The sequence below is a fragment of the Chenopodium quinoa genome, unplaced genomic scaffold (genome assembly GCF_001683475.1).
Source record: "Chenopodium quinoa cultivar QQ74 unplaced genomic scaffold, ASM168347v1, whole genome shotgun sequence".
NCBI classification, from domain to species: domain Eukaryota; kingdom Viridiplantae; phylum Streptophyta; class Magnoliopsida; order Caryophyllales; family Amaranthaceae; genus Chenopodium; species Chenopodium quinoa.
The window spans coordinates 367,839-512,017 of NW_018742630.1; the positions used below are offsets into that span (position 1 = coordinate 367,839).

The 144,179-nt window shown below is 38.8% G+C and overlaps 1 protein-coding gene and 1 long non-coding RNA gene across 12 annotated transcripts; one reads left to right on the forward strand and one right to left on the reverse strand.

The window, feature by feature from the left end:
• Positions 1-30,983: 30,983 nt before the first annotated feature.
• Positions 30,984-36,985, reverse strand: LOC110721781. Of its 5 annotated transcripts, none has more exons than XR_002511465.1 (8): positions 36,149-36,980; positions 35,931-36,007; positions 35,778-35,861; positions 35,425-35,545; positions 35,133-35,246; positions 34,678-34,768; positions 34,495-34,599; positions 30,984-31,005 (listed from the first exon to the last, which is right to left on the reverse strand). It is a non-coding gene; the product is annotated as an uncharacterized LOC110721781 (long non-coding RNA). The 5 variants fall into 5 exon arrangements; XR_002511466.1 differs by lacking the exon at positions 30,984-31,005 and having other exon boundaries at positions 33,657-34,599; positions 36,149-36,252; positions 36,778-36,980; XR_002511468.1 differs by lacking the exon at positions 30,984-31,005 and having other exon boundaries at positions 33,657-34,599; positions 35,133-35,238; positions 36,149-36,985.
• Positions 36,986-38,983: 1,998 nt separating this feature from the next.
• Positions 38,984-94,261, forward strand: LOC110721782 (tRNA pseudouridine synthase A-like). 7 transcript variants are annotated; one of them, XM_021900972.1, is made up of 14 exons: positions 38,985-39,383; positions 41,199-41,354; positions 41,477-41,531; positions 41,625-41,714; positions 56,549-56,755; positions 58,244-58,300; positions 61,017-61,094; positions 78,648-78,701; positions 80,443-80,522; positions 85,218-85,317; positions 85,403-85,465; positions 92,142-92,366; positions 93,626-93,686; positions 93,907-94,261. In XM_021900972.1, the coding sequence occupies exons 3-14, from the start codon at positions 41,517-41,519 to the stop codon at positions 94,002-94,004; spliced, it is 1,128 nt and encodes a 375-aa protein (XP_021756664.1). In that variant the 5' UTR covers positions 38,985-39,383; positions 41,199-41,354; positions 41,477-41,516; the 3' UTR covers positions 94,005-94,261. The 7 variants fall into 7 exon arrangements, with proteins under 7 accessions (XP_021756667.1, XP_021756664.1, XP_021756666.1 ...); XM_021900974.1 differs by having other exon boundaries at positions 41,279-41,354; XM_021900975.1 differs by lacking the exon at positions 41,199-41,354 and having other exon boundaries at positions 38,984-39,383.
• The last annotated feature ends 49,918 nt before the right edge of the window (positions 94,262-144,179 follow it).

Sequence of the window (144,179 nt, forward strand, 5' to 3'; positions counted from 1 at the left end):
CCTCCTTAGCATCCACCAAAGCTAAGAAAACGATTAGCAATGACTAGCAAGAGAGTAAATGAACAATAACAAAGTAACAAATCTATAATAACACAATAACGCTTTGTTTGGTTAGCAAAGAAGGAAGGAAAAGAAGGGGAGGGAAAATGGAGGAAGGGAAGGGAAAAGAAAGGGAAGGGGAGGTGAGCTCCATTTTCCCTCCAAATCTCTCCAATTTTGGAGAGATTATGCTTATTAAAGAGAAAGGGAAAATGGATCCCTCCCTCTGCTTCCCCTCCCTTCCCCCAATCTTTTACCCAAACAAGAGATTTTGTCCCCCTCCATTTCTCTTCTTTTCTTTTCCTTCCATTTCTTCCTATCTAAACAAAGTGTAAGAGTGCAAAACTAGTCGTTTCCCCGGCAACGGCGCCAAAATTTGATCAAGGGTTAATAGGTCGTTGGTTTACAAACCTAATCAAATTAGAAATTTATAATACCTAGACTTTCACCAAACTAGTTAGTGGTAAGTATAGGGTCAAACCACGAAGAAACGAATTATGACACAATCAAGTGAAATCAACGATTTATCACAAGTAACAAGGGGTATTTTGAATGGTTTTGTTAATATCAAGAATCAAATTAACTACTACAAAGATTAAAGCAAGATAATTATGAAGTTCAAAATAGTAACACTAGAATAAGAAATTAAACACTCCAATTGAAAGAAATATGATCAAATCACTAGGGAGAGAGGTTCTAATCATGATCAACTACAACAAAAATGATAATCAAACATAGATTGTAACACCCCATTTTTGTGAGCTGATATTTTGCATGGGTAATTCTCCTGCCGATTATTTTCCGATAAAATGTTTTCTTTAATTTTAAAAAAATAATATATATTTCTCTAAATTAGTCTTAATCTTATTTTTGTATTTAATTGGTAAAAGGTATATATTATTTTAAATATTAATCGCTATAGCAGTTTTAAGTTGTGCGCATGAAATAGTTTAACAGGACCGACCAGATGTTAATGCTCTATATGTTGACCAATTCTATTAAGTATCTTAAGTGGGGGAGTGAATGGTTTTTCCTACTCATTAATCCTAGTAACTCCCACTTAAATTAGCCATAATGATGATTATAATTCCCAACCCTTGAATTTTTCCTAACTCTTAAAATCCTCTCTTTCCCCTCTATTTACTCTCACGTTCTCAACCTTCTTCTCTCAATTTGCTGCTACTGTATATGTATGTTTTTAATATCTAAACACACAAAAATCTTACAAAAATCTACTAATAAACGGGTTTCCATTGGAGGGCTTTTTGGAGCTTTGATCCTTGTTCGTTGGGCTCGTTTGTACTCGTTCTTGCACTCTACTTTCAAGGTAACTAATACTATCCCTGGACAAGGTTTCACTTAGTTTAGAATGCATGACTTAGGCTTAGAACGATTGAGAAAGTCGTATAACGAAAATTAGTACGATCTCTAGTTTCTTGGTACATACAATCGATTTATAATTTGACGGAATTGTGAACTGTTTTTCCCTACTGATTTTGTCCGAATTATATGCATCGTGAGCCTACTGTCTTTCGGTTTTCAAGGATTAAAATCCATGTATAAATTATATCTATTTGTGCAAATTATACAGTATAATAACGATTATTGTAGTAGATATCTATTTGTGTGGACTCGATTGCCTGGTTTATTTCTCCATCATGTTTGGTTCATTATATCATATTGGACCTGGAAGTGCCTTTGAGTCTATGTATATTACGGAGTTGACTTTCATGGATAATGATGATTAAGTTGCTTGAATTTCTAGTTTGGTTGGTAATAATTTTAACTAGCATAATTGTTTTTTCGTGAGGTTGTATCTTCGGTTTTGTGGGATGAGGTGGAGCGAACTACTGTATGCTATTCTTATAAAAATAAGTGTGAGTTTAGATGTCTAATTGTCACTTAGAAACCATGTTAGGAGGCCTTGTTATATGATGTATTTCATGTATTTAATTTGTAGTATGACTAATAGTGATTAAAATATGTTAGTTTTTGGCTTGGTTATGTCGTACTAAAATCTAAACTTTCATGTAAGCTGCTGGTTGGACTTAATTTAAGGTATATAATCATGTTTGAAACCTTGTCTTGGCTCAAATTATACTATATAACACTTGTGTCAATGTGAGGGTCAATATGTACAAGTTTGGTAATTTTTAGAGCAATAATCTAATTTGTATAAGTTGGAAAGCATGTATATGAATGCGTATAGTGTGTTTATTTTCTGATTAAAATACTTCTCATGGTGTTGGTAACACACTATTTAACCTATGCATATTGCAGTGTTTGATTTGATAATATTTGAGTATAAGAACATATGTGGCATCTCTGCTGATCATTGATAATTTTTTATTTAAAATTATATTATTTTATCGATTTTTATATTAACTGTAAGTTAGGAGCCATTGGACTGCGGGATTCCAATGATTGGAACATGCCAACTACTTAGCTGCAGGATTCAAGTAGTATAACCTGGGTTAATTGTTGTCGTCCGGGAGGTTCGGAGGTGTAAGTCCATATCTGGCTTCTATCCGGCACCGAGAGTTTGGCCATTCTTAGACACAGTCTCCTGTGAGTTGACTGGAGGTTTGCCTGACAAACCTTAGGACGTGGACTGCGGGCTTCCACTAGCGTTCGATCCTACTTTAGTCAAATTGTTTTTCTATGATATAAATATTATTACTACACTGTTTAACCTGTCTTGCTTGTTTGAAGTATTATATGAACTTTAACAATTATTTTATTCTGATTCAAGTTTAATTTACTAAGCAACCCTATTTTTCATTGAATAGTTTCTTTCTAATATCTTTATTTTCTTTTAGTTAATGTCTTGTGACTTTATTTTCATATTCCTTTTTCTTTGTTCTTACCTTGTCTTGATTCTTGCTATGTGATCTCCTTGTCTTTGGGAGAACTGCTAGTTACTCCCCACTGATTGTGGAACCTAAATGTTATTTGCAGGTGAAGAGTAGCTTCTGTTGAGTCTGGGCTGAGAGCATAGTGTTTAGTTTGTTTTTTAACAGTTTTATAGACTTCCCTATGTTATCTTTAGACCATCTTTTTTTTGGGACAATTGGATTTGAGGATGTTCTGCCTCGTTTGAAGCTTTCTATGTTTAATGAGTTTTCTCAAGTTGTGATGTTGTGGAGACCATCAACTTGACTGAGAATTGTTGTGCGATCATCATGAACAAAATGCCACCCAAGTTGAAAGACCCCGGACACTTCTCTATCCCTTGTGCTATTAACAAGATGCAAATTGATAATGCCCTATGTGACTAGGAGCTAGTGTAATCCTAATTTAATATTCGGTTTATCAAAGACTTGATCAAGGGGAACTCTTACCTTCCAACATTACCTTGCAACTAGTCGATAGGTCAATCAAGTTTCCAAAAGGTAAAGTGGAAGATGTTCCATTAAGGGTTGGGAAGTTTGTGATCCCGGTGGATTTTGTTGTTTTTGAAATGGATGAAGATGTTACCATTGTTTGAGTGGGATTTTGAGCTTTGTTTGAGTCTTCAATCTTGGTATACTTCTAACCTTTGTTTTATTTTTGTCAATTTCAATTGATTACTATACATTGGTTTTGGTTTGCCTTGGTTAAGCATGACTATGATGTTTATGGTTGTTTGCATGGTAATTTTGGAATTGTTTTGAGTGATTTGTGCTTATTTTTTAGATGGATTGTTAATGTCGTTGGTTGTTGTTTGGATTTTTGGTTGTTTTATTGCTTGTAATAGGTACTTTGTAGTTTGTGGTGGTTTTGGGTGGTATTGTGAAGGTGGTTTGAAAAATTGGTGGTAGTGTTGGTGTTGATTTTAGGTGATTGTGTAGTTTCTTGTGTTGGTTGAGCTTGTGACTATGGATTTGTTAAGAAAGGTTAAGAGTAGCAAGAAAAGTTCTAACCAATCCCCCGGCCAATCCTCCCAAGGCCAATCCTCTCATAGCCAACCTTCAAACACCGAAACTCCTCACAACCAAACTACTTAAGATGATACCCCACCTCCTCTTTTACCACCTCTCAAATTTCACAATTGGTCTAAACATGTCCCTATTTATAACAAAATGAAATCTCGGAAATTTAGACCTACCCACAACTATCTTCTCGATGATATGGTCAAATTAGGAGTTGATGCCGATCTTGACATCTTACTCCGTAACCTTGGTTTTGATGAGTTTGTAAAGTCATCTCCGCAAACCTATTTGGAATCGTGCATTGAGTTTTTCTCCACCTTTGAGTATAATAGGGCGGAGGATACCGAATATATCATCTCTTTCCAACTATTTAATTCCAAGAATACCATGAACCTTGCCGAATTCAATAAAGCCCTTGGCTTCAACCCCAATACCGATATCTATGAGCCCTTGGTTTCCCTTCTCAAGTACGATTACAATGAGGTTGCATGGTGGAGAGCCATTTCTAAAAAGAAGGTGTTTGACTCTAAGAATTCGCTTGCTAGCGAGATCATTCACCCAGCTCTTAGAATTCTTCATCGGGTTCTTGGCTATGCTATGTTTAATAAGCAAGATCTTGGGAAGCTTTTAAGGGAGGAGATCTTAGTTCTTTGGATGGCTACAAGGCCGGATTTGGGGCCGAGGTGAATTTTGGGTATATTTTTATGAATTGTTTCCAGGTAATCATTAATGGGAAGAAAACGGGTGAGATACATTGTGGAGGTATGGTTATTAGATTGGTGCATTATTTCAAGCAAGAACGTTTCTTGAAGTCTTGCACTCCGGTTGAAGGAGAAGAAGAAGAAGAAGAAGAAGAAGAAGAAGAAGAAGAAGAAGAAGAAGAAGAAGAAGAAGAAAGAAGAAGAAGAAGAAGAAGAAAAAAAAAAAAAAAAAAAAAAAAAAAAAAAAAAAAAGAAGAAGAAGAAGAAGAAGAAGAAGAAGAAGAAGAAGAAGAAGAAGAAGAAGAAGAAAGAAGAAGAAGAAGAAGAAGAAGAAGAAGAAGAAGAAGAAGAAGAAGAAAGAAGAAGAAGAAGAAAGAAGAAGAAGAAGAAGAAGAAGAAGAAGAAAGAAGAAGAAGAACAACAACAACAACAACAACAATAATTTCAACATGAACAACAACAACCGCAGCAAAGAAGAAGAAGAACAAGACAACAACATCAACAACATGACTACCATGGAAATGCCTATCTCCGTGAGATGGAGGCTATGCGCGAGCATATGGAGCGCATGCAATTGAGCATGCAAGGTATGTGTTCCAACCATCAAACCTTGTCTTTCAAACTAGCGCCCTATATGACGCTAGTGTGCGTAGGGGGAAGGTCACTCCTCCGGTGAAGTACCCATATGTGTTGCCCCAACAAGGGCATGTTCCATCTTTAGGTGGTGACAACCTCCTCACGTACCCCTATTAGCCCGGGGTTACACACCCCGATGAGCCAAGGCGTGACTTCCTAGATGAGTCCGGTCATTATGACTACCGGATTTCGGGGGGAGTGATTATCGGGGTGACCCCGACTACTACTATGTTCACCCCACCCACCCCGAGCTCTATATGCAGCCCGAGCAATTTGACCAACTGTCCACATCCCAACTTGACCTTTTCAAGGGTCGTTATAGGTTCCCTCCTAGTTTTACTGGAGGTTGGGATGTGGGTGATGGTGGTGCCGGCCCTAGTGTCCAATAGTTTCCCCCTTGGTTGTTTGATTCCTTTTTAGTTTCCTCCCTTTTAGCTTTGCATGTTTTAGAGCATCGCGGTCGATGCCCTTATTTTGTGAGGGGGGAATCAAAAAGGATGTTTTAGGGTAGGTTTTGGGGAAGGCACCTTGGACTCATGGGGATGTATTTGAAAAGGCTTTGGTGGATTTTTCTTGCTTCGCTCTTGGTAGTCTAGTTGGTATGATGTTTGTCTTGTTGTCTTGGTATTGATGATGATGTTTTGAGGTTTCTTTCAATGATGATGATGGTTTCTTTAGGTTTTTGTACATAGTTTTTAAGTAAGCTTTCTTTTGTTTGCTTTTGTTTGGAAGTTACTAACAATTTCATTTTGTATATAGACCTTTTATTTTTCTCACCTTTCTCGTAGCTTATGCTTTGGTCTTCGAAGCTTCTTGAAGGAGGTCGTTCTTGCCCCTTGGTTATTGTAGCATAGCTTGGACGCTTGGTGAGACCTTTCTTGTTTATATCTTTACTTTTATTCCTTTAATTTTCTTGGTTGCTTAGATTAGGATTAGTTTTAGGGGAGTTGAACAGATCGAGGATGTATGATTATAACATTTAGTGTGTTTGGGGTCTTTGGCGATGTGGCCATTTGACCGCTAGTATGTCGATTGAGAAATACGTGTTATGATTGCATCTTTGTCCTTTTCTTTGTTCTCCTACTATTCCTTTGTCTTTGCTTTCCATCTTTTATTTTTTTTTTTTCTCTTTCTTCTTGGTTTTGTAAATAGCTTTTTGAGGCTTAATTTTTCACTCTTTCTATTTTGACTTGGACTTGTAAACAATGGACTCTTACTTTTGAATAATAATCTTACTAGGTGGTCATGGTATGCATGGTTTGAGAATACATTTGGTTGATTCTAGGATAAAGCATACTAAGGTAGTTGTCTAGAACTAGGGGGATCATAAAGCCGGATTCTACTTGTTTGTGGCATGTTTGGTAGTTGCTCCCTAACTTCGATTTGACAACCTTAGTGAGTTTTTTCTACAACCATGTGAGATTCATACTTTTTCAAGCTTTCAACATATTCTTGCATGAGCGGCATGGATCCTTGACTTTCGCAAACCTAATCTAGAATCTTAACATATGATTCCTAAGACCGAGACCGATCCACCTAGGGAGGACAAAGGCATCTTTTCGGGGAGGTATTTTTCCTTTTTCTAGGATAGTGTCCTTCTTTTTACTTTTGGTTTTTGGGATACATTTGCCTACTTGCTAGCCCTTTGAGCCTTTTTCCCTTCTTTTCAAGCCACGTCTTTAGTTCTTGAGCCTTTTGTTTCATTTTCATTTTCATTTTTGGTTTTTATGAAGCAATGGTACGGTCATTGTTGTTGAAGATTGTGGTCTATAAGTTTGGAACTTGGTTCAAGTTTATGAGCATGTTTGTGTTGTATATACATTTTGAATAATGGCATATGTCTAGTAAAAAGTCGTCCCAATTCAAAAAGGAAAGGACAAAATAAATGCAAGTTTGAAAATAAAAAACGTCCAAAGTTAAAAGAGGCGAGGACAAGCACTACTAAAGAAAGAAAACAAAAGAGAAAACAAAATAAATAAAAAATAAATAAAAAAAAAGTGAAACTGCAAAAATGCAAAAATATTAGTGTGGGTACTCTTCCTTTTTTAGCATTGAGGATAATGCTCCATTCAAGCTTGGGGGGGAAGCGTTCTCATGCTTTATATGTTTATGTTTGTGATCTTAGCTTTGAATAAGCTTGGGGGTGTTGGTATTTTTGTTTGGTGATTGCTTGGTTATGGTGTAAAGAAATGCGCAATCTTTGCTTCACAATTTAGGTTAACCACCAAATTTTAAATTTAGCCTACCTTAACCCTTTTTGTCTTACGTTACAACCTTTGGGAAGACCTTTCCCCCTAGGGGTTGAGTCATTCATCGGTGGAGGGAATCATGGGTTATAGCCTAAGGAAAGGGGATGCGAAGTCAAGATGTCGAGTAGCCCAAAAATTTGATCTTTTTTCGTTTCCTTCGCGGAATCTATAAGATGCTCACTAAGGGGAGATGTGAGATTAGTAGGGGGAACGCGGTAAGATCGTTTGGGATGAAAGTGGAGTGTGACATCTAGTTCCTATGCTTAGCATATTTATGTTTCAATCAACCTTAGGTATCTTATAACGTGCATACCATGATTAACTTTAGAAAGGTTGTTATTCATTTGAATTATAGTCACTTTGTAAAGTCCATTTCACAAAGATTTTTGATTAATTTTTTTTTCAAACTTTGCTCTTTATTCTTGTATTTTGCCTCATTTTTGCTTCTTTTGTTTTGCTTAATAAGAGTTATAGGTTATCTCTAGGAAAACTTTACGAGAGCATCACATGTCCTCTAGGGCGATCTAGGGGTTTAAATGGCTTGTCTTTTGTTGCTAAAATTGACCGTGACTCCTACGAAAGTGAGTTAGTGTATATTCTCACCTCCTTCTTTTTTTCTTTTTATTTTGAATAAGCCCTTATTTTTCCTTTTTAGCATTTGTTTTGCTTGGGACGAGCAAAAGTCTAGCTTGGAAGAATTTGATGAGTGTCATTTATGGCACTCATGGGGTAGTCTTGTAGGATGATTTCATCCCTTTTTCATGCTTTCTTATCTTATTTTTGGTCCCTTTTCCTTTAGTTCCTCTCTTTCCTTCTTTCTTTGTGTTTTTCGTGTTTTCTTCGTGTTTTCCTTTTATTTGGCCCTTTTTCCCTTTTATTCCTTTCCTTTGTTTGCTCTTGTAGGTACCTAGGAGTTTTCTTTGCAAAGGGGTCAAGATGAGCTATATTGACTAAGCAAGGAGGAAGCAATCTGCTTAGAGAGGGCTTGGAGAGGGCTCAGAGAGGGCTTGTAGAGGCCTTAGAGAGGGCAACAGCTCTTGCCAGGTTGCCGCGGGCGCGGTGTAACACCCCAGTAATTCTCTCTTAAAACTTGTAAATACCCTGAACAAAATCCAAGAGAATTACTGGTGTGCTACCACCACGTGTTCAAACGTTAAGGCTATGTCAGAAATTAGCAGCGGAAAAACTAACTCAGTTATAAATAAGTTTCAAAACCAATAACCAAAACCAAATTAAATCATAAAACTTGGAACCATTAAGGCCCCTATTCAAAACCCCACAAAAGAAGTAAATAAATAAAACCAGAGTTTAAATAAATTCAAACTTATGAAAAGAAATAAACTGCGAATAATAACCAACTCTCTACTCAAAATCCCACAACCCTGATTTGAATGTTGCGTGTGTAAGAACCTGTGGTTAATCTGCTCCCCAATATTACAAGTGTAAAAATTGGATCGTCACAGGGTCATTGAAAGGCGAAGGCCATGACCAAAGAAAGACACACACAAAAGCACGCAATCAGCAAAGCTGAGTACATACAAGTTGCGAAACAAATAAGAAATCCATAACATGCTACTAATAATCAATCATCATGCATCATTAAATTATAGACTCAACACACGACTCAACTATTTATATTACTAAGACTCCATTAATTAATAATAGGTAAATCATTATTTTTATTCATTGGATTTTGCAACAGACAAGGTTGTCCAACCCATTCTCCCTTTCGAACATCAATAAAAGAAAAATCCCATGCCTCCTTTCGGAAACATCAGTAAACACCAACGACCACGGGCGCGACTCCGTGACCGTAGTTAATATGAGATCTCACCTAACTCCTAGTTTTAAAAAATAATATTTGAAATAGGAGACTCGTAGATCAGACGGCCTCGATAAAAGTATACGGCTAATACCCCGTGTACCCCAACCCCTGATTGTCATTACTCCAAAAGTGCACCAATCCAGAGTTTTATTGCTCATCCATCTTGCACTTTACGTGATTTACAGGTTTAGACTTGCTGATGACTCATTTGCAAACAATACAATCAATCCAATATCAATTCAATCAAGTAAAACAACTTTCCAATTTTAATTCTTGATTTATTAGTGACAAGAAAAATTTATTATTTATTCCTTTTAACTACCTCGGTGTATAAACACCTTGAGTGCATGAGGCACCCCAAAACCTTAACCTCGTCTTATAAGACTAGAATTCTTCCTTTACTCATCCTGTTTGCATAATCATGAATGAGTAATAAATTAATCATTACATCAATCACATACCTTTGCCTGTAAGCGCACCTTGCATAATTAGAGCATAAACAATACTTTCAATATAGAATAGTGTACGTCATACAAAAATTCACAATGTATAACCAAACAATTTAACCCAGTCATCTCTATACATGATACTAAGTTCTCGATCCATCCTTAAACATGCACCTACAAGTAAGGTTTCTTAACTTGTACGTACCTTGAATAAACGAATTGGTATGCCACTTTACTATATAGAAATCACCTTCAATAAACTCCTCTCCTAAACCAAACAATAACATCTCAATCAATACCCAATCAATCAAATTTACAGCAATACTAACTTACTTTAAAACCTTCAAAATCCAAATCAAACAACACTTTAAAACCTTCCCTTTAGTTAAAATTAAAGGCTTATATATAGTTCTTTAAATTTTCTTCATAAAAACCTTAAAATACACTCTTATACATGAAATTAAAGCAAGTTCAAAGTCTAATAAAAAATCTGAAAATTATTTTAAAAACCCCTAATAATCTCCCTTTTTAATGGGTGATTAAACCCTCTTTATAAAACATCAAAAGTAGTACTTAGAAACTATTTCCAACACTTAAAACTTCAATAAAAACATATATTTATGCTTAATTAACTTTAAACATAATTTACTTCAAAAAAAAACTTTAAACATAATTAATTTTATTAATCAAACTCAAGGCTAATATTTTAAGTAAAAAAAAAAATCGTTAAAATCAAAAACTGCCCGAAAATCATATTTAGAGGCTGAATTTGGCCACGTGAGGGTGGTATTCACTACCAAAAATAGTGAGTCTTTCTTAAAACATTGTTTCTACATGGAAAACTGTACTTTTTTATTAAAATCAGATGAATTCAGAACCTGACCGGGATTGAAACGGGATTAAAATTAACGAACGGAAATCTAAAAATTAAAACACGAATTTACATGTTCAAAATAATCTGGAATTAAGTTAAACTAATCATTAGTTATAATCGCCAAAATTTCAAAACATCATTACTACAAAATCCCTAAATCAATTGTGCATAAAAACCCTAAAATCCCAATTTCAATAAATTGAAACCCTATGTTTATAACTCATAAAATATGAAAATTATAACATAAATATAATCTGAAATTTAAAATCTTTATACCATCAAAATATAATTTGATACTAAAAATATAATCTTTATACTAAAATCAAAACAATTAAATTAACATTAAGCAAAATAATGAAACAAAGGAGGAAGAAAATAAGACTAACCTTTTTGTGTGGGAAATTTTTGGGGATTCAAGGGATATTTATAGGAGAGAACGTTGTAGGCTAAATAGAAAGGTTGGGCCTCATAAGATTAATGGGCCAAATGATTGAAATGGACTAAGCTTTAGTTGTATTGAAATAAATTATAGAATGAAGGTTCATAAAATAATTTGTACCAAAATAATTTTTGACCCAAATTAATAATTTGAATATTTTGAAATTAGATTACGAAAAAATACAAAATAATATTATAAATAAAATTAAATTTCATTTATAACATATTTAAAATACGAGGGATTACACGCGGGTCCTGAAGGCCGCGGGCGCGGGCTCGATTGCACTAAATTAGCAAAAATCGACCAGGAACTCTCCGTGGTCTGGCCGCGGGCACAGGTAGATTGGAGAGAGCGCTCCAGATTAGAGAGACCGCGGCCCTCTGATTACTCTTTGGGAGCAGGGGATTCGCCGCGCCCTTGCCACGGGCGCGGTGGCTTTTTCCGCGGGCGCGGGCTAGAAGACCCGCGGGCGCGAGTGTTGCCCAGACAGCCCGCAGAGTTTGTTATGGGTTCCATACCCATTTCCCCGCTGGCGCAGAATTTTTTAGAGAGGGCGCGGGAATCCTGTTTTCCTTCTTTGCCTATAAATACACTTGTAATTCCTTTTTGAAAACTAACTTTTAGATAATTTTCATTAGCTTAGTTTTAGAGAGAGAAGTTAGAGAGAAGTTCTTGGTTTTAGATTTGTATTTCAACATTGGATCAATTGTGATTGGATTTCTTCATCTTCAATCATTAATATTAGTGAGAATCTCTTCTTTTAGTTCATCTCTTTACTTGTTTGTCTTAGATTCATGTTTTATTGTTTGATTTCCTTGGATTTGAATTTGATATTGTAGTTGATATTGTTTACTCTTGATTTTCATTTAGAATGATGATCAGTGCATTTTCTAGTGATTTGTTCTTGAATTACACCATGATTAGTGAGTAGATTAGTTGCTAGGGAGAAGGGGAAGCATGTTTGATGTATAATTTGTGCTTGTTGATGATCATTGATTAATTGATTTGTTGCAATTAAATTGGTTGACATAGTTTTGCATGTGATTAATTAGATTAGGAGTGATCAACCTATAAGGTTAATCTAGATTGCATTGCAATTCTTAATGACATGAACCATCAATTTGAGAATTGTTTTAATTGATTGAGTTTGATTGTGATTTTCCTTGATTAGCCATTCATAGTGACCCCTAGTTTGGCCTCTAGGAGATAGATTTTGAATTCTTTTGATTGCTACTATTGTTTGTCCTTTGCAATGCTTGAATCAATTGAATGAATTATCAATTGAATAATCCCTAGTTTTTAGTTTCATGAATACTTGATCAATCTAGCTTTATTACCATAGTACAACCATTTTCTCACTACAATCTTCGAAGTAGCTTGATTTAGGCTAAAGTTAATACCGACACACTCCTTTGGGTTCGACCCTATACTTGCCTTATACTCGTATTAGGTTTGTTTAGGTTGTTATAAATTGTGTTCGATCTAGGGATAGACAATTGATGACACGTTTATTCCTCTATCATGTATTTATACCCCACTCATATTACCCAAAATTAAGTCTAAAAATGAAATAAAAAATCATGGAATACCCAAGGGAGCGGCCGCTAAATTGAGGGAGAGCAGGAACTCTAGAGGGTCAGGACAAGCTGACGAACCCATGGGAGCGAGCGCTCAGCGGTGAGCGGCCGCTCCTCTATACTTATTAAAATCACAAAAAGAAAAAGCTCAAGAGGAGCGGGCAATCCTACAAAGGTGAACGACCGCTCTAAGCAACTGATCCAACTCTCCTATAATGCTTCAAGCCTCAAACTCCTCTTACTCCAAAGCATTCTGAGGTATAAGCGAAGCCTCTGGGATGGTAATAGTAGGGAATATTTCAAGCATTACCCCAAACTTGAACCCACTGTGATCATACACTAAAGTACGGTGGCGTCCAAAGGGAAAAGAAGATAGAGAAAAAGAGTCGCCACCAAGTTTTAGGAACTTGTAAACCGTTCATAAGTTGAAGGTTACACCCCTTAACGATCCAGGAGATTGTCAACTCCAATAGATCTGGAACCATGACTAGTAGTTCGGGGATGAAGGTACAAATCCAACCTAGAAGAGATTGAAGCTGCCCTAATAATAGGCCTCTACTTTATTCTGATCGTATTCATGTGCGCTTTTTAACTAACATGCAATCAATAGGTTAACCCTAAACTTGTTTAATCTATGTTGGTTGAACATTAATGCACAAATAAAACTATTATTAGCGATCACTTGAATTATAATCATATTAACCCTAAACAAGATTATTAATTATCTTATTAAGCGTGATTACAAGTACAAATTCCCTTTAAACATGCATAAAAGGCGTGATCAAGCAATAACAATAAAAAATAATCAAGCAACATAATAACCATCAAAAATAATAATTATAAAAATCATGTTAAAGCATAATAATAGCAAGATCCTAGGCATGATACTAACAAGATTAATAACAAACCCTAGCATGTCACTAAACAATAAAGATCAAAGCTCTAACCCTAACATGATACTAACATGAATATATTAGGAAGAAAATAGGAAGCATCGCAGGAATCACAATTTTCACATTTGATATTAGAAATTATAGTTTTTACCCTAAACATGATACTAGGAAGATCAAAACATCCTAAACATAACACTAGGAATCATAATAACCTAGACATGATTTCTATATCATAATAACAATGCAAACAATTAAAGCACTTACATGGATGCCTCATATCTCTTTCTAATAACAAAATACACACGTTAGTAACTTCAATTAAAATAATAAATCAACAATTAAATTAGATAATTGAAATAAAGAATTAAGAAAGTTTAGACTAGATTTGGGACAAAAACCTCAGAAATATCAAACCTTTCACGTCTAGGGCGAAGGTAACTTCGAACTTAGCTAGGTGTGTCTAATGCTAATGTATGAGGAATTATGTTTGTAAAAGGTCTAGGCTTAGAAAAGAGGGAGAGAATCAAGAGATTCTTGATGAGAATTGGTGAGAGAGAGAATTAGAGAGTTGATAGAGAGAATTGATGATGAAAACGGAGGTTTTAGGAGGCTATTTATAGAGAAAATCAGCCGGATGTGATAGAAAAACGAATCATAGTTTCTAAGAGAATAAAACATCTTAGCGCCAGACGCTGGACATTAGCGCCAGACGCCAAGTTTTAGCGTCAGGCGCTAATCCTATCGTCAGGCGCTAGAAATCAGCCTCACACGTTTTCTTAATTTTGATAAAATTTAGCCGTACAGAAGGGAAAAATCGTATTTTCCTTAAAAACACTTTTTTTATTCTGATTAAAACTTTAAAAAGTCAAGTAGAGTCAATTTATCAATGCTAATTAAATTAGGAATGAAAAGAACCTTCTAGAAGAACCTAGAAGACTATAATCAATTCTAATTGCATTAGGAATGATAAATCAATATTAGGCCCTCCTCTAGATCATTGGCCACATATAAAGATCAAATCGGGCCCAGTTTAGTAATTTGGTCATTACTACCTTATTATTCATCGGAATTGGGCTTATAATATATCGTTGGAAAGCTTTTTTCAAACCCGACCCAACTACGCTATTATTGGACCCTTGACATGGACCAAACCAAACTGGATTGGCTGTTTTCTTAAAAATTGGTTTTAAAAAACAGAGAGAAAGAAAAGAAATAAAACTAGCCGCAACACTAGACTTTCCACACTTTCACTTCATTCGATTATGATTCGACGTGAAAGGTACTTATCACTGGGTTTGGTTTTGGGGAGACACAAATGTGTGTCTACAAAAGCCCCCACTTTGACTAAGTTTGGAGAAACGCAAGTTTCAAAAACAAAAGTCAAAGTATCGATAGGGACGGAGAATAATTCAGAACGTTTGGTGATCCAAAATCATTCTTGTAACGTCGATACCTGCAAAACTAGCGTTAGTTTAAACAGATAAAAGAGTTAAGAAACGCGTATCTTGCACCGTCGAGCACACGTTTCTGAAGGTAACTGATTTGTTGCTGCATTTTCTGTTGTTTGTGATAACCTTCCACAATCTAGGGAACTCTATCGAAGATAACTTCTCTCGAAATCACCTCCAGTTGTTGTGACAACCCTCCACAAGCTAGGGAACGCCGTCGATCAATGCTGCTACGTCTTGAGCCTTTTCCTTGAATTATAATGACAACCTTCCCAATCATAGCAAAAGTCTTTGAAGACCGCCTCATCACGAACCGTCCTTCTCAAATCTTGATGACAACATCCACAATCTTAGCGAATGCCGTGGAAGACCGCCCATCTCGTGCCATCTTCACAAATCTTTTGGTGACAATCTCCACAATCTTAGCGAATGCTGTCGAAGACCGCCCATCTCATGCCATCTTCTCGAATCTAGGTGACAACCTCCACAATCTTAGCGAATGCTGTCGAAAATAACTTTACTTGAAGTCATCCTCAACTATTGTGATAATATTCAAAGAAAATTTACCGAAGACCAACGCTTGTTGATCTTTAAAGCTTGCTTGAACTTTGCTTTAGCCGGTGCGTCGGTGCTTCTGCTGCTTGTAAACCAGTATGTCAGTGCTTTGAATTGTGAACCTGTATGTCGGTGCTTCTATTGTTTATGAACTATTATGTTGGTGCCTTTGCGATGAGCCAATGTTTAGGCGCTTTAAGCTAAGTGAGACGATCTTTCGTCAAGTTGATCACTTATTTGCGATTGTAATCAAGTCGACTACTCAATCATGTCAAATTGCTTATAGGGGCTAATTAGCATACCAAGGAACCCGAAATTGTTGTACGAGGTCGAAATAACCGTTCTGAGAGGCTTTGAGCTCTGTCGTTGCTGAAATATCTCTGGCGTCGTAGTTTTGCTCTATTGGCAGACGCCAGATGTTGTCGTTTGGCGCTGGAGTCGTGTCTTCCTTATTTTGCTCTTGCTGCCACTGTTGCTTGGTTTTGCTCCAAACTTTGAGCTTGGTCGTTTATTTTCAACCAAATCCGCTCAAATCTTTTGTAAATTAAAGCTCTTCATCTCTAATTTACTGATCTATGTAATTGCTCTCATCTTGGAAGAATTTCATGTGTCATGTTCGCGGTTTTTTCGAAAAAAATCCGGGAATGTCCTCGCTTGCTGGGATGCACCTGCATTTATATCTTTGACTATATGACTTTGATTATCTTTCTTTAGGGTTGACCTAAGGCTTAGTGTTGCTTGACTCATTGACTTGACACGACTCAAGGTATAAACTTGACTTAATGAGGACTCACTTTGTGTGACTCGTGTGTGCATAGTGTTGACTCAACATGACTCAATGTGTACATAACTCGTGTGTGCATTGTAATGTTATCGTGCGACTCAAAAATGCAAAAAAAAAAGGCAAAAATTTTCCGTCATTTTTGTGGAGGGTACCGACTTTCTCCCGAAAAAGAAAGACGCGAAAAAAGAAAGAAGCGAAGTTTTTGAAGGTGCATGTTGAATGAGCTTAGCCAAGTGTTGTCTCTCATAGTACAAGGATTGTAACATCTTAGACTATCCTAGTTGACTCGATAATGAATGTATTTAGGTAACTTAGGCGCGGAGGCTAAGTACTTCATACTTTGTGATGCAATGATGATTGATGTTGATATGACAAGGCATGCTTCAGCGTTGTGTTAAGATGTCATGACAAATGGTTCCTAAGGGAAGTATATTTAGTCATGTATCTGTGATGTGTGTGAAAGTGACACTAAAGCTAGGCCGCAAGAGCTAAGTGTGTGGAAAGATATTATTTTTAGAAGAGTCAAATAATGGTGACTCTTAGGCTAGGTAAGCTAATGATGTAAGGATCAAGCCCCCAAGTATAGCTCTAAGTAGATAGGGATGAGCATAGGAGATCCCTAGATATGATAAATTATGAGTGTAAATAGGAATGCATTTTTATTACGGCCGCACCTCGATGTGAGGTTGCCTACGTATCCGTTAGGAATCAGGCCGAATGTAGCTCTAGCCGAACCTCGCACAAGTGTGTATACCTCAAAAAGGTCTTTTGAAGGGTTGTAACGTGGTTAGGCTAAAGGTTGAAGAAGAAAGAGATAAAGGCTCAAGACCCTAGATAAGGCCCTAAGGTGTGCAACCTTGCTTTTGAATCTTTACATTTTTATGCTTGAGGCTTTTGACTCTTTTTTAGCTCTCTTTTCTCTTTTGCTTTAGCATCTATTTTATTTTATAAGTGTGGGCAATCCCGATCATGCGATCTATCACTCACTTGGCATTCATGTTTCTCAGGCACGGTACCGAGCACTCGATAAGAGACGCAAATCTGAGACGTGTTTATATCAAAGATATGTTCATGTCAAAGACATTGGAACACCTTCCCTTTTGTACAATTTATTTATTTTTTTTGCTTATCTTTTGCTATTTTAGTCTTTTGAAGTCACTCAAGCTTTTTATAAAATTAAAAATTGCATAAGTTGCACACAATCCCATCCCAAGGTTAAGTAGATGTAGTTTGAAAAATGAAAGGTCTATCATTAGACGAGGCTCAAAGTTGCGTATCAAGAAAGGATTGTATATTTGAAAGGTGAAAGGTGATATGATGTGGCTACAAGGAGGTGCCTCAAATCATTGGTATACCTTGTTCTTAATTCGACATGGATTTTATATATATATATTTTATTTTTAAATGCAATGCAATGCGATGATCATATGTAAGGAAATAAATGCTCATTTTATTAAAAGGGAAAAAGAAAGAAATTTACAAAATTAATCTAAGGGGAAATAAAGGTGCCTATGCTAGACTTATTGGAGAAAAGGTAAATAAAGAAACAGAAAAAGAGGAGGTCACGAAATCCTGTCGTTGAAGCTCGCCTCTTGTCTTGTGTCGTTTGCTTTATCATCACTCGCTCTTCTTGTTAGCTGGAGGCATGGGAATCTTGTTATTATCGATCAAATTTTGAATAGCCTCCTTTAGCTTCCAACAGCTCTCAGTAGCATGACCTCTACCTTGATGGTACTTGCAGTGTTCATCTGGATTCCAACTAGGCAATCTCTTTTCAGGCGCGGGATCTTGAATAGGTTCAATGGTAGTAATGAGTCTCTTAGCATGGAGTCGATCGAAGGCAGTACCGTAACTCATCCTAATGGGGGTGAATTCTTTCCTTAATTTCTTCTTGATAGCACTTCACTGAGATCAAATGTAATAACATTGTTACTAGAATGGGCGTTTTCGGAAGAAGAAGGATTGTCGTTCTTCTTTCCTTTCCAGCCACTGTGGTAGCTTTTTGTTTAGCGAGGTCATCTTCAATCTCAATTCCGATGTCATAAACGGCTTTGAAAGTATTCAAATTATGTTGATACTTTAAATGCTTCGAATACTTCTCTTGGAGATTCTTAATAAACATCCTCACAGACTCTTTTTCGGTAGGCACCTCAATCATCTTAGTGAAAGTTTCCCTCCACTTATTGAAGAAAGAAGTAAAGCCTTCATTCTCTTTTTTTCTTAGCATATCAAGTTGCCTATAATCAGTTTCAATTTGAATATTGCATTTGTACCTATCAGTGAGAGCGTTTACTATAGCATCCCAGGTAGAGGTTTTCTCTTTATCAAGAGAAAAGAACCATTGTTGACAAACGGTTTCAAGAGATAAAGAAAACAAAGAATGAAAGACTTTCCTATCGATCCCCTTAATGTTCATTATAGTTTCAAAGGCCCTTAAGTGAAAGTAAGGATTATTCGTTGCCTTGAACTTAGTGATATCAGTGGTATTAAACTTCTGCGGAAGAAGCTCTTTGTCCACAAAGACCCCTTGTGAACTAATGCCTTGGAATTTGTAGTCACTAGATAACTTGCTCAAACTTTCTTGCATGAGCTCCATTTGTTGTTGCTTCACAGGTCATTGATTTTGAAGGTTAGAGCCTTCAACGCCTCAGTCACGTCAGGCAATTGATTCCTAAGCTCGTTGACTTCTTCTTGAGTTGCCATTATCTTTTTAGCTTTCCACTTTTGACGAATCGGTTTATCAAAAAGTAAGACTTGAATAAAGAGGTCGTCCTTGATTAATCGCCCTTCTCTCCTTGACCAAGTATTGGAAAGGGAAATTAGGGATATCGACTGTTAATTATTTGACTCAAACTCTATTCAACATGCAATGGATAGAAGAAGGTAGAAAGAATGAGATTGTGATATGGAGGAAGATGATGTTGTTGGGGTTTGGTGAGTCCGACTCACCGCGGAAACAAACCCCGACCCAAGGAACCACTCGCAATAATTAAAATCATAAAGCATAAATAAATATTACTAAGAAAAGATAACGGATCTTACCCTCGAAGCGATCTTCTCCCAAAAAACGGGGCTCTTACTTGAAAGCTACGAGCACGTCAAGCGTCGTGCCTCCGATGGTATCCACCCACAAAAAGGCGAACACAACTTTAAGGTCTACTACCTGGGGGTTAGCGAGGTCCGACCAAAACGCGAGTGTTATATGAGTTTAAGAGTTTTCCCAATATTATGGAATGCTCTATTTAACTCCCACTCAAGCAAAGAATTCTCAAGCCATTCCATGACTATTTATAAGGAAGTATGCCTTGTGAATTTCACTCATCTTTCAATGTGGGACTTTTCACAAAAGATCCCACATGGAAAGATTGGTGAATTCAACCCTTAGTTAAATAAACAAAGGAACAAGTAACAAGTGTCACATGGTTAGGTGTGGACCACTTTCTCACTTGGTCCCCAAGGCATTTCACATGCAATGTGAACTAACCATGTGTCACCCAACCTTGAGCCCCAAGTTGGGTTCGGTCGGCCCATTTTATTTTGGCCCGTGTCCATGACCCATCAACCCGGGTCCACGGCCATTGCCACATGTGTCGCCACCGTGGCGCGCCGCCACCATGGCGCTGCCACGTGGCACGCTGTCACTTGGTGGCTGCCACTAGGTGGCTGCCAATGTGGCGGCTACCAACGTGGCTGCTGCCACTTGGCGGCTGCCAACGTGGCGGCCACGTGTGCTGCCACATGGCGTTTTTCCATGTGTGCTGCCACGTGGCATGCTCCTATTGGGCACGCATTCCTAGCCTTTTGCGTGGCTAGGATTTTACTTGTTACTTGATGCATTTTCCCGTCTCGCCAAATCCTAAATTTTGGCTCGACATTTGAGATTCTCCGACGCTCGGTTTCGACGCTCCAAGCTTGAATTTTCGACGTCTAAATGTTTAACACTCGGGCGACGAATTAATTTCTTCCAAATTAATTCGTCGAGTTGGTTCGCATATATTTGCTTGGGTGTGACCCGAAGGGTTCAGTCAAGATTAAGCTGTAATATTCATTATATTAATATTACTGATCGGAAGCGGCCTTCACCCAGGCATTCCGATCACTTGACCTTACTGAATATATTAGCTTTCTAATAATTCTGAACCCGCTATCAGAATAATACACTTGTTCGAAGGACACCATTCCTTTCAATCTCCCACTTGTCCTTCCGGACAAGTGTGCATTTAGTGTATAGCCCTTATCCTATGTCTCTTCATGAACTACAGAGTAAGATTACTAGTCATCTCCGTTACGTCCAGAAGTGTTTCTCGAAATCCGAGTTTGACTGTTAATAAGAAGATGATTTCTAAAATCCATCTGAGCACGGCCATGCATTTTTCACAGTCTCGCTCTTCGAGAGGCCTTGTAAACAACAAGACATGTTCCCTATTGTTAGTAGGGGGATATTTCCAGTCTTGTAGTGTAGCTTCTCTTACTAAGAGGACTCACCCGCCCGATATCTGTCTTTATAATCCCCAGTTACGGCAGACATTTGGCGGATACCAAAGCGGACCAGTAATCAAACAAGAGATCTCCCACTACTCATGGTCAAAGGAAAAGAGTTCCGATAGTAACAATGAGAAAATACTTATGAAGATTTTTAAATCTCTTAAAGTATCCTCATAGGTCGATCCAGTATGGTTCTAAACCAATACCTGTGCAAATGATTTATATCCTCATAGCACAAGAAACGGTGCTATAAATCATACTACACACTAATCTCTGATGGTCATCAATCGTCCATAAAATATGACCTTGATTAGGGATAATTTTCGATTAAAATATTCAATGTTCACTTAATAGGTGTTTCTTTATCCAAGCCATTGACTTGATACCCTATTTTGAATATTTATTAAAATCGAATGGACTCATTATTTAATTCTAAACCACAATTAAATAGTTTTGTGAAATATTTAGAAATATTGTATTCCACTATGAAACTTCACAATGTTTCATCTTATGATAAATGGTTTTTCCCAAATGTTTAAAGAGTAATACTCTTCATAAAACATTCATAGAAATCACACCCATATTTGATATGCTTGATTTCTTTCATGCAATTATGAATGTTATCGTTCACTTATTGCAAAGGTTTAGTTAAAATTACTTTGCAAACCTTAGCATCTTCATTATCCACCATTTCCATAATAAGATGATAAAATTTTGAGAGTGTTAATGGATTACATGTGATTCAGGATTTATTGTCCAAGCAATGGCTCCTACTCATTTTAATTATTTGAGACCTTCTACTTGACAACCTACAATCATTAATGTTCAACAACGAACCTTTCCATTTAACATATATCTTATTATTGCCTTTAAGGCAACAATATTCTCAACATATATTTTAGTAGACTCCCCGATGATGCCTTTCTTGGGTTTTACTCCAAGCGACTCACAACGATTTGGGATACCCTAATCACTTGTGATCATGGAAATTTTCCTTAAATTCCCGCACATTATACATGGATGCACATCCATGTTACCATTCTCAAGCCACGACACTTCTTGTCTCGTGCTTATAAATGACTTCCTTGCTAAGGATCTAATCCTTGTTAAGGTTTGTGCTTGCAACATCAAAACTCAAATTATATCTGTTTCCATGCGTCAAGAACTCATCAAACTACTTATCTAAGTTCTTTGGATGTTCTTGACTATAATCTAATGATCTAATACTTAGATTAATGTCAATTGGTATTATATACGTAATTCACATGCTCTAAGCATGTAAGTCATCTGACGATTCCATATCATAGCCTTACATGATGGATTTAATTCTAGAATGATTCTCAATTTTATTCCATCCAGGTGACATTTAGCTCATACAGTTACACTGAGTCTTGTCAAATTGTTCGCTGTATGATATGATTGAAAGTCTCTTACTAGAGTCTTTCTTGTTTGATTTAGTACTTATCCTAGCTTATACTTAGTTCTAACATTTACTTAGCTTCATACATATGGGTCGAAAGCCTTTCAAAGTCTTTCATGTTTAACATGGTAATTTCTTTTACTTATTTAAACATTTAATTAAGTCTATACCATAGAACTTAATTCCCAACATGTACTAAGTATCGTCTTTAGCTCGGTCCATTGTCGAAAATACTTTCAAATCTAAACATTTAGCATTTGATGGTTGTTTCACAATAGAGTTCGTAAACTTCTTGTTGGACCATTACTTTTTCTCCCACTAAACTTCTTGTTCATCAGAATTTTTTCTGTTTCTCCATAAGTCAATCCTCTTATTAACTTTATGAGAAAACACGTTCCAATTCCTTCATGCAATGCTTCCTTTAATCCCATGACGGATTCCATGTGCTTGCTTTCAAATCTAGCATTATTTAGATTTTCAAAACCCTTAGACTATTCCATAGTCACTTCCAAAATTCCATTTTGGGAAGGCAGTTTTGGTATCTATTTTGCCATATTTCATATGCGCAATTTTGCTAGATCAATCACGAAAAGACTTGAGCATTCCGATTGGTGAATGGGATTTTATTAAAATCAACTCCTTGAAATTAATTATATCCTTTACAACCAATCTAGCTATGTATGCATATACATTTCCACATTTGTTAGTTTTCTCCTTGAAAACTTATTTGCAATCGATGGGTCTTTCACCTTTCATGCAAATTAATCAAGTTTCAAACATGATTTTCAAACATGGAGTCTATTTTGGATTTTCATGGCTTTTAACCATTATTCGGAATTTGGATTTGTTGTAGCTATCTTACAAGACATTATTCCTATACTATCTAATAGTAAATAGTATGCTTGTAAGTCTTAGGTTTGTTTCTAACTTAATAGAAAATTTATAGGATTCAATCCAAGACTTTGGTGAATTTTATACCTATACGGGGCAATTGCATCAAACACTGAGTTTTAAGGCGCTTTCAAAGCCCTTTTATTATGTTGATCTTACTCCAACATCTTTAATGTTTTGTGAGTAATGAATTCTCTTTTAAGGCACTTGTAAAGCCCTTTTGAGTATTTCTTGATCAAGCATTATCACGAAGTCCTTTAAGGTCTTCCGAGATTCTCAGTTCTAGTTTGTTGCTAAGATCGATGGTCATCGAGTTTATTTTCCTCCCACTTGTCGTTTTGGAAACGTGTTACTTTCCAGAAAGACACTACTTAGAGCAACAAAAAATTTTTGTTCTCAATTAGGATGTGGAGGTAATACCCGTAGTCTCACTTGAATGCTTACAAAGAGACATGTATATTGTCTTTGGGTAAAAGTTCGTTGTGAAACAAACAGTTAGCTCCTACTTGAGCTATCTTAGTCTTTATTGAGCCATTCAGCTCCCACTAAGTCACGTAGCTCCCACTGAGCCACTTTGCTCCCACTGAGCTAGTGAACTCCTACTGAGACTAAGAGCCTTAGACATATACTTGAAAAGACTTTTAGAAGTTATTTCTATCCATAACTGAATATGGCGTCCTTTCTTAGCTTCGACACATTGTTTAGTGTAACATTAGTCATTTGTGCAAATCTTTAAGAACTTTATAGGAAGGGTTGTGAACCATCATTGTTCGAGTCATTTCCAAATGACACCGAGGTCTCCGTGAAGACACACTATGTTCTTTGTGGAGTTATTTATGAAAATTTCCATTCATAACTTTGAGATAGTCACGCTTGGCTCAAGCAAACATCGCTCGATCTAATCTAGACATTTTGATATCTTGCCAAGTCGATTCTGTACTTCACCAAACTCTTGAGCTACTCAAGTCAAGTTTGTTCACATTTGATGAATATAGCCATATCCTTTCAAATTCTTTGTGAAACGTTGAAGTAATTGAATCCTCTTTAGCCTTCGGAGTCAATTGTCTATACCAAGAACAATAGCTCTCTGCTTTGTCGGTTTCAACAAGTAAGACTTTCTTGTCTTAGAACGATTCCAATTCAAGCAACTATCAAGAGCCTATTTAATAGAGCCTTGAGTACGTTCTTGTCGATGTGACATTGCTAAAGATGTTTGGAACGCAAATCAAGCCCATGACTTGAACTTAGTGAGTTTATCATGTTAGAGAAATGTTTGTTTATAATCAAGCATTCTTAACTCAACGCTTGGATAACCATCCCATTCAAATAAATCTCGCAACTATTGCTCATTACTTTGAATGTGAGTCTTTCCGTGTGTAAACGGATCAGTTGCTGATTATGGAACATAATAACCATTACTTGTTCCAGCCTTTGGCTTAAAAGGTCTTTAAACAAAACATACGACCTTACAACTGATGTAGCTCTTCTTGCTTTATTCTAAGCTTGTAAGTCGATAACTTAGCTTAACTTCAATAGTTTGAGGTCACTATCATAGTGGAACACTCAAGCAGTATCCGATACTTGTGAAGATAACGAATTGCTAAGTAAATAACATGAACTCATGAGTTGAAATTAAATCTAATTCCTTTTCTTCGTTCCTTCTTTCCTATATTTCTTATCATACAATATCTCATAATCTTACTTTAAGAATCATTTCTTTAAGTACCTTGACTCTTATACTTTGTTAGGCATAATCAAGCACCTAGTGCGCTGTTTAAACAAAGTTTCATCTTTTCCATTAATTCTTACTCGAATTACTACATCAATGAGTCCTACTCAATTGTGATGCGAAAAGATACGTTGGTTGTCAAACATTGACAATCTTGAGTTTGCAACTCAATACCTCATGTTTTATCAAAACTACCTAGTATTTTGAATACATGATGTCCAACCGTCCTTTCGGACTTAATTATAAAAGTCATTCATGAGAATTGTATTTTAGAAATGCTTTTCCTTTCTTTGAGAACTATTCTCAAGGATTTCCTTTACCAATCATGGAAACAATATTATTTGATTTAGAATACTATAAATATAAGTGATAAGTATAACCATTTATCAAGAACATAATAAGTTTGAAATTTAATAGCATTCATGCAAACTTTAATCTTATTAAACGTCTTATTTACGCATAATAATTGTCCCTATTTGGCGAAAATAAGGCGATTCCAAGATCCGAAGAAACAAAGACTGGTTAAGCATGCTTTAGGTTGTCTTAAACACTCAATCTTCTTGGGTAAGCATTGCCTTGCTAATGGCTCTAAGCCACTCTTGGTTAGATAATCGTCGCATCTAATGCATCTTCGACGATGTATCTCTTTTTCCACGGTATGTGAGGACTCCTCACCCATACCGATGAGTTAAACCAAAACCAACGTGCACACCCGGTGTGCCTTATGCCCCTTGGAGAAGTGATGGCACCTCTCTTTGGCATAGCCTACCATCACTCTCGTTCGGTTAATAAGTGTTGTTTGGAAAGGCAAGTTTGACTCAATATTATTAGGGACCTAGGATTTCTATGTTGGTTGATTTAAGTGAACTTAACTAATCATCGCAACATCAAGAAAACCTAAACATGCATCTAACAAATAATTCACACATATATATAAGCATAAAATATAAAGCGAAATTATAGATGCATATTGGCAACTAGCATGACCCCTTGAGATCTTCATATCTTCAAAAGGTCTTCATTTGCAATTCGAGGCTTTGTCTTCCAAGATACGCCGTCTTCAAGACTTAACCAAACTATGCAAAAACTAGTGTCTACAACTAGGAAAGATCTAAATATTAAAGTACAAAAATACTTAACGGTGCGTAGACCGTATTTAGATTTACAAATATACATAACGGCACGTAGTCCGTATTTTCTATCCTAGTCGAGTCCCACTAGTTGCCATTTCATAAAACCTGTGAGAGAGAATATATACATATATTCCATTCATCCATTCACTATTTGTGAATGGCCCATGCAATTTACAAATTAAAACAAAGTAAAACGCATTTAAACAACGCGCGCTCTAGTAACTAATATAGGTGGTTAATCCGATTAACACGCCTAATTAAAACTAGTCAAAGTTGTTTAACCGATTATATAAATCACGTCATTAAAAATTGAAGCTCCCACTAAATTTCTCATTTCCTTAATTAATCAAATTAATTAAGTCGGTAGCACCCAAACTTGTCAAAATGAAATTTTGCCAATGCCGCTCAAAACCGAGGCCTAGCCTCCCAAAATTTTAATTAAAATAAACAAAGTTAATTAAAATAAGTAAAATAGCAAAATAAGCAACGTCAAGCCTACTATGGCTAGCCACCTCACCGCACCAAGCATACACACACGCCAAGACCACGAACACACGGCCAACGGCACACGGCCGCGAGCTGCTGCCACGGCAAAGCCGCGCGTGTGGCCGCAAGTAAGGCGGTGCTGCCACCTTGGCAGCCACATATGGGTTTCTATGCATCCCGGCTCGCCAAGGTGATGCAATGCCTCGTTTTGCGTGCCACGACCTCGGGATTTGATCCCTTTTCGCGAGACAACAATAATTAATTCTAAATTAATTTTAGAACTAATTTAGAGAGCAAAATAAAATTTTAAACAAGTCTAACTTAATAAAATTTTCAAAGTGCAAATAACCAAAATAATTCCAAGAACCATTCTTAATTAAATTGGTTTAGCTTGGTGCAACATAAAATTGAGGCAATTTCTCACTTTCAATTTAATCAATTTAAATTAAACTTGAGAATTTGACAAAGTAAAGGGAAGTTGGAAAAATATGAACTTTAATGTTCAAATGAAAATTCCAACATCTAAATTTTGTGAATCCTTGAAAATTATATCTTCCAACATGAAGATAACCAAATTTCTATCACAAAAATCGAAACTTTATGTTTCCAATCAACTCAAAATGATAAAAACATCAAAGTTTAACACAAAATAACATGGAATTTAGTGGTTTTTAAAGTTTCAATCACTTATCACAAATAAAGATTGAATCTTTAACACTTATGGAAGCCTCAAATTAAAACTTTCACACTAAAAAGCAATTAGTTTGCAATTATGTGAAAATAAATCAACCTTTAAGAATCAAATACTACCAAGTAAGTGTGCTTTAAGGGGACATAAAATTGCAGAAAATAATGCAAATAATCAACCATATAATCAACAATTTATGCCATTAATTTCAAGGTTAGAAAAGACTTAAAATTTTTCGTCAAGAACGAAAAACCCCTCAAAACAGGCATTTCTGGTCAGAATTTGGCTAAAATCACAGTCCACTATGGGGATAAAAACCTTTCCAGAACACGTTTTCCACCCAAAATTCACTAGTCTTGGGCGAAAATCTGGGTTCTGGGCCAAAATCGACATTAAAAACGGGATTAAAATAAATAAAACCGAGCTCCTAATCTAATTAGCAATTTAAACCAGAAAATTAAGCCAAAATAAACCTTGAAAAACATGATTATAAAAATAAACGAGCGGGGCTCCGATACCGCTGTTGGGGTTTGGTGAGTCCGACTCACCGCGGAAACAAACCCCGACCCAAGGAACCACTCGCAATAATTAAAATCATAAAGCATAAATAAATATTCACTAAGAAAAGATAACGAATCTTACCCTCGAAGCGAGCTTCGCCTAAAAAACGGGGCTCTTACTTGAAAGCTACGAGCACGTCAAGCGTCGCGCCTCCGACGGTATCCACCCACAAAAAGGCGAACACAACTTTAAGGTCTACTACCTGGGGGTTAGCGAGGTCCGACCAAAACCCGAGTGTTATATGAGTTTAAGAGTTTTCCCAATATTATGGAATGCTCTATTTAACTCCCACTCAAGCAAAGAATTCTCAAGCCATTCCATGACTATTTATAAGGAAGTATGCCTTGTGAATTTCACTCATCTTTCAATGTTGGACTTTTCACAAAAGATCCCACATAGAAAGATTAGTGAATTCAACCCTTAGTTAAATAAACAAAGGAACAAGTAACAAGTGTCACATGGTTAAGTGTGGACCACTTTCTCACTTGGTCCCCAAGGCATTTCACATGCAATGTGAACTAACCATGTGTCACCCAACCTTGAGCCCCAAGTTGGGTTCGGTTGGCCCATTTTATTTTGGCCCGTGACCATAACCTATCAACCCGGGTCCACGGCCATTGCCACATGTGTCGCCACCGTGGCGCGCCGCCACCATGGCGCTGCCACGTGGCACGCTGTCACTTGGTGGCTGCCACTAGGTGGCTGCCAACGTGGCGGCCACGTGTGCTGCCACATGGCGTTTTGCCATGTGTGCTGCCACGTGGCATGCTCCTATTGGGCACGCATTCCTAGCCTTTTGCGTGGCTAGGATTTTACTTGTTACTTGATGCATTTTCCCGTCTCGCCAAAATCCTAAATTTTGGCTCGACATTTGAGATTCTCCGACGCTCGGTTTCGACGCTCCAAGCTTGAATTTTCGACGTCTAAATGTTTAACACTCGGGCGACGAATTAATTTCTTCCAAATTAATTCGTCGAGTTGGTTCGCATATATTTGCTTGGGTGTGACCCGAAGGGTTCAGTCAAAATTAAGCTGTAATATTAATTATATTAATATTACTGATCGGAAGCGGCCTCCACCCAGGCATTCCGATCACTTGACCTTACTAAATATATTAGCTTTCTAATAATTCTGAACCCGCTATCAGAATAATACACTTGTTCGAAGGACACCATTCCTTTCAGATGTATATGGAGAGATATGAAGAATTAGGAGTAGAATGTAACCCCAACTCAAATGACGGAAAAAACCGACTCATGCATGAACCTAAGACATGGTCATGGTGATATATACTCAAAGTGTGTGCTAAGACTAGTGAGTGTAGTGAGCGTAGGTGACATATTAAGACTCTTGTGTAAGACCATGTGGCTAGACTATGTGACTAGACTCAATTAAGGACTTAACGAGGTATTATTATTAATAAAGTAATCGAGTTGATTAGCAAACTCTTTAATTAGACACAAAGTGATGACTCGAGCAATATACCGAACTATCGTCAAAACGACAAGACTAGCGCCGCAATGTGAAGTGTAGCGCCAAACGACAGAACTGTCGCCAGGCGCTGCAGTCCAAATCTCGGCGCCATTGCTGGAACGTTGATCTGGGACTGCTTTCGGTATTATTACTCTACAGGGTATACCTAAAGTCGTACTAGGTCAATTCTGATTAATTTGTTAGACTTTAATTACTCTAATTAATTAATTAATTAGACAAAGTTCTTTTAGTCATTAATCAGTTTATTTAGTCTTAACACAAGTCAAACAAACGGTTAGGAAAAAACACATAGAGTATGCACAACAAATAATGCACAGTTAGTCAAGTAGGCACAATATGATGCAATGAGTTTGCAACATAACCATGGATCTAGTTCTCTAAAGTTCGGGATATGGGTTAGTCAAAGAGGGTCCATGGTTAATTGTCCGGATGCACCGCACGGAAGCCTAACCTTGAAGGTTTGGCACGAGTGGATGGGACACCGCGAGTTAAAAAACGTGCTTCCATGGTTTGGTGAATTCAACATTCTCGGATGTACCCTTTGTTGCACAGAGCGTTCAATCAGGTAAATGGAGCATGAATTCCCAGAGGGTTATGTACATATGTAGAACACATATGGGTTTCAGAAAAGTGAGAAAAACTCAATCAGGAAGTAGGAACAAGCAAACAGTGCTAAAAACTGGTCAAAATTAGAACGCATATTTCTGGCTCGGTATTGGAAGAACTTGGCGCCAGCGAACAGAGGTCGGCCCTGCAATTTGGCTTTTGGTGCCTAGCAACAGAAGCTGTCACCTGGCGCCAGAGTTAAATCATCGGCGCTAGACTCCGTCTTCTGACGCTAGCTCCTACATGCCTCAGCAGCTTTCTGTGCTCGATAAAATTATCCAGTTTCGCGTAGCATTATTTCAATCCTAGTTGTGAAAGATATTCCTCAAATTTCCTACGTGTAAAAATCCTATGTTTTAACTCATTACGGATGATGTTTCCAATGAGATCTTTTTTAAGCATAAGACAATAATATTAATCAAAATTATGCACATGAAATACTTAGAACTTTTTGAGTCTCATCCACTCATTCTAAATCATTGCCGAAATAAATTTCAGGAATTAAAATAGAAATCCTCCCCAGTAGAGTCGCCAAAAAACTGTTGGGAATATTTCAAGCATCACCCCAAACTTGAACCCCAGTAGAGTCGCCAAAAAGCTTGATAACATTAATGCACAAATAAAACTATTATTAGCGATCACTTGAATTATAATCATATTAACCCTAAACAAATTATTAATTATCTTATTAAGAGTGATTACAAGTACAAATTCCCTTTAAACATGCATAAAAGGCGTGATCAAGCAATAACAATAAAAATAATCAAGCAACATAATAACCATCAAAAATAATAATTATAAAATCATGTTAAAGCATAATAATAGCAAGATCCTAGGCATGATACTAACAAGATTAATAACAAACCCTAGCATGTCACTAAACAATAAAGATAAAAGCTCTAACCCTAACATAATACTAACATGAATATATTAGGAAGAAAATAGGAAGCATCGCAGGAATCACAATTTTCATATTTGATATTAGAAATTATAGTTGTTACCCTAAACATGATACTAGGAAGATCAAAACATCCTAAACATAACACTAGGGATCATTATAACCTAGACATGATTTCTATATCATAATAACAATGCAAACAATTAAAGCACTTACTTGGATGCCTCGTATCTCTTTCTAATAACAAAATACACACGTTAGTAACTTCAATTAAAATAATAAATCAACAATTAAATTAGATAACTGAAATAAAGAATTAAGAAAGTTTAGACTAGATTTGGGACCAAAACCTCAGAAATATCAAACCTTTTCACGTCTAGGGCAAAGGCAACTTCGAACTTAGCTAGGTGTGTCTAGTGCTAATGTATGAGGAATTATGTTTGTAAAAGGTCTAGGCTTAGAAAAGAGGGAGAGAATTAAGAGATTCTTGATGAGAATTGGTGAGAGAGAGAATTAGAAAGTTGATAGAGAGAATTGATGATGAAAACGGAGGTTTTAGGAGGCTATTTATAGAGAAAATCAGCCGGATGTGACAGAAAAACGAATCAGAGTTTCTAAGAGAATAAAACATCTTAGCGCCAGACGCCAAGCCTTAGCGTCAGCCGCTAATCCTATCGTCAGGCGCTAGAAATCAGCTTCACACGTTTTCTTAATTTTGATAAAATTTAGCCGTACAGAAGGGAAAAATCGTATTTTCCTTAAAAACACTTTTTTTATTTTGATTAAAACTCTAAAAAGTCAAGTAGAGTCAATTTATCAATGCTAATTAAATTAGGAATGAAAAGAACCTTCTAGAAGAATCTAGAAGACTATAATCAATTCTAATTGCATTAGGAATGATAAATCAATATTAGGCCCTCCTCTAGATCATTGGCCACATATAAAGATCAAATCGGGCCCATGGTTTCTTTGCTTGTGTTTTTTAGGAACCATTATGTTAAAAGAAGAAGACCTTGGGCTAAAGAGAGAGCACTGCACGCCCCCTCGAGAGAGCGCACATGAGCTCTGCACGGGCGCACAACACTGTGAGAAGGCGCACAGATCGAGAACTCAAAAGGGGCTAAGACAGACTGTTTTGCGCGACAGCTGTGCGACATTTGAGAAGGCGTGCACCCATTCTGCGCGGACACGCAACATTGTGAGAAACCGCGCAGATGGAGGAAGAAAAAGAAAACAAGTCAGGGAGTTTTGTGCGCCTGCTGCGCTACCCTAGCGCGCGCGTGCAATATCCCTGCGCGGGTGCGCAGTCTTCTGTGTGCGCGCGTCTAGCTGGGTCTCCTTTCTCTGTACCCACGAAGTTGCGGGCAACACTGGGTTCTAGTCATCGATTTCTTCTTTTCCGAACACCTATATATAGTATGTACTCTCCTTATAATGTAATTAGATTAGCTTAGCTTAATTTTCTAATTTTTAGCTTAATCTAGAGAGAGAAACATCCTTAGTTTGGCATTTTAAAGAGAGAAAGTGAGGATTCCTCCATTGTTGAGCTTGGATTTTGAAGAAGAATCTTAATCAACCTCTTTATAGATCTTCAACTTCAATGAATGAGAATTTCCTTACTCTTTTCTCTTTACTAGTTTTCGAGCTCCACGCGCGCGATGCACGCGCTTCGTATGGTGAATCGAAAAATTTTAGTTTGGCACTTAACGTTAATGCGTAATTAATTTGTTGTATATTGACACACTGACCAAATGAACCCTCAAGTAACCCCTGACCGAGTAACCCCTGAATGAACCCTCAAGTAACCCCTGACCGAGTAACCCCGAACCGAACTCTTTAAGTAACCCTAACCGAATTACTCAAGTTATAGACTTCTAACTAAATTGTTCATCCCTAAACAGTATTCTCCCATGAAAAATTTGCTAACCCCTAAAAATACATAAAATTACGCACCTCACCCTTTAATAAATTGCTCACCCTTAAATAATTTAATTTTCTCACCCTAAAAAACATATTCAATTACCCCGCTGTTGAAAAAATTGTTTATCCCTAAATAGTTCACTTCCATTTTAAATAATTTGTTCACTCTTAAAAATCATATAAAATTACCTTACGCCTAAACAAATTTGCCGCCTCTAAAAATCATAGTCAATTACTTAACCCCTAAATTACATCCTAACCCCAAAAAATTTTGCTCAACCCTAGAAATGCTCACCTCTTAAAACCTAAAAATATTAGTCGTGAGCGTCCTAGCTACACCAACCCTACTTAAGATGGCTCGAATAATACCTATTCTTGCGCTTGAACTTATTTGACACCACATCGGGTTAAATATTTTGCTCATCCTTAAATAATTTGTCCACCCCTAAAAATTGTATGCAAATTTCCTCACTCGTAAATAGTTTGCTCACCCTTAAATAACTTTTTCACCCCTAAAAATTGTATACAATTTTCTCACCCGTAAAATAAATTGCTAACTCGTCAAAATAATTTTAACCACTAAATAGTCTGCTCACTCCTACATAATTTGTTCACTCTCAAAAACAATACGAAGTATATAATTACCTTACTCATTAAAAAGGGGTTGCGATGGTTTAATATTAGGGCATATCGATTATTTGAACTTTTATTGTGGATTGTATCAAATAGAAATAGTTTGTTCACCTCTAAACAATTTGTTTACCTCTATCTAAAAATTTATACAACAACCTCATTCTAAATAAAATATTATTCAACCCTAATTAAATACTTTTCTCACTCCTAAAGAATTTGCTCACCCGGCCCATAAACATCATATTTTACCTCGCCTCTAAACAAATTGTTCACCCCTAAATAGTTTATTCACCCCTTAACCATTAATCTACCGTTGGCCTCCAAAGACATACATGTGCAATAATAAACCAATTTCTAGCCCACTCTTATTATAAGAGTACCAAAATTTTCGTGTAGTTTGTACATCAATAAGAATATATCATCATATTCCCGTCCAAAAAATAAAAGAATATCAAGCACTCTTTTCAAGAAAAACCCAAATTTGAATCTCACTTCTTTTTTTTTGAAGGAGGTGGGTAAATATATTAAAACAAATGTTAAGTTACAACCAGATTTAAAAGAGCCAAAATGCCTTGTGGGAAATTAGAATAAAAAATTTGCTTAACCCCACCAAAGGAACTATTCTAATAGCTAGGTGTGCAACATCATTACCACACCTTTAGACATGATGACAGAAGTAAAAGAAGACTCAAGTAGACACATATCCTCAATAATCAGATCATACAAAGCTCTCCACTTCATTCCTGAGCATATGGCTTTTACTACCTCTAACGCATCGCATTCTAGTTCAATGTTCTCGAAACCAAGTTGGCGAGCCAAAAGTACTCCCATTCCTGGAGCAACAGCCTCAGCCATCGCCACAAGCCCCTCATGTTTCACACGACACACAGCAACAACAATTAATTCACCTTTAGCTCCTCCGATGGTAGCCCCTAATCCTTTACCCATACCCCTTAAAATTGCAGCATCAGTATTAACACGCACTCTCCCTGTTCTAAGGAGTTGTCAATTGGTTCAAGAAACAACAGCACTGGTCTGCTGGGTCAATTTTCACACAACAGCAACATTGTATCTTTTGTACTCTCCAACAAGGCGCAAAAAACCAAGCACTCTAAATATCTATCTTTCCACGGAGTGTTATGCACAAAAAACAGGTCGAACATCAAATAATACCTGAGTTTATCCACCTCAAACTCGAAACGAGCAAACCTTGCTCCATCTTCCTCCTTCCGGATATTTCAGAAAGAAAACAGAGAAACAGGAGGAAAGTACTTCACACTGAAAATAATAGAAACTGAATTTATCAGCATGAAACAAAAAGAATTGAAATAACAAGCTAGGAAAAAGAACACATACTCATGAATTTACTGCTGCCACTGCTACAACCATAGGAAACTTCAGAACCTCTAGACCTCAAAATATCATGTTTAGATTTTCCTCCAACATCCTACATTTCATAAAATAACAAAATCAAAAATCAGATCCAAGCAACACTCAAAAATCACAAAATCAAATTTGCTTGCATGCTTATTCTGAGTTTCATCACATGAATTAGGCCAAACTGCTCCTAATAAGTTGCAAACCAAAAGCAAAACATGTATGATGGGCCTCTTAAACATCCTAGACTATGCATGTGAAAGGAAGTGCTCAATGCAAATATCACCTTATCATGCAGAGATTAAGTTGTCACCTCAAGGCTCAATGCAATTCTCTGATTTACAAAGGCACGTAACCTAACAAACTAAAAATCTACAACGACTACAGTAGTACATATGCCTAATACTTCAATCTATGGAAGAGTTTTACTTCACCTTACACTATCTATTATGATTTATAGTCTCCTCCTTGACTCGACCGAGTTGAGCTTGAACTCGCTGACAAAGCTCCATCTTCTTCTTCTCAATCTCCTCTTTTGCCCTGAAATTCTACAAAGCAGACCAAAATTAAGGTGTATGATCATTCTCATAAGAGTCATAACCAGCTATAAACCTACCAAATTCAGTGGCTAAACCTAGAAAATAATTTGGTAAAGCAAATAGGGTATGTATTTGTATGATATGATTCACGCTCTTTCTTTTCTAGTCATGGAGAATTATCTCATACCCATTCTTTGCATCAGCATTCATCTTTTGAATTAGCTATAGGAATATCCTTGAGCCGCATCCCATTGCTACATGAAAGCCTCGTATTACCCTTACCCATGATTTAATCCCACCGCATGCACCTACACATACACCAGAGTCATATCTTAGTATCTTCTGCCATAAGGCGAAAGGCCCTGAAAGCATACATGATACATTTACAGCAAACCAACAAGTATTTGCCAGTTTAACCTTTAGAATTACAAATTCCAGAATTCAAATCATATAATTACAAAGAAATTGAAAATTAATAAACACACAATTACTAATTTTAATAATATATAAGAATATACGATAAAAATAGAAATTTCTGACCTCGACTTTCAAGGGCCAGCATGAGCCGCTGAGTAATGATCAATAGGCGCTAATAATAGATCTCCCACCAAAAAAAATCTAAACCTGCAAAATTACCAACAATATAACAAAAACCTTTCTTAAATGCAAAAGCAATTAAAGGGTGAAAATAACCTTAAAATCTTCAAATTGTAAGAATCTGAAGAAATTTCAAGATAATCCCTCTCTGATCACAGTGGAAGGAATCAAACCTAAACCAAAAATTAATAAAAAAAATTAAAAAAGATTTCAACGGCATAAAAAACCAGAAAACCTCAAACTGTAAGAATTGTACAGAAAACTTAAAGTTAAAAATACTAACAATGCGAAATCAAAAATAAAAGAAAACTTACCTCTTTCAATTGTAGAAAAAGAGGTTTTTCCTGTCTTTCAAATTCCCTTAAAGATTGCTCGACTGTACATCCCAGGCTTGGAATCGTTGAGTTGGCCCAAAAACCTAAAAAATCCATGAGCGACAATTCGACCAAGAACGCTGGAAATTAATACTAAGTTTTTTTTTTTGTTGTTTTTGTAATGTTCTATTTTAATTCCATTCACTTTTAATTTCTGTTAAAAATAAAAATTGTCAAAAAAAAAGGAATACCCAGTTCATCATCATGCTTGAATCAACAAAAATTGTAAAATAAACAACTGGGTTTTTCAAGAAATTCTTCTTTTTCCTACATATGAATATGATTAGGGTTTAATTAAAATTCGACTATACTAAAACTTGATAAAAATGGAAGGAAAATTTGTGATAAAAAGATCGTTTAATCTAATATGAATTGCGATTTCAGAAAAAAGAAATAAACGAAATTGGAAAATGGGTATTAAAGAGAGCTCACTGACGTTATAATAGACGGGTGAAGAAAATAAGAAAAAATAAGAAATACTGTATGAATGAGAAAACAACTACAAAAAATCAACATCAATTATAGTGAAATTAAAACCCAGATCATGAAAAAGGGAGGAGAATTAAAACCCTCTTGCTTCCATTAAAGAAGTCTCGTCATCTTGCTGCAAACCAAAAAAAAATTTCGCCAAACCACCTACAAATCTGTTCGAATTTCACAAAAAAAAATTGAGAGGAGAGAAGAGGAGATAAAGAACGTGAAAAGAGAGGAGAGAAGATGAGGAAAACTGAGAGGAGCAAAAGACTGAGCAGAGAAGACTGGGTAAAGAAAAGGGGCAAAACGTCACACCACCTGTAACAACAAGCAAATCAATTGTAAATATAAGGGCAAAATCGTAATTGTTTTTTTAAGGGGCAAAATTGTCAGCACACTATTACTAAGGAGTTTTTCAACTTGAGAACTTCTCACTTTTAATTTCTCTTTATTTTGCTGTTTGATTTTGCTTTAGATTGCTTTTGCCTTGTTATTTACTCATTTATCATGCCTTTGCTTGTTAATATCATGATTGACTTGTTAATTGCTATGGATAGTGAGTAGTTCTTTAGCCAAGGGTGTGGGGATGATGTAGTTGGAGTTTGTTCATGCTTTTGGTTTGGAATTCAAGTTGCTTGTGATTAAAGTCTTTACTTGCTTGATGTTCTTCGATCTTCTTGCAAAGTGCATGTTGTTAGTTAATTAAAGGTGAATTTATGCTAAATGAAGCGATAGTTGACTTAGCTAAGTTCATTTGTATCGATTGTTACTTGATTGCACCTCCCAATATATGATTCTAATGTGAAACATAAAGGCTATGTTAGGAGAAGCCAATTAACCTCGACAGGTGGCTAGATTGGATCCCTTATATCGATATCCAAGCATGTTTAGTTCATGATTAAGTTGTTTCCATGTTATTGCATGTTCAAGTAAAGCCTACATTTACCCATTTCTTTTGGTGTTCTTTTTATATTGTCTCTAGTTCATTTCATTCTTAGCTTAAATCTCTTAGATAATTTTGTTTTTCGTCCCAAGATAGCTTAATTGTTAGTAATGATCGCGGTGTTTAGCTCCTCTATGTGGTCCGACCCCTTGCTTGCCTTATATTCATATTAAGTTTATCTAGGCTGTGTAAATTTTATTTGATCTAGGGATAGGCATTTGACGACGTGTTTATTCCCTTGTCAAATATGCAAAGTAATATAAAGATTGTGAAAATTCGCTCGTTATTACATTTAACAACACACGGAACCGTTAGAAAAATTCAAAATGGATCAAATTTCGGATACTAGTCTTTTAAGTGACCAGTATATGTGCGCAAATTTAGAACTCTGGAAGTCATTATACTGGTCATTTAGTTTTAAATGTATATTGTAAACTAAATGAGCAAGCAAAAACGGTTGTTTAGAACTCTACTGAAGTCATTATATGTCGTCTGTATTCTTGATGTATATTTTTTGCTTTTGTTTCCCAAGCTTGAGTAGACGGAGTTGTTAGTCCAAGAGTTGGACTTGATATGCTGCCTGACCCCCGTAGAGGGCAGGTTGCAGGAGTGGTTGAGTATACGGATCGTATGATTGATGGGGCACATACGGTGCCGAGCTGATCACATGAGGACCTGTTCGAACGGACGAGCTGCTTGACAAGTGCTCTTACTCCAAGTAGGAATACCATAATAAGGTATTCTTGATGGTGCCCGATATAGTCGGCGTTAAAGCTATGTCGGACAATTGTTGGCTTTTCCTGTACTCGATGACCTATCGAGCATTAGTGTAAGTCTTCTTGCTTCCATCTGCTTTACAATGATGAATGGGCTTCCATTTTGACGTTTTAGGGAGATGTATCTTTTTGTCCACTAAATGAAGGGTCTGACCCCGTACTTCTACTTGGGATAAGGAGTAGGTTACCTACATATGCTTGACGGTTTTGGCCTTTCGAAGTGAGAAGGCCTCTTCGCCGACTGACACATGCTTGGGTAGCCGTCTAACTTTTGATGAAATTCTTCATCTCCCCTTTGAAGTTAGTCATGAATTTCAAAAATTTAGAACGGGTAATGTGAGAAGTTAGCTCTTCAGCACGAGGGTTGCCAGTAGACTTGCTCGCACCAGCCTTCTTAGCATTTTGCTTCTTTTTGTCCTTAAAGCATACGCGTTTACAATAGTAGAAAATTATAATTGGGCATCGCGTAATTGCCACCAGTTTTTTAAAATCGGTGGGGAAAAAATGGGCGAGATTGGAGAAAAGAGAATTGGCACCGGTTCAAACCAAATCGGTGCCAAATTACTTAAAGGGCACCAGTTCAAACCAGTGGGTTTTTTTTAAGAAAATAAATAAACCCTTTTATAATTAAAAAACAAATAAACCCTCGTTCACTCTGATTTCTCTCTCTTTGTTTCACCCCCTGTCTCTTTCTTTCTCTAACTCTTCTCTCTTTATCGAGCTTTCCACCGCCACCACTTCCACCACTACACCTTCCATCACCAGCCCACGCCATCTCTTTATTTCTTTTCTTTCAATTCCTCATTCTTCTCGAATCCCCTGTCTCAAAGGCGGTTATAGTGAGGGTGGTAGCAATCCGTGGTTGGATTTTTAGAGTTTTCTTCTCGAATCCTCCTGATGGATAGAATTTGATGCTTCATATCTTAGGTTGCATAAGAATTGTGTCCATGAAATTCGGGTTTTCCCTCAAAAGCAGTCGCATGTATGAAATTGATTTTTAGGGTTTTGTAATTTGGGTTTTTTTTTAAGATTTGATTTTAAATCTTGGTTGCTTTAAAATTATGGATTTGTTTCTGTTTAGGGTTTAATTGAGGAATTTTTAAGATCTGAATTGGCTTATATGATTTGTAGATGAATATATTGTGAATTAATTTTATTTCTTAATTTTTAGCTAATTTTATTGAATTGGGTTCATGATTTGAGTATTTGATTTAATTTCAAGGGTATAACAAGGGATAGATTTTGAATTTGTAATTTGATCTATATTATAAATTTTCATGATTTGGCTACTTGATCTGATTTGGAATTGCTCCGTAATTTGTTTAATTTTCAATATAAATTTGATTGTTTTTAATTAATGTTAAGTGTATGGTAGTGGGTTGAATGTGAAAATTCAGTATAATTTATGCTTTTGGTTTAGGGATCCTTAATTTAGATTTTAAGGTAATTGTGAAATAACAATATGATGATTTGATGATTCATGATTGTTTGCATGCTTGTTATTGGATGAATTTTGGGTAAAATGCAATTTAGAATATTGGCATAGTACTTAGATTTAATAAAATGATTGAATATTCTACTTTTGTAAAATAAAATTGAAAAATTGAAAGAATATAGAAGCATTTGAGGAAAAGTAGATTTCTATTTATGCATTATATTACTGGATCTTTTCAAACATAGTAGGATCAAGGCTTTTATTCAGGTTGAAGTGATAATATGAATTACATAAGGGGAACTTTTTCATCAGGCTAGCTGTATAATTTTAGCTTTCTAATTAAAATATATTGTCTATATCAATTATTTGGTCCCCATATTAATATAAGTTCATCGAAAACCTCTTAATTGAACTGTCTAATTTGTTTTTGACCTTTGATAACCTACTGACTCTACGAGTATCACTTTGTATCACTTCCCTCTTATTATTATTATTATTATTATTATTATTATTATTATTATTATTATTATTATTATTATTATTATTATTGTTATTATTATTGTTATTATTATTATTGTTATTATTATTATTATTATTATTTATTTATTTATGGCATTAAGACTTATTTTTTGTTGCAATTTTCCAATATTGTATTGTAATTGACAATGTGGGGAGTTAGAAGTTTTTGCCCATGACAATTAAGCTTTTCTGGGTTAAAAAATTCAAAGTTGTTCGTCTTGTTGTGCAAGTGAATAATTAGATTTTGTCGATTAATTATTTTTATCTGATCTATTTATGTCATTATATAAGGGTTTTTTGTCATATGGATGTCAACTAGCTAGGATGTTCAATTGATCTTTTTCTGTAATTGTGCCTTCTTTGGACCAAAAGAGAAGGATAATTTGCTTTTGTGTAGATTGGTTTGGTGACTTGTTATTGAGCTATTTGAATGTAGTCTGTAATGTAGCTCACATGACTCAATTTAGTGTCTCAAATGTCTTTTTAAAATAAAACGATCTGACACGCATACTTTTGTACGAATTATGTAGGAGAAAGTAGATAGAGGAGTGAAGGATAAGCATATTCTATTAAACTTTAGAAGAAGAATAAATGTTGTTGTATTAAGACTTTTAACATTAATGAATTTCATTGATGTGAATCTTAGCCATTTTTGTCTGACTGTTTAGCTTGTTATTTGACAAGTCTTTATATGTGTAGGTTTATGTATACTGTTAATGTGGTGGTATAGAACTATAGATGAAAGAGTCGTGTACTATAATAACAAATGGAAAGTGAAGATTTTAATGTTGTTGTTCGTGTATCGTGTAATTAGTCTTCTTGTTATTTGGGTTTGTACAACAGTATATGGTTGAGGTGGTCAGTAATGATGGCTAATGTATCTTCCATATTGCTTACAACTGCACAATTTTTTTTCAATGGAGGATGTTTTATACTACAAGCCTCATTTTGAGCAATTATTGAAGGAGTCAGGGAACTTCAACAAGAGCTTTCAGTCTCGTATGATTTTTTACAATTCCTTAAACCTGATATTAAGATCTTTATAGTTTTTGACCATTTAACTGAATCATGGAGTATTTTCTTGTACTATTTAACTAATATGTGTATGTTATTTTTAACAGCGCCTACAAGTCTACTGGCTGAAAATTAAAGTCACCTGATATGAAGCCTCAGTTGGTAAAATTCTCCTCCATTATTATGCTTCATTCTTTGATAAAAATGGGCTACCTAGTTGTTTCTCTAATATCCAATAATGTCATCTGGTCTCAGACAAGGTCACCAAGCAAAGCCGCGAGCATGTTTTTAGGGACTCAAGAAAAATGTACAACTTGTTCCAAAACTGTTTACCCCATTGAAAAGGTATTGTCTTTGTTATTATATTTGCACTTCAAAAGGTCAGGTTTAGCAATTGTTTATTTATCTCAGAGTTTGATTGTGTAACACCCCCTCCTCCCTTCTCACCACAACTAAAGAGACCAGGAAGAAAAATAAAAGAGAAAGTCATCTATCTCATTTCATTGGGTTGTCATTGTTGTACTTTTTTGAAGTTTTGTATTCGAGATTAACAAACTTATAGGTGAAAAATGTCAGCCAATTTGTAAGCTGGGTAGTGAGGCCATTTCTGTTTTATTTGGACTATCATGGAACCTACACAATCACACTATTGTCGTGTTGCTACTGCTTCTGTGTTGCCGTGTTGCTGCTTATGTGCTCCTGTTCTGCTACTGTGCCTGCATATTGCATGCTCTTTGTTTGTAACCTTGTATTTTATTTTATTTTGGACAAAAGTTGTAATATTACAACATTTTTTTTATGAAAATATGTAAGTTTATATATATGTTAGTGTTTATATATAAATTTAAGTAAAAAATATGCAAAAAAAAAAAATCATTTTTTGGCCATTAATGGCACCGGTTCTAAACGGGATTCGATGCCAATAACCCCTTAAAAAACGCAGTAAGGTTTTTTGGCACCAATTAACTAATGCCAAAAATAAATATTAGCACCGGTTTACCGGTGCCAATTTAAGAAATTGCCACCGGTTTTGAACCAGTGACTTTTTTTTGGATGAAATGGCATCCCTCAAATACTCAACTAGGGCTGTACACCGGTCCAAAACCGGACCGGACCTGGACCAGACCTGTTAGGACCGGGACCTGAATCAACCAATTTTGAAGACCGGAGACCGGACCTGATTCTACAGGTCCGGGTCAGGTCCAAACCTGAACAATCAGGTCCGGGTTAGGTTTAGACCTGAACAGACCTGTTTGTGGGTTTTTTTGTTTTTTTTTTTTAAATATATAAACTTTTGGACCTGTTTATGGACCTGTTTACATAAAATCTTAAAATATCATTCACAAAAACTACATAAAATCTCTAAGTCTCAAATATAACAAATAACTCATAAAATTACATAAAGTCTCTAAGTCTCAAATACTAGAAATACATAAATTATCCAAAGGCAACTTGAATTTTGGCGAGTTGCTTTCCCTTTGATTGCGTGATTCACACTAATGAGTCCACGAAAACAACTTCATCGTCTCCATCGTTAGATACATCATGTTGCACCTCTAAATAAAAAAACAATATAGAATATATTAATGAATGATAACAATGAAATAATAAATTTGGTGTAACAAAATTACAAGTACATAAAATTAATACTACCTTTCTCCATTTCTTCTAACTCTTTCAAATTTATCAATCTACTCCCAGCAATTGAAACATGAATTCGAAAAAAAATAGATACTTAAAATAAATAAATAAAAACTCAAAAAAAAATCATGAATTCAAAAAAAATGAACTTAAAAATAGAAATTCAACATGCAAACATCAAACAATCATTATAAGCAATTGAAACATGAATAAACATATAAATGCTCACATTTAATTCAACATTTCAAATACAAAATACCCAATTCAAATATAATTAGATTTAATTAAAAAAAGAACTTACAATTTCCCACCGTGAAGGGGTTTCCGTGCAGGTGGTAGCCTAGCTGATGCAGCGTGTAGGGGGTTTCGTGTTGCTGGTCTGGTGGGCGGTGGCGACTGGTGTTTAGGCGGTGGTCTTGTGTGCAGATCTGCATGCGTGACTGCGTGAGGGAGTGGGTGTTGCCGTGTTGGTGTGGTGTCGGTTGAGAGAGTGAGAGTGAGTGAGTGAGGAGTGAGTTAGGGTTAGTGGGTTACAAAAATACAATTGACTTGTTTTGAAATTTGGGATTTTTTTTTATAAAAAAAACGCATTTTTATCGGGTTTCAGGTCCAGACCTGAAAACCCTGGGTTTGGACCTGATCCGGAAACCTTGATTTTTAAGGACCGGGACCGGACCTGAAACTACGGGTCCGGGTCAGGTCCGGTCCCAACAGGTCCGGGTCAGGTCGGTTTTCAGGTCCGGTCCTGTTTATGTACACCCCTAAACTCAACGGTTCAATACCGATGTCTTATGGGGGTTTTGAACCGGTGCTAAAATACATTTTTCTACTAGTGTTAGTAATAAGGAAACCATCTTCGGCCGTATGTACTTTAACCTTTGATTCCTACTCAGTATCGTGGTGAATGAACTTCTGCTCCATTCGGATGTGGTACAATTTCTTCCGAAGCCATCTTAAATATACTCTCCCCATAGATGGCGCTAAATGTTTTGCGGTTTCCTGTTGTGTCCTTCGGGAGAGTTACAACTCCAAGACCTGGATCTTCAGGCGCTTGTATCCACAAAAAATGGAGGCTTCGATTGTTTGGAATTCCGTCTCCGACGATCAAGTTAGTAACTGTCAAAATTGAGTAAAATACGAAAAATAAAGTTGATCTTATCAGATTCTAAGATTTAGGAGATTTCACTATTGTGAGTGAATAGTGTAATAATTCATAAGTGTCCATCCCAAGGTAATAAATGTCCCTCTTTATAGGGCATGGGAGTGTGTGCCTTTACCTTAGGTCATTTAACCTAGGTGATTTGGCTATGATGTTTTTATGGCGCCTCGGGATTTGAGCCCATGAGGGCTGCCATTTTCCTAATGATGATGGATATGACACGTGTCTTGTTTCGGGGTTTTCTGATGTCCTGCGGGAGAGTTACAATTCCGAGACTGGAACCGGACGCCTGTACCTGCAAGACAAACGGATGCTCCGGATGATTGGAGATCCGCCTCCGACGGTCAAGTTAGTACTTGATTAAGGAGTAATTAATGCGGAAATTAAAGTGATTGGGTCTCTCTAGGTGAGAGAGTTTAATGTGTGTAATCTGCGTAATCTGCGTCCTCTCCCTTAATGAGGATTAAGGGAGGTATTTATAACCTCGGGAAACGTGCCAATCTAGGTTTAGGTTAACCTTGGGCTGATTGGGCTTCCCTCGGAAGTTGGGCCTAGGTGACCGGTTATCCCAGGTGTCATGGGAAGGACACGTGTCGTGTCGTAATTGGTCCATAGTGGACGGATCATTGCTTGACACGTGGCAGACTCCTATTGGCCCATGTGACGGACACATGGCGGAACCTGATTGGTCCACTTGTCAGATGGTGATTGGTGGGGAAAAATCCCCTAATCATTTGCCCCTCACAGGTGGCACGTAACTGGTCACGTGTTACCTGTGACAGGTATCGCCCTGTAACAGGCGACGGCCTGCTACAGGTGTCACTCGGCGAGAGGCCGAGAGATTCTCCCGCCAAAATTTTGAATTCTGGAAGTGACCCTTCGCCTATATAAAGGAGTGTTGACTTCGGTCATTTTCACACTTGAAAACTTTGTGAGAGAACATTCGGACCCCTGAACTTGCTCTGACATTTTGGACCCTTTCTGCCTACCGCCTGCTCTGACAAGCCGACTGCAAAGGATTTTCAGAACTTCATCAATCGTCACTCGTTCAGGTAACCGTCGGTTCTCTTACTCTTAATTTTCTCTTTACTTTATTCTTTTTTGAAATGGCACCACGGAAGCACACGACACGACCTAGGTTAGTGATCAGCCGGTCACCGGGGACGGCAGAATCTAGGACTAGGAGTGCCGCCTGCCCTTTTCTGGACCCATCTTTGCCCTTTATACAAAGTCCGACTGTATCTGTGTCTATGCAGAGCATGATGGCCAGAACAAAAAAGACTGCCAGGATCTCAAACTCAGACGGCTCCTCCCACAGGGTGCCGATTAGTGAAACATCTGACCAGGCGCCAGATGTGGAAGTGAAACAAAGCGGCTTGAAAGCCGGCAGTTCTGAGGGAGGAGTCAAAGTGACCCCTTCCCATTTTACAGTTGACAATTCTACATTCTCTCCTGCTCCTTTTAAAGGAGAGGAGGTGGGCCCCTCCGGGAGAGGGGAGGAGTCGTCCTCTTCGGACTCGTCAGAGGACGATTCCGAGTCTAGCTCTTCTTGCCATTCTTCTCTGGACACAGAAGAGAAAAACAGTCGCCTACAAGAGGCGAGGCTTTCTCACGCAGTTGAGAAGGGGGACGATTGGGCGGAGCCATCTGTCTCTCACCGAGAGCAAAATACCCCCTACTACTGCACGGTACCTTGGGGCCGGATCACAGCCATGCAAGAGAAAGTGGAGAGCTTTATCGCAAACTACACAATGGGCCCCGGCTTTTTAGTGTTCGTGCCGGATCCAGAAGACACAGTCGTCTGGCCGGTTGGTACCAGTTATGATGGCGCCTGCTTTGGCTGCTACGAGGCGGCCATCAAGGCTGGGTTGCGCTTCCCACTACATCCGGTTGTTCAGCAGATCTTGGATGGGTATGAGTTGGGGTTATGGCAGTTAGCCCCGAACTCCTGGGTCAACGTACTCGGCTATGTGGCCGGGTGCAAACTGCACGGGGTGGAGCCGAACTTCGAGGCTTTCGCCCACATGAACTACCTCAGCCGGACCCCTAAGGCAGGCGGTACCGGCTGGTATCAATTGACGAGCCACAGGGGCTACCTCATGACGAGAGGTAAAGCAAACAAATGGAAGGACTGGCGGAGCACCTTCCTTATCATTGAGAGTTCAGACACAGAGCTGAACAAGCGCTTCAACAGGTGGAACAGGAATCCGCCCCTTCTTGCAGGCGGCCGCAGCATGCCGCCTGTTCCCCCCAAGGCTAAGAAAGAGATCCTAGATAAAGGACTCTTCAAAGTAGAGTCGAAGGTGAACTCTACTTCAGGGGTACGAGAGCAAGTACCCATGCACTGCGTCCCGAGCTTCAAATGGCTCTACGACGAGTACTTTTTGGCCGCCTGTGGCCTCAGCAGTCGGTGCTCAAGAGGTAGCCGGCCTGTCGATTACTCTGTTGTTCCATGCATTTCTTGTTATGACTTTTATTAACTTTGCTATTTGTTTTTGCAGCGGACGCCATGAGCAAAATTACCGCCTCCAAGACTGCGGCGGCCATGTTGCGGGCCTCCATCATGCAACAGTCTTCAACCGACTCCCCCAACAAGGGGGCACCCTTGGTGGGCTTCGAACCTTTCACCCTCTTTTTGGAGTTGTGTTTATGCATATACTGACTCTTTTCTTCTTTTTTTAGACGGGCGCTCCAAGAGCTTCTTCTTCCCAACAGCCGGACCCCAAGGCCCGGAGGACGACTGTTGCGAGCTCTCCTGGTTCTGCCAGGAAACATGTGGCGGCTGAGAAACAGCCGGCCACTTCTTCTAAAACTCCAGCTGGGCCACCTAGAAGTATGAAATTATCCTTGTAAATTTTAGACTTGCTCCCTTCTTTACTAGGTCTAATCTGTTTGTTTATGCTTGATGCAGCCGGCCCTCAAGAGCCTGACTTGGTCGAGGTGGCCAAGTCTATGATCAAGGTCGTTCCTCCAGCTGAAAGGGAGGCGGTCAGGGGTGTCGGCACCCTTGACCTAGACGGGATTGCAGGGGTCCTTGCTGAGGTATACTTAGCATATTTTTGAGTATTTGAATTCCAGGACGCCTGTTTTCTTTTTTGTTTGGAAACTGACGCCTGTTCCCCTTTTTACTTAGGCCCTGCTCCGAGTGAACGGCCTTCGCAAGCCGCTTGACCGGAAGAACAAAGAGGTAAAGGCTGCAAAAGTTATGGCCGCCTCTGACTGTGATAAGGCAATGTTTCAAATTGCCCAAAATGAAGTTCTGCCATTGATATTCTTTATTATTAGGCGCAGGCTACCGCCGCTATCCGGGCTCAGTTAGAGGCGGCCTAGAAGAGGAATAGCGAGCTGGAGGCGACCATCAACAACCTCAAGGCCGAGCTGAGACCTCTTCGCCAAAAGATGTCCTCATACGAAACCTTGGAGAACGTAAAGGAACGCCTGGTGACCCAGGAGAAGAGTCTTACTCAGGAGCTCTCAGAAAAGGCCGAGCAAGAAAAGAAAGAGCTGGTCCGGGAGATGATGGAAGACTCTGCTCAAATCCAGCGCATGACTTGGGGCCGCCTCTTCCCCAATGCCGACTTTGCCTCATGGGAAAAAACGTACCGCCAGTGTTCTGATAGATATAATCAAGAGATCCTGGCGGCTGCTGAGGAAGAGGCGTTGGAGGAGGAGGAGCAGCCGGTAGTGGCGCTTGTGCCGCTTGGGGGTAATGCATCAAAGAAGGATGCAGCTGAAGCCGAGTCCAGCAAGAAGAGTGCTGACCAGGCGGCAGCTGCTAATATTGAAGATCTGCCCCCTTCTTAAGCTTTATGTCTTCTTTCCACGGCCTGCGTGCCGTTTGTTTGTATTTACCCGGCCAGGGGGCCGGGGCTCTGAATATTTTGCCGGTCTTTAATGACCGGCTTCTTTTTAATGAATATTTTTGTTTTGCTTCAAATTTGTTTAAGTATTGAATATTCTGATATCCAATTGTACACTATACCGACTGTTTTACATGGCCGATAGTTGCAGACAGGTACGGATAGTTAGTCACGCCGCCTACGCCCCTGGACGACTGGTTGTCTGTTTCCAGGCTAGACGATCAGTCGGCCATTTATCCAATCGGTATTCGAACCATTTTAAAGACTGGATCCCCTTTAGGCAGGCGGTCCTGTCATTTGTAAAATTAACCAAGTAGGAAAGTTGTTTCCTACTTGTCATGATTTTAGGCTAGAGACTTTAGGCCGTCTGTTTCCCGCCATATTTAATCTAGTGTGAACAGGTGCTGTATGAACACCTTTTTAGTTTCATACTAAGTTTTTAAGGAGTGACCAAGTAAACATGATTGTTACCTAGTCGCCAAGTAACTGAGTAGTAGAGGTATCAAGCGGTGGGTACCGGTTGTTCCCCTTTATTCGCCAATGTTTGTTGGCTTTTAACTCATAGGTTGTTAACCTAGCAGGAGTAGTGGTTGAGAGCCCCTGTTTGCTAAAAACAGGCGGACGACTCATACCTTTTAGGCTCCATACTAAGTTTGAGAGAGTGACTATGAGTTAACTTTGGTGTTACTCAGTCGCCGTCACTCCTGCTTGAGTAGTAAAGGTACCAGGTGACGGAGGCCGGCTGAATCTTTTGATTCGCCAATGTTTGTTGGCTATTAACTCAAGAGGTACCCCCTGCATTTATCCCAAGTAATACAGGCGGTCATCTGACTCAGATGTCAACTGCTACCACTGGTTTGGTTAGTGATAGAGTTATCCTTGTCTCAAAAACGGCTACGTGGTTGCCCTTGGGGACAGTCGTATAGGTGCCGTGTAATTAGTTTATAGAGCAATGTTCCACCCAAAAGGGAGCTGCTCTCTGCGACGAATTTCATCCAGAGGGATGCCGCCGGATGCCTGCTATGATGTTGGGACAGGTCGTATTAGTTTAAAGATTGGATCAGTTGGCTTGGCGCCTGGACTGATCATTCGGCTTGTGGAATTGGTTAGTTCTTGGTGAACGTAGGTGCTAAGTAAGAGGAGGGTAGCCGATAAGAATAAAAATTAAACATGGAGAGTAGCCGACTGTTTGTCAGTAGGCATGCCCCGCTTAAGTAAAAATGAAAACTGAGTATGGAGAGTAGCCGACTGTTTGTTAGTAGGCGTGCCCCTCTTAGTACAAAATTGAATATTAAGTATGCAAACTTTTATTAAGTAGCCCTTGACTATTTATATCATTCAAAAGAAATATTTCTTAAGATTATCTGCATTCCAAGTTCGAGGCAACGGTTGGCCGTCTGGTGTTTCCAGACGGTAGGTACCGTCCCTGTCCTCTTCACAGATTCGGTAGGGTCCTTCCCAGTTGGGAGTTAGTTTGCCAGACTCATTAGCCCTTCCAACTGCTTCCATTTTTCTAAGTACAAAGTCCCCCACTTTGAGTGGACGCCTGTGTACTTTTTTGTTGTATGATCTAGTCATTCTCAGGCGGTAAATTTCATGGCGCAAGACAGCATTGCCCCTCCTTTCAGGAAGTGAGTCTAATGCTAGGCGCATGGCTTCCCAGTTTGCCTCTTCGTCATATAGCATTACTCGAAGAGTCGGCTCGTAGTGTTCTATTGGAAGAACAGCTTCCGCACCATAAGTTAGGAGGAATGGAGTTTCTCCAGTCGCCCCTTTTTCAGTCGTCCTAATGGCCCAGAGAACATGTGGTAATTCATCTGCCCATAGGCCGCCTGCTCGTTCAATCTTTTTCTTGAGACCGTCTGAGATGATTTTATTAAAGGCTTCTACCTGGTCGTTTGCTTGTGGACGGCCGACAGATGCAAAGTAGTGTGCAATTCCTTGGTCACCCAACCAGCTTTTGAGAACAGGTGTCTCAAATTGGGGACCATTATCAAAAACCATAGACATGGGAACCCCGAACCGAGTGATGACATTTTTCCAAATGAATGAAATTACATCCTTCGTCTTGATTCCCTTTACAGCCTCCGCCTCTACCCATTTAGTGAAGTAGTCGACGGCAACAAGTATGTACCTCCTTCCGCTTGTAGCAGGCGTATATGGACCCAGAATATCCATGCCCCACTTAGCAAACGGTAGTGGGCTATGAATGGTAGTGAGGTCAGTAGCCGGACGGTGAATTAGCTTGCCAAACCTTTGGCACTTGTCACATTTTTTCACCATCTCCATTGCATCTGCTTCTAAAGTAGGCCAAAAGTATCCCTGCCGCCTTGCCCGTTGAGCAAGCGTCCTACCGCCTATATGGGAAGCACAGTAACTAGAGTGAAGATCGTCTAGTATCTCTCGTCCCTTTTCTGGAGTAACACACTTTAAGAAGAGTTGAAGGTACCCCCTTTTGTGAAGTTCTCCCTTTATTATTTCAAAACTAGATGCTCGTTTTTTTAGTGCTGCCGCCTGTTGATGATCATCCGGCAGGGTACCGTTTGTCAGATATGCCCTGATTGGATCCATCCAGGTTGAGCTTCTGTCTAGGATTCCAATAGGGTCTTCCTCAATGCTTCTCCTCTCCATTACTTCCCAAAAAAACAGTTCGAGGAGTATCACAGGAGGCGGATGATGCTAATTTTGAAAGTGCATCCGCCTGGTTGTTTTCTGATCTCGGCACTTGGGTCAGATGGAAATCCTCAAGGGAGCCGACTGCTTGTTGGACCGCCTGTAAATACTTGATCATGGCCGGATGGGTTGCTTCGTATTCGCCATTGTACTGACTCACTATCAATTGTGAATCGGAACAGGCGTCTATTTTTCTTGCTCCTGCCGCCTTGCACATGCGGATTCCGGCTAGTAAAGCTTCATATTCTGCCTCATTGTTTGAGGCCTGAAAACTGAAGCGTAAAGCATACTCGTACCTGTCGCCCTCTGGCGACTGACATATGAATCCTGCTCCACAACCATTTGAAGTAGAGCTTCCATCCACATATACCTTCCAGACTTGGTCTGTAACTTGAGAGTCAGGAGGACGAGTCATCTCAACAATAAAGTCAGCAAAGGCTTGCCCCTTCACTGCTTTTCTAGGCTCGAAAGTAACTTCGAGGCTCTGTATTTCTATGGCCCATTTGATCATTCGGCCTGACGACTCCATGATGGTCAGTGGCCGCTTCATAGGTTGGTCTGTATACACGACGACTACATGTGCCAAAAAGTAGGGCTTCAATTTTTTAACAGCCATGAAGAGTGCAAGACCAAATTTCTCCACTAAGGGATACCTCAACTCGGCATTTTTCAGTACATGACTGACAAAGTAGACCGGGAGCTGACAGCCGTCTCTTTCAGCAAGGAGAACAGCGCTTAACGCATGATCAGAGACAGCCAGGTACATGTAGAGTACTTCTTTGGGCAAAGGGCTGACCAGCCTCGGCAAGGAATGCAAGTGAACCTTCAATTTCTGGAAGGCCGCCTCAGCATCCGGCCCCCATTCAAACCTTGCCTTTTTCTTAATTGCCTGGAAAAAGTATAGGCATTTGTCGCCTGATCGGCTTAGAAATCTTCCCAAGGTCGCCAGACAACCTGTTAACTTCTGAACCTCTCGGATGGTACGAGGCGACTGCATGTCGATGACCGCCTGCACCTTCTCAGGGTTCGCCTCTATTCCTCTCTGATTGATAAGGAATTCGAGAAATTTCCCAGACTCAACTCCAAAGACACATTTCTTGGGATTGAGCATGACATGGTGCCGCCTGAGTGTGGCGAAAGTTTCTCGGAGGTCCGACAGATGATCTTTCTGAAGTTTAGACTTGACAATTATATCATCAATATATGCCTCGACATTTCTCCCAATCTGATCAAAGAACACAGTGTTTATCATTCGCTGGAAAGTGGCCGGGGCATTCTTAAGACCAAATGGTATGACCGTGTAACAGTATAACCCCTGATCAGTGACGAAGGTCGTCTTCTCCTGATCTTTCTCCCATAAAGGAATTTGATGGAAACCAGAGTAGGCGTCCATAAAGCTCATCAAAGCATGGCCGGCTGTTGAGTCGACCAGGTTATCAATTTTAGGCAGAGGGTAACTGTCTTTGGGGCACGCCTTGTTTAAGTCTGTGTAGTCTACACACATTCGCCAGGTGCCATTCGACTTTTTAACAAGCACCACATTTGCAACCCAGTCTGGGAAGTAACATTGCCGAATGAACCCTGCATCAAGTAATTTTTTAACTTCGGCGGCTGCCGCCTGACTTCTTTCTTCGCCATGGTTCCGCTTCTTCTGCCGTACCGGCTTCTTTTTCGGATCCACGGCCAGTTTATGTACCGCCAGATCAGGACTAATGCCTGGCATTTCATGGACTTCGGAATGCAAAGATGTACTTGTATTCTTTCAATAGTTTGTGAAAGTCGTCACCCAGGTCCCTTAGAGCAGTCGTCCCAACCTTGATTGTTCTGTCAGGACGCGAGTCATCTAAGATCAGGTCCGTATGCTCACCAGTTGGCTGAGGGCGGAATTCATCCGACCGCTCCTCTGCCAATGATTGCTATTTTCTGTCTTTTCTTGCGGCCCCTGTCTGGGATGCCTTTCTCTTCTTGTCGCCTGCTTCTTGAACAGGCGCACTCTCCTTGACATTGTCAAGGTCTATTTTTCCACCGCTCGACATAGTGGCCATAACAGTGGGCTTGACATCCGAGAGATAGCACTCTCGGGCCATCCTCTGATCTCCCCTTAGGGACCCGACTGTTCCATTATCCCTCTCAAACTTGAGCAACATAAGAGATGGGATTATAACAGCCTTGGAATTATTCAGGGTTGGTCGTCCCAGAATCATGTTGTAGGCCGAGAGTTCTTCTAATACCAAGAACCGGACTACCATGTGTCGTCCTTCCACTTTTTCGCCCAGGGCGGATGGGTAAATCCACTCGTCCCACTGGGTGGACGACTCCTCCTCCAAACCCTACTAAAGGGTGGGATGCCGGATGTATGCAATCAGTCTGATATTTTAGTTTCGATAGACATTTGCTACTGATGAGATCTGAGGAGCTTCCGGTATCTATGAGGATTCGGCCAACTCTCTGGTTGGCCACTTTACATTCAATAACGATAGGGTCGTCATGCGGCCCTCTTACCCCTCCTAGATCTTCTTCAGTGATGACAATCTCAGGAAATGAATATTTGGAGGGCCGTTCTTGGTGAACGGAATTTACATCTAACCGTCTGATATTGTCTTTGTTTCCCCTAATAGTGGGGCCGCCTCCTGAGAAGCCGCCTGCAATGGTGTAGACGACTGCATCATCTGTATCGGAACTGTCGGCCTGTTGATTCTTTTTAGCCGACTGCTTTTTCGAGGAAGTGTTCCCCGTAGATTTCTTGACATAAGTGTCAAGATCACCTTGCTCAGCCAGGCGGTCCAGATACCCCATGAGACTGATGCATTCATTGGTGTGATGACCAACATCTTCATGATAATCACAGAATTTTTCTTGGTTCCGGTTGTTTGCAGAACCTTTCATGGGGACCGGCTTCTCAATTAAGATTCGTCCCTTGATTTCCTTTAGGATAAATTGGCTATCCTTGTTAAACGCATACTTTGGGGAGTATGGTTTGAATTCTTTTTTCTTCTTCTGGGACGGCTGTTTAGAGGAATCAGTTGCCTAGACCTCTTTTCTCTTCTCGTCTTTGTTTGACGACTGCTTCTGTCGTCCTTCTCTTTTGTCGGACCTTCTCCCGTCTGACTGTTTTACCGTACTACAAAGATCAGTCGCCTGTATATAGGCTTCCGCTTCAATCAAGGCCTCTTGAAGAGTCGCCACCCTCTTTCGGACCAAATCAAATTTGAAGGTCGACCCGTCTTTGAGACCTCTGAAAAAGTCAGTATAGGCTACTTCATCCAGTAACCCTTGAATCTGTATTCTCATCAGGTTAAACCGCCTGATGTAAGAACGAAGCCCCTCCTTCTCGCCCTGCTGAATTGTTCCTAAATCAAGGGTCGTCTTCTTCGCAGGGATGTTCATGGCGAAGTTGGAGGTGAATAAGTAAGCAAGCGTCTTGAAGTTATTTACACAACCAGTCGGCAGGTTGCCGAACCATTGTTGTGCTATTCCTTTGAGAGTCGTTGGGAAACACTTGCACCAAGTGGGATCATCCAACCCTTGAAGGTACTTCAGGTTGGTGAATGCCATCAGATGGTCTTCTGGGTTAGTAGTGCCGTCATAGGCGCCTACTAATACATTTTTCACTTTGGCCGGCTGAGCGGCTTCAGTAATTTCCTTGGAGAAGGCCGACGGCTGTTCACCAAGTCTAAGCAACCGTAGCTGCCAGTCCATAGGTTGGACATTTTTTGCTGCATGTCCACCAAACGGAGGTGGCTGTAAAAAATACTGTTGTTGCGGTACAAACGGTAAGTTTGGTACCGCCTGGTCGCTATGAAAGCCGGACTGACGGGAAGTGCCGCCTGACTGACTCTCATGATACGACTGAGTATGCCTCATCGAGGTATTTCGCAGACTGTCTTGGAAGTTTGAAGTAGAGGCCGACTCTGACAATCGGTCACTCTTCTTCTGTTCTAGCAGTAGCCGAGCGTCTGTGTATGTTTTCCTCGACCCGTCCGCCTGAATATGACGAACAGGTTTCCTATTTCCTGGAGTAGGAAAACGGTATTTTGTGAAATCAAGGGCAGGTGGCTCCCACTTCCTAGATTTAGGATGAGGGGTCGCCTCTCGCCCTTGAACTGGCTTCCACTTCCGTGAAGTGGAGGGTTTCTTAGCCGACTGCTCCTTGTCCAGAGCAGGCGGCTTCTTGTTGATCAACTCTTGAATTTCTCCCTTGAAGTCCCTCATGAAGGTCATGAGTTCGTTCCTTGTGATGGGAGCAGACCCATCAGTCGGCTGCTGCCGAACAGGCGGTGCGCCTGCTGGCTCGCTTCCTGTTTGAAGATGTTCTCGTTCCCTCCTTTCGGTATGACGGGTACGTCGGGCCCTTAGGGTCCTGTCTGAAGCTGTGTGAGCTTCAACTTCAAATTCATTCTCAGTATCGTGGTCCGACTGAACTAGAGGGTCGTCCAGGGGACGTCTCTCTTCAGGAGCCGGTACAAACGTGGATGCCATCTCAGAAGTACTCTCCCCACAGACGGCGCCAAAATGTTTCGGGGTTTTCTGATGTCCTGCGGGAGAGTTACAATTCCGAGACTGGAACCGGACGCCTGTACCTGCAAGACAAACGGATGCTCCGGATGATTGGAGATCCGCCTCCGACGGTCAAGTTAGTACTTGATTAAGGAGTAATTAATGCGGAAATTAAAGTGATTGGGTCTCTCTAGGTGAGAGAGTTTAATGTGCGTAATCTGCGTAATCTGCGTCCTCTCCCTTAATGAGGATTAAGGGAGGTATTTATAACCTCGGGAAACGTGCCAATCTAGGTTTAGGTTAACCTTGGGCTGATTGGGCTTCCCTCGGAAGTTGGGCCTAGGTGACCGGTTATCCCAGGTGTCATGGGAAGGACACGTGTCGTGTCGTAATTGGTCCATAGTGGACGGATCATTGCTTGACACGTGGCGGACTCCTATTGGCCCATGTGACGGACACATGGCGGAACCTGATTGGTCCACTTGTCAGATGGTGATTGGTGGGGAAAAATCCCTTAATCATGTCTTATCCTGGTTGGCTCATTTTGGGCGCTTCTAAGGTTGACACGTGTCACGACCTGATTGACCCTCATGTCTAGGGTATTTTTACTCTAAACAAGTGTTCCTTTTTTTTTTCCTCGTGTTCTTTATACATATATGTAATGTTCTTTACAGGTGCACCATGTGCCAGATGTACGATACCATATAAATTTCATACAAAACGGAGACAATAATCATAAAATTGGGCTGGTGTAACACAAATTCTTATATGTGTGGCCAGCCAACATGAGGGCTACTTCTTCAGTTTTATAGGGGTTATTTGGTTTGTGTTACAGGAGTTATTTCGTCAATGTTACAGGAGTTACTCACCCAGTATTACAAGAATTACTTAGTAAATATTACAGGGGTTAATTTATTGTTTTACAAGTAGCCAGATGTGGTCATCAACCGCACAAAAGATGGGCTAATCGCACACTGATACAATTAGTTTATTCAAAACAAAGAGAAAAAAACACTTTTTTAAACATGAAAATTTTGAAAATAAGGCAAAACCCAAACCCTTGAACGATACAAGTATGAGTGAGCGTTTCCAGAGGTAGCCAGATGTGGTCATCAGCTGCACACAAGACGGGCTAATCGCACACTGATGCAATTAGTTTATTTTTTACGTAGTATTTTTTTTTTGACAATTACAATTAGTTTATTCAAAACAAAGAGAAAAAGCACTTTTTTAAACATGAAAATTTTGAAAATAAAACCCAAACCCTTGAACGATACTAGTATGAGTGAGCGTTTCCAGAGGCTATTGGCAGCAGAACGATGAGCTCTGTCGACTGTGGTGCTATCCAGGGAGAATCAACGTCGTCGGATAACGGCGACCAACCTCAACGGCCGCCCAAAGTCCCTAGGATCGAAGAAGAAGAACAACAAGTTGAAAGCATGAAGCCACCAAAACCTGGATTACAGCGTTATCTTGTTGCTTTTGAATATATTGGCACCCATTTTTCCGGCTCTCAGCAACAACGCGATCAGAGAACTGCTGTTGGTGTTCTTCAGGTGTCTTTCTCTCCTTCCTCATTTCACTCTTTTATTTATTTATTTATTTATTTTTTTTGACAAAGTTTTCACTCTTTATATATATATATATAATTTTATTTTTAATTTTGTGAAGTTATAATGATTGATGGGATTTGCTGTATTGAGAATTCGATTGTGATGTTAAGCATATGCCCTTTATAAATTTTGCTAATGAGGCAACAAAGGTTGCCATTATGTGAACTTGAATTTGATATTCCTCCGTTGGTATTTGATTTGTACCACCAGTGACACACATAAAAAAAAAAAAATACATCCTCCGTTTCTATTTAGTTGACACGTTTGTTTAGTCACATTTGCCATTGCATAAATTCAACCATTAATATCTTTAACTACCAACAAGCAAAAATTTTTAACAGTTGATATTTTGAAAATATATATTGTGATGAATCTAACCAGATCCCACGTGACTATATTTTAATTACATATAAAGGACAAAATGCAGTCGGTCAAAGAAGAGTGTGTGAATAGTGTTTGAAGTCAAAATGTGTCAACAAATGGACAAATTTACTCAAAAAAATCTTATCACCGATAAGAAAAAAGTGTTAACTTGTTACAATTTAAGTTTTATTATAATATAATTTTATACGTTTGTTCACCTTTTCTAATCTTTTCTTCAAACAACATGCTAAAAAAGGTGTGTTGCAAGTATAAGATAACAAAGGAAGTATTAATTACTTTGTATATGAGATTAATCATATACTTCGTATTTGTTAATGAGACAACAAAGTCATTGCCAATAGGGAATACTCACAAGTAGTTGATAATATTTTTGCTTATCTATGAATTTGAATTTGAGGCTAATCTACAATCTTATTAAATTTTATGCAACACAATGGTTGTATTTATTCATAAATGGTTGTTGTAAATATATCTTTGCAAATTCAAGGTTTATGTTGGGATTTTTCTTAATTTTTTTAATATGGGATTTTTGCTTTTTTGTATTGTAATAGCCAATTTGGTAACCGTTCATAATATAGAAAATGAATTTGTATATAAATTTGAAAAGAAAATCAATGTTCATTCCCATGATCATTCAAGATGACATCAAAATTGTCTATTCTAAATCATGAAATTTCATTCCCACTTAATACCATCTTCCAAGTGGGAATGGAAAAACATGAACAATACACATGCTTGGGGGATGAGAATTTGAGATGTGTTCTTATGGAGATTATTGGCTGTTTTCCATACTAAATTACACTTAAAATTTAACTCCATGACCTCAATTTAGTACCGGCTACCAAAAGGGCCGAAGATATTTATCTTGTATTTTCTATAGAGGCAACAACGTAGTTGCAATGATTCTTAAGTGGTTGATGGTTTGCTTTTTTGTGAATTCAAGGTTTGTATTCAAAATTTTCTTAATTTGCTCACTAGGCAGCAACATTTATAGTTAATGTTTGTTTGATGAAACGTTTTTATATTTTTTTGTTGTGGTTTGTGCAGAATGCTTTTCAGAAATTTGTGGGGCAACCAGTTTCAATCTTTGGCTCTAGTAGAACAGTATGTTAATGTTCTATCGCCTTCTTCTCCTTTAATATGAAATGTGACAAATTATATGTGACACACTTTTAAGCTTAACCGCTAAGCTAAATGAAGTGAAGAATGAGCTGAAATGCATGTACCAAACTTCAGCTTTAATAATAGTGTTTACCTCATCTTGCTGTATGCTTGACAAGTTGATTAACACAATATTTCATTCAATCATGATTTATTCATTTTGGCTGACAGCAACATCAAATAAATCTACAGATGGTTATAAGCTTAAATTTGTGTCAGTCGGTCAGGTGTTGCTGTTTAAGCCTAAAAATGGCTCTTTCAAAATCAACTGACTAGATATGTTGGAGTTATGTGCCTTTTAAGTCAGACAAAAGAGAGGAACTATGCTATCTTAGGGGTGATGTGGAGCTCATCTAGTATGTAATCACTCACCTACGACCTCTCCTCTAAAGTATAAACTGGAGTATGCCCTTTCTTGGTTTAATTAGTTTCAGTTGGTCCCTCATGTGCACAACCTTGAAAGGTGTATGTTTAGGGCCTGTTCACTTGAGCTTGATTTTAGTTCAGTTCAGCTCCTAATTTCCTTCTCTCATATAATATTCATTTCAGCTCTATTCAGTTCAGGTAGGTCCCATTTCTAGTTTAGCTCTAATCACTTCAGCTCAATTAAGTAAATGTGAATAGGCCCTTAGTTGAGGTATATGGGGCGAGGTATTGCAGGAGTACTTTGCTCATATTAAGTAGCCATTTTTCCCAGGTTTTGAGATTCTCAGCCGCGATAGCGCAGCCAGAAGCCCACTCAACTCCTAATTACATACATGTCTATTTACCTATTTCTCAGTGACATTGTGAGCATAGCCCTTTGTCCTTTTTTTCCTGTAGCACATGCTATGCTAGTCTCTTTGTTTCTCCTCTCTTCTGAGTAGAAACTAGAAAGTGTAGAAACTTTGGAATTATGGTTTATAGAGGCTTGGGATTTGTTGGGAATTCAGTTCCCACATTTCCAGCACTTGGGTTGGATTGAGCACCGCAAGTGTAAACTGGCAGCTTGGCAGCCTGCCTGAAGGATTTAGAATGGCCCATAGTCAAGTTAGATTTGACTGCTTTGATTACTCCATTCTACAGTCCACCAATCCCATTCTTTCCTCAACCCTACTAGCTAAGTCCTTGAATTGCAATACACTCTAACCTCACCGCAAAAATAACAGGAATGCACTAGAAGTTCTTAAAGAAAGATTGGGACTTTATGTTTAGATATAGCAAAACACAATACAAGGTAGTAGCTTTGAGAGACTACATCTTTCCCAAGATACCAGATTACACTTTTTATTTTATTTTTTTCCTTGAATGCCATTCTCACTAGCTACATTTCCCTTTTACATTGTAGTCCACAATCTTGTAATGGCATAGGTAATAAGTGTAGGTGGTCTGTCTTGATTTGTTGCAGTTAAGCTTACAAATGTTGCCTGAAGAATTAAGGTCCATATAGGTGATTTCTCCTTAACCCTCTTTTAAATTTATGACTAGTGTGTGGCCTTGTACTTTTTTAGTTTGAAATCGTGTTTGACTTTTAATTTTTCCTTAGTGTTCTGAAAATTATCTTGAAAGTTTCTTATCTTGAAAAAAGATTTTAAATTGACTGATTCGGTGTATCTTTTTGAGCAATTTTGTTCTATATTATTTTTCAGCTGTTTGTATTAGGAGAACCATGTTCAATAGTATGTTATGATATAAAGATATTCAACAATGATAATTTAACCGAAAAATAAAATTATTACTTCCTATATTTCATCGAATAATATAAAAATACAATTTCCAAAATTAAAGGTGCTACAATGCTATGATCATTTCATAAAGGAAACAAAATATTACAATTAGGCACTTAGGCACTCATCATATGTGAGTTAACTATACTTTTGTTTGGTATGAAATCATAGTAATGAATGGCTAGATGGTATACTTGTAATGTAACACTTGTTGGTCTCATGTTCAAGCCTTAGTATAAGCATTTTTTGGTTGGTTATTACATCTAATATATGTTATACTTGTCCAGGTGATGTGGCATGTTTATAGTGTTTGAAACGAATGACACGTGACACACAGTATTAGGAGTGCTTTTTAATATATCAGTATAGATTTGTTATAACAATTTCTCCTTGAGTTACGATTATTAATTTTATATAAGTTTTTTTTTGTTTTATTTTTTATTTATTTATTTTTTTGAGTCAAGGCTAATTTAGTCGACCTAATAAAGTGGGAACTTCAAGCCCTCCTTTTTAGCTGTAGTTGAAACAATCTAGAGTGAAGGCCTATAAGTTGGGGAAGATTAGAAGTGGAAGCTATCATATAAGGCCTATAAGTAATTATCTCTTATCTCAAATCAACACCGAGGGACTCTTTTTATCAAGTGCTATGCAAAAACTCTTTCTCACCATGGAAATTTATGTTAATTATTTAAGATTCAGTGTGCATTCACAATTTGCAATTTATGGTCCTGCAAAGGTATCAGCAGGGTATAGCAGCTAATTATGTAAAATAACATCTTGATTAATTATTTGTTTATCTATGCTTATGATAATTATCTTCTTATTTTGTGAAGAAGGATAATTTGGTGGATAGTATTGTAGATTTTATGCGTTCATTTGCTTATTCCACATAAAAAACTTAAGGAATAAGTCAAAGTAAAAGGGGAGTTTATAATTATGTTCCCGTTATGCAGGATGCTGGAGTTCATGCCTTGTCAAATGTATGTCATGTAGATGTTGAACGTACTAGTAAGAGGAAGCCAGGTGAAGTGGTAATACTGACTTGTTAATTTATTTCGTACATACGCTCTCTATATATTTATCTATGTAAAGTCTTCCCAAACTTGTAATTTGTTTTTATTTGCTTGATTTTCCTCTCTTTTATCCCCCCTTACTACTTGTTCATTAAAATTTCTCAATATTATTTTTATGATTAACTTTTGGGTTTTAATTTTACATGGCCTTTTCTTTTTCTTACTATATATATATATATATATATATATATATATATATATATATATATATATATTTTGTGGTTAGTTCCTTATTGTTTTGGGGTTTTTTGTACGTACCCGAATGGAGGGCGTGTACGTCCCTCGGGAGACAGATTTGCAATGCAACACTCGAGCGGCCCGATCACCTGCAAAACAACGAACCCCGGGGAGGGCCGAAGGTCCGCCTCCGACGATCAAGTTAGTGACCAAAATAATGTATTTTAGAGAGAGAAAGTAGAGAGAAGGGAGAGTAAATGTGGGGGGCATTGCCCTTAGAGAGAGAATTGGATCCCTTAAAACTGATGTAATGATCAGTATTTATAGAGCATTGGGATATATGCCTCACTGTTTTACGGTTTCCCACTGTTTTACGGTTTAGATTGGCTTCCCACTGTTTTACGGTTTCTAGGGTTGTGGGCTTAAAGCCCATTTTCACCCTTCTATCATTGAGTGACACATGTTATGCTCTAATTGGCTCATTGAGCGCTGAGCTTGTGGACATGTCGCAGTGGCATTGGTCCACATATAGGGGGTATTTTTCCCCCAAACATTAGCCCCTCGGAAGGGGTAATTTCTCTTTCAAGAGGAATTACTCCTTTCGAAATCAAGGCTTTATTTTCCGCTTGTTCAAAAGCTCTACAGGCGGCATATGTCTAGTTTAATAAAAGAGAGATTTGATTAACTTGGAAAATTTGATACCTTAAAGGGTATGATATTTTCTAAGTTAATCAATCATAATAATGATTGCCGCCTGAACTAGACAAGATGACGACTTTTATTTCTTTTAGCTCCACTATGGTGGTCATATGACCTTTGGGTGACTTGGAATATTTTTGAGACTTTTGACATCCCATAAGGAAGGAGGTGAATGGCCGCCTGGGGTAGGAGGCAAATGGCCGCCTGACTCTTCATAGGACAGGAGGCAAATGCCGCCAGAGGACAAGAGGCAAATGGCCTCCTGACTCTTCATAGGGCAGGAGGCAAATGCTGCCTGGGGGCAGGAGGCAAATGGCCGCCTGACTCTTCATAGGGCAGGAGGCAAATGCCGCCTGGGGTGTTTGTAATCTAATTATACTTTCAATGTCCTTCTACCCCATTGGGAGGACTTGTATAATTTCGGAAGGTAATCTAGGTTAGAACTTCGGTCGGTCACCGGTTGATGTCTTTTGGTCATCCGGTTCTCGAAGACTTGGTCGTTCTTTAGATTACCCAGGTTAGGCGGCTATGAGTTGACCAATGAGGTCGTTCAATTTTTTGCCGCCTGCATGTGTACGTAAAGCAAACGATAAGAGTGCTTTCTGCGACGATTGCACCCGGAGGGGTGTCGCCGGACGCCATATTTCACATTGGAGCAGACGAATTTACCAAAATGTATAACCATCCGGCCATTGGCCTCATGTCTTTTTCAAGACAGTTGTATAGCCATTGCACAACTCTTTTTTCCCCAATGGGAGAGTCTATGCAATTTCGGAATGAAAAGCCTAAGTAAGAACTTCGGTCGGTCACCGATTGATGTCTTAGGACATCCGGTGTTCCGAAAACTTAGTCGTTCTTTAGACTGTTTTGGTCACACGGCTATGAGTTGACCAATTTGGTCGTTTTGCTGTCTGCATAGGTACGTAGAGCAAGGAAGTAGGCTGCTCTCTGCGACGATCGCACCCGGAGGGGTGTCGCCGGACGCCATTGTCCATGTTGGGACAGACGATTTTTGAAAAAAGCAACCATCCGGTCATTGGCCTCTGGTCGAGACCGGCTGTATAGCCACTAAGCGGTTTTGTGCCTAGTTTAGTTATCTGGCCATTGGCCGCATGTCACTCGGACGTTGAATTCGCTACTAAGTTTCAAACTTAGTTTATTATCCGGCCATTGGCCTCACGTCACTTGGACGTTAGTTTAGCTACTAAGTTTCAAACTTAGTTTATTATCCGGCCATTGGCCTCATGTCACTTGGACGTTTGTTTAGCTACTAAGTTTCAAACTTAGTTTATTATCCGGCCATTGGCCTCACGTCACTTGGACGTTAGTTTAGCTACTAAGTTTTTTAACTTAGTTTATTGAATTAATGAATCAATATATTCAATAATAATAATAATAATAATAATAATAACTCATTATAATTATTATTACAAGAGAATAAATCAGTAATTATTATATTGTTACCTCAAACATTCAATGATTGGCGTGGCTTTGATTTGCTTTAAAAGCTTAAGAATGGGAGCCGGAGATATCACAAGCTCCTTGTTGTATTGCCATGCGACATTTGTCATTGTTAGAGGACAAAGCAGCCACGCAACAATATTTAATTGGAGAACAAAGCAGCCACTATAGCCGGTCCTAATTGAGGCACAAAGCAGCCCACAGCCGGGAGGGATAGATGAGAAAAGTATCCCCTTCCGCACATATAGCCGCCCTTGGTTAAAGAACAAAGCAGCCATGGCAGCCGGATTTAATTGAAGCAGGAAAAAGCTCCACAACCGGGCTTAATCAAGGTAGGTAGCAGCCCCTACGGCTGAGTTAGTTCATGAGCAAAGATGCCCTTGCCGCCTGACTGAATTGATGAGCAAAGCTGCCTTTGCAACTGGACTTATTTTGTGAACAAAGTAGCCCTGCAGCTGGACTTAATTGAATAACAAAGAAGCCCCTACAGCCGACTGACATTTCAAGCCGTTTGAGTGATTCTATAACAAATAACCGGGCTTGGGAAGTGAATTTGCTCATTGATTACACAGACAACAATTTTTGTTGTTTGTACAAGAGCTCATCCCCTGCATTTGGATGAGTATGCCTGGTATGGCACGCGGATATTCTCATGAGGTGAGTTAGCATACTCATCACGTGTCGATTGACCCCTTTGATAATATATTCATTCAAATATAATTGCTTCTTGGTATAAGATCAACATGGAGGAGCTTTAGCTTAATCATAAGATAGCGCTTGCATGGGTTTTGATGCCGCCTGACTTGTGTCATAGCAGCTTGAGGCCAAGAAATCAAGTTTACTAATAACTTCTTTCTGATTGTCTTTCCAACTAACCAAGTTGGCAATATCAAAATTTTTTTTTTTTTTTTTTCAACTAACCAAGTTGGCAATTTTTTTTTTTTTTTTTTTTTTTTTTGTGTAATCATAATAATGATTGCAATTTTGCATGAAACCAACTAACTTCTCGCAATTAAGTTGCTTCATGAGTGGTACAGTCGGTAAAGAAGACCGATCTTGAATGAAAATGCGACCAGAGACAGCCCCTACATACGGTTATGGGTGATTAGCAGACAATCGAGCTCTCTTGTAAGATCACATCACAGCCAGCTTTGAGGTTGAATAGAGCAGCCATGGCAGCCAGCTTTGAGGTTGTTCAAAGCAACCCCTACAGCCGGGTTTAATTGGCTACAACCCAGGCGGTATGGAGTGCAAAAATTATTAAATGATTAAATGATTGATTACGACCCAGCCGGCTTGGAGTAAGTTCGAGCTCAATGAGCCATTGCTGCAGCCAGAATAGGTTGGTTACAATCGAATGTCACAACCGCTTAATTTGATAAATATAGCTGCCACGCATCCGGACTTAACGAAGAACAAATCATCAGCTTGAGTATGAACCAAGCAGCCCCTACAGTAGGCTTAATTGTCAAGCAATGATGCCCAATGCCGCCTGCAGTGCAACTGTGCTGAGCTGACTTGCTGTGTACACTATTAGAGAAAAATGATGGCAGCCGGCATAAGATCCGTCTCCGTTGTTGCTTTCAACATCATCATTTCCCGACTGGGAGGAGCTTGGTATTTAACCGTTTGGGTGAATGTAAGCCAACATTTTTTAAACTTCATATTGACAGACGGCCATGGAAGGCCAAGTAACTAAGCTCTAGTAATCAAGTTGCTTCCAAAGTACATAGACGACATGATAGTGCCAAGCAGCCGCTAGCTCATCTTACGCTGGGTAAGAAGGCTGAGGTTCCATGGTAATTTAACCATGTTAAAGCCGCTTGAATATAGAGCTGGTGCTTTCCGCTTCACATTTGTACATATGGTTGCCGCCTCACTCACTATATTGTACAAAATATAGATATTGTCGTTTTGTGCCCTCAAATGCAGCTTTGCCGTCTCAAGAAAACTTCAAGCAATTGAGGTTCTTCAATGATGATACAACCGGTATTGAGGACCGACTCACTACCTTTGCTCACCCTCAAATTTTTGGGTCAAAGTATGAACATAGACAACCCCTACATCCGGCTTTATTGACGAGGAAAGCTGCCTATCAGCCGGGGTAAATTGATGAGCAAGGATGCCCTTTATTGACGAGCAATTGAGCCTTGTCAACCAGGATAAATTGGTAAGGAATCCTGCTTCAGCCGGCTTTTGTGACGAGCAAAGATGCCACTACAGCCGGGGCAACTTGCGAGGGAAGCTGCTCATACAACCGGAATTAATTGATGAGCATTTGAGCCCGGAAGCCGCTTAACCGAGGCAGGAAATAGCCCCTTTTGCCGGCTTGTTAGGATGAACAAAGCAGACTCGCAGCCGGGCCATGATTGAGGAACAAAGCTGCCTCTCAGCTGGGCTTGGTTAAGGCCAAAAGAAACCACACAGTCGAGCTTGATTGAGGCAAGAAGCAAGTCATCATCCGGGCTTAATAAGCCAATGACATAGCCGGTTTTAATGAAGAACAATGCAACCGTTTGCCGTTTGAGTAAGCTCATAATAATTTTTTTACATCATAATAATGATGAATATAGTATCATTGCAGCCATGGCAACCGTTTAATTGAGACACCGTTCATGGCTCTTACCGGCTGCCACCATTGATAATGACCACCAGTTGATACTATTGGAGCAATGCTACCTCATGCCGCCTACATTACATAATGACCATGGTTGTAAGTCGACATTTTTGCCGCTTGTATATGTTAACGCAAGCAAAGAAATAGGCCGTTTGTGTATGAAAACACAAGAAAAAGGCTTGGCCGCTTGTGTATGTTAACACAAGAAAATAGTATAGCTTGGCCGCTTGTGTATGTTAATAGAAGAAAATAGCTTGGCCGCTTAGTTATTGCTAACATGGAGCTCACAAATTCCCTCAAATAGAGAAATGCCGCTTATGTTAATAGGGAGAAGCTTATTAATGAAATAGAGTAGCTTGATATATAGTGCCGACTATCCTAATGCGAGCAAAACCAACTGTCACTTGCATAGTGTCGGCCACCATAGTAAAAAGCAAGGCAGCTGCTCAATTTTAAAAATGAAAATGATGGAATATCTTACTCCACTAGTTAATGAGCTAGTGAACTTTAGTGAATAAAATGAATGAACTGTTTAGCTGTAAAAAAACATGGAAGCTAATTATGGAATTGAATGTCACTTGCCGCATGTCCTTCCACTAATTACAAGACTTTACTCATAAAAATTTATTGTATTATATTATGTATAATACAATTAGTAAGATTCATATACATATATATATTTGTTAAAATATATGATGTTGATAGTATCAAATTATCAAATATGAATAGCATGCGGCTGCCGGCTGTATGCATCCGGTTGGGTGGCCTGAGCATGCGGTCGACTCATTAAATAAGTCGGATTGAAATAGTGGACTTGGCCAATTTAGCCATCTCACCCCTAATAAAACTTAGATTAAACGGCATTGCCCTTTAACCTTCAAAAATGCATGACTTAGTCTGATAGGCCATTTTGACTCTCGACATTCAGCCTCACGACGCCTGATTGTACTTGACATCCGGCCTCATGACGCCTGGTGCCTCCCAAAGGAGGCCTTCCTCTTGAGTCGGTGATCCACTACTGTTGTGCCATTACAGATGTGTCTCCCCACAGACGGCGCCAAATGTTTTGGGGTTTTTTGTACGTACCCGAATGGAGGGCGTGTACGTCCCTCGGGAGACAGATCTGCAATGCAACACTCGAGCGGCCCGATCACCAGCCCAACGGACCTCGGGGAGGGCCGAAGGTCCGCCTCCGACGATCAAGTCAGTGACCGAAATAATGTATTTTAGAGAGAGAAAGTAGAGAGAAGGGAGAGTAAATGTGGGGGGCATTGCCCTTGGAGAGAGAATTGGATCCCTTAAAACTGATGATCAGTATTTATAGAGCATTGGGATATGTGCCTCTTAGGTTATTTAACCTAAGAAGATTGGCTTCCCACTGTTTTACGGTTTTTAGGGTTGTGGGCTTAAAGCCCATTTTCACCCTTCTATCATTGAGTGACACATGTCATGCTCTAATTGGCTCATTGAGCGCTGAGCTTGTGGACACATGTCGTAGTGGCATTGGTCCATATATAGGGGGTATTTTTCCCCTAAACACTTATGATAATTCATTTTAGTCAACCCCAGATCATTTTTTTGTGGTTATTTCTTTATGTAACTCATGATAGTTCCTTATGACTAAGGAGGCTATATGTCAATGTGATTTCAGCATACATCAATGCTGGTTTCTTCTTTATGCAAATCTCCTTAAATATGTAGATGTATATTAAGATTGCAAAGTTTGACATGCTTAGGTTGCAGAAATCGTTTCCACCACCAACCTTTTATTTCCCTAAGGCATGTGGATGGGGGAAGAGAGTGACTTTGAAATTAATTTTTCTATAATGACATTGAATTTATAAATTTCACGGTTATTTAATCAAATGCCCCTGAGCTATTTTTTTATTCACCATATCCCCATGAAAATTTTCAAATTCACCGTATACACTTTGAGTTACACAAAAATGTCACAAAATTTCCAAATAACCAACAGACGTTAACTTCGTTAGTCATTAAAGGGTAAATTTGCCACTTGGCAACCTGTGATTGCCTAACATTTATATTCATTAAATTTTAGGAAATTTTGTCAGAAAAAAACCATTTATAACAACTATTTTGTTGAAAAAACCTTATAAAATTTTTTTGGCAAGAAGAAACCAGATTGTAAAATATTTTTGTTGAAGACAACCTGAGATCTCTAATCACTCATTTAACCACTAATTTACCCTTAATTCTTTCAATTAGTCATAATTTTTACCAACTATTTAATAATTAAATTGATATATAAATTAAAAAAAACCACCCTCACCACCACTTGTCAACCACCCTCCCCCTCCCATGGAAGCAACCCCTTCCCGACCTCCCCTATCCCTAGCCGCCGCCTGGAACCCCTTACCCCCGCCGAACCGACCCCCTCCCTTTCTCCTTTACCCTCGCTGACCACACTCCTCCGGAACAGTGAATTCACCATTCTTCTAATTACTCTCTCTCTCTCTCTCTCTCTCTCTCTCTCTCTCCTCTTCTTCCCCAATTCACCATTTTCTATCTCGTCTTCTTCCCAATGCAACATTGTTCGACCGTTGAAGTTGACGATTATGTTCGTCTCATTCTCTTTCCTTCACTTCTTCCTATCTTCCTTCCGTTATCGAATTCGGCGGCGCTTTTTTCCAGCAGATTTTCTCTGTCCTCCGGTTAGGGTTAGGGTGGATCTTTGGGTTGTAGTTATGGCAAAAGGTAGTATTGGCGGGTGGTTCTGCGGAGGAGGGTGGTCGGCGAGGGTCAAGGGGAAAGGAAGGGGGTAGGTTTGGCGGGGGTGAGGGGTTCCAGGCGGCGGCTGGGGATGGTGGAGGTTAGGAGGGGGTTGCTAACATGGGAGGGGGAGAAGGAGAGGGTGGTTGACTGGTGGTGGTAAGGGTGGTTTTGTTTTTGGTTTTGTTTTTTAATTTATAAATCAACTTAATTATTAAATAGTTAGTGAAAGATGTGACTAATTAGAAGAATTAAGGGGAAGTTAGTGGTTAATTGAGTGATTAGAGATCTTAGGTTGTTTTCCAACAAAAATATTTTACAATGTGGTTTCTCCTTGACAAAAATTTTTTATAAGATTTTTCCCAACAAAATAGTTGTTATATATGGTTTTTTCCTGAAAAAATTTCCTAAATTTTAATATAATTATTTTATTAATTATCAAAAATAAAAAAAAACCCCACCCACCACAGCCGAGCACCGCCACCACCTTGTCCCCGCCAGTCCACCACGTCTCGCCGGCGCGCGGATGTCGACTAAACCCCCGTGACGGCACTAGCCCAAACCTTGAACCACCAACTCCCTAGTCCTAAACCTCTCTCCCTAAAAAACCCCTTCCCTCCCCACTGCCGCCTAAACTCCCATTCCCTTGTTGGCGAGCCAAAACCGCCGCTCCCCCTGCTATCCTCAACCACCACTATCTCCACCCCTGAACCATCACTCGAAAGCCCAAAATAAAAAAAAAACCCAAATTCAAAACCCTAGATTTTGATTTTAAGGGTTTTGAATTTGGCGTTTTAGGGTTTCGAGGTGGTGGCTTTTAGCTAAGGTGGCAGCGGCGACATGGGGGAGGGAACTTGGATTGCCGGCGAAGGGGTATTGTGGTGGTTGCCTGTTGTTCGACTTTGGTGGAAAGGTTGGGGAGGGGTTTTTACGGTTTAAGAGGAGGGAGGGGATATGGTGGCTAAGGGAAATGGGCGGGCATTGGTAGAGGAATGGCATCGCTGGCGCGGTGAGGAGTGGGTGTAGGCGCCGTCTATAGTAGGTGGCTGGGTGGCGGTGGTAGCTAAGGTGGCTACCTGGTGGGGGTTAGTGGCGGTGGTCCACGTGTTGTTTTGGGTGTTTTTGTCCCTCGGGAGAGTTACAACACTAAGACTGATCTGGCGTGAGCTGTACCTGCAAAACAAACGGAGACACCTGTTGGGTGGTGCTCTGCCTCCGACGCACAAGTTAGTGACTTGTAGAGAAAGGAAAAGATGCGGAAATTTAGGTGGGTATCTGCTCGGATTCCAAGCTCAGATGTCTCTATCACAGGGACTGTTTGTAATAAATGGTAAAAACCTGCCCTCCAAAAGAGGGACATCTCCCTATTTATAGGGTCTTTGGGATTTGCGCCCCTGATTAGGTCACTGAACCCTAATCATTGGTGGGCTGCGCCGCTTTGCGGCTTTCTCGGGATTTGGGCCTGAAGGCCGCCTTTTTTCCCTTAATTTCTGGAGTGACACGTGTCAGGCGTAGATTGGTCCACTTTGGGCCAACCTGAAGCTGACACGTGTCGTCCTTTGGTTGGACCACGTGGCGGGGTAAAATTACCCTAAACATTTGCCCCTCACAGATGTGACGTGGCACGCCACGTGGCATCTGTGCCATGTGTCACACTCCGATTGGTGGTAATTTTACCATAAAGAAGTAACCGTTCACCTTCCGAGTAAATTACGGGAATGCCCCTGTATTTACCCTCTATAAATAGCCGTTCACCCTCATCATTTGGTACGTTTACAAAAAATTTTCTAGAGAAAGAACTTTGAGAGAGCAGAAGTCGTCCGTTTGAGTCAGGCGCAAGCAAGGAAGCTCGTACTCCATCAACCCAGCCGGACCCGTCCGTTTCAGATATCAAATCCAAAGGTACCATCTCTGCCTCTCTCAGCTCTTTTTCTTGTTTCACCGCTTGTACATATTTCTTGCAATAAATGGATGCATCACCAACACACACGGCACAACCTAGGTTAGAGTCCAGCCGGTCACCTGGGACGGCTGAGTCTAGGACTGGGAGTGCCGTCTCGGGGTGTTGGGATCACCCTTTGCCTTGGATTCCGACCATTTATGTGTCTGTGCAGGACATAATGGCTCGGACTATGCAGACGGCCACCGATCCGAACTACAGAAGCGAAGGCTCAGGCCTGAGGGAGAAACGTCAGGGAGGGAGACCAGACGGCTCTGGAGAGATCCCCTCCGCGCGCCCCTTCAACTCCCGCTGATTCCTTTTTGGAAGAGTGCGACCAAGGCGGCGATGAGGCCGTCTCAGCCCCCTTGACCCAAAATGAGGAGGAGACGGAGAGCAACAGCTCCGCCTCCACCTCTGAGAGCAGCGACGATTTACCCCCGCTAGAGGATAGCGAGGAGGAAGAGAGGAAGAAGTGGAACGAGAAAGACGATCCCTTCAACATCCACGTCTCCGCCAAGGACCGAATCCAAATGGAGGAGAACTTAAAGAACTTAACGCAAATGCACCCGTTAGGAGACGGGTATAGGATCCGGGTGCCGCCTGAGAACGACACCATCGCCTGGGAGGATGATCAAGGGAACGCCAACAGCTACTTCGGCTGTTATGAGGCGGCGTTCAAGGCTGGTCTTCGCTTCCCCCTTCATCAGGCGGTGAAGGCGATATTGAGAGGCTACGGCCTCGGAGTCTGGCAACTTACCCCCAATTCTTGGGCAAACATTTTGGGATATGTTGCCGCCTGTGAATTCCAAGGGCTCAACCTCGGCTGAGGCTTTTGCTAGTATGCATTATTGCCCAGGAGGGCGTGGTACACTCTAACCACGCATCCCCAATATATGATAACCTTGGACAAGGTCTCCAAATTCGACGGCTGGAAGCACAGGTTCTACCTGATATCAGCTCCCAGCAGACGGGAGAATTATGAATTCCGCCAGTACAATAAGAAGCCCGACCTGATGGGCAGGAAGTGCGCTCTTCCCCGGATCCTAGAGGAGGACTTTGACAAGATTATTGAGGCAAACTTTTTCGGCCTCACAGACGTAACCTTGTCAACCGGGGAAACAATAAAAGTTCCCAAGAACTGGATCCCCAAGAGCGCCTGGCTCAGGGATGAGTGTTTCCTTGCCGCCTGCGGGCTAGGACACATGTTTACTAGATGTATGCGCCTGAATTTATATCCGCCTGTAGTGCTTTTGTATCGGAATTGATTTATGGTATTGACCAATCTTTCTCTCTTTTGCAGAAGAAGCTTTAGATATGTTGTAGACGGAGAAGACTCCCAAGCGGTCCTCTGCAGTCATCCGCAAGGAGCTTGCGGAAAAAGCTGCGGCCGCACTCAGGCCAAGGTAAAAACGCCTGACCCTTTCTTAGATTGGTCTTAAAGATTATTTTCCCCGGATGCTAACTTTAACTTGGTTATTTTCGCAGGGGGGAGAGGTTGGAAAGACGTTTGAGAAAAATCTCAAACGGGCTAGGTTGGAAACCCCCTCCATTCTCAACAAAACCAAAAAAATCCACCTCCGCCTCCACTCCTGGCGCCTCAGGCACCATCAGATGCGGTTAGGGGGACGAAACGAGAGGATAGGCCGGGTGAGTCGCTTCATAGCTTCCCTCGTACTGGCTAACGACCAATTGGGAATCAGAGTAGGCGTTAATTTTCATGGCCCCTGCCGCCTTACACATACGGATGCCAGCTAACAGGGCTTCATATTCCGCCTCATTATTAGAGGCCTGAAACTTGAAGCGTAGTGCATATTCAAATCTGTCCCCTTCAGGAGACTCGTAGATTACGCCTGCACCACAGCCGTTCTTTGTAGAGCTCCCGTCTACATACACTTTCCAAACCTAATCAAGATTATCCGGAGCCACCGGACGGGTCATTTCAACAATGAAGTCGGCAAACGCCTGACCTTTCACTGCCTTTCTTGGTTCGTAAGTGATTTCAAGACTTTGCATTTCAATAGCCCATTTCAACATTCTCCCGGATGACTCCAAGGTAGACATTGGCCGCTTGAGTGGCTGGTCAGTGTAAATCACCACCGGATGTGCCAAAAAGTAGGGCTTCAGCTTTTTGAATGCCATATACAAAGCAAGGCCAAATTTTTCAACCATGGGGTACCGGAGTTCAGCATTTTTGAGAACATGGCTAATGAAGTAAACTGGGAGCTGCACGCTGTCTCGTTCAGCAAGGAGAACGACACTGAGGGCATGATCTGAGACGGCTAAATACATGTACAACGTGTCCCTAGGCAAAGGACTGACCAACCTAGGTAGAGAATGTAAATGCTCTTTCAACCTCTGGAATGCCGCCTCAGCATCATTCCCCCATTCAAATCTGGTTTCTTCCTGATTGCTTGGAAGAAGTAAAGGCATTTGTCGCCTGACCGCCTGAGGAATCTCCCCAAGGCGGCCGGACAACCGGTGAGTCTCTGAACTTCCTTGATAGAACGGGGTGACTTCATGTCTATCATCGCCTGTATCTTTTCGGGGTTAGCCTGTATCCCCCTTTGATCAATCAGGAATCCGAGAAACTTCCCAGACTCAACACCAAAGACGCATTTCTTCGGATTTAGCATGACCTTATGCCGCCTGAGGGTGGTGAATGTTTCTCGGAGATCAGCAAGGTGATCCGTCTGTAGCTTAGATTTTACTATCATGTCATCAATGTACGCCTCCACATTCCTCCCAATTTGATTAATGAAGACCGTATTAATCATTCGTTGGAAAGTGGCAGGCTTTCAAGCCAAACGACATCACAGTATAACAGAATAACCCCTGATCAGTGACGAAGGCCGTCTTCTCTTGATCCTTTTTCCACAGGGGTATCTGATGGAAGCCGGAGTAGGCATCCATAAAACTCATCAAGGCGTGCCCGGCTGTAGAATCGACTAGACTGTCGATCTTTAGAAGCGAGTAATTGTCCTTTGGACACGCCTTGTTGAGGTCTGTGTAATCAACACACATGCGCCAGGTCCCATTCGGTTTCTTAACAAGGACCACATTGGCCACCCAGTCGGGAAAGTTACAGGGCCGAATGAACCTGGCGTCTAGCAGCTTTTTGACTTCGGCAGCTGCCGCCTGACTTCTTTCCTCGCCGTGGTTTCTTTTCTTTTGCCGGATGGGCTTCTTTTTGGGGTCCAGGGCGAGTTTGTGGACAGCGAGATCCGGGGCTGACGCCTGGCATCTCTTCCACTTCAAAGGCAAAAATGTCTTTGAATTCCTTCAGCAGAAGGTGCAAGCTTGCACCCAAGGTAGCATGAGCAACCGTCCCAACCTTTAAACTCGTTCTGGACGGCTGTCATCCAGAACGAGATCAATGTTTTCACCAGCCGGTTGGGGACGAAGCTCGTCTGACCGGTCAGTGATTGCTATTTTTTCTCTTTCTTCACCTCCACCAGCAGGTGCCTTTCTTTTCTTCCCAGTCGGCATCCTTGATATTGTCAAGGTCTATTGGTTCCTGGCCGCCTGGGGTCACAGTGTCTCTGACGGCTCAGAGATAGCACTCTCGTGCCGTCTTCTGATCCCCATTTAGGGAACCAACAGTACCGTCATCCCTCTCATACTTGATGAGCATGAGAGACGCGATGATTACTGCCTTGGCTACGTTGAGGGTTGGCCGACCAAGGATAATGTTGTAGGCGGTCAACTCCTCAACGACCAAGAATCTGACGACAATATGTCGTCCTTGGCCCTTCTCTCCCTGCCGGATGGGTAAGTCAATTCTTCCGGCTGGGTAGACCATCCCACCCCCAAAACCAACCAAGGGGTGGGTGACCGGATGCATGTTGCTGACGTTGTATTTCAGCTTTTGCAGGCACCGGAGACTGATGATGTCTGATGAGCTGCCGGTGTCAATAAGGATTCTTCCAACCAGCTGGTTGGCAACCTTACATTCAATGATGACCGGGTCATCATGCGGACGGCGGACGCTGCCCCTGTCCTCAGTGATCAAGACGTCTGGGAAGGAGGTGCTTGCAGACGCCTGCTCATCATCATCCTTGTCCATCTTTCGAAGATGGCTCTTGGTGCCCCGGATGGTAGGGCCACCACAGGAGAACCCGCCTGCTATTGTGTAGACCGGCTCCTTGTCGGTATCCGAGCTACTAGCAGGCTGGGGGGTAGTCTTGGATGACTGACCCTTGTTCTTCTTCTTTGCCCCGGCTGGGGACTTGGTTATGTAAGACTTCAACATCCCCTTGTCAGCCAGACGGTCCAACGCCTGTTGTAGGCTGAAGCAGTCGTTGGTGTCATGGCCAACCTCCTCATGGTATTGGCAGAATTTGTTCTTGTTCCTTGACTGAATGGAACTTTTCATTGGATTCGGCTTCTCTAGGGACAGTTGGTCCTTGATTTCCATGAGGATGGAGTTGCAGTCCTTGTTAAACTCGTACTTAGGAACGTACGGTTTAAACTCTTTCTTTTTCTTCTGGGACGGCTAGTCAGAGTCATTAACTGCCCAGATTTCTTTTCTCTTCTTGCTCTCTTCTTTCTTTTTGGCCGGATGGGCAGACCGGCTGTCTTTCTGCTTGTCGGACTTCTTGGAGTCCGACTGGTTACCAGGCGGGCAGAGGTCGGTAGCTTGAATGTAGCTTTCCGCCTCCCTCAGGGCCGCCTGTAAGGTGAAAGCCCCTTTTCTGACTAGGTCGAACTTAAAGGTCGACCCGTCTCTTAGACCCTTGAAGAAGTCTGTAAAAGCTACCTCGTCAGACAGTCCTTGAATCTGAATTATGATCAGGTTGAACCGCCTGACAAAGGAGCGCAACCCTTCTCTCTCCCCTGCTTAACAGTGCTCAAATCAAGGCTTGTTTTCTTAGCAGGGATGTTCATTGAGAAGTTGGAAAGAAACAGGAAGGCGAGCTTCCTGAAATTGTCAATGGACCTGGCTGGCAAGTTGCCAAATCATTGTTGGGCAATGCCCTTTAATGTAGCCGGAAAGCATCGACACCAAGTGGCATCATCCAACCCCTGTAAATACATGAGGTTGGTGTAAGCCATGAGATGATCTTCCGGGTTGGAGGTACCGTCATAAGTACCCACCAATACATTCTTAACCTTGGCCGGCTGTGCCGCCTCGGTTATCTCCCGGGTGAACGCAGAAGGTTGTTCACCCAGGCGTAGCAGACGGAGCTGCCAATCCAGTGGCTGGACATTTTGATATGCCACCTGATCCCCGAAGAGGGTCGACTGCATGAAGTGAGGGGGATACTGACCGTAAACTTGAGTAGGTACATACGGCACAGTTCCAATCATCTGAGGGCCAGAGTGGACGGTATTACCACCCGTCTGGCTCTCGTGCAGGGAGAGAGCATTCCCTGCAGAAGTATTGTTGAAGCTGTCAGGGAAGTTCGACGTTGAAGCCGACTCAGACAGCTGTTGATTTCTCTTTCGGTTGATTATTTCCCGGGCATCAAGAGATGACTTTTTACTTCCCACCGGCTGTTGAGTCCGGCGGGTATTGTTATTCCTCTTAGGAAGAAGAATCTTGGACCAATCAATGGTCCCGGCTGCCTTCTCCTTTGGATGGGGAGTTGGCTGCCGATCTTTGACTGACTTCCCCTTTTCCAGAGGAGCCTTCTTGGCCGACTGACCTCTGCTTGGGCCAAGCCCGGCTATGGGTGATCAGCTCTTTAATCTCACCCTTGAAGCTGGTCATGAACCTCATGAGTTCGTCTCGGGTAGCACCAGTGCTGATCCAGCGGCCGTATGGGTTTCCCCCTCCGGCTGCCAAGGGGTCGACTTGTACCCGCCTGGAAGGCACCCCGCTCCAGAATATCTCTGGGCCGGATGTTCTGTAAAGACTCCTGGGTCATCGCCAAGACGGTTAGGGGGTGGTACAGACTCTTGAACCATCTTCGAGGTACTCTCCCCACAGACGGCGCCAAATGTTTTGGGTGTTTTTGTCCCTCGGGAGAGTTACAACACTAAGACTGATCCGGCGTGAGCTGTACCTGCAAAACAAACGGAGACACCTGTTGGGTGGTGCTCTGCCTCCGACGCACAAGTTAGTGACTTGTAGAGAAAGGAAAAGATGCGGAAATTTAGGTGGGTATCTGCTCGGATTCCAAGCTCAGATGTCTCTATCACAGGGACTGTTTGTAATAAATGGTAAAAACCTGCCCTCCAAAAGAGGGACATCTCCCTATTTATAGAGTCTTTGGGATTTGCGCCCCTGATTAGGTCACTGAACCCTAATCATTGGTGGGCTGCGCCGCTTTGCGGCTTTCTCGGGATTTGGGCCTGAAGGCCGCCTTTTTTCCCTTAATTTCTGGAGTGACACGTGTCAGGCGTAGATTGGTCCACTTTGGGCCAACCTGAAGCTGACACGTGTCGTCCTCTGGTTGGACCACGTGGCGGGGTAAAATTACCCTAAACACGTGTCATAATTAATGTTAATGACAAACGAAATTAACTGCCGTTAATTATTAGGGGCATTTGGTGACATTTTTGTGAAACTCAAGTGTATATGGTGAATTTGAGAATTTTCATGGGTATGTGGTGAATAAAAAAAAAACTCATGGGCATTTGGTGAAAAATCCGTAAATTTTAGGAAATAATGTTATTGCTGGTAACGGGTTATGACTGCTTCCTGATATTGCTAGAGTACTGTTTGCCTTTGGTTGTACTTTCAGTATGAGAACACGAACTGAAAAGATTCTATATCTATGCAGTATTGCTTCTTTTGGTGTCAAAGTGAGCTTAAACAGAAAAATCTTGTTTGAGTAATCGGTTTTTGTTATACCTATTAGTTAGCTATAGCATGGCAAGCAATCTTCTAAAACTACTTGCAGAGGATCTTCACTACCATATGTCATAGCTAATTATTCTGAGATTTTTGTTCCTTAAGATCCTGACTTGGTGGCTGCAATCTGTTCATTAATTTTTTTTTTTTTTTTTTTTTTTTTTTTTTTTTTTTTTTTTTTTTAAAGACTTAATTCTCTCCTAAATTTTTGTTCCCAATAGAAATAAAAAACGTTCTTTTGGAACGAGGAGTATTTCCTTAATTCTATGATGCTCGTCCTCGTATGAGGTGTGCCAACATGACCAGATCCAATTGCAAACATCGAATCCATGTCAGAACTAGGAAATAGGCCTGAAAGTTTCTGTTTGGCATGGTCTTGACTGTTGTGAAGATGATTGAGTAAATGATCATATCTATGGACTAAGGTTCAATTGGTAAACATTAAAGGTTTGTCCACTAAATTAAGATTTCAGATGTTGGGGCTGTTTTTTTTTTTTTTTTTTTTTTTTTTTTTTTTTTTTTTTTTTTTTTTTTTGTGAAAGCCTCGGATGTAGTTCAGAATCCCCATGTTTTTTTTTATTTGTTTTGTTATACATTGGGTAAATTATTAAATCAGTAGCTCTTTTTCAGCAACTTGATACTATATAGGATGTTGACCCCTGTTTGGTAGGTTTTAAGTATTTAATTTATAACATGGTCAAAGGAATCATATAGTTTAAGGTTTGGCATTTATTATATTCAACAACATGGATAGGGTTCCCTTAAATTTGACAGTTTAAGGAGGAAGAAAAGAGAAGAGAGAGAAGGCAGCCATTGAAGTTGAGTTTGAGTTTGGAGGAAGAGAGAAAAATGAGAGTATTATTTTGTAGAATGAAATGATAGGATACAAGAGGTTTTAACCTGTTCTGTTTGGTTCTGTGCATCTTTTGTTGTCTTTTTTTCCACTTGTTGGCATGAGGCATTCCCCTCCCCTTTCCTCCCATTCATCTCTTCACTTGATCTTTTGTTTTAACCCGTTAACTGTGTTTCAAATCTATTATAAATCCTTTTCTGATTGATATGCAAATTCTTTGTTGTTTCTTTATATAGTTGCAACCGCACGAACCTTCTGTTGTTAGAAGAGCTGTGAACCATTTTTTACAGGTAACTTAATGCTGTTCAGACTTTTTTATTATAAAGAAATTTGTGGTTTGTACATTAGTTTTATACAAAGTATATATATTTATTATTACCATTGTATTTTACTGTACAAAGGACTGTTCATGTCTTGTGGTCAACACACGATAAGCCCTCTTGTCCTTCACCTTTTTCCAGCTTTTGAATGAGATGTTAAATGGATAAACTTTCCCTCTAGCTTACGAATGTCTGCAAGCTCTTGTGGACATTGTGTGGATTATGATACCTGAAACAACGCCAATAAGTATAAGAAGGCAACAGACACGTTAGGCCCTGTATGGTTCATCTTGATTTAAATTATTTCAATCAAGACAATGCATCCTCATACAAGATAAGTTCATAACACACTCATAATAAAATATAAATTTCTTTTCTTGACAATTTCAGTAATTCACACAAATAAAACTTTTTCTAACTGAATAATATTTTCTTCATAGATAATAGTGAATCGATAATACAAAGTAATATATTTCATATCGCCTAACTGAATCCAAGGCTTTTAACAAACAGTTGATCAGACAAGGGATCAAGGGATCATATGAGACCAAAAATTGTCCATGACACAGTTTTTATTTTGGAATTGGTTCACTTTGTTATCTAGATATAGAACCACTTTTTGAAAGGAGGGAAATTGAAATTGAAATTTGTATCTTATCCTTTTCACTTTGTGTGGATAGCTAGATAAAAGGGTTAGAAAGGAGAGGGAAAGAGGAGGAAGGGGAAGGGGAAGGGGAGGGGGAGGGGGAGTGTTTTTCCTCCTAATCCCTTCAATTTTAGAGGGCTGGTGTCTACTAACGAGGAATGGAATATCCTACCCATTCCCTCTTATCTAAACAAAGTGTTATTTTTTTTATTTTTTTTTTTTTTTTTTTGTGTATCTTCTTTTGCTTCCAAGATATATATATTTTTCGTCAATTGTTTAGTGAGGAAAATGGATGATTAACTGATTATTGATTCTCATACAGGTCCTTTGACAATCTTATAAATTAGGAATGATGCATCCTAATGATTCTGTTGAATGCTTATGTTAGTGCTCTTACTTCACCCTTTGGGCTTTCTGTAATCTACATGAGTAGGATAGTTTTAGATCATTTGTATCTAATTGATTATTGATATTATGAATTTTTCTACTTTTAAACACAATTTTAAGTATATTTGAATATAATGAATCAACATAGTTTTGTAATATTGATTAGGCAATCTAAAATACAAATGGTCAACATTTAATTTACTCGTATAATATACAAAAAAGGAATTATGTTTCCTAATGATTGTGCTAAAAGCGTGTATTAGTGTTCTCACTTCACCCTGAAAATACAATTTTTTTTTTTTGGTAATTCGTGGTATCTGATTGTTGATATTTTATTTCAATTGGTTAATTTAGAGGCAGAGAGAGTCTAGAGTCTAGAGTCTAGAGTCTAGAGTCTGAGAGAGGTGATAAGTTTCTTAGATGTTGTGAATTCTGATGAGTGTCGCTAATATTGTCACCTTAAATGATATACACTATGATGCAAAGAGGAATAGTCTAACAAATATTCAATTGATCACTTGCTTTATTTTTCATAAGGTGAGTTTTTTTTATTGTTTTTCCTAACAGCTATTATGTCAGTCACCTACTATCATTTATTTATATTCAACATTTTTTCTTCTTGCCTCTAGCTTTTATGCTCGTCCAATAGTACTGATTACATTCTACAATGTGTGGCAGAAAGAAGGTGACATAATGGTTATTGATGTACGTAGTGTTCCCTCTGATTTTCATGCCAGATATAAGGCTCAAGAGCGCACGTAGGTATTTTTTTATGCCTATCTTTTTACTCAATTTGAGTGAATTAGATAATTTTTTTTAATTAATTACTCTTTTTAAAGTATGACAATATTTTGTTTCAATCCATTTATGTGTGGTGTATGTGTCTGTTTGATGTCGAGAACTATAACCTAGGAACAATACATGGCATGTCTGAATATTTGGTGCCCCTCTAATATGAAGAGAGCATAAGTGGGTGTGTGTAAAGAACAGATTACGGGGTAGGGGAGCGAGTAAGATGGTAAAAAGTGTGTATAATAAATTAGATAAAGTAGATTGGGTAGATAAAAATAGAATACTCATAATAGAAAGTAGGTATTGTGGGGAGTATATGGAATTGCATGTACACGTTATTAAATATTTATATGTATAAAATTAAAAGGGGTAGAACAAAAAGAAAAATAGAGCACCCTAAAGGAGATCGAAGTAGAACAAAAGAAGGAATGAAGGGAGTATATGAAATAGTATATGCATGCTATAGAAACCTTAATACTTCCTCCGTTTCTGTTTAGTTGACGCGTTTGATTTAGGCACATTTATTAAGGAGAGGAGAAAGTGAGAGAATGAAAAAGCAAGTGGGGTAGCTTGTAAATATAAGGTAAAAAAGTTACCCCAAAAGGAAACGTGTCAACTAAAAAAAAACTTCCTAAATAGGAATACGTGTGAACTAAAAAGAAACGGAGGTAGTATAAAATAGTGTTTTTTTTTTTTTTTTTTTTTTTTTTTTTTTTTTTGTGAAAAGGATCAGAATTTGATTAGCAATAATATTACCCCTCTGAGGTAGCAAGAAAGTATACATAGGCAAAAGCATAGACATTAGGAGTTAGATTGGCGACGCAACACCCAAATAGTCATGCCATTTCTGGCCAAAAGAGCTACAGTTTTCTTCTGTAAGTCTATCACAAATAGATGGCCTTCATCAGGGAAAAATGAGTATCACAAATACTATTGATAGCCTGTTGATAGAGAGAATAAGAATGTTCATCCAAGAATTCTCCCTAGCCCAATTTAAAGCAGCTAAGATAGCATAGAGTTCAGCCATATAAGAATTAGGAGCTAAGCAATGTCCTTCTAGACCCTGGATCCAAATCCCAGAATAAGTCCTACGAATACAAGCTAGTATGAGGGATGGGTTCTTGGGGATGGTTGGTGGAGAATTGGTGTTTGAAAAGTAGAAGAGTTCTTTGATGGAGTGAATGGTGGTGACCCAGAAGCTTTGTAAGGGTTTGGATTTCTTATTAAAGATCTAGTCATTCCTTCTCAGCCAAATTTTCTTCATGACAGGAGAAGCTCCATGGTATCCCACGTAGGTGCGGGGAATTATGCTTAATGTTATGCACAATCTAGGATTGAATGTCAGTTTGGTCAAACTTTGTAGGGGGATTTGCCATTCTCCAGATTTCCATTGATCTTATACAATCCCTTAGCACATGGATGCCATCCTCAATGATGCCAAGGTAAAAGCAATACTGAGAAGGGGTGATGTGTTTAAAAAAGAGGTTCTTGCATGTTGGAAGTCTGTCCCACAAACATTGCCACAGGAACAATTTTGATTGTGGAGGGAGGTTTCAATTCCACATCTTATCCCATGGAATTTGGGGGGCTGAATTGGCATTCAACCTTTGCCAGAGGTGGGAGTAAGCTTGGCTTGCATCAAAAAAATTGCCCTTTGAGAGGGATCAGAAGGGGAAGTCACCCCCCTTGTGAAGGGAGTAGATATGATTAGTTGTTGGATGTGGGGAGAGATAGCTACGCTGAGGTTTTGTAAATTCCATTCAGCATCACTAATTATTCAGGGTTTTCATTTCCTCATGTTGCATCAGGGGCCCTTGGATTAAGGATCTTAGAGGACCATGCCCTCTCTAGCTGTGATCCCAAAGGAGGCACTGATTCCCACTCCCAATGGACCATTGAGTGAAAAGTTGAAACACCTCCCACCCTTTACCCATACCTTTCCAGATATTAGATCCATACTTGAAAGAGTTTAGATTTGTCCTTGAACAATATTTTGTTTTGATGATGGTGGTAGCTAAGGAGTCAGAGTGACACAAAGTTTTGCAAGTTGGGTCTTATTTTGAAGCTTAGAAACTCTAAACCCCAAGCCCCCAAGGTCTTTGTTAGTGCAGATGCTGTCCCATCCAATCATGTGGCATCTCTTGTGTTCATGAGTGGATCCCCAAAAGAATCTACTGCAAATTTGTTCAATCTTCTTACAAACAGAGGAGTGGAGGGAAATGGCTTGCATGGCATATTGGGGAATACTGGCTTTGGACAGGGTTTTGGATTTCCAAGTTGACAATTTTGAGGCCATGTTTCTAGCAATGTAGCTTACTTGGTTTGGGGTGGGTCTCTTATCAGTGAGAGGGAATCCAAGGTAGGTACCTAAGTCAGAGCTAGGGGAAACATTGAAGTTCTTGAAAAATAAAGCTAACTCTTGGAGTTGTTCATTTTCTGACTAGAGATAGATTAGGTGTTAAGGATATTAGTTACAGAGTCTTTAAGGTTTTTTGAGATGCTTCCCCAAATAGGATCAGGTCATCAGCAAACATTAGGTGTGAGATGGCCACATAATTTCTTTTGAATTGGAAGGGAGTCCATGTGCTCTCATCACAGGCTTCTTGGATCAAAGAGGAGAGGTATTCCATGCAGATGATGAGATAAGGGGTCTACTTGTCTTATTCCTCTAGAGGCATGGAATGTTTTTGTGGGCCTACCATTTATCATGACATGAAAGGAAGAGGAGGAAACACAACTCATGATTAGATCACAAGTGTCTTTATCAATTCCATTCTTAGCAAGGCATTTCCTAATAAAAGGTCACTCCAACCTATTATAAGCCTTTTCCAAATCTATCTTAAAAGCAAACCAAGCTTTGTTACCAGTAGAATGCAATATTTCAGATGCAGCTTTGAAATTGTTTTGGCAACCCCTTCCTGGCAGGAAACTCCCTATTGATTACTAACTATTGATACTCTTTCTTTAGAAGTTGCTAATGGATTTCAATTATGCTGGATAATTCTAGATCTACTTCAAGCTTTGTCTAAATTTCATTTTTATTTATTTATTTATTTATTTTTTCATTTTGTAAAGAAAGAAGAAAACTAGGCCTTTCTCCAAGTAGATGTTGCTAGGTTATGGTCTTTAGCACAATCGTTCTAGGAACTTGACAACAAAAATAATTAAGGTTATTACTTATTAGAGTCATACGTGATTGATATGTATCTCTAGGTTCTTAATGTCCGCTCCACGAAATTAGGATATCGGATGGCCGACATGGCGATATTGCATTCTTAGTGCCTGTTTTAACTTCCTATCCAAGAGAGCTGCAGGTTTTGTCAATGCGTGATGAAGTATTGCCAGCAGCTTTGATCAGATATTGATTCTAGGCTCTTCATGTCTAAGGCTCACTTGATAGGGCTTCCATGTAAACAACGAAGACGTGTGGTGATAATGGGTACCCTTGTCTAAGTCCCACTTGCTATTGAACCAGCCATGTTGATTCTCTGTTCACCAGAATTGTATTGAATAGGAATTTGTGGACACAGTGCATTAGCCTGTTGACCCACTTTGGGAAGTTCATTCTCTGTTGGACTTTCTCTAAAAAAAGTCCCTTCTTACAAATTCACAGCTGCAAAATCATTTCCGATATTTTTTTTAATGTCTAATCCAGTCCACCAGTTCATGAGCTAATGTGTTGTTTTCAGCCATGAGTCTACCCTGCTGGACAAAAGCATTTTGAAATTTTCTTACAATCTCCCTAATGATTAGCATCATTCTGTGAACAAAGATCTTAAATTACTTTTAAACTGTATTGCACAATCCAAAAGGTCGGAATTGCTTCACTTTACTGGCGTTGCGTTTCTTAGAAATAAAAGTGATGAACGTTCTACTCTTCTCCTCCCAAACAATGAACTCCATTAAAGAAGCTATTTACCGCATCACAGTTGTCTGATCGAATCAGGTCCCAGTTTTTCTGAATGGAAATTTCATTTAAAGTGATCTTAACTTGCCAATTTCCAACTAGTCCAACTTTTCTGTTTTGGGAGATCATAGCAAAATAGACTAGAGTGAACCATAAACTCAAACTTTTTAAATTGAGAAAACTATTATCCAAAGATAATAATCGTGTCTATGGCATGAGTTATCAAAAAACCAAGTTTCCAATAGACCTGAACATTACACCCATATCAGCAATACGCTCACAAAAGACCTTTGGTGTTAATCTCTTTTTCAGGGAATCCACAACCATAGAGTTTGTTCGCATATGTTCCATAGACACCTTTTCTTGTCTAAACTCTTTTCTTTAACATGGAACTTAATTTCAATATGTTTGTCTTTGATGAGTGCTTGTTGTTATTAAACAGTAACACTGTATGTATGTTGTCGCTTAATTTCTGTAGAGGTCTTTCAATACCATCTACAATTAATAGTGGCAACTTTCTGCAACTATAATGCATGATTAGATTCTTCAAACATGCTATAAACTGTGCCTCTATAGTAAAGGTTGCTTTAGGTTCCTGTTTAGCATTCTTCCAGGGCTTTTCCAGCAAGCAGATAAACATTGAAGAAGATCTAAAGCTGTCATGGCATTCAATGTAACTGGCTTTCATTATTTGAAGACTTGTAATGTTCTGTGTGAAATTGTAAATCTGAGTTTTTTCTAATTTTGTATGTAGGTATTATTATCGCTTGCTATCAGGTCAAGAATCACTGTCAACATTTGAGAGAGATCGGGCGTGGCATGTTCCCGAGGAACTAAACCTTCAAACTATGCAGGTCGGTTTGAACTTTGAAGTGGTTGTCTTTTTATTAATATTAATGTTTTAGAGTGCTTTAATTGTGATATCTTCTTTTTCAATAGGAAGCATGCAAGGTTCTTGTTGGACACCATGATTTCAGTTCATTCAGGGCTGCTGGTTGTCAGGTTCATTCTCCCTTCTCGACACTTGATAGTTCAAAGTCATGCATTGTGTTACAGGGCAATACATATCTGTTAAAATTATCTCTTTATGCCCCCACAGAACAATTACAACCTTGAATAATCACTAATTTCATGGTTCTCATTCTCATTAGTGTATTTAACAGATCGGTAATTTTTCTGATAAATTCCCTGTAATGTTTTCCTGGGATTGCCCAGATGTTCCAAGTAATGTACAAATTCATCAACATTATGGACATAGGTTTGACTTGGTTAACTTTTGCTAGAATGGATGCTCAACTGAACCTGAATGTCTTAGTTTGCTTCATGTAGTTGCTTTTTTCTGACTGTCATCTATTGCAATTTAGCTTCATTGTTTATACTTTGAGGTGATGTAGATTGTACACACTTCACCTCAAGCATATTAGTGAACTGTACGTTTTTCTGTTAACACAATTTTTTTTTTCTTTCTATAATTTTTAGTGTAGAAGCAAGGAACTGGTGTTGGTCTTTTTTGTATGAATTAAATTTAACATATTATCATCAACCAGCTTCAGGAACCCTTCCCTCAAAAAGTTGGATCATATTGCTCATGTCAAACTTGTTATGTGTTGACTAGTATTGATAAAATTTCCCAAAACAAAAATTCTACAGCATGTTTCACCTGCATTTATTGACTGGAAAAGCAGAATAGTACAGATTGTACAAGGATACCATATACTTCCTCTCTCTTTTTATTAAGTGTTAAACTTACTAAAATCGGCCATTTTTGACAAACTATATTGTAATACTTCCTCCGTTTTTTTAAGTGCACCATTTTCCTTTTTTGGAAGTTGCATATTAATTGCACCATTTCTATTTTTGGTATGCTTTTATACACTTTTTGTTTATGTTCACACACCAAATACCCATCTTATTCTTATTCTCATGTGGTATTTACCTACTCTCGTTGTTTTGTTTGTAGTCACATGGGCATTTTTGTGATTTTATTTAATCCTTGTTCTTTGTGCCCAACCTAAATGGTACAATTTTAAAAAAATGGAGAAAGTATTATATTTCTCTCCTCTCATGGTCCCCATTCAAACTCGTTACTCTCTCCGTGTTTTTTTAAGTGTTACACTTTGACCGGCACATAGTTTTAGGCAATTTAATTGACTTAAATAAAATAAGAGGTAAGTGGGGTAGTTGAAGTATTAAAAAATTGTAAAAGAAAGATAGTGGGGTTAATAGTTTATTGAAAAGTAATGAATGTGAGAGAAAAGATATAATAAAAAAAGTAGTAATAGGTTTGGGTGGGAACCATGAGAGGAGAAATATATAATATTTTAATGTAGCCTTGAACCAAAAAAGGAAGTATAACACTTAAAAAAACACGATTGAAAATGGAAAGTGTTAACACTTAAAAAAACACGGAGGGACTACCTTTTTTTTTTCTCATTATTTTTTTCATACATTACTTTTCAATAAACTATTAACTCCACTATTTTCTTTTACAATTTTTTAATACATTACCTGCCCTACTCTCATCTTTGGAAAATTTGTCAAAAAAAAAACTTTTAAAAGCACCATTTTGCGAAAGAAAACCCGAATGTGAATTTTTTTGTTAAAGACAACCTAATCCCTCTAATTCACTTCATTAACCTCTAATTTTTTTAATTACCCTTTAGCTCTCACTTAATCATTTAATAATTTAGTTAATTTATTTTAAAAAATAAACAAAAATCACCACCTTTACCACCAGCTAGCAGCCAACCTCCCTTTCTTCCTCCCCTAACAACAATTAGGATACTGCCGCACCATTCACCACCTTTGCACCTCCATCGCAGCAGCCTCCACTGCTCCATCTCCAGCCCAACAATACCTCGCCACCATCCCTGCCCGTTGCTCCCTCTCTTCTCACTTAAGCCCCAACAGCACAGCTGCCGCATACTACTGCCACCACCTTACACCAGCAACCGCACAGCAGCAATTCCTCCCTCAACCAACCCAGCAGCCCAATTCGCCATCTAATCCAGCTCTGTTTGTGCCCCAATCGACCACCAACGACCACAATTCTCCATAATTAACGTTTAACAATGGTTAAAAAGAGAGGAGAGAGAAAACAGGGATTGTTTTATGGTGGTGGAAGGGAAGGGAGAGGGCTGTCCATGTTAGGGAAGGGGAAGGGTAGTCCAGCTTTGAATCTCAAATAATAAGCTCTCTCGGGAGATTCCCGCTGGAATATTTAACTTGCCGAGTTGGCCAAGGTTTTTGGGCGAGCTTCCGGCAGAGATGACTGGTGGTTGCATCGGCGAGCTTGACTTGTTAGTAATAGGTTCACCAGGAAAGTACCACCGGCAATTGGAAACTTGAAGATGCTTCACAAGCTTTCCTTACAGAAAAATCAATTTTCTGGCGAGATTCCGGCGGAAATGTTTTGCTTAAGTCAGTTGCAAGGGTTGAATGTGAGTGCTAATAATCTTGAAGGTGAAATTCTAGTTAGGGTTTCGGGTGATGCGTTTCTTGATTCGTTTGGTCTTAGGTTTAAACAAGCTTCACTCGTTTGTTTTCGCCTAAGGGTTCTAAATCTGATTTCAAGGCTTCACTCACCTTAATCTCGTGATTTAGGGGTTTTTTGAGGATAGTTTGAATTAGCTTCACTCACTAATTAATCTAACCTCTCTTAAATCAGGTTTCACTCGCCTAATCTAAGGGTTTTTATGTTTAACTTCACTCGTCAAACACAAAGAAAACTTGGAAAGAAACGTTCCAAATTAACAAGCAATAAAGCTTTAATCAACAAAACAAACTTGTATAATTTGAAGTTTACAACCTTTATTTATAGACTCAAAACTAATCCTAAACCTAATCAAATTAGAAAACTAATCCTAATTAAATTAGAATCCCATTTGACCTAGAAAACCTAAGAAAACCGAAACTTGATCCCCAAGTTCCTAATTCGGATATGACTAAACTAACTAAGCTTAATTCAACTTAGATTAGGTTATTCAGTCCTCCTAAAACTCCTAGACACGCCTAAAAACCAAAGTCAAGTCCTAATCCACTTAGGAATTTACTTTGCTAAAAACAAGTCCTAATCCAATTAGGAATCTCTTTTGCTAAAGACAAGTCCTAATTCAAATAGGAACTCACTAGACCAAAACAATTCCTAATCAAAATAGAAATCCTAATGCTTAAAACAAGAAAAACCCTTTCAAGTGAAAGGTAAAAACTTGTAAGCCAAAATCTAATCTAAGAAACATTAAAGAAACGGACCAAGAAAGGAAACGTTGAATGCATCCGCATCATACTCCCCCTCTTGAAAACGAACTTGTCCTCAAGTTACATCATAACAAGGAACGAGATCTTTTGCACTAAGAGAAGCACAAACGCCTTCACCAAGTAGCACTTGAGATGTATCATAATGATCCCCTTCAAGACCTTTCATATGATTCATAAAAGTAATGTTTTGTTCCATCAAAGAAGCCATCTTTTCAAGCAAGTGAGTTTCCGTTGATTTGCTCACCATATTTGCGCACAATCAATAATCTTCTCTTGAATGTTTGTTGCTGTAGATTTTGCGTCACTTATCCAATGACCACGAAATTTTACAGTCTATAATTTTAGTCCAATAGGAATCCAACCAAAAAAGAATCACCGAAAAATACCAAGTATATAGTTCGCAGTAACCTAAAACTTCCAACTGGTCCAGATCTGCGCCGAGAAGAACAAGAACCAAGAAACTAGCACGAATTGATTCTTGATTGCTCAAGAACAAGGATATAACGACTCAATAATCACACCAAAAGCTCTGATACCATTTGATGCGTTTCTTGATTCGTTTGGTCTTAGGTTTAAACAAGCTTCACTCGTTTGTTTTCGCCTAAGGGTTCTAAATCTGATTTCAAGGCTTCACTCACCTTAATCTCGTGATTTAGGGGTTTTTTGAGGATAGTTTGAATTAGCTTCACTCACTAATTAATCTAACCTCTCTTAAATCAGGTTTCACTCGCCTAATCTAAGGGTTTTTATGTTTAACTTCACTCGTCAAACACAAAGAAAACTTGGAAAGAAACGTTCCAAATTAACAAGCAATAAAGCTTTAATCAACAAAACAAACTTGTATAATTTGAAGTTTACAACCTTTATTTATAGACTCAAAACTAATCCTAAACCTAATCAAATTAGAAAACAATTCCTAATCAAAATAGAAATCCTAATGCTTAAAACAAGAAAAACCCTTTCAAGTGAAAGGTAAAAACTTGTAAGCCAAAATCTAATCTAAGAAACATTAAAGAAACGGACCAAGAAAGGAAACGTTGAATGCATCCGCATCATCGGGACAGGTGGTCGCCGGCGGGGATAAGGGGGAAAGAAAGGGTCGGTCGCCGGTGGAGGTAGAACGCCTGGGTGGCGGGTTTAGATGGGGGTGGTTGGCTGGTGGTTAGGTGTGTTGGTTTTTTTTTTTTTTATTATTTTTTTTTATAAATTAAATATAATTAAATAATTATGTGGGTTAGAGGGTAATTAGAAGAAATTAGAGAGTAATTAAGTAAACTAGAGTTTAATTAAGTAAACAGGTTTCTTTTTGCAAAAAATATGAACATGGTGATTTTCTTTAATAAAAAAGCTTTTAAAAGGTATTTTTTCGCAAAATGGTGCTTTTAAAAGTTTTTTTTATTTTTTATTTTTTTTAAATTTTTTTTTACCAAAATTTCCTATTATATTATAGTGAATTGATTTACCTAAAACTATGTTTCGGTGAAAGTGTATATCGTATACGCTGAAAACAAGTCTAACAATGAAGATTGAAAATACTAAATATTCAAGATTAGGGACACTGGTAGTTTAACAAGGAGTATTGTGTAATTAAGGGGGTATTGCAAGAAATTATGTAAGCATGTCGTGTATCTCAAGACCAACGAGCCTATTAAGTATTAGGAGATGATATTATGCAACCAATATTTCTCCTCTTTAAGGCAATCATAAAAATCGTGAAAATAAATTTTAGGGGTTGAATTTCTTATATTTAAGTAATAATGAAAAATATTGTTTACTTTGGCACTAATTTTGATTCAATTATGGCAAAAGGGCTCTTATTATGTTACTTGTTTTAGGTCTATATGGTATCTTATTCCTGAAACTTACCATGATTTAAAGATTTAAATGACAGTTGATATGATTGAAAATAGTCGATAGTATTAACCGTTTAATTGAACACTATGCCCCTTTTAAAACTATTGGTACCCCCTTAATTGTATATTGTATTCTTAAGTAGCAAAAGATTCAAATCCCTTTAATTATATACAATACTCTTTTTTATACTACCAATAGCCCTTTATTATAGACTTAAATGTTTTGTTTATATATACTACCTCTATATCTTATTTTGTGCAACAAAATTAATGACACATTTCCAACAAAGGTTTGTGATTGAGGTTTAGGAGGGAGAATGAGGATAATTAATAAAATAAGGGCAACCACCACCAATACCTGTACCCTTTCACTTGCACCAAGGTGAGCGCTTAATTAGTTAATTTAGTCTGGGCGAGGTGTTTTGGGTTAGGCGCAAACAATGCGCTTGAGGTGCACCAAAAGTGCACGAGGCACACTCGAGGCACACATGAGGCGCACTTGAAGCAAACTTTTTTTTTTGACTGCCCATATACTGCGCCTCATTTCAAAGAAGCGCACCTAGGCGCAGCCAAACCCCTCTTGCTTCAGTGCGCCTTGAGCTTTTTTATACATTGGAACATCCACCTAATTCAAACACCCACCCTTTCTCAACACCACCCTGCCACCACCATCCACCCTTCTAACCACCAATACCACCCTCCTCCCCAAAACAACAACCAACCATCCTCCCTTCTCCCTGAAATCACTACCAACCACTTGCCCTCTCCTCGAAACCACCACCACTTACCATCCATCTCCTCAGCCGAAACCACTACCACTCACCCTCCTTCTCCCCGCTCAAAACCACCACCACCTCCACTCACTCTCCCTCTCCCCTAAACCAGCCACCACTCAGCCCCTCTCTCCAAACCACCACTAACCACCCTATAGAAAAAAGATCAAAATTGGAAATTATTACCTTTCCATCATCATTTAATGGTTTATTTGGTCAAGTTTGTCTAGAGTGTTCATGGTCAAATTTTAACAATAAAAACCTCAACCCTAAGTTTTAATTGTGTTGTAGAAACAAAAAAGAAGAGAGAGGATCCCGGCGGTGACCCAATTTAATGTTGAGGGGCGGCGGTGACGACTGTTATGGGGGAGGAGGAAGTGGCACTAATCCCAATTGATGAAGAGACAATGATCAATGGTGGTGGTGAGGGAGGGGAGAGAAAATATGGTGGTGGTGGCTGTGACAGAAAAGAGAAAAGTGGTGGTGAGGGTGGCTTGAGAGAGAAGAGAGAGAAAATGTTGGTGCGAGGGAGGAGAGCTGGGTTAGAGTTTTTATTGAGGGATGATTAAGTTAGGTTAATAAGTTAATAATATATGGTTTAATGTGTTGAAAGAATTGAAAGTAAGGGTTTGCTGGTAAATTTACGTGAAAAGGGATTTATTTTTTGTTGCAAAAAACTTGTATCATCTGTTTTGGCACTAAAAAATTTATTAAAAGGAATTTCTTTTATATTGTGTTTTCAGTTTTCACGATAACACTTATTTTATTAATTGCTGCTTTTCTTCAATATTACAGGCTAAGTCTCCCATTAGAACATTAGATGAGCTTCATGTCACCGAATCTGTTTCTGTTCCGTATTTTCCATCCTTTGTTGAGAGAGAGCAGTGTAATATCAGTGTTCAGGATTCTCCAAACAATAATGGAGAAGAGCTCACTGAATCTTGTCAACAGTTTGGAATTAGGAGAGGACACCGTTGCTTGGTAGTTAAAGCACGTTCACGCTCCTTTCTATATCATCAGGTTGGTTTTTTTTTTTTTTAAAAATTTTCAGAATCTTTCGAGGGGGGATTTGGTGGGTGCATTCTCTTTAGTTTCCCTTAATATGCATTTATGTATACAACAGAAGCTTTCTGGAAGCTGCACCAATAATCTAGCTTTATGCCTAACATGAAAGCTATGACGACATTGATAAAAATTTATGAATGTCTTTTTATTAAGTCCTGTGTATATATGATCATTGGCAATGCAAATGTCAAAGAGAATGAGCAGTGTTACGTTATGCTGGTATCCTTTACCCCTTACCTGTGGTTCTGTGAAGACTTGTAATATTACTGCTAATGAAAGTCATGTGAAGTGTATATATGAACAAAAATTAATATTAAAACTTCATAGGAATGAGTGAACCCAGCAGCTAGAGGGGAAGGATAGATAGGAAATAGTATTGAAGGTTATTTGAAAAGTAGCAAGAGTTATATGAAAACCAGACTACATTTTCTAAGTAAAATAAATTCATGAATGTGTTACCCTAAATCTCAGTAAACCATTTAATATTATATTATAGGGTTTTTCTATATAGTAATCCTGTTAATTTCGCTTTTCTACGTTGTGCCCCAACATATATCACTTTCTACACTGTAACCCCAATATACATTTTGTTTCCATACGGTAACATTATCGTTATCCCGCCGTCAAAAATTCCGTTAGTGCGGCCCACTCTCAATTTATTAATATTTTCTTAATCAATATGCTCGCTGGAAAATGTTCCGTTAAAGGTTTTGGGGGGCTATTTTGGCTCTTAAGGGTCCAGATTGAACTCAGATTTCACAAAAAAAAAAATGTAAATGCCTCGTTATAAGTATTAAAACGTGAACGCGTAAATCGAAACATTACTTAATAAGCAAAACGAGGCATTTAAGTTATTTTTTTTGCCTAAATAGCCCCGAAAACCTTTAATGGAACATTTTCCAACACGCAAATCGATAAAAAATATTAATAAATTGAGAGTGAGCTCCACTAATGGAATTTATAACGGCAGGGTTATCGTATGAAAACAAAATGTATATTGGGGTTACAGTGTGGAAAGCTATATATGTTGGGGCACAACGTAGAAAAGTGAAATTAACAGGGTTACTATATAGAAAAACCCTATATTATATTCTTGGATTGAACTTTTTTAAAAAAGAAAATGGCCTATGTAGACTGCTTCTACACCATGACATGAATCTTTAATAAATTTTTTTCTAATTATTTGTGTTCATGGATATGCCTAATCTGTTCAGGTGAGGTTGCTCGTTGGTGTTCTCAAGTGTGTTGGCACAGGACAAATAACAGTTGCTGATGGTGTGTTTTTTGTACTTGGTTATACATTTGAATCTCTTTCTCCTTGATCTTTCTTTACCTTAAAACTTTTAGTTTTTTCTTTTCTTCATTTTTGATTCCGTGTGTGTGTGTGTCTCTGTTTGATTTACTTTAACTTGTTAACTGTTTCCTGTTTTTTTTCACTTTGTGTATGAGGCCTGTAAGGGTTAATTCTGAGACTAATATGATAAATTATCATCAGTGAAATGTATCCTGAATGCAAGATCCGTTACTGCTGCAAGTCCCATGGCTCCTGCTTGCGGCTTATACCTTGGACACGTTAAATATGATTTCAACTGATGGTGAATTGTTTTCTGGCTGAAAAAACGGTGCTGATTTTGACGGAATTGGTTGGGGTATTCTTTTCAGATTTATGGTACCCGTATTTTGTTTTGATCTCCTTTTGTGGGAAATCTTATTAGCAGCATATTCCAGGATACTAAGATTTTGACATTTATTCATTGTTGTTGGCTTTATATTTGTGGCATTAGGAACAAAACAATTCAATGGTATCTTACAAATTACAATGTTAATATTAACTAAAAAGTTTTCACAAATGCTCGTCATTGATCATTTCTTTGCAATCATTTCTTTCCAGCGTATTTTTAATGCATGGTGGATGTGCATTGATCTTTTTCAATTACAGAAACTTTCATGTATCTGCAAACATAAATGGTCATGATTCTGGTCAATACCTGTATCAAACTAGAGCAACTTTATGTTCAACTCTTTGCAACGCATTTTTATTTACTTGTTTATACCGCCGTTTAGAGTTAGGTTTAAATAGATGGTAACAAACTAACAAGTGAACAAAATTTGTTCACTAGGATGAAGCTTTAGAATTTTATCTTAACAATGAACAAAGCAAAGTTTGTTGAAGCAATCTCTGTAGGAGCTTTCCAACGAACTTTTGTCCAGAAAAGTCAAAAGTGGGGAAATTTGACTTTGAAAGCATAAAAATGATCAATTTAACTGATAATAATCAAAATTATTGTTGGAAGGCCAAAAAATAGTGCAGCTTGTTTGCCCAATTAACATGGGACTTAGGCTCTCTTCTTTAGAGCTGCTCTACTCAAATCAAATTTGCTCTGTTCAAAAGAAGTGTTCGGCTCTGCTCTGCTCGACTCTGCTCTGCTCTGCTCAAAAGAAGTGTCCGGCTCTGCTCTGCTCTATTTTCAAATAATAATTAATAATAACAACAATAATAATTAATATTCAATAATAATAATTAATATTGTATTGATTATATTAATTTATTATTTTGAATAATTATAATAATTATTAATATTAAAAATAATTTTAATAATTATTAATATTAATAAAAATTAATATTTATTAATCGTAATAATAATTAATAATAATAATTATCAATAATAATAATAATAATTCAAACTATTAAGAATTAATATTTAATAATATTATTAATTGATAATTTCTAATAATTTTAACAATTCTTTCAAATAAATAAATAATAATAATAATAATAACAATAACAATTAATAACAATTTATTTTATAAACATTTGATATTAGAATCACAATGTGTAGAAACATTTTATGTGGGTATTGATTGTAGTTCATTGAATTGAATTATTTTTCAATTCTTTCCATACATTTTAAGATTCTAAAAAAAAGAGGTTGTTTTCAAGTAGTACTTTGTTTATTATTATTTTTTTAAGGTAAAAAATATATGATTAAGACAAATTTATAAGTAAAATCATTAGTACTCATTAAATAATTTTATTTTAAAATTTTTGTGAAATAAATATAAGTAAATCATTGTCTTTTATCTTTCTACTATTAACATATGTTAAATATGGTACACATATATTTATGTTTTCACTCACCTAAATCGTATATGCACTTAATAATAATAATAATAATAATAATAATAATAATAATAATAATAATAATAACAACAACAACAACAACAACAACAACAATAATAACAATAACAATAACAATAATGTTGAAATCTGCTCTACTCGGCTCTGCTCTGCTCGGCTCTATTCTGAAATCTGCTCTGCTTTGCTGACCCCTGCTCTGCTCTACTCTGCCCAGAAATTCAAAAGAACAGGGCCTTATTGGGTTATTGCTAGGACTGCGCAATGGTCCAAAAAGGGATTGGAATTCCAAATTTTCAAGGATCAGAGGTAGGACTTGATTAATTTGATTAGGCTTTATGACTCATTAGATCAGTTAAGGTTTTTTTTTTTTTATTTATTTATTTTCTTGGGGCATTGGTTTAATTTTAATTGCATCAATTTGACTTCACATAGTTTTTGAAGTTGCCTTGAATGGTGTAAAATACGGAGTATGGTGTAAGTAGGTTTGTACGTGAATACAAAATTATGCAGAAGAAATAGTGATGTAATATTTTTATAAAACCGAACTTAAGGCAAACTACTTTCATTAATTTGTTGAACTTAGATTTGCTCCTATCATAATCTTTAGTGTGTCAACAAGTAAAATGATAAATACAAAAATCATACAATAAAGAAATTTGTATGTGTAGACTGATATTGAAATCAAGAGAAATGCATGGGAGATAATAAGAAATCTTAAGCAACAACCCGACAACACTTGGATGTGTATCCTAACCTGCTATTTAGTTAAGTTTTAGAAATTCAACAATCTTGAAATAAAGCTTTGATTTTTAACTTTCCTTGAAGTGTTATTGAAGCACAAGTGTGAAGAAACGAACCGATATTTCAAACAAGTATCACCACCTCATGTAATGATCACTTTGAATTGTGAAATTACTTAGACCACCTCTTGGAACTAAGTTTTTCGACCTATTAATCTTCACTACACATCCGTATCAGCTAAATACTACGAGTACATAAAAATAGCTCATGCAAAGAATTGTGATTGCATAAGATAAAACAAAATTTGAAATTTTTATTTCAATTATTATATTCGATCTTTACAAGGAATGTTAAGCCACTATTAATAATAGAGAGCCTCATTTGGAATCCTCATAAAATTAAGAAAATTTTCCCTAATTTAATATGCAAAGAAATTGGTAAATCTTCTTAGATTAGGAAACTATACAAGCCGACCTAATCGACAATTTTGGTTGATTTGTGAACTAACCAAATTAATTGTGATTCTAGTCAAATCACTTGCATTGGTTAGATGATGTCCCGAGCTTTCAAAAGACATATTATGAAGCATATATTTCCTTGATGTTCAAGGTAGTTTTTCGCCCTTGTTTAAAGTGCTTTGAAAAATTCTAAATGTAATTTTAGTAAATCACAACCGACTAACAAGCTTTGAAAACCTTTAAACAATAGCAAGAAACATAGCAAGTTCTCCTAAAAACTGAAGGCTGGATTGTGTTATTTAGGGGTAGTGTTTAGGCTTATATTCTCTTATTTTCTTGGGTTTTTCTATCTCATTTTCTCTCATGGCTTTCTTGTGTGTTTGATGAAAGATTTACTTATTTACATTTTTTTTAATGATTTTGATGTATTCTTTCATCGTTCCCTCGATTTTGTAATCTTTATTGTCTCATTGTAGGTTCCATAGTGATCCTAAGCACTGAGAGGGCTCCTTGGCCGAGCTTAGAAGCATAAATGAAGACAAAGGGGCAAAGAGAAAAGGATAAGATTAGACGGGAAGCCTCATGCTTGAGCTTCTACCGAACTTCTCAATAGTTTGCCGGACCATGAGGTCCGAATGAAGTGTTGAAAAGTTTGGTCAAACGGCCGAAAAGGGAAGAAACTTAGGAAGTTTTCTTACATTTATAGTTTCTATCAAACTTCTTAGAGTTCGTTCGAACCAAGTGCAGGGGAGTCCGATTGAATCTACCCACGGTTCAGTCGAACCTACCCCTTTTTCAACCGAACCTTTGCTCGATTTTAGCAGCAATTTCTACAGGCTATAGAAGCCTTAAGTTAGAATGTTTTTGTAAATTCTTGTTAGCTTAGCTTAATCTAAAGAGAAGTATTTTGGGTAAAATTACCCAAGAAGCGTGGCCGTATCAGAAGGTGACACATGTCACCCATGAAAGGTCTAAATGGATCAATTATTTCATGACACGTGTCTATTCAAACAATTGGGAGAAAAGGCTGCCTTCATGGCCTAAATCCCAAGAAAGCAGTAATACGGCGCAACCCACAAAACTTGGGTCAGAATGACCTAAGAAAGAACACCTTTTCTAATGACCCTATAAATAGAGAGATTTCCCCCATTTTTGGGACATATTCAATTATTACAACATACCTACATTCTCTTACATCAGATAAACACCTAATCTCAGAATCCGAAAAGATATCATCTTTACCTTTTCCGCACCTTTTCATCTTCCACGACCAATACTAACTTGATCGTCGGAGGCGGAGCTCCTACAACCCTTCGTCTTTTGCAGGTACAGAGCGCGCCGAACCAGTTTTGGTGACGTAACTCTCCCGAGGGACCAGAAAACACCCAGAACATTTGGCGCCGACTATGGGGAGAGTACCTCTAAGATGGTTCAATATTCTATACCGCCACCTGAACCCAACATGCCTGGAGCCGAGGGGGTGGTCTATTTTGATAATGATGCAGACAACGACTGTGAAGTCGAAACCCATGTGGCCCCTGATGGGTCACTAATCTCTAAGCGCACCCGTACCAGGGATAAACTAGAGCAGAGCAACGTTGATGCTGGTCCTAGTAAATCTACTGGACCATCGCTTGGGGAAACCCAGACCGCAAGGGGTTAGGCTCCAGTCACCCGAGATGAATGACAGGGTAAAGTCGTATCCCCGAATCAAAAGTAATTCCTAAATCCTCTAACTAATGTAGATAGGGAAGTAGGGTCGAATCCACAGAGAAACGAGTCTTTCTATTCCTAATTAACTAATATAATCTAGATTATGAAGTAACTAATATATTATAATCAAAAGGAACTAAACTACGGAGATTAAGATTAAGGAGAAGACAAAGAATAAAAGGATCTAGGGCATAGGTTCACCAATAAAAAATATTCCAAGGTAGAACATAATAATCAATCATCAATGCATACATTAATCAGATCATAAAGGGCTTTCGATACGTATTACAATCACACAATTAATTTACCGGTATTAAATCTCATCTTTCGAATCTCGACTTAACCATTTATAAATTAACCTGCCTATTGAAACTAGACCTAAACATCAATTCTCATCTGTCGAATCTCGAATCAATATTGTTAAACTCATGCATAAAAGATCTACGCAAATCTAGTCACAGAGCATTAAATCAATCAATAGGAAATTAATATAGCATTGACAATTAACAACCATAAATTACCCCTTCATATTATTTATGGATCCCCATATACCCTAGAAAGAAAACTACTCAGACATAATTAAATATAAAATAAACAAAGCAATTAAAGGAGACATGATAAGGATCAAAGTAAAGAAAATTAGTAATAAGGAAGAGAAGAGATAGTACCAAAAGAAAGAAATATAAAATTGCATAAATTAAGACTTTATAGAGAGAAATAAGAGAGAGATAATTCTAAGTGTTTTATTAAGAGGAGAGAGAGAAGTTAGAAAGATAAAAAGAAAAAGAAAAACTAAAACTAAAAACAAACTAAAAACAAATTAATTAAAAAGCTACCTAATCTAAAAGCTTGCCCCCCATTAACTATGTACTACTACTCTTCTTTATAGGAAAGAAACCCAAAAATCCCACTCAGAATCAAACTCCAAAAGCGTGGGAACAAAGCTTATATTGGGCTTCTTGAAACAAGGCCCAAGCGGCTTATAGTAGCAACATCAAGCACTCCCCTGGCCCTGGTCAGTTGGAGTCGGGCTTCAATGTTCAATTCTCTTTTGTTCTTGGACTTGGTGTTTTAGAGTTCATTAGCCCAAGTTTCTTCACTTGTTTGGTCCGTAATAATAACTTGTAAACTCTTGGACCTCTTCATATATCGAGCCCTTAATCATCGAGCCCAAATTTAATTAGCTCGACCTTGGGCTTAAATATACAGTCATAAAATACGATAAAACTCCACTGTCTTCGTAGTGGTCTAATAAGCTCTGAAATTGTTACAATTCTGCAAATTCCTACAAAATAACATCAACACTACTAAAACACTAGAAAACGTATATCAGTAATAAAAATAGCTCCGTAGAGCTCAAATAAGCATAAATATGACCGTGGGACGGGGAATAAAAATATATATAAAATAGACTTATCAAACGCTGAAGCATGCCTTGTCATATCATCATCAATCATCATTGCATAACGAAGTATGAAGAGCTTAGCCTCCGTGCCTAAGTTACCTAAATTTTTCATCAAAGATAGCCTAGGATGAATTAATCCTTGCACCTTGAGAGATAGTATCAAACAACATTTGACTAAGCTCATTCAACATGCACCATAAAAAACTTCTTCATTTTTGTGTCTTTCTTTTTCGGGAGAAAGTCGGTACCCTCCACAAAAATGACGGAAAATTTTTAAATTTTTGCTTTTTCGCAATTTGAGTTAAGCACATCACAATACAATGCACACACGATTCATGAGTCACACGTGTCAACTCACCTTGGGTCAACCTCAAGTCAGTTAGTCACATTGAGCCAATCTCAAGTCAATGAGTCAAGCAACTCTAAGTCTTAGGTCAACCCTAAACAAAGATACGCAAAGTCCTATAGTCCAAAATATAAATGCAGGTGCATCCCAACAAGCAAGAACATTCCCGGATTTTTTTTGAAAAACCGCGAATATGACCGCATGAGATTCTTCCAAGATGAGAGGAGTTTGAGCAAAATTACATAGATCAGTAAATTAGAGATGAAGAGCTTTAATTTAAAAAAGATTTGAGAGGATTTGGTTGAAAGGAAACTACCAAGTTCAAAGTTCGGAGCGAAACCGAGCAACGAACAGCAGCAGCAAGAGCAAAATAAGGAAGACCCGACTCCAGCGCTTGATGACTAGGCTGTCGCCTGGCGACAGAAGCAAGGTGCGGCGACACAATGCGTGCCCCCCATATTAGATTATGCGGACCTGATAAAAGACCTTCTCACTTAGCTTAAAGCACCTTCTCACTTAGCTTAAAGCACCTAAACACTTTGAGTCGAGTCAACCTCGAGTCAATCACAGCGAGTCAAGTTCATACCTTGAGTCATGTCAATTCAATGAGTTGAGTCAAGACTAAGTCTTAGGTCAACCCTAAAGAAAAATAAGCAATGTCCTATAGTCAAAGATATAAATGCAGGTGCATCCCAACAAGAGAGGACATTGCCGGATTTTTTCGAAAAAATCACGAATATGACACGGGAGATTCCTCCAAGATAAGAGGAGTTACATCGATCGGTAAATTAGAGATGAAGAGCTTTAATTTACTAAAGACTTGAGCGAATTTGGTTGAAAGGAAATGACCAAGCTCAAAGTTCAGAGCAAAACCAAGCAACAGTGGCAGCAAGAGTAGAATAGGGAAGACCCGACTCCAGCACCGGACGACAAGGATGTCGTCTGGCAGCAACATCTGGCGTCTGGCAACAAATTTCAGCGCCTGACTCTAGATCCCAGCGTCTGGCGACAGAGCCAATTCTTGACGCCAGAGATATTTCAGCAACGATAGAGCTCAAAGCCTCTCAGGACGGTTATTTCGACCTCATATAGCAATTTCGGGTTCCTTGGTACGCCAGTTAGCCCCTATAAGAAAATTGACATTATTAGTAGTCGGCTCGATTACAATCGTCGTAAGTGATTGACCTGACAAAAAATCGTCTCACTTAGCTTAAGCGCCTAAAACACTAGCTCATTATAAGCACCAATGTATTGGTTTAAAAGCAAGCACTTAAACGACAATATTTCCAAATATGGATTGTCGCGCATTCTTCATAATCGACAATTTTTCCAAAAATTGGATTGTCATCCCCAACTGACAATATTTCCAAATATGGATTGTCGTGCATCTTCTTGAACGACAATTTTTCCAAGATTGGATTGTCATCCCTGGCAAAGTTTCCAAGCGTGGATTGTCGTGCTCTTTCTTTGTTTGGTAAGTATTTCCAAGTTCGGATTGTCATATATTCATGGATCTTTGGCAAGTTTTCCGAGATTGGATTGTCATACACCTATTTCCCTATGACAAAATTTCCCCAAAGGATTGTTGTAGGACTCTATTCATCATAAATTTCGGCAAAGGTTCCTCAACGTGGATTGTCATTCATTTCAGCAAGTGGAAAATTTTCCCGAAGTGGATTGTCGGTCGACTCTTTTTTGCAAATGTTCCAAGACGCGGATTGTCAATCGTGGCAATATTTTCCTAAAAGGATTTTCGCATAGCGTTGGCAAATTTCCATGGTGGATTGCTTTCAAGAGTTATATTCCAAGATGTGGATTGTTGATCATAGCAAAATTCTTATGGAAGATTGTTACGAAGCATTGGCAACTTTTCCCAAAAATTGGATTTTGGCAAATTTTCCGAGATACGGATTGTCGCTTCATCGTAGCAACATTTCCAATGACGGATTGTTACGTAGCATTAACGAGATTGGATTGTCATACATCATACAAGAGTTATGTTGGCAACTATTTCCAAATAAAAGAAGATTGTCATCACAACAAAAGCACTAACATACTGGTTCACAAGCAGCAAAACGCCGACGTACTGTCATCGCAGCATTAAGGATCAACAAGCAGTGATCTTTTCGAAGACTATCACAGCGGAAATTGGAGGCAGTTACAGGTGTAGCAGTCTTCAGGCGGTATTCTCTGGCTTGCGGAAGATCGTCACATCAAATCGGTTACTCTTTTAGAGACGTGTGCTCGACGGTGTAAGATACGCGTTTCTTTACTCTCTTATCTGTTTTAATTAACGCTAGTTTGCAGGTATCGGCGTTGCAAGAGTAATTTAGAATTGCAGAACGTTCTGAATCATTCTCCGTCCCTATAGATACTTTGACTTTTGTTTTCGAAACTTGCGTTTCTCCAAACTCAGTCAAAGTGGGGGCTTCTGTAGACACCCATTTGTGTCTCCCCAAAACCAAACCTGGTGATGAGTACCTTTCACGTCGAATCATGATCGAATGAAGTGAAAGTGTTGAAATTCTAGTGTTGCGGATAGTTTTAATTTCTTTTCTCTTCTCTTCTCTCTGTTTTTTAAAAACTTATTTTAAGAAAACAGTCAATCCAGTTTGGTTGGTCCATGATATGGGTCCAATAATAGTTTAGTTGGATAGGCCTTGAAAAGACCTTTCTAACGATATATTATAAGCCCAATTTCGATGAATATTGAGGAAGTTATGGCCAAATTACTGAACTGGGCCCGGTTTGAGCCTCATATGCGGCCCAATGATCTAGAGGAGGGCCTAATATAGATTTATCATTCCTAATGCAATGAGGAATGGTTTTAGTCTTCTAGATTCTTCTAGAAGGTTCTTTTCATCCTAATTCACTTAGCATTGATAAATTGACTTTTGTTGACTTTTTAAAGTTTTAATCAGAACAATAGAATGTTTTTGAGGAAAATAAGATTTTATCCTCCTGTACGGCAATTTCTATCTGATTTTAGAAAATGTGTCAATATTTTAGTCAGCGCTAAACGCCAGCATTAGTGCCTGACGCTAATGTCATCGTCTTGCGCTAACCTCGTTTTACGCGTCAGAACTCTGTTCTAATTTTTTTTATCTTTTTCACTACGTGAAAATACGAATTTGGCACCGGTTCAATCCCGGCCTAAGGCACCGGTTTGAACTGGTGCCAATGTGGGGGGTGCCAAAAACCCAATTTTTAGCACCGGTTCAAAACCGGTGCCATAGGGTCAAACAGGCACCGGTTAACCCGTGCCATAACTTTTTTTTTTTTTTTTTTTTTTTTTGGGAATTAAAGTCAATTGGCACCGGTTAACTGGTTACAATTCATGTCTTTTTTTTTTTTTTTTTTTTTTTTTTTTTTAAGTTTGCTTTATCCACTTAGACACATAATATTTTATCCACTTAAATGAAATGAATATTGATCAAAATTGATCATTAAATAAGAAATATAATCAGAAACATATAACAAGCTTGAATACGAAATATATTGATGATTGAATATTTTACAATACAAAAAAATAAAATAAATTACAACATCAAAATCCAGAAAAAAAAAATTATAATATTGAAGAAAAATAAATTACACATCGAAGAAAAAAAAAATTACAACATTGAAATCAAAATTCCAAAATCAACACCTTGATTCTTCACCTTCATCAATTAAAACACCGACATTAATAAAAACTCACTGTAAACTAAAATTACAAAAATTAAGATTCAAACCCAGAAAAAAATTGAAATTCAAACCCAGAAAAAAAATTACGATTCAAACCCAGAAAAAAACTTAAGATTCAAAACCAGAAAAAAAAATTAAAATCGCAAAAAAATTAAATCGAAAAAAATTAAATCGAAAAATACCCAGAAATAAAAAAACCAAGAAATGGAAATAAATTGAAATCGAAAAAACCCAGATAAAAAATAAAAATTAAAAAACTTAGAAATCGAAAAACAAAAAAACAAAATCAAAAACAAAATATGTTAAAATCGAATAAACAAAAACAAAAATCGAAAAAAAATTCAAAATAAAACATAAGAAAAAAAATATTACAGAAATCGAAAAATAAAAAGTCAAAATCGAAAACAAAATATATTAAAATCGAATAAACAAAAATCGAAAAAAAAAATCAAAATTGAAAACGGAAAAAAAATAATCCAGAAATCGAAAAACAAAAAATCAAAATCGAAAACAAATTGTATTACAATCAAAATCTAAAACAAAATGTATTAAAATCAAAATCGAAAAAAGTAAATCAAAATCAAACCGGTTCGTGGTGTTGCAGGTGCTCGTGGTGGTCTCCGTGGTGGTGTTCGTTGTGGTCTCCGTGGTGGTGTTCGTGGTGGTCTTCGTGGTGGGCTTGAAGGAGAAGGAGAAGGAGACATGGTAGCTTAGTCTTGAGGGAGAAGGAGGAGATGAGAAAGACTGGTGAATGATGAGCGAAAGAGGAGGAGAGGAGAAGAGGAGAGAGAAAGAGAAGGAGAGAAGAGGAGAGGAGAATCGGCGAATTGAGTTTTAGGGTTTGGGGGGGTTTATATATGGGAGGGTTTTTTTTTTATAATAATAATGTTAAACCGGTTTTTTTTTTTTAATTAAGGACCGGTTTAATTGGTACATTAGCACTAGACATACCTAGCATTGTTTATTTTAATTTCTGAGGGTTTGGTCTCAAATCTTTATTTCAATTATTTATTTTAATTATTATTTTCCTTGAAGTTACTAACGTGTGTATTTTGTTATTAGAAAGAGGTACGAGGCATCCAAGTAAGTGCTTTAATTGATTTATTGTTAGTATGATATAGAAATCATGCTTAGTTTGTTATTATCATTCCTAGTGTTATGTTAGGGTGTTTTGATCTTCCTAAAATCATGTTTAGGGTAACAATTATAATTTCTATTATCAAAGATGACAATTGTGTTTCCTGCGATGCTTTCTATTTTCTTTCCTAATAGCATGTTAGTATCATGTTAGGGTTAAAGCTTTGATTTTTTAATTTTTAGTGACATGATAGGGTTTGTTATTAATCTTGTTAGTATCATGCCTAGGGTTTTGCTATTATTATGCTGTAACATGATTATGATTATTATAATTATTATTATGATGATTATTGTTTTGATTATTATTATGATTATTTTGATTATAATTTATTATTATTATTATTATTTTGTTGCTTGATGTTTATTTATTGTTATTGCTTGATCACGCCTTTTATGCATGTTTAAAAGGAATTGGTACTTGTAATCACGCTTAATAAGATAATTAATAATCTTGTTTAGGGTTAATATGATTATAATTCAAGTGATCGCCAATAATAGATTTATTTGTGCATTAATATTCAACCAATATAGATAAACATGTTTATGGTTAAACCTATTGATTGCATGTTAGTCAGAAAGCGCACATGAATACGATCAGAATAAAGTAGAGGCCTATTGTTAGGGCAGGTTCAATCTCTTTTAGGTTGGATTTGTACCTTCATCCCCGAACTACCAGTCATGGTTCTAGACCTATTGGAGTTAACGATCTTTTGGATCGTTAAGGGGTGTAACCTTCACCTCGTGAACGGTTTACAAGTTCCTATAAAACTTGTTGGCGACTCTTTTGCTCTATCTTCTTTCCCTTTGGACGCCACCGTACTTTAGTGTATGATCACAGTAGGGTTCATGCTAGGGATAACGCTTGAAATATTCCCTACAACGAGATGGGCGGTCTTCGACGACGTTCGCTAAGATTGTGGAGGTTGTCACCATGATTTGAGAAGATAGCACGAGATGGGCGGTCTTCGACAACATTCGCTAAGATTGTGGAGGTCGTCACTAAGATTTGAGAAGATAGCATGAGATGGGCGGTCTTTGACAGCGTTCGCTAAGATTGTGGAGGTTTTCATTTAGATTTGAGACGATAGCATGAGATGGGCTGTCTTCGACGACATTCGCTACGATTGTGGAGGTTGTCACCAAGATTTGAGAAGAGCGATTCGTGATGAGGCGGTCTTCGACGACTTTTGCTATGATTAGGAAGGTCGTCACTATGATTCAAGAAAAAGGCTCGAGATGTAGCAGCATTGATCGACAACGTTCCCTAACTTGCGGAGGGTTGTCACAAACAATTGGAGGTGATTTCAAATGAAGATATCTTCGATCATGTTCCCTAGCTTGCGGAAGATGGTCACAAGGCGGTAGAAGATCATTTCAAGCGAAGCAATGTTCGATAGTGTTCTCTAGCTTGCAGAAGACTATCACAGCGGAAATAGAGGCAGTTACAAGCGTAGCAGTCTTCAGGCGGTATCCCCTAGCTTGAGGAAGATCGTCACAAGAAATCGATTACCTTTAGAGACGTGTGCTCAACGGAGCAACATACGCATTTCTTAACTCTCTTATCTGTTTCAAGTAACGCTATTTTGCAGGTATCGGCGTTACAAGAATGATTTAGGATCGCAAAACGTTTGGAATCATTCTCCGTCCCTATCGATACTTTGACTTTTGTTTTCGAAACATAAGTTTCTCCAAACTCAGTCAAAGTGGGGGCTTCTGTAGACACCCATTTGTGTCTCCCCAAAACCAAACCTAGTGATGAATACCTTTCATGTCATTTGATTATCGAACGAAGCGAAAGTGTGAAAAGTATAGTGATGAGGATGTTTTTACTAAAATATCTCTTTCTATTTTTAAAAATATTTCTTTTCTTACCCTATTTATGAAAAACGTGCATTCCAGTTTAGTTTGGTCCATTATATGGGTCCAATAATGGTTTAGTTGGATGGGTCTTGAAAATACCTTTCCAACGATATTTTATAAGCCCAATTCCGATGAATAATGAGGAAGTCATGGCCAAAATACTAAACTGGGCCCGGTTTGGTTCTTACGTACGGCCCAATGATCTAGAGCAGGGCCTATTATTAATTATCATTCCTAAAGCTATTAGGATTTATTATAGTCTTCTAGAATACTCTAGAAGGTTCTCTTAAATCCTAATGGAGTTAGGATTGATAATTATGTTTCAAAAAGTTTAAAATTGAATAAAACTACTCCTTTTGAGAATCCTTGTTTTGTACGAAATGGAATATGTTCAGATATTTATTTCTTGACTCATAATCTTCATCCAAATCTTATATGTTTGGATAGATCTTGAAATTATCTTTCCAATGATATTTTATAATATTAATTCCGAACTATAACGAAAAAGATATGAATGGAATATGAAACTCTATTCAAAACTGACACCCTTCCACTATTTTGGCCATATCTTTTTATCTACAAAATATTTTGATTTGATTTTAATTGGGTTGAAAATTAGACTTCAAGAGATTTCCAAAGACATATTATATGACATATTTGGACTTATGGATCAAAAGATATGATAAAAAACAAATCCGCAAAAACTGTCTTGCAGTGCCGGACGACAGGTTTGTCACCTAGCGACTGACCCTGTCGCCAGGCGATAGAGGCGTGTTTTATTCCTTTTGATACTCTAATTCGTTTTTATCAATTCTGGACTATTTTATTATAAATAGGGTCCCTGGACCTCCATTTTCAATCATCAATTCTCAACCAGAATTCTCTAATTCTTCTCTCTCTAAGCTAAAGCTTATCCTTTCTCCCTCTTTCTATCCTAGCCTTTTACAAACACAATTCCTCATACATTAGAACTAGACACACCTATCCAAGTTTGAAGTTGCCTTCACCCTAGACGTGAAAGGTTTGATATTTCTGAGGGTTTGGTCCCAAATCTCTCTATCTATTATTTAATTTAATAATTTAATTGTTTGTTTTATATTTTCCTTGAAGTTTCTAATGCGTGTATATTGTTATTAGAAAGAGATACGAGGCATTCAAGTAAGTAATTTAATTGTTTAATTGATATTATGATATAGAAATCATGCTTAGATTATTATTTCGATTCCTAGTATCATGTTTAGGGTTAATTAATATTTCTAATATCAAGTATGATTAAAAGAATGCTTCATATTTCTTTCTTAATAACATGTTAGTATCATGTTAGGGTTAAAGTTTTGATTTTTATATGTTTAGTGACATGATAGGGTTTTTTCTACTAATTTTGTTAGTATCATGCCTAGTGTTGTTTTAATGAATACTACAAGAAGGGGGGTTGAATTGTAGTATGAGAATTTAGCCAAACTTTTTGCGGAATTAAAATTAAGTTAGCTAAAGGAACTGAGAGATTAACTAAAGGAACTAAAGAATGCAAGAGAGATTTTACGTGGAAAACTCTTGGCCCTAACAAGGAGAAAAACCACGACCACTTGGGATTTTGGGAAAAGAATCTTCACTATAATAGGGCAAAGGATCCTATTACAAGCTAAAGACTCAAGCTCAAGTTCCTCTAGGAACTTGAGACCCTGAGGAACAAGTCACCCAACTTGTTACTCTTCTCTTCTCTCTTCTCACTTCTCTGTTCTCTCTTCTCTTTCTCTTCTCTTTCTCTTCTCTCTCTCTCTTCTCTTTCTCATACACAAACGTTCACTCGAACTTCCCCATTCCCCAATTACAACTCGTAAGAAAAACAAACTCTAGTATAAGAACATTAAGAACACTCTAATGAACTTGTGTGGAATTGACACTTGATTCGATTTGAAGCTTGAAAACTTATGTGAGCAAGGGTAAGTTTTTCCAATGGAAATCAACAGCTATTTATAGACCAAAATACGTTTAGGAAAAACTTCTTTGTGCAGCAAATCCACAACGCCACTACTCTAACCCACTAAGAAGATCATGTTCCTAAAATTAAGGAAACATGAACTCCTTAATGTGCAAACCCATGACTGAAGAAGAACATGGGAGAGTACTCCGTAAGTTTTGGAAAACATGGGAGATTTTATTTAAAAGATATTTTCCGAAAATCAGAAAAAGGAATAACATAAAATCTTATTAATTTGACAAAAAAAGATAACTGTTTAAATGATAACAATTTTCCTAAAAACTAGCATCCACATATTTTATCTTTTAGACCAATTCCACACAGATTTTTCGAGTGCAAATTAATATCTTATACTTACATAAATCCTAAAATATAAAAATATATTTAGTCTTCATGTTCTCTGATGAAGCTTCTACTTCGAGGCTTCTGTTCCTTGGAAGGAACTTCTCTTCTCTGATGAGGCTTCTTCTCTGAAGCTTGTGTTCCCTGAGGGAACCTTCTCTTCTCCAGTCTTCATTTCTGAAGCGCCAGTTCCTGTGAGGGAACTCTTCTATATGGCTAGTTTTGCTTCTGGTCTTCTTGTTCCTCATGGTATATTTACAAGACACTTCATTCTCCTGGTCTTTATAACTGAGTACACACTTAAACAATCAAGCACTTATTAGTTTGTAAGCAAGTGAGGTTGTGTCATCATCAAAATCATTAAGTCCAACAATATTCCCCCTTTTTGATGATGACAAACAAACCAAACTTACTTACAAGGAAACATAGATAATCCATTTTATTCCTAAAGAAAGGAAATGCAAAAACTAAATACAATGCAAAATGGAAACTAATGTTTAAGGAAATAAACAATGCATAAATGAATAACTTAAGGAAAAACTAAAAAACTTGAAAAAACTTGTATATACATTATACCTGCTTGTAGAGATTAGGCAGCTTGTGAAGATTTCGAACAGAGACCATAGAATGATTAAGTTTCGTTGATAGTTTGCATCCTTTTCCCCCTTTTGGCATTATAAAAAACTAACACACACACGTATAGTATACCATAACACAACACCAACTAGTGGTTTAGTGTTAAGACAAGAAGCATGCATAGAGAGAAAGCATTCAAAAAGCATATAGGAAAAAGAAACATAGACATTCATCATCCAAAACCGATTAAAAACATCGGCCAAATGTACCAAATTCGCAAGTTTGCCAAAAGAAATTAAAAAGTGCCGAAAATATTACAGACCCAAAAAAAATTGTTTCCAAAAGCAAATAAACATAAGTTTCATCAACATAAAGAGGCTGCAAGGTAGGATAGTTTAGGAAGCAGTGCTCTGGTCATCATCAACAGCAAGATCCTCCAGCTTCTTGCTGATTTGAGACACTATGTCATTGACAGTGGACTGTCTCCCCTGTTCTGAGCTTTTGACCAGTTCCTTTATGGCAGCATCTAGAGTGAGCACACTCTTCTTCAGTTCCTCCATGTTCTGCTTTGAATCCTCTTGTTCCTTCAACACCATCAGGAGCATATCCTTCATCTCCTTAACATCCTGGCTGGGAACCTTTGATGGGGAACTGAAAGCTGCGAAACCTGTACCTGCAGATGCATACTTGCCCGAAATAGGAGAGCTTGTGACTTTCTTCAAATCCTCTTGCACCCCTGAGATATCAATGCAAATGGGGGCAGAGGTCTCCTTTTTCTTCATCAACCTCAAGATCTTCCTTTTCTTCCTTCCCCCTGTCTCAGTCACTTCCTCAACCACCTTTTCCTCTTCCTCCTCCTGAATGTCTTGTACCACTCCCTCTATGATCCCAGTAGCTCTCTCTTCTTCCCCCTCAGCTACAACACCTACTTCCTTTGGCCTCTTATCTTTTTCTTCCAGCACAACCTCAAAACGTCAATCTACAACCTTCATCTTATGGTTTTCAAGGAAAATGGGCTGCATGTACTCGGTGTTTTTGAGGGGCAGGGGTTCTTTATCAACAAAGGAAATGCCAAAGCTTTCAAAGACGTAGGTGAGAAGGTTACCATATCCCACCTTCCATCCTTTTGGAACACAGTTAGAGAGGTGTTGAACCATGATAAAGGGAAAGTTTATTTGGATCTTTTTGGCTAGGCAATAGATGAGAACAGAGTCAAGCTTGTTGGCACTGTCTCTCTTTTGGGTGCGAGGGATAATTTCATTGAAAACAAATTTTAGCAGAATTTTGTCAAGAGGGGTTAGGTCATTGTGATTTATGTAGGTTTCCTCCGGGTCTCCACCTAGAAACCCTACTATCTCATCAATATTTGCATCAGGAAGAGGGTTCCTTATCACATTACTCTTAAAATACAAGTCATATCCAGTATTAGGAACATTAAACAACTCAGCCAGATACATTGCATCAAACTCAATTTCTTTTTCATATACACAGCAGCGAATAACACCTTTAGAGTATTTGAAACTTTTGAAAAAATCCCTCATAGCATCAACATACATACTCCGATTAAAGCATTCACTCAACAAATTCACCCAATTTTGAGCTTCAATCAAATCAAGCAGTTCATACAATTTAACAGACTTACACCAAGGAAGATTAATAGCCAAACCTGTCACAAAGTGATCACTGATCTTCTCTTGTCGTTTCATGGCCGCTGGCTTGTCACGGTAATTGACCCCTAGTTCCGGAGCGCTTTCTTCTTCTTCTTGCATGTCATCTGACTTCCTTTTTCGAGAAGACTGGGATTCGGTAGTTGAATCCACTTTTGGAGGCTCTTGGTCATCAATGGGGTTAATTTCCGGTGGGATTTCCATGGTAATTTCTGGAATTGGGTTTGTGTTAAGGTCGGCTTCAATTTGGGTTTTTGGAGAGGTAGACATTGGAGAGTAGTTTTGATCGGAGTGATGAGAGAGAAGGTAATTTTTGTGTGGTATAAATTTGTGTGAGGCTGACATCTTTTATGGTGGAGGTAAATTGGTGAAGTGAGGTGTCGCTTGGGAGGTGAGGTGAATTTAGTTGATTTGACACTCATATTTATTGCTTAGGGAAACGCAAACCGTGTTTCAAGAGAGTAGTGTAAGTGGGCTACTTTTTGAACAAAAGATAATGATGAAATTAGATGCATTCATCCGATTTATTTGTGTTTAGATAAAAAGAATTTGGAATTTTGAAAGATAGATAAACACAACAATTTTATCCTTTGAATATTATCAGTAAAGAACACTTGAAAATACACTTTAATCAAACCCTTTTCTACATTATCCTTAAGGAAATGATGCCTTATATGAATATGCTTAACTCTTGAATGATGGACTGGATCTTTAGATATGCAAATTGCACTAGTGTTATCACAGTAGATAGTAATGCAATTAAATTTAATACCAAAGTCACGCAACTGTTGTTTAATCCAGAGGACTTGAGAGCAACAAGCAGCTGCTGCTACATACTCAGCCTCTGCAGTAGACAATGCAATAGTATTTTGTTTCTTGGAACCCCAAGAAACTAGACAAGATCCAAGGAACTGAGCCATACCTGAGGTGCTTTTCCTATTGACTAGGTCACCTGCATAGTCAGCATCTGTGACTCCTTTAAGCATAAAGTCATCACTTCTAGGATAGAACAGACACATGTCGTCTGTTCCTTTGAGGTATCTTAAAATTCTCTTAACAGCCGTTAGATGTGATTCTTTAGGATTAGACTGAAATCTAACACACAATCCAACACTAAAAGAAATGTCAGGCCTACTGGCTGTTAGATATAGCAATGAACCTATCATACCTCTGTAAGTGGTTTGATCCACACTTGTTCCTTGTGGATCCTCATCAAGTCTTGTTGCTGTTCCCATAGGTGTATGATTTGTCTTGGCATTCTCCATGTTGTACTTCTTCAGAAGTTCCTTGACATACTTTTGTTGGTGAATCATTATTCCTTCAGCTGTTTGCTTTATTTGAAGTCCAAGGAAGAAATTTAATTCACCCATCATGCTCATCTCAAATTCACCACCCATTAGCTCAGCAAAGTACTTGCACAAACCATTGTTAGTAGCACCAAATATAATATCATCTACATAGATCTGTACAACTAACAAGTAAGTTCCTCGAGATTTAAGAAAAAGATTTTTGTCTACTTTTCCTCTTTTGAAATCATTTTTTAGTAGGAACTTTGAAAGCCTTTCATACCAGGCTCTTGGAGCTTGTTTAAGCCCGTAGAGAGCTTTATCAAGCTTAAAAACATGATTTGGAAATTTAGGATTTTCGAAACCTAGAGGTTGTTCAACAAACACCTCCTCATTTAAGAAACCATTTAGAAAAGCACATTTCACATCCATTTGATAGAGTTTGAAACCCATAAAAGAAGCAAAAGCTACTAGGATTCTAATAGCTTCTAATCTAGCTACAGGAGCAAAGGTTTCATCGAAATCAATACCTTCCTGTTGGTTGTAGCCTTTCACAACCAATCTAGCCTTGTTCCTTACAATGGTGCCATGTTCATCAAGCTTGTTTCTGAACACCCATTTGAGCCTAATTACTTTCTTTCCCTTAGGCTTCGGTTCAAGGTGCCAGACTTTGTTCCTTTCGAACTCATTGAGTTCCTCTTGCATGGCCACTATCCAATCAGCATCTCCCAAGGCTTGTTGATGATTTCTTGGCTCTAGAATGGACAGAAATGCATGGAATGCGCAGTAGTTCCTCATTTGTGATCTTGTTTGAGTTCCTCATCAGTTGGATGGGAACCTCGATACCTGAATGTCCTAGGTTGGAATTATCTTGCTGGAACTCCAATTTGAGGAGCTTATGTTTCTGTTCCTTTTGCTTCTTCTTTTTCTTCTGCTTGTTCCTCATTCACCTGTTCATCTGGTTGAGAAACCTCTCCATTTTCTTGATGTTCCTCTTCTAGAGCAGGCTGCTTTTCCTAGGTTTGCTTTTGAGTCTCCTCTTCATCCCTGTCTTTTATCAATCCAATTTCAAAATCATTATCATCTTCTTGTTCCTGTACACTCACAAACTGGTTAACTTCATCAAAGATTATATGAATGCTTTCTTCAACACACATTGAGCTTTTATTGTAGACTCTATAAGCTTTGCTATCAAAGGCATATCCTAGAAATATAGCCTCTTCACTTCTTTCATCAAATTTCCCTAGGTTTTTCTTACAATTGTTATGTACAAAGCACTTACAACCAAAGGCTCTAAGATGAGATATGTTTGGCTTTCTTCCCCTGAATAGTTCATAGGGAGTCTTGTTGATGATACTTCTGATTGTTACCCGGTTAAGGATGAAACATGCTGTATTCACGGCTTCAGCCCAGAAGTTCCTTGGAAATCCACTTGCAATCAGCATCGTTCTAGCAATTTCCTCAAGGGTTCGATTCTTCCTTTCTACAGCTCCATTCTGTTGGGGAGTCCTTAGAGCTGAGAAGTTATGATTCATGCCATTTTCCCTGCAAAACTCATCGAATCTTGAGTTCTCAAATTCAGTTCCGTGATCTGATATGAGCTTCATCAGAGAAACATGAAGACTAAATATTTTATATATCTTAGGATTTATGTAAGTATAAGAAAGTTAGTTACACTCGAAAAAATCAGTATGGAATTGGTCTTAGGATAAAATATTGTGCATGCTAGTTTTTAGGAAAACTGTTGCAATTTAAATTTTATCTTTGGAAATTTTGACTTTTACCACCTTCAAATAACCACTTAATTGAATTTACCACCTCCAAAAAAAAAGATTACTTTACCACCAACAAAATTTCCAAAAAATCGATTTTACCACCAACTAACGGATTCCGTCCACGAATCCGTTAGTAGGGCCCGCCTTTTTGACGTTTCTTCTTCATCTTCCCCGATCGTCTGTGTAAACCAACCAGCAACGAAATCAACTACCTCGTTTGGTCGGAATTTCGTGTGTGACTAAGGAGGGGCCGGAATTTGGTGTGTGGGTTAGGGAGGTGGTCGGAATTAGGTGGTGGTTAGGGTTTTAGGAGTGCAAAATTTGGTGGTGGCTAGGGTTTTTAGAGTGGTCGGAATTAGAAGGGGATTTATGGGTGGTCGGGATTTGGTGGCTGCCAAAAACTAAGAAGCCAAATCACCAACAACAGGGATACAAATCGATTATCATCAACATTTCTACAAACCAAAGCAATTAATCCATTACAACACCCACAAATCGAAACCTCAAAACCAGAAAAAGAATTGGGTAAATCAAACCTTGTCAATCGTTTTTAGCATCAAGCTCAGAACCCCACTTCAATGGAGTCGATTCCAGGTGACTTCCATGGTTGAGGATAAGAAGACGACGGTCAGAGGAGAGAGAATGAGCGAGATGAAGTCTGATTAAATGGGTGCTGCTGATTGATTAAGGAATGCCAAGCCTTGGAAACGCATTTGAAGCGAAGTAGTGATTTAGTGGGTAATCGAAAAGAATGGAGGTGATTAACTCCATTGGAAGAGACGCCATTATTGTGGCTTTCGAGAAAACAAAGCAAAAAAATAAATAAAAATTGGTGGAAAGGTGGTTGTGGCTATGCGGTGCGGTGGTGGGGCTGGTCGTAGCGGTTAGGTGGTGGGGGCTGGTCGTAGCGGTTAGGTGGTGGGGGCTGGTCGTGGCCGGTCGGCGGTGGGGGTCCTGACGGTGGCAGCAACACTGGTTGATTAATGGGGATTTGTTTAATTTTTTTTAAACTTACCCAATAATATGGCGACACGTGTGCAAGGTAGGCCCCACTAACGGATTTATGGAAGGAATCCGTTAGTTGGAGGTGATTGGTGGTAAAACTGATGTTTTATTTTTTTATGAGGTGGTAAAGTAAATCTTTTTTTTTTTTGGAGGTGGTAAATTCAATAAAGTCATTATTTGAAGGTGGTAAAAATCAAAATTTCCTTTATCTTTTTCTTAAATTAAAAAGATTTTATTTTCTTTTTCTGATTTTCGGAAAATTTTTTTGACAAAATAAAATCTCCACGTTTTCTCTAAACTTGCGGCCTACACTCCCATGTTCTTCTTCTAGACATGGTCTTGCACATTGAGGTGTTCATGGTCCCTTAATTTTAGGGACATGATCTTCTTAGTGGGTATGAGAAGTGGCGTAATGGATTTGCTGCACAAAAAAGTTTTTCCTAAACAAATTTTGGTCTATAAATAGTTGTTGATTTCAGATGGAAAATCTCACCCTTTGCTCACATAAGTTTTCATCTTTTATTTGAGTTAAGAGTCCAATTCCATACAAGTCTATTAGAGTGTTCTAAATGTTCTCATACTAGAGTTTGTTTTTCTTTCGAGTTGTAATTGGGAATGGGGAAGTTCGAGTGAACGTTTATGTATGAGAAAGAGAAGAGAGAGAGAAAAGAGAAAGAGAAGAGAAAGAGAAGAGAAAGAGAAGAGAGAACAGAGAAGTGAGAAGAGAGAAAGAGAAGAGTAACAAGTTGGGTGACTTGTTCCTCAGGGTCTCAAGTTCGTAGAGGAACTTGAGTTTGAGTCTTTAGCTTGTAATAGGATCATTTGCCCTATTATAGTGAAGATTCTTTTCCCAAAATCCCAAGTGGTCGTGGTTTTTCTCCTTGTTAGGGTCAAGGAGTTTTCCACGTAAAATCTCTCTTGCATTCTTTAGTTCCTTTAGTTAATCTCTCAGTTTCTTTAACTAACTTAAGTTTAATTCCGCAAAAAGTTTGGCTAAATTCTCATACTACAATTCAACCCCCCCTTCTTGTAGTATTCATTAAAACAACAATTGGTATTAGAGCCTAACTTCTAGGAAAATCAGGAAACCCTGAAGAAGAAAGGTCTTGGAGAAAATGAATACTCATGAGAAGCTCGAGGAAGGATACTCAACTCAGAGGCCTCCTATAATCAACGGCAAGTTCTATACTTACTGGAAGAACCGCATGGAGATCTTTATCAAGGCAGAGAACTACCAAGTCTGGAGGGTCATCGAGGTTGGTGATTTCGAAGTCACCAAAACTAATGCTCAGAATGAGGTAATCCCTAAGCCTATGTCTGAATATGAAAAAGAGGATTTTGATAAAATGGAAATAAATGCTATGGCTGTGAAATTGCTCCACTGTGGACTTGAACCTCACGAACACAATCGTGTAATGGGGTGCAAGAACGCTAAGGAAATCTGGGATTTGCTGCAAATTACTCATGAAGGAACTAATGAGGTAAAACGCTCAAAAATCGATCTACTTATGTCCAAGTATGAAAGATTTGAAATGCAGCCTAAGGAAACCATTCAAGAGATGCTAATCTGTTTTACTAACATCATAAATGAGTTGGTTTCCCTTGGTAGACAGATTCCTACAGATGAGCAGGTTAGGAAGATTCTTAGAAGTCTTCCACAAGATGAGTGGTGGAGAGCTAAGGTGACAGCCCTTCAGGAAACGAAGGACTTTACCAAGTTCAATATTGAACAACTAGCAGGTTCTCTCATGACTCATGAGCTACACCTTGGAGTCAACAATGAACCCATGAGGAACAAGGGATTGGCTCTTAAGGCGGATGAGGAGGAAGACTCAGAAGTGGACGAGGATGAGGCTGCCCTAATTGTGCGAAGATTCAAAAAGATGTTCAAGAAAGGCCGAAACCTCAAGGAACTTCGGGAAAAAGACCTCAAATCTAAAGCCTGACTACAGCTGCCACAAGTGTGGATCCCCAGATCACTTTATCAGAGACTCTCCCCTTTGGGAAAATGATAAAGGAAAAGGAAAGGCTAAGGAACAGGGAAAAGAAAAATTCAGCAAAGAAAACTATCAGAAGTCAGACATGAGGAAGGCCATGATAGCAGCTTGGGGAGACTCAGAGAGTGAAGAAGAAGATGATGACCAGCCAGAAGAGGAGACGACCAATCTTTGTTTGATGGCCAAATCAGATGATGAAAAAGCTTACCTTTGGGAACTCCAGAAAGAGGTATTTCTTGATCCTAAACAGCTTAATACTCTCTCTAAAGATGTCTTAATAGATATATGTCTTGAAGAGGAAGAATTCTTTAGAGATACATGTGTAAAGTTGAACAAATGTGAAAAAGCTCTTAAGGTTTGCAAAGAACATGGTGCTTGGTTGGAAACAACCTATGCCAAGTCTCAAAGCAAATTAAGAGAGCTTGATTTTAACTACAAACACATAACTGAGATAGCTGATAGGATTAAGAATGAAAGTATTCTTCTGAATGTTGAATTAACTCAGTATAAGCTCATAAATTCTGATATCAGTTCTAGCAGTTCCTCAAGCGATCAATTGCTTAAATTCAATGTTGATTTTGAAAATTTGAAAAATGAGCTTTCTACTTAAAAAACCCCAAAGGATCAACTTGAATCGGAACTGAATGCTAGAAAGGATAGAAGTATTGACCCAAAAGTCATACCTAAGTGGATAGCTGAAGCTCAAGGAAAAAGAACTAAAGGTCTTGGTTATATGACCCAGAAAGGTAAGCAAAAGAAATATGTTGAGCTTCCTAGCATGAAGGTATGCACTTTTTATGGTAAGACTGGACATCTCTATGGACAGTGTAGGATAAGAGAAGAGGCAGATAAAAGAAATGTAAAACAAGTGTGGGTCAAGAAAACTGATATTGCATCCACGTCTAAGGAACCCAAGGAAACCTTGGTTCCTGATCCTAATGCTTAGTTTTCTTGCAGGTCCTAGTGAGGGGACACTACTAGAAAACAGCTTAATTCCGACGGAAAAATTCCGTCGGAAACACCATGTTTTCCAACCGTGTTTACGACGGAATTCCGTCGGAAGGTGTCGTCGGAAAAGTATTTGTACATTTTCGACGGAATTTCCATCGGAAACACTTTTCCGACGGAAATTCCAACGGAATTTAGCGTCGGAAGAGGTTTTTCTGGTCTGGAAAAGTCCGTCGGAAATTTATTAAAAAAAAACAAAAAAAAAGCCCGCACCACCAACCCCCACCACCAGCTACCACCCCATACCACCAGCCCACCCAACCAGCCCCCACCGCACACCATCACACTCACACCGACACCACCCCACTCGCACCGACACCACCCCACTACACACCACCACACTCACACCGACACCACCACACTCGCACCGACACCACTCCACTGCACACCACCACACTCACACCGACACCACCCCAGTACACACCACCACACTCACACCGACACCACCACACGCACACAATAACCCCAAAACACCAAACTTCGCAAAACCCAACCCAAACCAACCCAAAACCCAGCCACCCCTAACCGAGCCCACACTACCCACCCCTAACAAATCCTCACCAAAACCCCCACTACCCTGACCGAATACACTAATCAAGCCACAACCACCACGAAAATCACCATAATACAACCCAGACCACAGCCACCATCGAAAATCACCTAAATTTAGATCCACCACCACCGAAAATCATCCAAAAATTAAATAAAAAATCAAAATTAAATATTAGAACGTACCTTAAGATAAAAAAAACTTCAAAATTAACCACGAACTTTGTTTAACAAGGCCAAATTCGACCACGAAAACCCTAGATCTAGGATTTTCATGGTCAAATTTGACCTTAAAAACCATTAATTTGACTAACATCACCATAAACGACATAAAAGGAGGAGAGCTTGCTTGAGAAGAGAGTAAGGAGGAGGAGAGGAGAGAGAAAGCGTGAGAAGAGAAGGAGGAGGAGGAGAGAGAGAGCGTGAGGAGAGAGAAAGGGATGAGACAGAGAGCGTGAGGAGAGAGAAAAGGGAGGAGAGAGGCGGATTGTGAATGAGGGGGGTTGGGGCGCCGTTTTAGCATTAGGGTTTTGGGGTTTTTTCCTTTTTTTTTTTAAAAAATTAAATTCTGTCGGAAACGGGTTATAATCCGTCGCAAATTTCCGACGGAATTAAATTCCGTCGGAAATTATACCATTTACGACGGAATTTTCCGTCGTAAATGGTATAATTTTTGACGGATTAAAAATCCGTCGTAAATCAACTCGTGGTATCTCGACAGCGGTTGTTCAAAGCATATGACAGGTGATAAATCAAAATTCCTCTCACTAGAAGACTACCCTAGAGGAACAATAACCTTTGGGGATAATAAGAAGGGCGAGATCATTGGAAAAGGCAAAATTGGTAGATCAAAATCTCATTCCATTGATAATGTGTTCCTGGTCGAGGGCTTAATGCACAATTTGCTCATTATATCACAATTTTGTGACAAAGGAAACTCTGTAAGTTTTACTTCTAATTCTTGTAACATCATCAATAACAAGTCAGGAAAGGTTGTTCTAGAAGGAACAAGAAGAGGGAACACTTATACAGTTGACCTCAACTTAATCCCAAGGAATAATCTTACATGTCTGAGTGTTGTTGAAGATGATCCCTTGCTATGACATAAACGTTTTGGACATGCTAGCTTTTCATTACTGGACAAGCTAAGGTCAAGGAACTTGGTTGTGGGACTTCCTATTATTAAGTTCCTACAGAGCAAAGTTTGTGATGCATGTGTGAAAGGCAAGCATGTTCGCTCATCTTTTAAATTGAAGAAAATGGTGAGCACTACAAAGCCTTTGGAATTAATCCATATGGATTTGTGTGGTCCCATGAGAATTCAAAGCAGGAGTGGAAAGAAATATGTTTTGGTTATTGTTGATGATTATTCTAGATTCACTTAGGTTATATGTCTTGCTAGTAAAGATGAAACTTTTAACGAGTTTATTGCCTTTTCCAAGAAAATACAGAAAATCAGTGGTCACTCCATAGTCCATCTCAGATCAGATCACGGAACTGAATTTGAGAACTCAAGATTCGATGAGTTTTGCAGGGAAAATGGCATGAATCATAACTTCTCAGCTCCAAGGACTCCCCAACAGAATGGAGTTGTAGAAAGGAAGAATCGAACCCTTGAGGAAATGGCTAGAACGATGCTGATTGCAAGTGGATTGCAGAGGAACATCAAGAAAATGGAGAGGTTCCTCAACCAGATGAACAGGTGAATGAGGAACAAGCAGAAGAAGCAGAAGGAACAAAAACAGAAGCTCCTCAAATTCGAGTTTCAGCAAGGAAATTCCAACCCAAGCCATTCAGGTATCGAGGTTCCCATCCAACTGATCTAATTATTAGTGATATAGGAAAAGGAACTCAAACAAGATCACAAATGAGGAACTACTGCGCATTCCATGCATTTCTATCCATTCTAGAACCAAGAAATCATCAAGAAACCTTGGGAGATGCTGATTGGGTAGTGGCCATGCAAGAGGAACTCAATGAGTTCGAAAGGAACAAGGTCTGGCACCTTGAGCCAAAGCCTAAGGGAAAGAAAATAATTGGGCTCAAATGGGTGTTCAGGAACAAGCTTGATGAACATGGCACCATAGTAAGGAACAAGGCTAGATTGGTTGTGAAGGGCTACAACCAACAGGAAGGTATTGATTTCGAAGAAACCTTTGCTCCTGTAGCTAGATTAGAAGCTATTAGAATCCTAGTAGCTTTTGCTTCTTTTATGGGTTTCAAACTCTATCAAATGGATGTGAAATGTGCTTTTCTAAATGGTTTCTTAAATGAGGAGGTGTTTGTTGAACAACCTCTAGGTTTCGAAAATCCTAAATTTCCAAATCATGTTTTTAAGCTTGATAACGCTCTCTATGGGGTTAAACAAGCTCTAAGAGCCTGGTATGAAAGGCTTTCAAAGTTCCTACTGAAAAATCATTTCAAAAGAGGAAAAGTAGACAAAACTCCTTTTCTTAAATCTCGAGGAACTGATTAGTTAGTTGTACAGATCTATGTAGATGATATTATATTTGGTGCTACTAACAATGATTTGTGCAATTACTTTGCTGAGCTAATGGGTGGTGAGTTTGAGATGAGCATGATGGGTTAATTAAATTTCTTCCTTGGACTTCAAATAAAGCAAACAACTGAAGGAATACTGATTCACCAACAGAAGTATGTCAAGGAACTTCTGAAGAAGTACAACATGGAAAATGCTAAGACAAATCATACTCCTATGGGAACAACAACAAGACTTGATGAGGATCCACAAGGAACAAGTGTGGATCAAACCACTTACAGAGGTATGATCGCTTCATTGTTATATCTAACAGCTAGTAGGCCTGACATTTCCTTTAGTGTTGGATTGTGTGCTAGATTTCAGTCTAATCCTAAAGAATCACATCTAACGGCATTTAAGAGAATTTTGAGATACCTCAAAGGAACAGATGACCTGTGTCTGTTCTATCCTTGACTTTATGCTTAGAGGATTCACAGATGCTGACTATGCAGGTGACCTAGTCAATAGGAAAAGCACCTCAAGTATGGTTCAGTTCCTTGGATCTTGTCTAGTTTCTTGGGGTTCCAAGAAGCAAAATACTGTTGAATTGTCTACTGCAGAGGCTGAGTATGTAGCAGCAGCTGCTTGTTGCTCTCAAGTCCTCTGGATAAAACAACAGTTACGTGACTTTGGTATTAAATTTAATTGCATTACTATCTACTGTGATAACACTAGTGCAATTTGCATATCTAAAGATCCTGTCCATCATTCAAGAGTCAAGCATATTCATATAAGGCATCATTTCCTTAAGGATAATGTTGAAAAGGGTTTGATTAAATTAGATTTCTGCCAAACTGACAATCAAATTGCAGATATATTAACAAAACCCTTGAATAGAGAAAGGCATGAGAAGATGAGAATGGAAAATTGGGATGATTAAGTTATACTAAGAAAAATGCATCAAGTTCCCTCAGGTATGAAACTCAAACTGACGTGCTTAAACTATTGTATACTGTGCACAAGTGTTATATGTTTAATTACATAGTTAAGGCAAGTTGTGAGCAAGAGTAACATTTACTAAGGGCATGTAAATTTGAAAGTCATAGATATTAGAAATCCAAAATTGATTGCATGAGCCTTGTTGAATTTTTCCGTGTATCAAGTTGTATTTGCAAGTGGTTTATTAATTGAATTCAAAAGATAAAATTATTGTGTTTATCTTATCTTCAAAATTCCAATTTTTTTAAACACTAAATTCAGATGAATATATCAAAATTCATCATTATCTTTTGTTCAAAAAGTTGCCCACATCCATTACTATCTTGAAACACGGTTTGCGTTTCCCTAAGTGTTAAATAGGAGTGTCTAATCAACTAAATTCACCTCACCTCTCAAACGAAACCTCACTTATTCACTCCCTCAAGTTACCTCCACCATAAAAACATGTCAGCCTCACCAAAATTTACACCACTCAAAAATTACCCTCTCTCTCATCACTCCGATCAAAATTTCTCACAATGTTTGTCTCACCAAAAACCCAAACTGAAGCCGAAGAACACACAAACCCTATTCCAGAAATCACCATGGAAATCATCCCCGAAACTCAAAATCCTGAGCCTCAAAATCCTGAGCCTCAAAAAAAGGAATCTCCTACTGAGTCTAATTCTTCCCAAAAAAGAAAAATCGAGGACATGCAAGAAGAGGAGGAAAGCGTTTTGGAGATGGGTGTCAACTATCGAGATAAGCCTGCCTCTATGAAGAAACAGGAGAAAATCAGTGACCACTTCGTGACAGGTTTGGCACTTAATTTACCTTGGTGTAAATTTGTTAAGCTTTATGAATTGTTGGATTTGTTTAAAGCTCAAAATTGGGTGAATCTGTTGGGTGAGTGTTTTGATCGATGTTTGTATGTTGATGCTATGAGAAATTTTTGCAAAAGCTTTAAGTACTCTAAGGGTACTATTCACTGTTGTGTATATGGGAAGGCTATTGAGTTTGATGCTACGTATCTGGCTAAACTGTTTGATGTGCCTAATACTGGATATGATATTTATTTCAAAAATAATGTGATAAGGAACCCGATTCCTGATGCTAATATTGATGAAATAGTGGAGTATTTAGGAGGAGACCCGGAGAAAACCTACATAAACCACAATGACCTAACCCCTCTTGACAAAATCTTGCTGAAATTTGTGTTCAATGACATAATCCCTCGTTCTCAAAAGAGAGACAGTGCCAACAAGCTTGACTCTGTCTTAATTTACTGTCTAGCCAAAAAGATCCAAATAAATTTCCCCTCTATCATGATCCAACACCTGTCTCATTGTGTTCCTAAAGGTTGGAAGGTTGGATATGGTAACCTGCTTACTTATGTGTTTGAAAGTTTTAGCATTTCCTTTGCTAACAAACAACCCCTTCCCCTCAAAAACACCGAATATATACAACCCATTTTCCTTGAAAACCATAAGATGAAAGTTGTAGATGGGTATTTTTAAGTTGTGCAGGAAGATAAGAGGCCAAAAGAAGTAGGTGGACCAGTTGAGGGGGAAGTAGGAGAAGATCAGGCAGGAGAGTGACGAGGGGGAAAATGTATGTCGTTATCTACCCTTTCCCCAAGTCAAACAAAATTTGTAAACACCTAACCAACCTTATATGAATATAGGGCAAGTTAAGGGTTGATCCCTAGGGAATGCAATGATGAAAACTAGAGTCTAAGTCAAGCTACCTCGAAGATGGAGTTGATATTATGGTTGGCACTATGGTAAAATAAAGCAAGTCTAATCAAGTAAAACAAAGGTCTAAACACTAGGGATATGGGTTCCACATGTAAGTTCAATGATAATGCTAGTTTAGAGCTCAATCAATTAATTAAAGTATTGCGATGGACAAACAATAGTAGCAATCAAGAGAGTTCAAATGCTGTCTCCTATAGGCCAATCTAGGTGTCACTATGAAAGGAAAATCAAGAAGAATCACAAGCAAACCCAATCAATTAGAGCAACTTTCAATTCGATTGTTCATGTCATTAAGAGTTGCAATGCAATCTAGATTAATCTTATAGGTTGATCATTCCTAGTCTAATCAATCACATGCAAAACTATGTCAACCAATTTAATTGCAAGAAACCAATCAATCAAAGAGCATCAACTAGCAATTTCATTAATCAAACATGCTTCCCCCTTTCCCTAGCAACTAATCTACTCACTAATCATGGTGAAATTCAAGAACAAATAACTAGAAAGTGCTTTAATCTTCATTTCTATATCAAAATCTAAGAGAAATAAAAAATAATCTACAATATCAAATTAAAATCCAAAGAAGAACAAGTAACAAGCAAAAACCAAATAGCAAGTAAGTAAAAGATGAAAGAAGGAAGAGATTCTCACTAATATTGATGATTGAAAATGAAGGAATCCAAACTTGATTGATCAAATGTTGAGTTACAAATCCAAAACCAAGAACTTCTCTCTAACTTCTCTCTAGATTCTCTCTCTAAAACTAAGCTAATGAAAATTATCAAAAGTCCCCTTCAAAAAGGAAATACAATTCTATTTATAAGAAAAGAAGAAATTGGCAGCTCCCGCGCCCTCTCTCGATAGACCCGCGCCCGCGGAAAAATGGGTACGGAACCCTCCGCGGGCTATCAAGGCAGACCCCGCGCCCGCGGCAATAGAGATCCTCGCCCGCGGCAGTGAAACCCGCGCACGCGGCTAATCCCCTGCTCCCAAAGCCTGATTAGGGGGCCGCGGTCTCTCTGAATTGAGCGGCCTCTCCATTTTACCCGCGCCCGCGGAGAGCCCGCGGGGCAACCGCGACAAGTTCCTGCCAAGTTTTGGCAATTTTGAGTAACATGGGCCCGCGCCCGCGGCAAGATGACCCGCGCCCGCGGGCTGCTGGATTTGCCTTGGAAACCTCTCCGAGGCCTCTCCAAGCCCTCTCTAAGCCCTCTCTAGCCAAATGCTTCTTCCTTGCTTGATCATTAAAGTCCCAAATTGAATCCTTTGCCAAAGTGATTCTCACAATACCTACACAAGTACACAAAGAAAGGAAATAAAAGGGAAAAAGAGACAAATAAAGGAAAACACGATAAAAACACGAGAATCATAAAGAAAAGAGGAAAAAGAGAAACTAAAGGAAAATGGACCAAAAATAAGAGAAGAAAGCATGAAAAGGGGAAAGAAATAACCCTAAAAGTTTACCCTATGAGTGCCATAAATGACCCTCATCAAATTCCCCCATGCTAGAACTTTGCTCGTCCCGAGCAAAACAAAGGCTAAAAGGAATAAGAAGGGCTTATTCGAAGCAAAAAGAAAAAGAGGGGCGAGAATTTAAACTAAGACTCACTGCCGTAGGAATCACGGTTGTTTTTAGCTACAACAAGCCATTTAAAACCCTAGATCGCTCTAGAGGACGAGTGATGCTCTCGTAAGGGTATCCTAAAAGTTTACCCATAAATCTCCACCAAACCCCCAAGAGCCAAACCAGAGAAGGAAAAGAAAGAGGAAAAAGGAAACAAAATCTTACGAAATGGACTTTACAAAGAGACTATAATTCAAATGAATAACAACCTTTCTAAAGAGAATTATGGTATGCGCGTTATAAGATACCTAAGGTTGATTGAAACATAAATATGCTAAGCATAGGAACTAGTTATCACATTCCACTTTCATCCCTACTAATCTCATGTCTCCACTTAGTGAGCATCTAATAGATTCCGCGAAGGAACCGGAAAAGGATCAAATTTTTGGGCTACTCGACATCTTAATTTCGCATCCCCTTTCCTTAGTCTACAACCTATGATTCCCTCCACCGATGAAAGACTCAACTCCTAGGTCCAAAGGTCTTCCCCAAGGTTGTAACGTAAGGCAAGAAGGGTTAAGGTAGGCTTCAAATTTAAAATTTGGTGGTTATCCTAAATTGTGAAGCAAAGACCGGCCAAATCTCAACACCAAACTTAAGTAATCACCAAACAAAAACGTATTAACACCCCCAAGCTTATTCAAAGCAACAATCTACAATCATTAGAACAAAAAGCGCAAGCGCTTTCCCCCCAAGCTAAAAGAAACATTGTCCACAATGCATAGAGAGGAGAAAGACACTTCAATTTTTTTTGTTTTTTTTTTTTTTTGTTTTTGAATTTTCTCATTAATAAAATTGTTTGAATTTCCTTGAACTCCTTAAAAGTATTACTCCTTGCCCTTTTTTACTAAGGACGGGTTTTACATAAGCATTTGCCATTATTTACCAAATATAAACAACTCAATTATGTGTACCAATTCGAACCAAACCCCAACTTCATAGACCACAATCACCAAACATTCACCCTTGCTTCACAAAAACCAAAAAGAAGGAGAACGAAACAAAAGGCTCAAGATATCTAATTATGCGGCTTGAAAAGAGGGAAAAGGGTTCAAAGGGGTAACAAGTAGGCAAATGTATCCCAAACCAAAAAGTGACTATCCTAGAAAGAGAAAATTACCTCCCCGAAAAACTTGCCTTTGTCCTCCCTAGGTAGTTCGGTCACGGTCTTAGGAATCATACGCTAAGATTCTAGATTAGGTTTGCGAAAATCAAGGATCCATGCCGCTCATGCAAGAGTATGATGAAAGCTTGAACAAATATAAATCTCACATGGTTGTAGCAAAGACTCACTAAGGGTGTCAAATCAAAGATAGGGAGAAACTACCAACATGCCACAAACGAGTAGAATCCGGTTTCATGATCCCCCTAGTTCTAGACAACTATCTTAGCATGCTTTATCCTAGAATCAACCAAACGTAATCTCAAACCGTGCATACCATTATTACCTAAGAAGACCATTATTCAAAAGCAAAAAGGCCAGTGCATACAAGTCCAATTTTCAAAAAGAGAAAGAGTGAAAATAAATCCTCAAAAAGTTATGCACACAAACAAGATTAAAAGAAAAGGAAAGAAAAGAAAAGAAAAGAATGGGAAAGTTAGACAAGGACAAGAAAGGGAAAGAGGAATAGAGCAAAGATGCAATCATAACACGTTTATCCCAATCGACATACAAGCGGTCTAATGGCCACATCGCCAAAGACCCCAAACACACTAAGCAACCAAGAAAATGAAGAAGTGAAAATAAAAAGGTAAAATAAGAAAGGCCTCACCAAGCATCCGCTCTAAATAAAAGTACCCAAGGAGTAGGAATGTGCATCTCCAAAAGGTTCCGCAATCCAAAGCATAGGCTACGAGCAAGGTGAGTTAAAGAAAAAGGCTATATATACAAAATGAAATTGTTAGTAACTTCCAAACAGAAGCTACCAATATAACACTTAGATACAAATTATATACAAAGACCTAGAGAAACCATCATCATTAAAATTTCTATATTTTTTTTTTGGTCTCAAGAAACTCCCAAAAACATTAAGAAATGAACCAAAACAACAAGCAACAGACCAACAAGACCATTAGCAAAAATCCACCAAAAGCCTTATCAAAGACTTCCCACCGAGCCCCAGGTGCTTCCCCAAACCAACATAAAACATTTTTTTTGGCCCTCCCCCCTCACAAAATGAAGGCATCGACCGCGATGCCTATAATCATGCAAAATAGGGAAAGGGGAGAACAAAAAAGGGAACAAACATGCATAAGGGGACTATTGGCCACTAGGGCCGGCACCATCATCACCCGTATCCCAACCTCCGGTGTAACCGGGAGGAAAACCATAGTAACCCTGGAATAGGTCAAGTTGGGATTGGGTTAATTGGTCATAGGGCTCAGGCTGAACAAGGGGCTCGGGGTGATGGGGATGAACATAGTAATATGCGGGATCACCCCGATAATCACTCCCCCCCGAGACCCTATAATCATAAGGTGGGAAATCGCGCCTTGGCACATCGGGGTCCTCCACCCCGGGCCAATATGGGTACGTAGGGAGGTTGTTACCACCCCATGAAGGTACCGGCCCTTGTTGGGGCAGCACATAAGGGTAGTTGACCAGAGGTGTGACCTCCCCCCTACGCACACTAGCGTCATACAATGCGCTAGTTTGATAAGACAAAGTTTGGTGGTCCGAGTACATACCTTGCATGCTCAATTGCATGCGCTCCATTTGGTCTCTCATGGCCTCCATCTCTCGGAGATAAGCATCCCCTTGGAAACCCTGTTGTTGTTGTTGTCGTCTTCTTTCTCTTCTTCTTCCTTGAGCATCATCATGAAAATGCTCATGTTGTTGTAGTAGTGGCGGTTGTTGTTGCTCTTCATCATATTCATCACCTCCTCCTTCCTCCTCTTCTTCATCATTCTCATCACCCCCATCAATCTCATCATCCTCCTCCATCTCATCCTCAATCCTCCCATTGTCCCTAGGGACCATCCAAATGTTCCTAGCCTCACGAAGGATGGAGGTGGCGGCCGGGTTAGGGAGAAGGCAATGGTGGGTATTTCTCACTAGCCAAGAGTAGGTGCCGGTTCTCCTAGTGCTAGTTATGAAACGTAAAGTGTTAACTTGCTTCAAACTAATCCATACGTCTTCACTCCTTCCAACCGGAGTGCAAGACTTCAAGAACCCCTCTTGCTTAAAATACGACACAAGACGTGTCACCATGCCCCCACAATGAATTTCCCCCGTTTTGACCCCATGCATTATATCCTTGCAACAATTCATGAAGATATAGCCAAAATTAATCCTTGACCCTAACTCCGGCTTGGAAGCCATCCATAACACCAAAATCTCCTCCCTAGACAACTTCCCCAAATCTTGCTTATTAAAAACCGAATATCCAAGAATTCTATGAAGGATCCTAAGGGCCGGATGGATAATCTCACTAGCAAGAGACTTTTCCGAATCAAACTCCCTCTTGTTGGCTATGGTTCTCCACCAAGAAACCTCATTATACTCAGATTGGACAAGGGAGATAAGGGGCTCGAAGATATCACCATTGGGGTTGAAACCAAGGGCTACATTGAACTCGGCAAGGTTCATGGTGTGTTTGACATTGAAGAGTTGGAAGGAAATAATAAAATCGGTTTCCCCCACCTTATTGAACTCAAATGTGGAGAAAAATTCAATGGAAGGCTCCAAACAGGTTCTAGGGGCCGATTTTAGAAACTCACCCAAGCTAAGGTTATCTAGGAGGATGTCAAGGTCATTTTCAATTCCTAACTTGGCCATATCCTCAAGAAAGTAATGCCGGGAGGGTCTAAACTTCCGGTCTTTCATTTTGTTATAGATGGGGGTTTGTTTAGACCGGTTCCAAAATTTGAGAGGGGGTAAAGGAGGAGGAGGAGCATCATCTTGAGTTGTGGAATGCGGTTGGGGTTGAGGGTTTGAGGAGCGGCCTTGAGGCGATTGGCCAGGGGATTTGTTTGAGCGCTTCTTGCTACTTTTGACTTTTCTTATCAAATCCATTTTAACAAAATTCACACAAGTCACAAGAACACAACAAACTCCCTCAAACAAATCAACTTCCTCCAAAAATTACTCACAAACCTCCGTACAAATCCAACCAAACCACCATAAACTACAAGGTACCTGTTCCAATCAACACAACAACCAAAATCCAACAACAAACTACAATATCAACAATCATTCAACAATATAATCATGAATCAACAAGAAAAAGTAACAATCACCCAAATATACCAATTTTCCCATAAATCAACCATAAAACACAAAAATCATGCTCAAATTCAAGGTAAACAAACCAATGTAAAGAAATCAATTGAAATTGACAAAAATATTACAAAGGTTAGAAGTATACCAAGATTGGAGACACAAAGTAAACTCAAAGCACTTCAAAGACCCGAAATTTCCCGAAGAAGCACGAGAAAGAAGATGAGGAGTGTTGAAAATGGAGGAAAATGGAAGAAATTGTGAAAAATTTGGGCAAAAGGTGAAGAAATTTGTGGGAAATTGATGTTTTGGGGTTAGGGTTTGAGAGGAGGTATAGAGAGAAAGGGGAAAAATAAGGAGAAGAGGAGAAAATAAGAGAGGAGAGAAGGAGAAGAGAGGCGTGCCCCGGGTTAAAACCCAGTTCGCCGCGCCCTCTCCCGAAAATGGCGCGCCCGCGAAAAACTCCCGCACCCGCGGAGGGACCGCGGGGCAACCGCGGGGACTTCCTAGAATTTCAGAATTTTAGTACCTGATGGGGGCCGCGCCCTCTCCAAATTTTCCGCGCCCTCTCCAAAACCTCCCGCGCCCGCGGAAAGAGCGCGGGGCAACCGCGGGAAGTCCCTGGAATTGGGTTCCAAAGTTGCTTGAATTTAGGCCGCGCCCTCTCCAAATATGGAGCGCCCGCTCCAAAACCTTCCGCGCCCGCGGAGAGACCGCGGAGCAACCGCGGGGACTTCTTGGAATGAAGCTTCAAATTTGGTCGAATTGAGGCCCACGCCCTCTCCAACAGGGGGCGCCCTCTCCAGAATCTCCCGCGCCCGCGGAGAGACCGCGGGGCAACCGCGGGAAGTCCCTGGAAATGACATTATAAATGTGCCTCAAGAGGAGAAATTGCCCCCGAGGTCTCTCCTTGCCCTCGGGGAGCCCTCTCCCCAGCACTCTTAACTTTTCTTCAAACCCCTTTGTTTTTCAACAAGCGATGATAATGCCCGACCTACAAGACAAACACAAAACTAACTCAAAAATAAAATCAAAAACCCATCAAGGAAAAAAAAAATTAAAAAAAAAAAATAAAAGAAAAGAAAGGAAAAAGAAATGGGATGAGAATCCGGGTTGCCTCCCGTAAGCGATGTTGGTTAACGTCGTTAGCTCGACGTGCACCACCATTTCAAGGTGGCCTGAAAAGAATCATCTTGTGAAAAAGTCCAAAAAACACTCCCTCATAGTACTTTTTGAGCCGATGACCATTAACTTTGAATGAAGATAAGGAGTTCAAAGGAGAAATGTCCACGGCACCATCATCAAAAACATCTTTCACCAAGAATGGTCACTCCATCTTGACATGAGCTTTCCGGGAAACAACTTCATCCTTGAATTGTATTGGAGGACTTTGTCACCTACACAAAACTCCTTTTTCTCAATCAACTTGTCATGAACCTCTTTGGAGCGAGCCTTGTAGGTGCTAGCACAATCGTAAGCATCAAGTCGAAGTTCCTCTAGCTCATGAAGATCCAACCACCTCTTCTCCCCCGCACTAGCTAAGTCAAAATTTATCTTCTTGATAGCCCATAAGGCACGATGTTCAAGCTCTACCGGGAGATGGCACGATTTGCCATACATAAGGCGATATGGAGTGGTACCAATAGGCGTCTTAAAAGCCGTTCTATAAGCCCAAAGACCAATCCTTTCTATTCCTTGCAACCGTCTTCTCAAGAATGAGCTTTATTTGACGATTGGAGACCTCGACTTGGCCACTCGATTGAGGATGATATGGAAGGCCGAACCGTTGATGCACTCCATGTTTCCTCAACATCTTTTGGAAAGCATTGTGAACAAAATGAGATCCGTTATCTCTTATCACAGCCTTAGACACACCAAACCTTGGGAAGATGATTTTGTTGAACAACTTCATCAATACTTTGTGGTCATTAGTAGGGGAGGCAATGGCCTCAACCCATTTAGAAACATAGTCCACATCCACAAGTATGAATTGATTACCATATGAAGATGGGAACGGTCCCATGAAGTCAATCCCCCAAACATCGAACACCTCTAACTCAAGAATGGGTTGTTGAGGCATCTCATTCCTCTTGGAGATATTCCAAACCCTTTGACATCGGTCACATGACTTCACAAAGCCCCATGAGTCCTTGAAGAGGTGCGGCCACCACAAACCACATTGAAGAACCTTGGTAGCGGTCTTGGAAACACCCATATGCCCACCACTAGGGTCCGAGTGGCACATCCTTAAAACACTAGGCACCTCTTCATTCGGAACACAACGCCTAAGTAAGCCATCAACCCCTCGTTTGTATAGGATGGGATCATCCCACAAGTAATGTCTTGCCTCCCTTTTGATTTTCTTCCTTTGGTTCTTTGAGAAAAAGGGTGGAAACTCCCCACATGCTAGAAAATTCACCAAGTCGGCATACCATGGGAGTTCCTTCACCTCTATGGCATATAAGAAGTCATCAAGCATTCTATCCTCAATTGGTGAACCATCATCATGAATGTGATCACCCTCAAGGCGAGAAAGATGGTCCGCCACAACATTCTCCGCACCCTTCTTATCCCTAATCTCAATCTCAAAAGTTTGCAATTCAAGCACCCATCGAATCAACCTAGGCTTGGACTCTTTCTTGGCAAAGAGATACTTGAGGGCCGCGTGGTCCGTGAAGACTATGGTCTTGGAACCCAACAAGTAACAACAAAATTTCTCAAAAGAGTGCACAATTGCTAAAAATTCTTTTTCCGTTGTTGTGTAGTTCTTTTGAGCCCCATTGAGTGTCTTGGACATATAATAGATCACATGAAGCTTCTTTTCTACACGTTGTTCCAAAACACCTCCAATAGCCCAATCACTTGCATCACACATCAATTCAAAAGGAAGATCCCACCTTGGGGCTTGAACAATAGGAGTGGAGATAAGGGCCTTCTTCAATTTATCAAATGCCTTCAAGCATTTGTCATAAAAAATGAACTCAACATCCTTTTGAAGAAGGTCATTTAGGGGCTTAGAAATAAGTGAAAAATCCTTGATGAATCTTCTATAGAAACCCGCATGACCAAGGAACGATCTCACACCCTTGACATTCACCGGAGGTGGAAGTTTCTCAATAACTTCTATTTTAGCCTTATCCACCTCAATGCCTCTATTTGAAATCTTGTGCCTAAGAACTATACCTTCTTCCACCATGAAGTGGCATTTCTCCCAATTCAAAACAAGATTGACCTTAACACATCTTTCCAAACACTTCTCAAGGTTCACAAGGCACTCCTCAAATGAGACACCCCCCACCGAAAAGTCATCCATGAAAACCTCAATTTCCTCCTCCAACATATCCCCAAAGATACTCATCATGCACCTTTGGAATGTAGCGGGAGCATTGCATAACCCAAAGGGCATTCTTCGATAGGCAAAGGTCCCATAAAGACATGTGAAGGTAGTTTTCTCTTGATCATCGGGGTGAATGGGGATTTGGAAGAATCCCGAATATCCATCGAGGAAACAATAGAACTTGTGCCTTGTTAGTCTTTCAAGCATTTGATCAATAAATGGAAGAGGGAAATGATCCTTCTTGGTGGATGTGTTTAGACGTCTATAGTCTATACACATCCGCCAACCCGTGACCGTCCTAGTTGGAATGAGCTCACCCTTCTCATTCTCAACCACGGTCATGCCCCCCTTCTTTGGAACGACATGCACGGGGGAGACCCACCTTGAGCTAGAGATGGGGAATATGATTCTCGAATCCAATAGCTTGGTGATCTCCTTCTTAACTACTTCTCCCATTTGGGGATGTAGTTTTCTTTGTCGTTCGATAGAAGAAAGGGCGCCTTCCTCAAGTGTTATATGGTGTTGGCACAAGGCGGGGCTTATACCTTTAAGATCATCAATTGTGTACCCCAAATCACCTTGGTGCTTTCTCAAAACACCACATAACGCTTGAGCTTGGCTCACGTTCAAGGATGCACTAACTATCACGGGATAAGTGGAATGAGGGCCCAAGAACTCATACCTAAGGTGTGATGGTAGAGGTTTGAGCTCTACCATAGGCACACCATTACCTTCCTTTGATGTGGCCGCTTGCTAAGCCTCTTGGCTTGAGATTTTCAAGCACATTTTCTCATCCACTTCTTCCATGCTTTCGTTAAGCAATTCTTCATAGAATTCCACTTCCTTTCATGGTGTACCTACTTTGTCCTTGTTCAACAAAATATTCTCAAGAGCATCGTTAGAGGTGAGAAAGTGCTCATGCATGGAAGACACAACATGATCAAGTGAATCAATCATCATGCAATTTTCTAGAGAAGAAGATGGATATTTCATGCTTTCATTCAAATCAAATTCAATGACCTCATCTCCTACCTTAAGGGAAATCTTTGCACTCCTCACATCAATCATAGCACTCGAGGTAGCAAGAGAGGGTCTACCTAAAATGATTGGAATAGTAGCATCTTCATCCATTTCAAGCACAATAAAATCCACCGGGATCAAAAACTTCCTAACCCTCAATGGAACATCTTCTACCTTACCTTTTGGAAACTTGATTGACCTATCGGCTAATTGCAAGTAATGTTAGAAGGTAAGTGTTCCCCTAGTTCAAGCCTTTGATAAACCGAATATGGCATTATGCTAACACTAGCTCCCAAGTCACATAAGGCATTATCAATTTGCATCTTGTTAATGACACAAGGGATGGAGAAGTTTCCGGGGTCTTTCAATTTGGGTGGCATTTTGTTCATGATGATAGCACTACAATTTTTGGTCAAATTGATAGTTTCCACAACCTCACAAGTCCTTTTCCCACTCAAAATGTCCTTGAGGAATTTGGCATAATTCGGCATTTTGTTGATCACATCGGTAAAAGGTAGAGAAAGATGAAGTTGTTTTAGCATATCAATGAATCTCCCAAATTGCTCATCCAATTTGTGTCTCATGAATTTTTGTGGGTAAGGGAGCTTTGGTTTCACAATTTCTTTCTCTACTCTTACCTCTCTAGGTGTCTCAACCACAACCTCATCCAATGATGCCCTAACCCCCTCATTCTCAACCAAGGCTTTCTTAGGAATCTCCTTATCCTCACCCTTCCTAGGCAATCTCTCCTCAAGAACCTTACCGCTCCTAGTAACAATAGCATTCACGTGTTTCTTGGGATCAAGACCTTGAGAAGGTAAAGAAGAAGGGCTTGCATGATCTTTCAAAGCATTAGCAAGTTGAGAAATTTGATTTTCAAGCATTTTATTGTGGGTCATCATTTCATTGAACTTCTTATCACTAACGGCCATGTATGTGTTCAACAACTTGGTTTGATTCTCAATTATTTCTTCCAAATTGGTCCTAGGTGAAGAAGGTTGGGAATAGGAATTTTCTCCTTGAGTCCTTGGAACAAATCCGGGTGGGGGACCTCTTTGAGCATTATTTTGAAAATTGTCCTTCCCTTGATTGTTCCAAGTACCCCTATTTTGATTTTGTCCATAACCTTGATTTTGGTTACCACCACCTTGATTATGGTTACCACTACCTTGGTTGTGATTTCCATAACCTTGGTTTTGATTACCATAATTTTGGCTTTGATTTTGGCCACTATAACCTTGATTATTATAGCTACCACGGGAACCTAGGTTCCCTTGGTTTCTATAACCACCACCTTGATTATAGTTGTCAAAGTTGCCTTGGTTTTGGTAATTCCTATTCCTATTCCATTGACCTCTTTGATTATCAAACCTTTTAGCATTATTATTTGACACATAATTCACATGCTCACTCTCATTGTTATCAAACTCATCAACACATTCATTAGGACAATTACTAGAGTCATGATCATATGATCCACATGCATCACAAAACAAACAACCCATAGGCATATTATGTGAAGAGGAAAGGGGTTGAGAGTTAGAAGAAGTACCTCTCCCTTTAAATTGGGAGGGAAGATTCGTAGCTTGGGATGAAGTAGAAGTGCTCTCCAATTTAGCTTTGATTGCGGTCATCTCCTTTCCCAAGTTTGTCATTTGGGAGGAAAGGTTGTTGATCGCGTTTAGATGGTCTACCGAGTACCAAGAAGATTGCTTGCTAGAAGAGTCTCTCTCCCCATCTTGCCAATCTCTATAGTACGTCACCACGTCCTCAATGATGTCCACCACTTCTTCTTCGTTCTTGTTCATGATAGGACCCCCGGCCCCCCCATCAAGGCATGACTTGCCTTGGGGACTTAAACCGCCATAGAAGATTTGGACCACTTGGTATGTTGGGATTCCGTGGTGAGGGCACTCCCTTTGATAATCTTTGTATCTCTCCCATGCTTCGTAAAGGCTTTCATTTGGCCTTTGCTTGAACCCTTGAATCAAGGCTCTTGCCTCTGCCGTATTCTTTTGAGGGTAAAAACGGGACAAGAAGGCCTTTGTAACATCATCCCATGTTCTCAAGGAATTGGGCTTCACCTCTTTATCTAACCACTCTAAGGATCTTCCTATGAGAGAGAAGGGGAACAACTTGAGGCGTATGAACTCTTGAGAAACTCCGTTGACTTTGATGGTGTTGCAATATTTTTCAAATTCTTTAAGATGGTTCAACGGGCTCTCATTCTTAGCCCCACTATATTGCCTCCTCTCAATTAAGGTGATCATGGCCGGCCGAATCTCAAAATCATTTGCCGGTGTTGTAGGCGGAGCTATGCCGCTCTCAAACCTATAAGCACCGGGTATTCCTAGCTCCTTCAAGGCCACTCTCGGATTTTCTCCCATGCCTTGCTCTTCTTCAATCTCTTCTTCACTTGAAGAACTATACCCCAAGGAGAATCGATTAGCTATTCTTCTTCTTGAGAGAGTCCTCTCAATTTCCGGGTCAAAAGGCACAATGGATCGATCACGAGCTCTATGCATGCAAAACTTCAAAGAAAATATTAGTAGCACGGCTACAAGTGTAGCCTAAAGAAACAAAATCTTTTTGTATATATTTTTTCAATTAAAATGAAGTAGACTCAACAACAAAAGCTAAGCACCAATAGCATTCCCCGGCAACGACGCCATTTTGACGAGGGGGAAAATGTATGTCGTTATCTACCTTTTCCCCAAGTCAAACAAAATTTGTAAACACCTAACCAACCTTATATGAATATAGGGCAAGTTAAGGGTCGATCCCTAGGGAATGCAATGATGAAAACTAGAGTCTAAGTCAAGCTACCTCGAAGATGGAGTTGATATTATGGTTGGCACTATGGTAAAATAATGCAAGTCTAATCAAGTAAAACAAAGGTCTAAACACTAGGGATATGGGTTCCACATGAAAGTGCAATGATAATGCTAGTTTAGAGCTCAATCAATTAATTAAAGTATTGCAATGGACAAACAATAGTAGCAATCAAGAGAGTTCAAATGCTGTCTTCTATAGGCCAAACTAGGTGTCACTATGAAAGGCAAATCAAGAAGAATCACAAGCAAACCCAATCAATTAGAGCAACTTTCAATTCGATTGTTCATGTCATTAAGAGTTGCAATGCAATCTAGATTAATCTTATAGGTTGATCACTCCTAGTCTAATCAATCACATGCAAAACTATGTCAACCAATTTAATTGCAAGAAACCAATCAATCAAAGAGCATCAACTAGCAATTTCATTAATCAAACATGCTTCCCCCTTTCCCTAGCAACTAATCTACTCACTAATCATGGTGAAATTCAAGAACAAATAACTAGAAAGTGCTTTAATCTTCATTTCTATATCAAAATCTAAGAGAAATAAAAAATAATCAACACTATCAAATTAAAATCCAAAGAAGAACAAGTAACAAGCAAAAACCAAATAGCAAGTAAGTAAAAGATGAAAGAAGGAAGAGATTCTCACTAATATTGATGATTGAAAATGAAGGAATCCAAACTTGATTGATCAAATGTTGAGTTAAAAATCCAAAACCAAGAACTTCTCTCTAACTTCTCTCTCTAAAACTAAGCTAATGAAAATTATCAAAAGTCCCCTTCAAAAAGGAAATACAACTATTTATAAGCAAAGAAAAAATTGGCAGCTCCCGCGCCCTCTCTTGATAGACCCGCGCCCGAGGAAAAATGGGTGTGGAACCCTCCGCGGGCTATCTGGGCAGACCCCGCGCCCGCGGCAACAGAGATCCTCGCCCGTGGCAGTGAAACCTGGGCCCGCGGATAATCCCCTGCTCCCAAAGCCTGATCAGGGGGCCGCGGTCTCTCTGAATGGAGCGGCCTCTCCATTTTACCCGCGCCCGCGGAGAGCCCGCGGGGTAACCGCGACAAGTTCCCGCCAAGTTTTGGAAATTTTGAGTAACATGGGCCCCGCGCCCGCGGCAAGATTACCAGCGCCCGCGGCCTGCTGGATTTGCCTTGGAAACCTCTCCGAGGCCTCTCCAAGCCCTCTCTAAGCCCTCTCTAGCCAAATGCTTCTTCCTTGCTTGATCATTAAAGTCCCAAATTGAATCCTTTGCCAAAGTGATTTTCACAATACCTACACAAGTACACAAAGAAAGGAAATAAAAGGGAAAAAGAGACAAATAAAGGAAAACACGATAAAAACACGAGAATCATAAAGAAAATAGGAAAAAGAGAAACTAAAGGAAAATGGACCAAAAATAAGAGAAGAAAGCATGAAAAGGGGAAAGAAATAACCCTAAAAGACTACCCTATGAGTGCCATAAATGACACTCATCAGAGAGGTCATAGGGAATGTTGTTCAAGAGTTGCAGAAACAAGAGGAGGTAGAGGAAAGGTAGGTGGAAGAGGTTATTGAGACAGGGGGAAGAAAGAAGAGGAAGAGTTTGAGGTTGATGAAGAAAAAGGAGGCCCCAGCACCTATCTGCATTGATATAACTGGGGTACAGGAGGAACTGCAGAAAGTTACCACCTCTCCTACTTCGGGCAAGTGTGCATCTACTTCAGGTTTTGCAGCATTTAGTTCCCCACCTAAGGTTCCCAGCGAGGATGTGAAGGAGTTGAAGGAGATGCTCCAGAGGGTGATGAAGGAACAAGAGCACACAAAGGTGAAGATGGAGGAACTGAAGAAGAGTGTGCTCACTCTTGATGCTGATCTGAAGAAACTGGTCACGAGCTCAAAACAAGGGAGACAGTTGATGAGTGACATTTATGTTACCCTTAGGGGTAGTGTATTGGTCTCTTTTCTCCTGTTTTTCTTAGGTTTTTCTACCTCTTTTCTCCTCTTATGGCTTCCTTTTTTTTATGGATGAAAAGTATGCTTATTTGCGCTTGTTTTGATAATCTTTATGCATAATTTTATCATCCCCATGCTCTCGTGATCTTTGCTATCTTTTGCAGGTTCCATGGCGGTCCTAAGCACGGTAGGAGGCCCCTTGGCCAAGTATGGAGGCATGGACAAAGACAAGAGGAGCAAAAGGGAAGGAGATGAAGCAAGAAGAGGAAGTTCAAGAGGAGGTGTGGCCGAACCTCTAAGAGGTTCGGTCGAACCAAGGTGTGGTTAAACTTTTGAAAAGTTCGACCGAACCTCCAAGGCAGTTTCAACCAAGTTTTCAGCATGTTTACAGGAGGGGTCGAACCAGGAAAGTTCGACCAAACAAGGATCAGGGAGGTTTTACCGAACCTACCCTGAGTCCGACCGAACCTACCCAGAGTTCGGTCGGACCTTTTTCCGTTTCAGCTGACTTTTTGCGGAGCTTCCTAAGCAATTTTGTAAGGGGTATAAATAGATTTTTTTGCTCATTAAAGAAAAAGATTTTTTTTTCAGTTTAGAATAGATTTTAGGTTAGTTTTAGGTTTTAGAGAGAGAAACTCTCAAAATTTTAGAGAGAGAAAGTGAGGAGCACAATGGTTTTCATGGATTTTGGATAATCAAATGAGGAATTTGAAGATCTCCACCTTATATCAATGAGCATTTCTTACTTTCTCTTCTCTTATTGCTTTATTTAGTTGCTTTCATTATGCTTGAGTAGTTTCCCTTCTACTAGGTGTTGAGTGAGGCTTTGTAATGATTATTTGAGTTATTTGAGATAAATTTGATGATAATTGTGTGATTAAATTGATTGAATTGATGTTGGCATGTTGTTTGTTTTAGATTGGATTGATCTCCAATGATAGCACACTTAATTGCATATTGGTTTTAGTTTGACAAGGGATTGTGAATTAGAATTGATATATTTGATTGCATTTTGGGTAATTTTCTTCTATGCACCTAGTCAATGAGGGATCTAGGCTAGGAATTTGAGAGATTACTTTTGAGTGTAGTTAATTCTCATTATAATTCTTTCTTTGCATGATTGATTATCAAATGGATTCTCATTAGCTTATTAATTGTTCTAAGTGGATCTTTTCCCCTAGTAGACTTTATCATACCTTGTTCTTTATATGTGTTTTAGTGTAGTTGTAGTGTCCTTTATCCGTAAATCGACTTCGGCATAGCTTAGGCATTAGATTAAGAACAATCTAGCATTACCGTTCCTTGTGGTTCGACTCCGAACTTACCACTAGACTTGTTTAGGGGTTAGTTTTAGGATTTATAAATTTATTTGATTGAGTGTGGAATGTGCGACCGTTCTAACGCCCGTCAACAGTCCACAGTGAGGGACATTGTGTCTCAAATCAGCAAGAAGCTGGAGGATCTTGCTGTTGATGATGACCACAGCACTGCTTCCTAATCTCTCTTTCCTTGCAGCCTTTTTATGTTGATGAAACTTCTGTTTATTTTCTTTTGGAAAACAATTTTTAAAATTGGTCTGTAATATTTTGGGCACTTTAATTTCTTTTGTTGAACTTGCAAATTTGGTACATTGGCCGATGTTTTTAAATCGGTTTTGGATGATGAATGTCTATAATGCTTTTGCCTATATGCTTTGTGAATGTTTTCTCTCTATGCATGCTTCTTGTCTTAACACTAAACCACTAGATGGTGTTGTGTTATGGTATACTATATACTTGTGAGTTAGTTTTTGATAATGCCAAAAGGGGGAAGAGGATGCAAACTATCAAGGAAACTTAATCATTCTATGGTCTCTGTTCGAAATCTTCACAAGCTGCCAAATCTCTACAAGCAGGTATAATGTATATACAAGTTTTTTCAAGCTTTTCAGTTTTTCCTTAAGTTATTTATTTATGCATTGTTTTTATTTTCTTAACTTAGTTTCTATTCTGCATTGTATCTTACTTTTGCATTTTCTTTCTTTAGGAATAAAATGGTTTATCTCTGTTTCCTTGTAAGTAAGTTTGGTTTGTTTGTCATCATCAAAAAGGGGGAATATTGTTGGACTTAATGATTTTGATGATGACATAACCTCACTTACTTACAAACTAATAAGAGCTTGATTGTTTAAGTGTGTACTCATTTACGAAGACTAGGAGAATGAAGTGTCTTGTAAAAATACCATGAGGAACAAGAAGGCCAGAAGCAGAGCTAGCCATAGAGAAGAGTTCCCTCACAGGAACTGGCGCTTCAGAAATGAAGACTGGAGAAGAGAAGTTCCTTCCAAGGAACAGAAGACTCGGAGTAGAAGCTTCATCAGAGAAACATGAAGACTAAATATTTTATATATCTTAGGATTTATGTAAGTATAAGAAAGTTAGTTACACTCGAAAAAATCAGTATGGAATTGGTCTTAGGATAAAATATTGTGCATGCTAGTTTTTAAGAAAACTGTTGCAATTTAAATTTTATCTTTTTCTTAAATTAAAAAGATTTTATTTTCTTTTTCTGATTTTTGGAAAATGTTTTTGACAAAATAAAATCTCCACGTTTTCTCTAAACTTGTGGCCTACTCTCCCATGTTCTTCTTCTAGACATGGTCTTGCACATTGAGGTGTTCATGGTCCCTTAATTTTAGGGACATGATCTTCTTAGTGGGTATGAGAAGTGGCGTAATGGATTTGCTCCACAAAGAAGTTTTTCCTAAACAAATTTTGGTCTATAAATAGTTGTTGATTTCAGATGGAAAATCTCACCCTTTTCTCACATAAGTTTTCATCTTTTATTCGAGTTAAGAGTCCAATTCCATACAAGTCTATTAGAGTGTTCTAAATGTTCTTATACTAGAGTTTGTTTTTCTTTCGAGTAGTAATTGGGAATGGGGAAGTTCGAGTGAACGTTTATGTATGAGAAAGAGAAGAGAGAGAGAGAAGAGAAAGAGAATAGAAAGAGAAGAGAGAACAGAGAAGTGAGAAGAGAGAAAGAGAAGAGAAGAGTAACAAGTTGGGTGACTTGTTCCTCAAGGTCTCAAGTTTGTAGAGGAACTTGAGTTTGAGTCTTTAGCTTGTAATAGGATCATTTGCCCTATTATAGTGAAGATTCTTTTCCCAAAATCCCAAGTGGTCGTGGTTTTTCTCCTTGTTAGGGCCAAGGAGTTTTCCACGTAAAATCTCTCTTGCATTCTTTAGTTCCTTTAGTTAATCTCTCAGTTCCTTTAGCGAACTTAAGTTTAATTCCGCAAAAATTTTGGCTAAATTCTCATACTACAATTCAACCCCCCCTTCTTGTAGTATTCATTAAAACAACAGTACTCAAACAAGAAAGCTCACAATACTCATGGTCAAGGAAAAGGGTTCGAATAGCAATAATGAGAAGTATACTTATGATGATTTTTAATATATTAAAGTATTCTCATAGGTTGATCCAGTATGGTTCTAAACCAATACATGTGCAAATGATTTATGACAATCATGTCTTTGTAGCACATGAAACGGTGCTATAAATCAAACTACACACTAATCTCAACTGGTCATTAATTGTCCATTGTTTAAATGACCTCGATTAGGGATAATTTTTTATTATAATATTCAACGTTCACTTAATAGGTGTTTCCTTACCAAGACTGGTCTTGATACCCTATTTTGAATATTCCAAGAATCGAATGGACTCATTATTTAATTCTAAAACATAATAAAATAACAAACGGAGTGATAAAAATTGTATGAAATTTTAAATTACTCCAAAACCTGAATGGTTCATCTTATGATTAATGGTTTTTCTGAATGTTTTAAGAGTATCACTCTTTATAAAACATCTATAGAAATCACACCCATATCTAATATGCTTGATTTCTTTCATGCAATTGTGAATTTTGTCGTTCACTTATTGCATAGATTTAGTTATAACTACTTTGCTAATCATAGCATCTCCATTACTAATCACTTTCATAATAAGATGATAAAATTTGAGAGTGTCATGGATTATATGTGATTTAGGATTTATTGTCCAAGTGATGGCTCCCACTCATTTTCATGATTGAGACCTTCAACTTGACAACCTACAATCATTAACGTTCAGCAATGAACTTTCCATAGAACATCTTCTTTATTAATGCCATTAAGGCAACAGTATTCTAAACATATATTTTAGTAGACTTCCTGCTGATTCTTTGCTTGGGTTTCACTCCAAACGGCTCACAATGATTTGGGACACCCTAATCACTCGTGATCATGGAAATTTTCGTTAAATTCCTTCACATTACACATGGATGCACGTCCACGTTACCATTCTCAAGCCACGACTTATTGTTAGCTCATGCTTATAAACGGCTTCCTTGTTAAGGTTTGTGCTTGCAACATCAATTCTCAAATTGTATTTGTTTCCACAAGTAAAGAACTCATCCTGTTACTTATCCAAGTACTTTGGATGTTCTTGGCCACAATCTAACGATCTATTACATAGATTTAGTTTGATTGGTATTACATACATACTTCACATGCTCTAAGTAAATAAGTTCTGCGACGATTCCAATCAAAGCATACATGATGGATTAAATTGTAGAGTAATTCTCAATCTTATTCCATCCATGTGACATTTTAGCTCATTCAGTTTCACTCAGTCTTACTAAACTGTTTGCTGTGTGATATGGTCGAAAGTCTCTATTAGAGTCTTTCTTGTTTGACTTAGTATTTAGCCTATCTTATACTTAGTTCAAACATTTACTTAGTTTTATACATACGGGTCGAAAGTCTTTCAAAGTCCTTCAATTCATGTTTAACACGGTAAAATCCTTTACACGTTCAAACATTTTATTAAGTCTATACAATAGATCTTAATACTAATATGTACTAAGTATCGTCTTTTGCTTGG

Bases quoted from the DNA above. Each gene is read 5' to 3' on its own strand.
- LOC110721782 (XM_021900975.1), top strand. The intron at 78,702-80,442 runs GTAACTTAATGC...AATGTGTGGCAG, and splicing joins CTGTGAACCATTTTTTACAG to AAAGAAGGTGACATAATGGT. The intron at 85,318-85,402 runs GTCGGTTTGAAC...CTTTTTCAATAG, and splicing joins TAAACCTTCAAACTATGCAG to GAAGCATGCAAGGTTCTTGT.